This window comes from Bradysia coprophila, unplaced genomic scaffold, assembly GCF_014529535.1.
Source record: "Bradysia coprophila strain Holo2 unplaced genomic scaffold, BU_Bcop_v1 contig_358, whole genome shotgun sequence".
In the NCBI taxonomy this organism is placed as follows: Eukaryota; Metazoa; Arthropoda; class Insecta; order Diptera; family Sciaridae; genus Bradysia; species Bradysia coprophila.
The window spans coordinates 1,217,801-1,332,449 of record NW_023503616.1 but is presented as its reverse complement, the minus strand read 5'-3'; the positions used below and the strand labels follow the sequence as shown (position 1 = coordinate 1,332,449).

Here is a 114,649-nt window from a genome sequence, read left to right as displayed (position 1 = left end):
CGTGGGTGTCTTAGCCAGTCCCATCAGAATCCTGTTTAATACGTTGCTAGTACGTTTAAAAATCACATTTTTGTAAAACATTAACAAACTCTCTTTCATCTAAAATGATGATTTTTTCCCTCAGGAAAATAACATGCACCCATCTTGTGAGACATATTCATACCTAAGGTGTCTCGACTACTTATTTACAAAAATTATATATACAACCTATGTATTTATATATACATGAAACCGCCGAGTCTCTTTACATATATTACGAAATAATGCGCTTGTATATGGCGAAAGATATCATCGTATCAGCCACAGCAAAGAATCATTTTATTGAAGCAACAGCGACGACCATTCAGTTCTGTTTTGAATTCAATCGAGTGTTGACTTCACTTTGTTTTTAGTTAAAACGAACACTTTTAAGAAAACGGTTCGAAGGAAAATAACGATTTTATTTTAGAAGAAAAAAAAAGTGAATTTAGATTTTGAATTGAAGTGAATTAAATTTGTGATTTTCGAAAGAAGTTAGTATTTTGTCCTGTATTTCGTTTTCTATATATTTGTTTCGATTATTATGTTATCACCGCATTTTTTCGAGTGTTTTTTTTTGATTTTTTTTTACAAATTAATATTATTATCCTCATCAAATCGATTAATTTTTATTTTTTGAACGTATCATTGGTGTCACTAATGTATTCATTTAAATAAATTATTTGTTTATTAATTTTCCAATGCCCCTGGGGGATAATACATTTAATTTATTAATTGTACATTACTATATATTATATACGTACACACGAAGAAGTGCAGCAAGTTGTTTGTTCTATTTAAAGAAAAAACTGCATACAACAACTCAGCCGGCATTCAAATGACATTGTATTGTAGTAAACGTATAGTCAATTTGTACATTTTATATATGTAAAATTTATATTGTGAGCACATACGTATATATCGCACATTTATATATAAACACACCATATTACACATGATTAAGGTGCACATTTGAAAATAATATCATATGTTCGGTTTTAAGTTTCGTTCACAATGGAAAATAGAAAAGAAAATCTGTTCAGACACGGTTTGTATCTAAGAGAAATTATTCGCTTGTTGAAATGTGTAATAAAGAAAAGAGAAGCCTTCAATATTATATCTAGATGCGAAAGCTGTAATAAGACATATAATGAGTGCATTATTTTGGAAAATGAATATCTTTGATACAGAATCTGACATCATGTTTTTATATGTATAATACATGTTGAGTCGTGGTATGTGCACTTTTCTTTGCGTTCTTTTGTTGTTACCTGATTTCACTGAAGTAATACATATGAAACTGAGACCAAGATTGTTTTTCTAAAGGTTTGTATACTGAATTACCGCGCAAAGGCTTTCATTACCTGAATGCAAAGCATGTAAAGAGTTGAATTTTTTGTGATATATGGGGCGCTCTGTATAAGCAGGGGTAGTCGAGCAGTAAAATAATGTTTTACTGATTGGTTTTGGTAAATCATTTTTCACTATTTATCTCTATTGTAGAGTGCACTTTACGGTAGAGCAAGCGAACGTTAAGTCGCTCCATAAAAAAATACTATTTATGCTACTAGATCGAGGGGGGACTCACTTCGGAGTCAGTAAATCAAATTAAATCACAGTAAATCACAACAACATTTTTAATGGCACTTTATATCATTTATAAGCATCTTGCCCGGTAATTTACAAAATTAAATTCATATACTAGCCCAACTTGATGCAAATTGACCCAAGCTGATGCATATTTAATACAAACGTCATTTTTGACATTGTTGATTTACCGTGATCTACTGTGATTTACTGTGATTTAATGTGATTTACTGTGATTAAATGTGATTTACTGGAGTGAGTCCCCCTCGTACTAGACTCAACTTCGTCTCGATTAATTTACTCCATCTCGAACCGAGATGCCGTTTTACAGTTCTAATAGCATAAATATCTATTAATATTAATATTCGACTTCGTCTCGAAGCATCTATTATTCCTCGAACATAAAACACCCTTTACAGTTCTTGTAGTATAATAGTAGATTATTCACCTCTGTCCACATGTTTATTTAGACACTTGGGGAGTTATTGCATGAGCCAAAGGCAAATGTTATAACCCCAAGTGTCTAAATAAACATGTGGGACAGAGGTGAATACGCTATTTTATCTACCGACGGCGAAATAATAGCACTTTTTCACTGCTATTATTTCACCTAGGTAGATAAATAAATATTCTTTGCATGGAAATAATTCTCTTTAATTTCACTCAACTTAACCGGCACTTTTTAGACCTTTAGATATTTTTGACGTATTTAGCAAAATATGTAAAAAGTAAACGAGACATAAATTGTGCAAAGAATTTTTGGGATTAAATTTTGTTATGACTAGTGTGAAAGAACCGATTGTCAGAAAAATATTTTCGACTTAGTTGAATACTCCACGTTATCTGTTAGCGGAGAGTAAACAGAAATGCACGCTACAGAAGCATGTTGAAAGTACAACTTGAACCAATCTGGCAGATAAAAAATAATTATTCCTAAATATGAGGCCAATAAAAGGCCAATAAGTTCTCGGTCTAATATCCGTTGAAATGTGTTTCCTTTAGATGTTCTATGTTAGATCACCTTGTGATTTTGTTAGAACAGTTGATTGCACATTAGAAAAGTATTTTTAACATGTTGTGCTCCAATTATATATAAAAAACAGATGTTCTGTAAACGCGCTGTATTTCGAATGAATTCTTTTTCCCAAGTCTAATGAATTTATTCGTTTTTTTTATTCCAATAAATTGTATTTATTGTCAATCAAAATCTCGTCCAGAAACTCTCTATTTTTGTAATTTGAACTTTTATTACTTAAGGTTTTTGGTTAGATCAAAAATGGAGTGGAATCTTTAAGATACTTTTGTGTTTGAGAAATCAGAGAATCAGAGAAACAATGAAACTGTAACCAAATCATTTTAATTTAATTGAGATAAGTTAAACAATTGGCTCAAACGGCCCAAATTGAATAGAAACACTTTTATCGAATTTTGTTGTAGATTAGCAATTAATTCGTTCATAAAGAACTCATCAATGTGATTGTTAATCATTTCAAAGTTATGAATTTCCAACCGGTATCTATGCATTTAAACTGAAACAGTCACGTAATTTGTGGTTGTTTCGGCTCGAAAAAGTAGATTTAATCATTAGTTCAGGATAAAATGGTATACTAAATTCAAATGCAAATCATTTCTGAAAATAACCTGCGGCATTCAGTTATTTGAAATCATAATTTTCCTTTGAATGCATTCTCTCTTCAAACAAACGTCAGAAATTAATTAATCATAATTTGAGCACACAGAAATCTAATTCATCAAATTAATAACACAAGAAATGCATGATGATGATTATATATATGAATTAAATGCAACATTATTTCTATTCAAAAAATTAAAAATTTATGATAAATGGGAATTTAATAATTCCGCGAATTGCAATTTTGTTGTAGAAGTAAATGGTGCTACATAACGACTCTGTGAATTAAGTTTTGTAGTTAATTTGATGATTGTCTTTATCAAATATTATACGATACCCGCAAGCCCAATGTATCTTCTCAAATTGAGACTCAAATTTTCCAAAATTAAATTTATTGTCTAGACGAGGCAGAATCTATGATTGTATACTATTAGAAAATAATGAGTCTCTCACATTGTTAGTTTAGTCAGCTGCTGCTTCATTTATTCCACAATAGAAAAATTAGGTACATCATCTAGGCTATCTACATCTACCGTTGATTGTAAATTCATGCTCCTTTTCACTATTGCTGATTTAATATAATCTCTCACTTCCAATAGGAGTTCTTTGGTAATTTAAGATTTTTGAATGCGATGGTTCGGCTTTATTTAGTGATACAATCACCAACAATTCTCTCAAGCGCTAGTATTCTTCACCGTAGTTGAATTAGAATCAGTACACATTTCCGTTACATTTGAAACAGTCCAATCTAGATCAAAAATTTTTTTTGGTGAAGTGTGCGCATGGCAATTTCTGAATCCAGTTTAATCGTTAAATCTTTTATCTGCCTTGAACAATGATCTCTTGCCCTCAATGACAAATTCGTTAGTCTCTATATATCTGTTCTCGGCAGATAAAATAGCGTATGCACCTGTTCTAAATGTTTATTTTGACGATTTGATGCCTTCGGCTCGGTACATATAGGTGCACAATCTACTATTACATACGCTATTTCAATTATTGTTAGGTATGTAAACAAATCTTGTACTTCACTAGTTTAAACACACGTTATGCTATACAACAGGTCTAAAGTCAAAGCTCATCGCTTATTATTGTCGATACCAGATGACCATCCTGTTTTTTGGCGGTTAAAGCGAAGCGTAATGAGTACAATTTTTACGTTGATAAGGTAAAATTTATCTCGCTAATGTGTCCAATCCGTTGCATGTTATGTAACAAATTATGATAATAAATAAATTTCATGCTACATCTCATATACTCGTGCACATAATACACCTATTAATTTATCAGCGTTTGGTGCTGTATCGTTCTTTCAACTTTGCATGCCGATTATTATTTTCAATGCAAACAATGTAAAGTTTATTATAATAAAAAGAGGCTAGACAAATTTGTTGATATTACAATGTTGCAACTTGCAACAAGAGGAGTTACATGTCTGCGCGCACACGAGCAATGCAAATATTATTCTTATTGGCAGTTTAAACAAATTACTGTTGACACTTATCATTAACGAGTTGTTTCTTTTAAATAAAAGATAGGACATTCTTATGCATCGTGATTTGGCATTTGATAAATTGGTGAGAATACGTATACAAACATACAATCACTATGTGGCAAATATACGTACAGTAGTCGTCTAGTGGGTATGATTGTAAATTGTATAGTAACAAACCACTCATTTTTGTTGAAGTGAAAAACAGTTTTTACTGAACCAAAGGTGTAATTATGTAATATACAGCAATGTGATCGCCGGTAATCACATTAAAAGCGAGACAATAATTGTTTACTGAGAAAAGAGTACAACAAAGTAACTAATAAATCAAGACCTGGTTACAAAGTTAATTAGAACGAATGTTCAACTGCTGGTTATTGGTTAGTGGTTATTAAAATTATTATCTGAGGAAACCGAATCCGGTATAAGAGATCTTTTCATCACAATTTATTTCACCTCTTGAGTCTTCCGTGAATCATTTGTTACAAAGTCTTAAATCGACTCTCTACCGGTGTATATGCTTCGGCCGAAATGAATGTGTTTCCTCACAGATTTATTTATCCGCAGAAAAAAAAATTAAATTTGGCGGTGACCATCGCGTTTAGTGACTCAAAAGCACCAAGCCACCACAAATATGGAGAAATTAAAATCGAAAAAAATATTGTCACAGATAAAAATACGTCGGAAAATTTATGTTTTATTTTATCACCGGCAAAATGACTATAAGTACACATACTTACCGGTTATGTTAAATTTAATTTACTGACTTTAAACTCTGTCTGATTTAGTTTGTTTATCTCTTCCAAGGTTGTTGTTCGAATTACATCAAAACAAATAAATTTTTTTCGTTAAATTTTAGTCTGGCTGCCACTATCTAAGTTTTTTTTATCGCTAGCTATATATGATTGTTTTCCACAACATATCTCAGTGTTTTTATTGTAGTTCTCGCTGTATTTAGACGGGTGATAAGCTAAATTCAGGTCAAACAAACTACGAAAATACTTTGTGTATAAGGCACGCACTCAAAATATTTACTTAAATACAAAGTACTTATATTGTGTAGATCGCTTATCTGCTACGCAGCTACGCGGAAAAGCCGGTGTGTCTATAGAATTTAAACATTTAAACAATACTGTTCATCATAGTTAAAATGAAGTTTTTCCATTTTCGTTGTAAAATAATTTCGAAACGATGAACATTTTCAAAATATCAATCGAAATAAACTTGTTTTTCGAGTGTGAATAACCATTTTCGAGACGATATTCCGAAAAAAATACACACATCGCGTCGTAACAAAACGAAAAAAACAAAAACGTAGTCATCAACAAGGAATATCATTTTTGTTTGTAAACGGTTTTCAGATATTCATATATGTATACACAAACGTCTCTCTTTGGACTGTACATATATTCGGTATATATTTTTAGATGAATTAACGCGGATTTATATTGTTGTTTACTTCATTTGTATTTTATAATGTTTCATTTTTATAGTTTTTATTTTTGTGTGATAAATAAAATTTATCTTTTATGTCAGTTTATCCGGCATCACCAAAAGCTATTTGAAACGAAGCAAGGTTATTTGAATAGATTTGTTATTTGAGTGCTTGTTTTGTTTTAATATCAAGCAATGGTCAAGAAAGTTGGTGAAGATTGTCTATGATCATTCCAACAGATCGTGATTATTGTCCATCTCCATGAGAGTTATAAGATAAAATGTGTTGCAGCGATATTAATGTCTATATGCACTGCCTTTGATTAAGCTGCCAGATACGGACGACTAATCATCTGTTATCTATAACGGCGACAAAAATAATGACAATCTCTGGGGTCTGGGTAATATGGTCCCTTATACAGTAAAATGCATGTTAAAACAATTGAAGTACAAGATTTGAAATCAACATATTAAAAATACTTTGATCGATGGAAGTAATAGATCGGATAATAATACTGGTCATAATGAACCCAGTGAAAAAAATAATTTTGAAGTGAGATATCTCACAGTCTAAATCTGTCGAAATCAGATATCTCAAGTCTCAAAATCTATTGTCTTTCAAAACTCAATGTGATTTGAGATATCTGATTTCGACAGATTTAGACATTTGTGAGAACTTTTTTTTACTCGGGATTGCCGTAAAATCTCATCCAACGACTTGAGTAGCTGGAAGAATAGTATTTTTCGTACCAAGACAGGAAATAACGCACCAGTCCTAAGTTTTACAAGCGAAACGAGTAAGGAAAATTAGGACGTGTGCTGAAAAAATTCATTTCTAGTCGAGCTACGAACAACGTTTTTGTGCACAGGAAAATTGAAATAGACAAAACACATCATTTTACTTGAAAAAATACACACACTGACAAAAAAGAGTTGAAAATGTTACCTGCAGCAGGTAACTTTGTCTCCAGGTAATGTACATTATCTGCCACAGCTGTTTTTTTTGTGTGAGGCACTACAGCTGTGACAGCTCTTGTAGATTACCTGGAGACAAAGTTAACTGCTGCAGGTAAGATTTTCAACTCTTTTTTGTCAGTGCACTTCAAATTCACCATATTAAATTTGTTCAATCATGTAGTCATGGAAAAATTCATTCAAAACCGTTCTCACACTGTAAATCATAAAGAAATGAATTTTTTCCCGCAGGATACATCGTTCCGGGAAACCTGACATTTCATAACAGAAAATCATGGTCGTATTTCAGTTGTCCGGTGCACAAACCAAATTTGTGGCATTATTACTTTTGGGTAGTCAAACATTTTCCAGTATTTTCTATAGATTTCCATATTCCTAAAAAATTTTCTTGGGAAACTATAGGAAAATGTGGTAAAATTTAAGAAAACGGGACAAAATTTGAGAACGTAGGCCCTATAAAGAAATGGCTAGTTATGTGTGGTTAGTAGTCTTATTATGTCTGACAAAACAATTGAAGTAACAGATTTCGTATGAAACACTCACGTCACATATAGTTCACACAAATGAAGTAAAGATTTAATGATTTGGTTGCGAAACATACACCGTAATACTAATCTAGCGATCTGTAATATCCTAAGCGAAACTCTTATAATAATTTTAGAAGATTCCTCAAATTCGTTTCAAAGCCATATTCAATACAACTTAATGATCAGCTTTTTATACGGCTACCCTGTGCCTTCATTATAAAGTTATCGAAAGCCAATCGAATAGAATAAAGGAAATTTCCACTTGTGATTGCGAATATTTTGCCAAAAAACATGTTTTTTCAATTTACTTCCTAATGATAATCGCATATATAAGTTCATCCAAATATTATGCGATAAGATATATCTACATCCAGCTTATAATAATCAGAGTGTATTACAAAATAAATATTTTTCATTCACATCACAGAACAATTTTTCGTCCTTGAATGTGTGTTATAATGTGAACTAACGTAATTCAAAAACGTAAATCAATATTTTCCTTTTAAATATCACAAAAGTATAATTCAAATATAGCTTAAGTCTATCCAGTAAATCAGCTCCCAAAGAATATATAATTTTAACATAAAAAGAAATACAAATAAATAAATAAATGCATTATGTATTGGGTATTGGGTATTGCCTTCTGGTTATTAATGTTTGGTTATTTCTTTATCGATATGGCACTAAACAGTAAATATTTATTATATTGTACGCGTTGTGTCATACATTTTAATTTTTTAATCAAATTTATTTACAAAAACACTTAAAGTAAATTTAAAAACTACATAAATTATGGGTTGTGTTTGTTGTAATGCTCGTCTATTTATAAATTTCCGAAAAGTTCTATTGCTCTTCATAGTTCTTTTAACGAATTTTTATCAGAACATTCGTAAACCTAAAAATTTTCCCTTGAGTTGGGATATCACCAGCTGTACATTATTTCGATAAACTAATAATTTATTAATGCCATTCTATATAGGGGGTTACAAGCGGTACATGTATTCAATTTATTTTAATTAACTGTTACGAAATAATCGGAACACGATATTAAATCATGACTTACGAGCTATTCAATGCTAAATAATTTGACCAATTTCCTTATTATCCCGATATTTTGCATACCATCTGTTATGACAAAAATGAGTGACCTATTTGAAGCAAAATTTATCCTGTAAAAGCATCTGTATTGGTTGCTTCATTGCTCAATCTTTGTCGAAAATTTTTAGATGCTTTCGATCCTTCTTCGATGCGACTACGAATAACTGAAAACAAACACAAATATCTAGGGCATCCTGCCCGTTTCACTATTGTATTTATTCTGATCGTTTTATAATCTCGGCCCACTCCGACCACTTTCATTTCAAGAGGACGCTAGATACCGTAGAGTTCGTAACACTCCCATCTATAGTTTTCGAATGAAGTTGGAAAACCACTTATATGTCGATTCTCCGGTGATGACATCTCTCGTCATAGCGAGCCATGCTGCCAACTAAACTTGTCAATGCTACAACTCTGGGATTAGATACCATTGACAATTTTCGGATATCTAATCATTCTTGGCTCCTAAATTTTTCGGCGGACCAACCGATTCAACTGTGACCAATCAATGACTGTATACGAACCAACCAAGATTGTCAATGCCAGATTTCTGAGTTAAAAGACCAGTCACAATCTTAGACAATTTCAGGTCATTCCATGTCGTTACAAGAACCAATTCGCCGTGTCAATGACTGTGGTCTTCTATAATTTCGTGCTAAAAAAAATTTGACTAAAAGAAGTAACAGATTTAGGTTTTATCCGAGGTTATATCAAGCTGCACTGGGAACTGGACTTTTAACAAATTATTGATTTTCAATCTGTTAATCAAGGACTCTTAATAACTGAACTAATCATATCCAAACGCCATTCGATACTTAGTGCGTACGCGTGGGTTGAAAGTAGAAAAACAAATTCGTTGGCACACGTTCAACCATAAAAATTATCACTTTTGAGTAGTAAATATTTAAGCTTTTTGCTGTTAATATTGTGAAGTTGATTTGAAGGAAAATTAAGTGTACTAACATGACATCGGATCATGATGAACCGAAATGTTTTCGAAAACGTTGACCATCATCACAAAACAAGTCGAATCATTTTAAGTTATTCGTATTGTATATTGAAAGATATTATAAAAAGTGATGCATGCGGTGGCCATATAACCGTTTGTAGCCATGTATAACACACACAACAAACATAATATTTCACTTAATTATGGAAGGAACATCAAAACACATAAATTATCAATTTAATTTTTGTATTTTTGTTCGGGAGATATATTTTGCTGTGTGTGTTTGCTCATCGAATATATATATTTCATTATTATTGTTAAATTGAAACATTACCCCAATTTTAAGAAGGTCTTTGCTTCGGTAAACAATGATTAAATTAAGCGTCGGTTTATATTTGGAATTAATTGTCTATCAAAAAATGTTTATTTCAATTGTCATAACAATTGTCTTTTGTAATAAATGCAACGGAATTTGATTAAAAATTCTAAATTTATCACTGGTCTCATTTTAGATTCGGAATTTAAATTTGGACAGACAGAGCTCATGAGTTAAAATTTCTTCGTAAATATCAGTGGCTGGGAGAATGTTCTTTTTTGGTAGTAGATAGATGTTCGATTGATAGTTGTTTAGGGATATGGTGTATTAAAGTTTAACTAAACTACATACCATTGATGCAAAGACCGGAAAAGATCAAAGGAATGTTGTAGTAGGGAAACACACATTGTAAGAGCGACGAAGAAACACGAAAAAAAAAAATATTTATCGAATTCGACGACAACTTTTTTTTATAACCGAATGTTATTGGTTTAGTAGTGTGGCAAACATTTTATACAACATGTTTTCGACGCTACAACTTGTGAACATTTTGAAAAAATTTGGATTTCGATATTCAGCTAGATTCGAATTTGAAAACGTTATGCTCAGCATCTTTTGTGAGTGTGTTTTGAAAGCAACAGTGATAATTGTGTCAACGGAACTGACTCCATTCCATGTTTTTTTCTTCTCAACGGCTTCAATAAAATAGCAATTTTCATATAATAATAAATAACCGATTTAATAAATCAAGTGAAACCGAAAACTTTAAATACTTTAAATAATGTGCGCGACATTTAAGTCGTCGAATTGGAGATTGTCGAGCATATTATGAACCGTAAGGAACGATATGTTATAAATCTGTTGACGGAAATTTATATTTTTTTTTTATTTTTTTAAATTTTAAATTAATACACCGAAATGTGTTGTCATTGGGTAATCTCTAGAATTATTTCGTTTCTAATTTAAAAAAAAAAGAACTCAAGTAGATTAATGTGGGAGTTGTTAAAATACCGACGAAAAATGACGATACTATAAACGCCTTTTATTACACAATAGAAGTCAATAAACTTATTAACTTATTTACTGTAACAATTTGTTATGATCTCTAAATGCAAGCGTGTATAGTTACATGGACAAACAAATTGACGATGGTGTTTTGCTTTAAACGTATACCAACGATAATTTGGATAGTGACAAATTAATTTACAGTACATTTGTCCGCAAGCACACTTGTCTATTGTAAAAGCAATTAGTTTATCTAAATGTCTCTTTAGTTAATAATAATGTTTGTAATGAAATTAATAAATCAAAAATGAACATCAGCAGCGGATAATCTAAGTGTTTGGTATAATTTCTAACTATATTCAATCGTTTTCGTTTTCTATTTCATGTGTTGAATTATTAATTAATCGGAAGTAGGGGTTGGAGTTATACATCGTGTAATCGATTGATACTAGAACCCATCGTTGGTTTTAGGAATATCGATTGATTCAATAGAGAAAATTACAAAATTTATGAGCACATTTATTGATATTTTTTCTTCCTTTATTGATACAGGGAACGTCAGAGAAATTTAGACACAAGTTTTATTCAGCTGTTTATACATCTTTAACACTACCACCGCATAGTTGTGTCACTACTTCACCTGTATGAACCGGTCCATTCAATTTTTTGTTTGTATGAGATAATCAGCTGAAATGCAGTTGTGACAAATGAATGTCTAAATTCACCTGACGTCCCTTTTTTTTGAAAGGAGTTATACCTTCTGATATGAAAAGAATATTGAACAAAAAATTGGAGATCAAGACCTTGAAACATTTTCGACCATCAACGAGATAAATCAGTAGACTCAATCTGCTTCTGTTCAATATTCTCCTTCTATCAGTGTAAATAACTTCTTTGTTTTCGATCGTGAAACTCAAACCTGAATGTTATCGTATTTCTATTTCTATAATGTCGCATATCGCACAGCTACTCTATTCAAATGACGATAATTTAATAAATATTCTTCAGATTATAAATGCAACTCATTGTCGATTCCTGATGTAGAAACCAGTTTAATTTATGACAAATTTAGGATGAATAATAGAAGGCTATCGATTAAGATTTTATTTTAAATGAAAAACATGCTTTCAGATATCACAGTTATTGTTTTAAAATTATTTTAAATGAAAAAAATGCTTTCAGATATCACAGTTATTGTTTTAAAATTCCACCATCATTATTCACATGCTATTATAAGTACTTCTCTGTTACTAAATTGAAAAATTTTGATTTATTTTCCAGTGATAATTTAAAATTGTTTTCACCACAAAACGATTTCATCAAACAAATCCAATTCTACAGTGAATTATATCGCATTGATAACAAATTCACACATGTATTCGATGGTTGAATGCTATACGGATTACTCTGAAATGGGACAAATTAATCAAGATGTAAGTAATTTTTCGATTACTTTGTAGTTTTATATGAATCATAGAATCCACAAAGGAATGCCAATATACCAATCAAAACGTCTCTGAATTCGAATTTTACAAGGTCTTCGAATCTAGGAATGAATTCCTTTAGTTTGAGCAAATTCTGGTTCAGAGGTGGTTTGATGTGGCATACTTCGTCATTTAGAGAAGAATTCATCATCTCACAGTCGTTGTTTTAATTAGGCCATTCCACATGAACTCTTACCATACAAAACATTTATTTTTTTATTATCACAATGTACACATGTTAGGTTCATTACCCTGCTCTAAAACTCTAAAAAAATAGCAGCTGTAAAAAAACAATCATTTCCAAGGACTAACAATTTAATTTGAAAGACGATATGCAACACATGGAATATATTTACTTCGTATCCAGTATAGTGTTATCGAGCTATAATATTCTATAAAATTCTATATTCGTTCACCACGTGTTAACTAATCTAAATTCCAAAGTCAAAACAATAAAGTCAGTTTTATTGGTGTAACCTTCTACAGAAATCATCGTTGAATTTTCGGTGTTGATGACATACTGCTAATATCAGCGTTAGTATATAAACTGTTCAACTTATTATTTACATTGGCGATGAAAAGATGTTTTTGATAGCAATTTGTGTTCAATGATACTATTTCGGAAAGTAACAATGTTTCATTAAGATTATCGTTGTAATCATTAATTAATTAATTAATCAATCATAAGCAATAAAATTAATTAACTATCACTCTTTGCCACAGACGCTTTGTCGACGATTACTTGAAATATACAGATAGTATATATATCGCCGTCCCTTGACGTTGAATTTTCGTTGAAAGCACTAAAGCACTTAATACATCGATGAGAACCAGGTATTACACTTAACAGTTTAATTACTTTCCCCACACATTGAACTCAAAGTTATTATTTCAGTTGAGGAAATCGTACCACTTCTTAATTTGTTCTTAGTATTACTTCCTTATCGAATGGATTTGAAGAAATGGCATTGAAAACGATTTCTAATAATAATTAAAATATAAATGTGACGGATAAGCTCGTGGGGAAGCAATAAATATAATCGAAAAAATGCTACACAGTTCTGTATTCAATAGATTATTTGACGATGGTATTTTTAGACCAATTTCAAACAAGAGAGGTGATATACAGTGATCATTTTTCATTTAATATTTGAGGTAGTTGCATTCTGACCTGGTTTGCTGCAGATTTACCCACATTCAAATAAATTGCGGCTTGTCAACTTTCGGCACCCTGGACTTTACTTAAATAGTCGTGGAATGCCTCCAAATAAATTTCTAAAAACCTAGAATTCAGTTTTGGATTTTTAGAAATTTATTCGGAGGCATTCCTCGACTATTTAAGTAAAGTCCAGGGCGCCGAAAGTGGGCAAGCCGCAATTAATTTCAATGTGTTAAGTAATATCTACATCAAACAACCGTGTCTATTTCTCCGAAGATTATTTTCCATTGAAACATAGTATGTTATTCAACGTACTTCTCAAGAGAAACAGAAAAAACGTTTTTTGCTAAACTCAACTTAAAAGTATGCAACGTTTTTACCAAAATTAAATACTGAAAACATCATCACATTGTGCAGTGTTTGTCTACATAGTAACACATATATCACATAGCTTCTATTTGAGCGGAAATAGCAACCGAAAACTTATGACAAAAAAAATTGCAGTCTTGGTCATAGGTCTTGTGTAAACCTAAACTCGTTCAGAATACGATCAAATGTATAATACAGCGTGTAGAACGGAAAACATTTTTTTTCCTGATTTTCCGAGTCCAACGACAACACTGCAGTTATCTTAAAACGTGCAGAAATAATAAATATTTCGCTCATCGTACAATCAGTTAGATAATGTGGACATTGCGGCACCAAACGACAATCAGTCGAGACATTAGAATCTTTAGCGTTTAAATTGCAAAACGTAATTTAATATTCTTTAGAAACAAATAAATGTTATATGCATCAGTGCGTCAGTGCATATTGCACACGATAAACAATACGTATAATATCTATTCTAACATGGCATGTGGTAAAGACAGACATCCATCTATATGATATATATGTACGTACGTGTCTATTAGGAATAATAATGCAATCTATTTGTCTTATATGAACAGATATGAATAAATTGCTTAATGCAAATTAAGACAAATGTGCCGATTTATTTTTTCCATTTTTGCATTGTACACAAATCACATGATAATGAATTGACGTGTTTATTTATAGCAATAATAATGGAAAACTGTCGTACCATTATTGTAATTACGATCCCAATATTAAGAACGAATTGAACTTATTCCATTCTTTAAATGTACGTTCATTTAGAAGATTATTAAATGATGCGTAGATAATTAATGCAGACGGTTTCGATTGTAATAAATTCTCAAAACTAATCGAAATAATTGGCTGATATGCAACTGAAACGAAAACATTTCATTGATTTTCTGACAAACAAAAAAGGCTTGCGATTCCGACGTATGTTTGATTCATTCTAAGATAGACATAAAACAGCATGCGTAACTTATATTATGTTCCAATTTAGTTATGGGACTAAATGATATTTGAGGGATTTTTCCCTTGTCAATATTATTTCCTTTTACCAATATTTAAAATCATTTTACCGTTATTGGTATTTGATGAAAATATTGGTAAAAATAAATCGAAAAACTTCAAACATCAGAAAAATAAATCTCAGTAGAAATTATCGAAACTCATATGTTATCGAGAATAACGACAAGAATAAACGATGAACTCAAAAACTAATGAAGTACAAGATTCTTTAAACAAAAAATGTAACAGATTTAATCGTCAGACGCAAGGTTCTGAAAGAACAGGTTAAGACACATCTGAGTTGATCACGAAGGCGGTGACACACAAATTTTGACAAATAGATGCTATTTATTGAACATACTCATTACAGATTGTTTGAAATGTCAACCTGATAAAAACTATTTTTTTTCTTCAAGTTGACATTTCAAACAATCTGTAATGAGTATGTTCAATAAATAGCATCTATTTGTCAAAATTTGTATGTCAGACGCCCTCTTGGGTGTCTTAACCTGTTCTTTCAGAACCTTGGTCAGACGATCCTGATACGCTTCCTCGCATACTTCATCACAACTGAAATGTGGATTCAATTGATTAGAAATCGGATAAATGATGAAAGTTATATTTTGATCACTGTAATAAAACAGCATTCAATTTAGCTATTGACAATTTAATGGAAGTCATCGTCTAACTATTTTAACATTACCAGCTGAAACATACGTTTTCATTATTTACTAACAGTAAACAACTCGGTAAACAACTATAATGCTATTTGGAAAAAGATAAAACTAACATCCATTTATATATATCTCGCTGTGTATTCATTCGATGTGATGCACATTTCATTTTTATAAGACGTCTGACTTAAAATCGACTCGATTTCAAATGTTGATTTTACAATTAAATTAATCGCTTTGTTTACGTTTTTCTTAAATGAAATCGTCCCACGTGGCGACGAAATAAATTGAAACTTTAACTTTTAGATGTCTGCAATAACACATACGTAATATTAGCACTTGTTGTTTATTCTTTACTATAGTTTTCTGATATGGGATTACGTCATAAAAAAACTACTTACAATATTCGGAAGATATACAAGCAATGTGCATGCTGCAGGAATATTCTATGTCGATGTTAACAGGCCATGATATTCTGATATTCTGATAAAAGTGACGTTTCTCCATACATCTAGTACATATTGTGGCGGTTGTTACTCTGTTAACATTTACACAGAATATTCCTCCTGTCTGCAAATAAAAAAAAAATTATATTCTAACACACAACGCTACTGCGAAGTCTGTTAAATTGATCATAATAAAATCATAAATTAATTTATTTTTATCATAGTTTCGTCGACTATGTATAATACGTATAATAAAACGTACAATCAGTAAAAGTGACCTTCTTCATTTATATAGAAGCACGCCCGATTTGATGCAGTCAAGGATTTATTCAATTCTATTATCTTTCTATGTCCTTCGAACAGTCTGTGATAACGATAGTAAATTAGATTGTAATAAATTCAAGATTTAATAAACCTGGGTGATGCTTTCTTTTCGTTTCTTTTGTATCAAATGATTTTTAAGGTCTTTTGTAGAACGTTGCGCCATCAGCTACTTAAATGTTCGAACAGCTACAACTGTACGAACGAAACCAAACGACCTTAAAATGATATGAATGTCTATATGACGCGAAAAACATATTTTTATTTTTTTATTTTTAGTTCGTTTGAAATTTTCACTATTATCATCGAATAGGTATGTGATACTATATTTGAGGTAGATCGTTTTTTATATTAAAAAAAAAGTAAGATAAGCGTGTGCTCTCATTTCGATATCAGAAGGTTGATGACCTATCAACAGACTGTTCACAGTAAATGCATCATCAAATCATTTATTATATCAAGTCTGAATAATTATTTTTTTTTTTCACTTTTTTTTATTGATTTATTTGTTCGATTTCAATCTAAATAATAATCAATTTATGGTGGTGATAACGATGCTTTTGTATGGTACACAGTACAGGTATTAATAATGCGTAATGCATTAAATAAATCCAATTTTATCAGGCAACCGTTTATCAACTGTGCGTTAATGTCGTTTGACTGCAAACAAAATTCCGTGTAGTAAAATAAAATTGATGAAATTTGATCAGACTAATGATATGGGGTAACGAAAGAAATCGTTGGCTATCACTTTTAATCTAATTATTTTTCGGCTTTGGTTTGGAAATTTGATTAAATACGCATTTTAAGTAGATAGGTATGAGTATATTAGTACATTAGGTATGAGTATATCACTTCGAGACCATGGAACTGGGCATGGCACTGAAAAAGTTCATGATTAGGTAGGGTGCTAGCAGTAGCAGAAAAAAAAATACTAATCACGTTAAGCACTGTACGTACGGGGTCGGGCATAACGTTCCCACTCGTCAAAATAAAAATTTGGAATCACCGACGTAATGTCTATTACATTACTAGGAGGGAAATATTGTTTGTGCCACCGATAATTGAAATACGACTCTTTTCAGAACTCATTTTAGTGTTGTAAAGTGACTTATTTCAGCACCCGTTTGATGGGATATTTCAACACTCAAAGCAGTGTTGTTATGTAATTTGTATGAGTTATTACAACATTCGTTTTAGATAATGCAAAGCAATGTGATCGATCAAATTTGAAGAGTGATTGTTTACAATGAAAATTATGATTTTTTGGGCATTTGTCTATTTCAATTCTCGGTTGGCACAAAGCATGATGTGTTACACGTATTGTAATGAGATTTTTTCAGCACACGACCCAATTTTCCTTACTCGCTCCGCTCGTAAGGAAAACTTGGGTCTAGCGCTGAAAAAATCAACATTACAATACTTGTAACACAACATACTATAATAACGAGGATGTATTGTATTCCGATGCGAAGGTATTTTTCACTAAGTGCCGTGTTAACAGCTTTACACTTTACATGCTGAATGAATTTACACAATATTGAGTTTGACAATTTTTTCTACGTTTATGATGAAAGAGAAAGAAATATTTTGACAAGTGCCCAATAGGGTGTAGCGGTTTTTACAAAATGTCTTAGTTCTTTTAAGGCTCAGCCGGAAATCCACTCAGCTGGTCCATCTGATCATTTTATGGAAGAAAAAAATTTTCAAACTTTGATTTTGTGCTGCCGCCAGATCGATTTTTGAAAATTTCGTCGTTTTCGGTCCACATCACATATATCGATTTTTTACGGTGGGCTCAGTGTACATAAAACGTTGAGTCAACATGGTAATCTAATCTCCAGGCTTCACAGATTATTTTATAAAAAAAGATCAAGTCTAAAAAATATTTTTTGAGTTCATGACTGATTGTCAAAGTTCCCCGATGGTGATTTTGAGACTTTAATCTCGCCTCGAAATTTGATGAAAATGTGCAAAAATGTAAATTAAACTTTAAATATGCTAAATGGACCGCGGTGAGTCAAATACAACATCTGATTTGAATTGGGACACCTAAATTTGATATTTATCTGACAAAAAGTTGTGTTTTTGGTACATGGAATATTGTTGGCGAAAGTCGAATAACCTCAAATCAATAATTTTTTAGCTTAAAATGTATTCCCAGGTTCGGACAATGCGAAACCTTCAATTTTAAGCGTTTTCTAAGCTAGAAGCCGTTATTAAAAGTTATGTGATTCAGCACATATGTATAGTATACATTGTATATATTTTGATTGGTTGCTCGATGAATACATTTTCAAATGATGCTTTCGTATGGTTTATGACTTTCTCATTATTTATCCTAAAATTCTAATACGACGCACATTTCGGTGAATTATCTTTTATCAAAAAAAGAACTCTTAAATTAGCTTAACCTACATTAAAAATAATCGCAACGTCTTTGTTGAAATTGATAAAAGTAAAATATAATAAAAATTGTGAAAGTGTTGTGTTGATAACCCTAATTTAATATTCTGGTTTTGACTGACCGTCTGTAGTACAGTACATTGACTTTACGAAAAATTATTCATTTTCTAGGAAATTAATACGAGAAGAATTTCATTTAATTGATAAGATTACTCAGGGACATTGTTGTGTAGTGCAAAAGTAGCAGACAGTTTATTTTCAATTCGTAAGTGTTGTTTTATTTCAATGTAAAAACAATTATTTTTCATATCCAGACGAAATTTGAGAGTCTGAATATTACACTCTTATCAATTTATTATTAATTGTTTGACAAGTGAAAGTGAATAGGATGTTTTGCGATATGTTGTGTCTTTGGATTTATTAAAAAAAAAGTTCCGCTTACATTGTCATACTTATAGAGTGCGTGCAGTGATTCCTTATCAAAACTCTTGCTGCACTTTTCTGGAGAAAATTGAATTCTTTTCGACACTTATGTGCCTAAATTGTGTGGCTATCATTCGTTATGGTGTCTTTTTTCTTCCTAGGACTATAGCCTTCTAAAATGTCGATGAAAGTTAAGTTAGGGCATTCTACCAACCAGTTGGCCAGGGTTATAAACTAGAGTTATCGCTATACCTGTAACATGTATATTACATATTACACATTACGTATGCATAAAATGCTTGATTTATCAAGAGGTAAAGTAAAAACTCGTAAATCAATTTGTTTTATGTAATTTTGTTTTCAGTCTTTTTGTACAAAAATAGGCACAGATAAGCTTTTATTTCTATTTAACATCAACATCAACAAAGATAATTAATCTTTTTTTTATTGAAGTGACATTTTATTGTATGTTTATAAAGTAGTAAACACCATCAGTGTTCGCTTATCGTACAATTATTTCAATTAATTTGTTTTGGTGCAATAAACGTAAGCAATCATCCCTTTTTCCATCCCATTTCTTTGTGACGAAAACATATGGCTGTAATAAATTTCCCTTTGTAAAATTGAAAACGGTAATTAGTAGTCGACGGTAGTGATAAAGATGGAAATGGTGATAGAATTAAGTAATTGGATTTGTGAGGTTTAGTCTTTTCAAGTGATGGCCTGCATTGTCAGGCTTCATATGGTTGTTTAGTAGAAGCTAATTTATTCTAATGATGTGCTTAACATCTATTTAAGGTAGAAAAAGACTACGGATGTAGCTCTGGCTTAGAATCTTAGATACTAATATCTACCTACTTACGAGATTCTGGTCTGTCGTCAATTTAAATTTCATTTTTAGTATTGTGAATCAATGTAATTTTTGAGCTCGATGCTTTTCAAATACAAAGCTCCTCCTTCTGATGATAAATTCAAAAACGCAGCAAATGATCGCATTACTAAAGTATCTGCGTCAAAAAACTAGTTTCAATCAGTTTTACCATATTTTTCTGCAAATCTGTACGCTACGCTTGGCAACTCTAAAACACAGTCCAGTATCAATTTCAACCAAATCAGTTTGTTATCTTTTTAAAGCGAGAAAGATTTTTTCATTTTCAAAATTTCCACTATGAATGTGTGCGCGTTCTCATGAGATAGACAATTGATTATCATAATTGCAATTATTGAAGTGACCTAGATTAAGCTATGCGCCGATAAAAAAATATATTTTTTTTTTGTTTTAAATTATATTTTTGTTCGATATATCGACGAAATGATTCATTCGTCGAATGAAATTGGTGTAATGACGACAGTTTCTTTCTTTATTGTTTAAAGTGATTTATCATGACTTTAAAACGGCTAATCATCATCTGTTATCAACAGCAGCACAAAAAAATCAGCGATGTGCTATGACTTATGCAATTATACATCGTAAATGAATGGTTAAATCGAGGGGAACCGCACTGAATTTGCAACTCTTTTGCAACTCTTTTTCCTCGTGCAACTCTTTCGCAACTCTTTTTTTCGGCATGCAACTCTTTTAAAAGTCTTTTTTTCCGCGTGCAACTCTTTTGCAACTCTTTTTTTCCGCGTACAACTCTTTTTTCCGCATGCAACTCTTTATTTTTGCGTGCAACTCTTTTGCAACTATTTTTTTCAGATTGCAACTCTTCGTAACTCTTTTCAGTGCGGTTCCCATCGGGTTAAACAAACGAAGTAAAAGACTTTGTGTTCAGCACTAGGCGACACTTTAAGAATAAGAAGTGACAGATTTGATTTTTATACCTGGATACTCTTACCACTTTTAAATTAAAAACGTTACAACTCTCTAAAGACAAAAAAACATTCAAAATTTGACTAATTCATGTACACATCCATATAATTAAAATTTTAATGTATTCATTCCACATGCGACATCGATATTATTATACAAGTACATACACGTGTTGTGATGTTGAATGAATTTATTAAAGTGGAATGAACAGAAGGGAATTGATTACATATATCGCATAGAAACTGTTAGAAGTTGCAATAGTTCTTTGCTGTACCTTTGCTGTATTCCTAATTATTCTTTTTGTCCAGTGTAAAAATTGCCATGAATTATGTGGTTGAGCTTGCATTGAAAATTCAAATCCACCTACAATGCGAAACGGTCATGTAATAACAAAACCTAATTCATTCTCATCAGATGAACCCTTTAACAATGCATTTATTTAAAAAAATAACAAACTTAATTAGTTTCAACTGCTATATTTCCATTGTTTATTTTGTAACATTAGCATAAATCATGTTAACAACTGGTAGGTGAAACAATATGCTTATTGTTTACTCTGTTACGTAAATACACACCAGTGAAGTATAATAAACAATATATCAATTTCAATATCAATACAAGGACTAACCAACCATGTATCACTCAATCAATTAAAATTAAATGCGAGTACATCTAAACCTTCCTACCGATAAAATAATATGAAATTAAATTAATTTGTAATTAAATACTTAATAACAATGACATTGGATCATTTGCATAATTCGACTGTGTTGGGAGTTTACAGTTTACTGAAACAAAACACCTTTATTTGGATTGCATGATTTTATTTCAGAAAATGAATTCCTAAAAATGTTTGTTTTATTTTAAACGATTTTCTAACAATCAATTCAAGAACTTGTAACTCGATTATTTTTTTTTTACCGGCATAGTCGGTAATGGTAATTGTAGAATACGATTGAACTAAACCGAATAAGGAAATAAATTTCATTAAAAATTAATGAGCATTCGTCAACACGTTGAATCAGCTGATAATATGTTTATTTCAGTAACAAATTACCGTATTGCAATTCAAATTTCTTTGGATTATATTGCTATACGGTAATCTCTTCCTTTGTCTAGAACTATATTAGCTAGCGTTTCGAAAATTGGAATCATATCGCAATACAGTCATCCAATCTGTTAATTCGTTCGTGTGAAGTATCCCCAAGAATTTGATAACAGATCTACTACTTCAATATTTAAAAAAACATTTTGTTGTATTAGCCAATACCTATCAAATCCACAGTTTATTCTTGTCGTCGACAGTAGATTCCTATGACTTAATTAGTCGTTTCCATGAGATGAACCATTTCTGTTTGACCTAGCAACAGTTCTACCAGACAAATCAATATTACGAAAATTTGTAGTAATCTACACTTCTAAGCCTTGTCAATTAACACCAAAATCAGATAATTCTATGTAAACAACCCCGGATATCAGCTACCATTGAATAAATAAACAAAACTTGAACATGTATAATGAAGGAATGTGACAAAAAGGAAAATAACGTGGGAGTTTTGTTTCACGTATTATATTTTTCGTCATATACAAAATGACGAAGCAGTGTAGGTATCTATTTTCTTGTCTTCTTTTTTTTCGTCAAAAGATGTTGATGATGAAATTTATTCATCGCGTTTCATCATGTTTATTATTGAGTGTAAATTTATATACGAAAACGAATTCATTATTTTTGGCGGAGCATTGTACCATAAGAGTCGATGCCAGTGGGGTGCTGGGGTATAATTTTGTTTAGTTTACAAATAAATGTAGCTTTTGCCACTTCAATTTAATCGATAGAATGGGGCACGTCGTCGGGTCATTTTCAGAAGAGTTATTTAATTGAGCTATATTATGTACACGTGTAAATATACACAGTTCTCAACCCAATCTTTTACCTATTACGGCTATGTTGACAGCGATAACAAAAATAGACGATAAGCTCTGGCTTTATAAGTTTATGTTTTCTTAAAACAATTGAATCAGAAGACTTTGCATCAATCTCTTTAAGCAATAGAAGAAACCGGCTAGACAATTATACGGGTGATATGGTTTCGGTTTGCAAAAGGTTAACGCAAAAACATCTTCTGTTGACAATTGGTAAGCGTAGTCATTTCGAAGTTTTGAGGGTGACTTTACAACAAGAAACCACAAATTGTTTATGCACAGTGAGAAGCCAATTTCGTTACTTGTACAGCTGTTTCACTTTAGGTGTTTTGTAGCAAAAGAATATCGATGTTTTTTTACGTCTGTGAATTCCCATAGTTTAATTCATTTTTGTCTCAAAATATTTACTGTTCAACTGTTGTTTTCCCATCGTTTTCGTTCAATACGTGTCGGGGCACGGCAGAGTAAAATAAACCAGGCAGGAGCGGATCATTTTTGAAACGTCAAATAAACACCTAATACACTGTATGAAAATGAACTCAAATGTACACTGATATAAATTTTAAAAAAATTGTTCGCAAAAAAAGACTACTAATAGATCAGTGTCAAATAGCGGTACTTCTCTCTAAAATAGTGTCAAATAAGTTGTCAATTTCACAAAGCTAACCTCAAACAATGACAGCTTCATATAATTTTTTTTAATATTGTGGTTAGCTTTGTGAAAATAACAGCTTATTTGACGTCTCAAACGACATTGACAGTGATCTATCATATCAAGTGCTCTTGAATGGTTTACTTTACTCTGCCGTGGTCGGTGACAATAGTTTGAAAAAATGCATGAACAGTATTTCTATTGTATACTGAGTCGACTGTTATCTATTGTTAGAATTGAGTCATTATCTGACATCGATAGGAAAATGAGCAATGGGTATTTGACTATTCTTGCCTTTTATAGTATAGGGTATGTTAAAACTAATGAAGTAAAAGATTTTGTGAAAATCTTGGAGAAAAGAAAGCAGAGAATCATTTAGAGTAAATCACGGCAAACGATAATCTTAGTAAATATTTATAACTTGAAATTCGTTATCAGAGCTTCGTGTTTTATCAAAATGGAAAATTATACATGTCGGTCGATATAAGTTAACGTACGTAATATCTATATCTGTAGTGCGGTTCGTAAATATTTACCCAATCATTCGCTATTCAAATATAATGAATGAAAGTTATATATTTTGACCGTTTTTTTATATACGCGACTCAAAATTGATCAAAACAAAATAGATACCAAAATGTTGAAAACACTTTTTTTTCGGCATTGATTAGAGTCAAGGTCGTAAAATTGAGTGACTTGTTGAAAGTCGATATGTTTATTTTGCTGAATCGAGGAATATCGAATCAAATGGTAATCTGGAAAATTCCTTTACCTATTACTTTACGCATATCATTTCTTGAATTTGAATATTTATTTTCTGCGATGATTCATAGAAATCGTAAATTACAATTTCTAATGCACATTTTTTTAACGTGTAAAGGTGTCTAGTGTAGGTACTATTATTAGCTTGTTTTGATTTAATTGTGGTAATTAAGTAGCAAAGTTGTACTGGCTAAAGAATAGAAATCGTAACGTCACTAAATGAATTGATAACGGAAAATTTTGAACTATCGCTAATCGGTGCTAACCGAAAATATTTGAAACAATAATTCGTACATTTTATACCATAGTCGAAAACAGCAGGTCCTATGTTTGAGAGATTCTTCAAAATTCCATGTCGAGAATTTCGGAAAATTTTCAAGTTTGCAGGAAGTCTTTGAATTTTTACAAAGATGATGTCCTTAAACAGATACTGCGGTTCACATTTTTGTAAATTGAAACTGTTAAGTCATATCGATTGAAAAAGAGAGCTTGCGAATAAGACTTTGTAATTTTGACGGAATTTTGATTCATATAACATAGAACTTCAGTCTTGACTTCTAAACAAATGGAGTATTTTCATTGACAGTGACCTGAACACCTTCCGAGTGATTAAGGGACAGAAAGGACAGTTAGTTGTCTAATGTTTCACAACTGACCTCGCTATGGCTTACATTTTACTCCATAAACACCTAATTGAATTTGGTGAAAAAAAGGATATTTTGAGACTTATGTACTGTAAATGCACTTCAAGCATAAGTGGTACACTAAATAGGGTACTGAATCTAGACAGTACATCACACAACTATAAAACACTGTAAAAAACAATTTCATAGTACTCTATAGGCAATACCCTCTCTAGCAAACCATCTTTGTTTTGACACTGTCAAAATATCACATTATTCGTTTGTTTGTAGAGTCATGCACTGTTTCATGACTAATTTCTAATTTTACATGTAAAATGCCAAAGCGACGTTGCATTTTTACCACCTTAGGTTGCTGGAGAGGGTATTGCTCGTTTCACTTCTAATATCTGAAGGTGGTTAACTTTAAAAGTCTATACTATAGATGATTGTCATGCATATTTGATATGTAAAATTAAATTTCATTAAAATTAAAGATAAAACCTTTAGAGATTAGAGGTGAAACGGGGATACTAAGATTATGAATCCTAATTTAATATGTACATGTTTGCAGGTCATTATAAATATCTGGGGGTTTCAGTGCTTTATTCCCAGAATATCGACTTAAAAGTCAACAATTTAGAACGTCAAGAGGTTTTAAAGTCTTCTTCATATCTTACTAGATAGTATTATCGTTCTGACACCATATAGTAGGTACAGTTTATCCATTTAGTTGATCTAACACAATCACTTTTTACCAGCACATCAATACAAGTAAACCTGTTCATCAAAAGAATGTGCAATGACAATTCTAAGTTAATTGTCACATTTCCTATTGGCAAATCACACCGCACCATCCACTGTCTCTCTGATTTTATCAATCGATCAAAGTTTAATCGTTTTCCAATTCAAAAAAAGAATTAATTTATTTTCTACTTGATTTTTCCAGTACGGGTACAGAGAAAGACTGATGAATACATTTGAATTAGACCGTGTGTCCAAAGTGATTGGATACCATCCCAGTTACTTGGAGCATTTTTTGAACATTCAAAATTTCATCATGTGCGGTGATGGACCTCTACCCTTTGTTTATCGACATTATTTGGCTATTATGGTAAGAAATCGATGCATGTGAGTCGATGGAGAAAAATTGTAATCGTTTTTCGATCATAGGCTGCAGCCCGGCATAAATGCACATATCTTATAAATCTACATACGAAAGCGTTTCTAGAACAAGGTGGTGATCGGACTTGGTTGAATGGTTTAGATTTTATTCCGCCAAAACTGAGGTCGATATACACAATCAACAAAATCTTAGCACATAGACCTTGGCTGTTGAAGAAAGAGCACATCGAGGTAAAAATACATTTTTCTTATCTGATAAGAATCATTGCATCGAATTTTCTTTCATATCAAAATTGTTAATCAGGAATTGACAACTGGAACAAATAACTGGTCGTTAAGTGAAGTAGTTCATGCAATTGTTTTGCTGTCACATTTTCATTCGTTATCGTCGTTTGTATTCTCATGTGGTCTTACCCAAGAATTAGAAAATACTTCTAGTCAAAATAGTCGTTCAACTGTGCCACAGCAACACGTGGAAAAGACTGTCGAATTACCTCAATTACCTGAAATAATCGAAGTTAGTCATCCGTTGTCGTCATCACCTAAACGTAAGTTTGGCAAATTAAGCACTCGATACACTTTATGAACCTTTTACAAACGGCAAAATATAACATGGTACAAAGTGTCACCTTTGTTCATTAACCTATTGGTAATGTTTGGAAGGTAAAGAATCGATTACTTCATTGGTTTTAACATGCGTTTTGACTAAGCTCATTATTTTGACCGTCGTTTACGATATGCAGTTTATAAAAGGTTGAAAAGGTGACTAGCACAGACCTGCGCTCTCTCTATCTATCTCATCCACCCAGTCTTAACTAACCGGCAAAATCTCGTTGTAACAATTTCAGATAGTAACAACAAATTGGATGCTAGTATAGATCTAGGTGTTGATGCGTTGATGGCACGCATGAAGAATCTGTCAGAAAGGTCTCCCGAATGTAACGAAGCCGAACTTTCGAATCGTTTCAAAAGCGTTGAGCAACAAGTAGGTCCCGAACAATTTACGTGAAAATGGTTTACTAACCGTCGTTCCACTAAAAATAGGCCGTTGAATTGTCAGCAGCCAAAGCCGAGGCTGTTTTGAATGTGCCGCAAAATATCAGCCATTTGATCGACGATCCAACGTTCACATATCAAGACTTTCAACGCCGAGGCGATACCGTTAGTATTCCCACATTTCGCATACAGGACTATTCGTGGGATGACCATGGATATTCGCTGGTCAATCGGTTATACAGTGATGTTGGGAATTTGCTGGATGAGAAATTCCGGGCTGCCTATAATTTAACATATTTCACAATGGCCGATCGAACAAATGTGGACACATCAAAGTTTCGCCGTGCCATATGGAACTATATCCAGTGTATTTATGGTAAGTGATTTCCGATTTTCGATTAAATTATTTTGATTTGATTTGGAATTGTGAATTGCAGGAATTAGATATGACGACTATGATTACGGTGAGGTGAATCAGGTGAGTTGGTCAATCGGGATTTCATTGAATGCGGGAGTCGCTAATTTTGTAAATTACTTTGCATTAAAGTTGCTCGAGAGATCGTTGAAAATGTTTATCAAGACAGCCTGTTGCTTTCCGGAAAGAATAACCAAGCAGGAATATGACAGCATTTTAGTCCAGTTACAACATAGCGAAAAGGTAAATTTATTACAGATGTTGTGAGCGTTTAAAAAAAATCGTCCAAAATGAAATACTTGGCTTGTTGATGGGTTTTAACTCGAGGTGAATGTCCTTCAAAGTGATTAATTCACAAATCTTCAGCTCTACTAAATGTGGCGAGGACCACATCGATTACAGTGTTTGTAGAGGATAAGTCGTCAAAATCAAATTTTCTGTTGTCCTTTCACAGACGATAAACATATTAGAGTGTGTTCGTGCTCTTGATCGAAGTATTTCAACTAAAAGTTATGACATAGCTTATCGCTTTATCGGTAGCTTTCCGTAGCTTCAAAACTCTGTATATTTGCAGTATATTCTTAATAAAATTGTTCAGAGTTCCATCGAAATCCGCCCAGACTTGATCTACCTGGGTTCTCGTTCCGAGAGGTCAGATTCAAATTGAAATCCGTCCGACACCGATCCGATAAATTTGAGTTCAGCTCGACCCACATTCGATCGGATCGTATTAAAAACTCGGGTTCGGATGGACCACTCATGACATAGCAAGCGTATCAGCAGTTTTGCTATAAGATCTACTACTTCATTTGATCCAAATGTTTTCAAGAGATTGATTTCAAATCATTTACTTTATTTCTTTTTACTTTATCAGATCGCATTAGTCGGTGTTTGTCGTTTATTACTGAAGTAGCTATCGATAACAGATTATAGCCGCCCGTAACAGTTTATTTAAGTGGGTTTAAAATTGAACAACAAACAGTTCATTTCGATTACCAAAAATATTTCAAAGCTTCCTCTGCATTTTATTACAATAGAAACGAAAGGTATCAACACCAACACAACCAAGTATTTGATTTTTATATGTGGGCAATTTTCATCCCACAACATATCGTCCGTTTGCGTTCCTATTCGTATCCCTCGTTCCAATCTTGTTTATTATTAACGAGTGAAGGGACCAATTTTTACTAATAAAAATGGTCGAATAAAAAGTCAATTCCTTCAATATTGAACGAAATTTAGTACGAGAATTGGGCACGTAATTGGAGCGAAAATCGATTGTTTTCAGCCTTGATGAAGTCAGTGAAAATTGGATATCGTGAGCATATAGGATGAAAATTGCTCACTACCGAGTCTTGCTTTACCAGTTTAAGTTAAATTTAAGCAGAGCTTTTTTTAACGTGCCAAATGCAAAATGCCATTTTGAATGCAAAAATACTAAAATGTTTGAAATTCATAAATTATTTTTAGGGCTCAAATGACAAAACCCAATTGATTTATACGAAAAAGGTAAATCCATTCCAGGGGATATGAAAACACTTAATAACTCCAGTTATATAATTCTATATCCCACATGCATTACATTCACATAAACTTTCTTTAAAATATAATTTTGTCACTAATATGTTAAGCGATTGTAATTCTGTAAATATTTTGTTGTCATTTACTCTTACTATATGCAATTTCATCTATACTTTTCCACTAAAAGCTAGTGCACTCTCTGCCAAATATAGATGGAAAAGACACAAACCGTAAATGTTTGTTGTATTTTCTTTAGTCATATAGCGCGCTTAGCGAGTACCTAAAGTAGATGTCAGTGAAATTTGGACACGAATTTGTCTCAACTGTTTTTCAATTGTTCCAATTATGAGCTTCCGAGCCTACGCTGAAATTGTAGCCTACATTTCTGCGTTTCGAAATTTTTGATCGCTGATATCTTTTTACGAGAGCCCTTTTTGAAAAATGTACGACCACATTTTCGAGTAAAAATATGTCAGCTTTGAATAAAAAATAAAATTGTCTGTGAAAGTTCCATGTGCTTTGAGAAAAGTGTACCTTTGATGCAAATTTGGGACATAGGTACAGTTTTCTCAAAGCACATGAAACTTTCACAGACAATTTTATTTTTTATTCAAAGCTGACATATTTTTACTCGAAAATGTGGTCGTACATTTTTCAAAAAGGGCTCTCGTAAAAAGATATCAGCGATCAAAAATTTCGAAACGCAGAAATGTATGCTACAATTTCAGCGTAGGCTCGGAACCTCTTAACAAACAAAAATGCTTGTACTTGTTTATATGGGTAAAATTGCATAAACGTAGTAAAACTGTACTACAAAGGTACATGCAGTGTTGTTTGTATGAGTGATGACTGAATTTCACTGACGTCGACTGTAATACAATTTTCAAAACATGGAGTTTGTTATTACTTTTACCAGACGGTAGATTATAACATTTTGTGTAACGTCGTCTTATATAGCTAAGTCCATGGTAATCCACATGAAGTGAAAGATTTTCTTTCAATCTGTTGTATTTTTTCATGTAACAGATTCGATAACTGTCCTAATATATGTCATCTGTCTGTGAACGGTTAACAGCTTCATGTCTACATCTAGACATGGTGGTTTTGAGGTTTTGATTTTTAGAATCTCACAATTTTCGGAGAATTGACCAAATGTGTGCTGAATATGAACGTAACAATAGAATTCAATCTCATCAATCATAATATTTACGCTCGTCTTTATGTTGAATCCTAAAGAATCTACTTTTCCCTTCACTATAATTTCCTTGTTAGATTTGTAGTCACAAAAAAATCATTAAATCTATTACTTCATTTGTGTAAATAATACCATAGTATTTAACACCAAATCTATTACTTCAATACTTGTATCTTACATTTTGCTTTAATAAGATGACACTATACAAGGGTCTGCCGCTTTTCTGGTCGTCGTTGTCGATAGCAGATAACTGTCCGTTTCTATTAAGTATTTACGCGACATGGTCTCAAGTAATTTATTATTAGAATATTGCGAAGGTTGGTTAGATACTAGGGTGTAGCGTTTTGACGAAAGTATTTCGTTTTTTAAGGTCTGCGGGAAGGTTCGATGCAGAATGGTCCCATGATCACGAATATACCAAAAAAAAATTTTTTGAAGTTCGAAGCTCCCATGCGCACCTTTGAAAACCGACTTTTTTTGGTCCCAAAGCTATAGTGAGATTAGTTCTCGTACCTTTTTTTACACACTAGAAGGTCAACGAATCTGTAACCCGGTGAAACTTTACGTAGAGTCTATATTCGTTTGAAAGCTCTTAAAATTCCCTTTAAAATGAGCTACGACACGACTATATAGCTTCCCAGTCACAGATTTCATCAAGCTTTAAATCCAGAAAAATTCTCAAAAAATCATGGGAGCACTTCTTGTAATTTTTCATCGGTTAGCCATATTTTTTTTTTTTTTAAAGTATGCCAAATTGAAGCCACGGTCTCTACGAGTAATTATCATGTACACTTTACAAATTTTTTTCCACACAGTCGCCAGAACTGATCTCACTATAGCTTTGGGACCAAAAAGTCGGTTTTCAGAGGATCTACTTCAATTTTTTTTTTTTTTTTTGGTATTTTCGTGATCAGAGGACCATTCTGCATCGAACCTACCCGCAGACCTTAAAAAACCAAATACTTTCGTCAAAGCGCTACACCCTATTAGATACGTCTTACTTTGTAGTTTATTTTACTTATTTAGTGATATTGTCAAAGAAACAAAAGTATATACAAAACAAGAACCACAAAATTTTGGCACAAGATGTCTTTAAGGGTATACGTTTTTAGTATAAGGATCCTTTCGTAATATGATAAAGAACACTACCAAAAGTAAAATGATTCATCAACATCTGATGTCCTTTCTGACAGAATACTAGACTCATTAATCTATCTTAGTACTGGGATCTCTTCATTTTCTTGCATGTAGATATCTTTAAAAGCCATGTTTCACCGACGAAAATGTGTTAAAAGCAAAATCTTTATTCATAATTGCAGGTACATGTAAACCTTATGATTCTAGAAGCTCGTAATCAAGCTGAATTGTTGTACGCTTTGCGTGAAATCATGAGATATATGACATGATCATCGGGACTCAGACGTTTGGATATATTTTTGTTCCATAATATAATCTATTAAAACGAAGCAGTTATCACAACACAGCCGAATAATTATAAATATCAACAAACTAAAAAGAAGAAGAAATAATTTAAGTAAAATTAAAACATATCCGTGAAATATAAATGAAATAACAAAGAGAATGTACCACACTAACACGCATCTTTTTATGGAAAGAAGAAATTTTTTAATTTTGAGTTTTTTCGACAAGTGTTTTGGGTCGATTAGGACAACGTTTTTTTTTTTAATTTATGTAAATCTAAAACTGCTTTTTTAAGATATTTTATTGTTAAAATTTAGGAAAGATTTTTACTTTTCGTTTATACCCAGAACTGAATATTTTTTATTATTAGTTTGAGTATACGTTTCGTTTGTTTGGAAATAAATTTTGTAATTTTTCTCTTCTTTCTTTTTGTTAAAATTGATTTTCAAGGATATAAAAACCATAACGTACATAAAATCACAAACGTTTTAAGTTTTTCAAATTTAAAATTATTGAAAATTATGACGAAAATTTTTTGTAAATGATAAAAAAAGGACATAATTTTTACAAAAACAATGTGATCTAATCGTGCCAAATAATTAAAATGAAAAATTGACTAAGATGTACAATAAAGTAATCATTGTTGTTAGATAAAATTGTATGTATAATAAATAAGGAAAAAAAAAGAAATCAAAATGAAATAAACGAGAAAAAAAATCAAAAATGATTTGTTGTGCTGCAGACTCTAGGGAAAAACAGTTGTATAACATCTGTTTTGTGCGAGACAGGATATTTTTTGGGAAAATATTTAATAAAAAATTATTTTCTATTAAAATATCTTCTTTTTCCATTTTTCTTACGTCGAACTTACGTCGGGTTTGCTAGCCTTTAGGTGTGGCTCAGAATTCACTTGAAGCATTTGGTCCGACAAAAATGTTGATGATTACTTACACAAATGTCCTAAAAGCGTGTCTAAGTTTTGTGTACATCGAAGGTATTGTATAATGCCACATCAAAATTGCTTTTCCTAAGCAGAAAGCGTCCCATCAAGTAAACGACAAGGACTGGGAGTGAGAATGATAGACGAGTAATGGTACAAAGCACAATGGGTCCAAAGGACAAGGCACAAGGATGGCCTCAGTGCTCAGTTACGATTAAGGTAACGATCCCACAGTAAAATCAATCAATCGATTTCATCAACCATTCATAAACTGCATGCGCAACGCCACATTGCCATTTAATCTCTTACTACTATTGTTCAAAATATCGACTAGCGTTTGATACAGAATCTTTTACTTCATTCGTTAAAGCATAAATTTCACAATATAAAACAATACGTTTAAGAAGACAATATCGTTTTTGTCGCCTCTGTCGATAACAGATGATTAGCCAAATCGCATCACTTTTGTGTTTGCCCCGATACGACTTGCTTGTCTGTATAATGGAAAGTTGAACTAAAAGCTACTAATTTACAATATCGTATGAATTCATGAACTTTAATTGAATTTAGAAATTGATTTAACAAAAAAGTGAACAATCGAAATGGGTATAATTTTGGTGTTTTTTGTATTGACTTTAGAGTAGACAAGTATCTCTTCCCATTGCCGCTAAAAATGAATGCAAGCGAAAGCTCTCCAACCGGTTGATACCGTATTTCAATTTACAATTTTCGTCGTTCATGTCCGAACATAAATTCTCCAAATGTTTTACCTTTTCTTCCAAGTTGTTAATATAATTTTTTCGGACATCTAACATCGGTTCGATTTTCTTTACTTCCTCTAATTGACTTTCCAGTGTTTCGTTTCTGATCCGAGCAGCATTGAATGATTGCTTAACATCAGCAATTTGTCCACTTAAATCCAAAATCTGAGCTTCTTTTACAGCTAGACTCTCTATTAGTTCTTTGTTCAGACGCGTCAAGGTTTGAAATTCATTTTTCTCGTTCGAAAATTTCTTGTTGTCTAAACAAAACAGAAACATTAATTTAACATTATTCCTGACTGCATTGCACATGTTCGTACTCAAACGATTGATTATGAATAGCATACATGTCCGGATAAAATATATTTTTAACATCCGAACTGACAATATATTTGTTGGACAAAGCTAAGAAAGCTCTGACCAATTGAAACAAAAAAAAGTTCAAATACGAACCTTCTTCCAATTCACCCAGCTGTTGGCTGAATTTCGTTACTTTTCTTTCTAAATTAAGAATTTGAACATTCAGTTCCTGCTCTCGATTGATGTGCTTGTCCAACAATTGTTTAATTTGCTTATTTAACGACTCAGCAGCAATCAATTCAGTATCCTTCGTTTTTAACTTTGCCTCAGCGGTAGTTATTTTAAATTTCAACTCGTTGTTCAACTGCTGTAGTTCGGATATTTTCTCTTTCAATTTCATGCGAGTAGGAAAATCTAGAGTGGCTTGGTTTGCTTCAGCCGTTTGCGGACGACTACCATTTAATTTACTGGGCGAACATTTTGGCAGTTTGGAAACTCTTCGAGACGACTTTTGTAATTTTGTTTCGGACGATCGTTTGAGATTCAATTCAGGCAATACAGCTTTTTCGTTGGACATATTCGCACTAAGAGTATGACTTTGTTTGAAAATATGCCTCGAAATATGCAGCAGAAAATCTATAATAAAATAAAGATTACGTTGAGTGACTTAACCGAAATCGGATGAAGCTACTGAGAACATTTTTGATTTGTTTGTAGAGTATTGTAATAGTTGCAAAGCTATATTCATGTATTGTATAGCATTTTTCTATACCAAACTTCGTCTTTGTTTGAATATGTTGAAAAGACTTTGATCGAATCAAGTATAAGGATATGAATTCAAACACACAAGTTAAAATAAAAATGTGCAAACCGTTACGTGTAAATTTTACTCGCGAAGACCACCGTAAACAAGTTTCAAAAACCAAATTCTGGGAGTGCAGCGAGTAAAACAATTGAACATTCAAAAATAGACATCGAAAAGTACACACATTAATCGTCTTGTACTCTTAGTAAAAGCGAAGAAACTCGGAATGAAAATTCGATTTGACGAAATTACGTTAGCAGTGATTTAAACCCTCATACATTAAGTTTGAAAGTGGCATCTCCATAATTTCACTTTTTCGTACTCGAGAAAAATTGGACACAAAGATTGTGTATGTACAATGTCATTCGGTCTTGTGTCGAGTACATCGATTCAAAATGACGATTGTATTTGTGGATTGTTTTTGAAATAATATTGAAATAAGGAAAGAGATTTTCGAGATCATATTTTTATCGAACCCTGTTAAAAATACGTTGCTGGTATCAATTCAAGGATATGTAGACTCAACTAGACCCCACCTTTCGGGTGGGTCAGGTCCCTTCCCTGACTGACTGATATTTTCTCAATGGATTTTTGTAATTTAACAAAAATATCATAGATTGATCTGGTTCAAAGGAACTCTTTGCCTTATTTTGCCATAAATTGTTCACTCCTTTTGTTTTATTGAAAATCAATTTCCAGAATAATCAAAGGAAACTTGTTTCTACATTTTCAAACGCTGTAAAAAGGACGTATTTCTTGCTTACCTCTTGAATAAAAATTAGACTCGTGTGAATACGTTCCTCGCTTCGCCTTGGTCGCAAACCTCACACTCGTTGAAATTTTCTAGATTATAAGAATAATGTATGCAATTCGTGTGATTACAAAGTTCAAATTGGTTGATTCTTTTTCCCTAGCATAGACAGCAAGAAATCACACATAACAGTCTTTTCGGAATAAGTCACAAATCATTACTACAGTATTTTCCATTAACGAAACTTAACCCGAGCAATTTCAGTACTAATCGAATAAAAAAGTTTTGGGAAAGCTGTCAAAAATTACTCCGTATGATATGGAGACTGTAATAGACAGATATCAGTTATCTTTTTTGGGAATCCATTGAGAGTTACTAAAGCTATCGTGCTATCAAGCGACAAGACAAAAGTTTTTTTTTGGTAATATCTCCGAAATCTCCCCTCCGTTATAGCCCATCTTCGAACTGAACCTCAGCAATTCCCGTTGAATAAAAAAAGTTTTAGAAATCCGTTGAGGATTACTCAAGTTATCGTGGAATGAACAAAGTGGGACAAATATTTTAGAGGGTTTATCATCCGTAAGACCCATGACTTTCTGTCAAAGGAACTATGTCCGATGGGGATGCCACTGACGCAACGAGTGTCATTTCTAGACTTTAATTTTCTCTAGGAGAAAAAGGACATGATGTTTAAGTGAGTTTATGAATCAGTTCTTTAATTTCATTTACGCGCTACATCCACCGAAAACTAAATTTACTCGGCTTCGCATGGGATCAACCGAATTCAGACGAAAACCGATTTTTTTAAAACTTTATCCCCAGTTATGTAAAGTTAAAAGTGAAAAAAGATGAAATTTGGACAGGCCAGTTTTCGTGTGACGTTTGTTGATCAGAGGCGAAGCTGAGAGAACTTGAGAAAACTTGTTATTTTTTGTCCGGTCTACATGCAATATTTTATTAACTACCCCATGCGAAAGTTGACCATTACATATCAATTTGCATGTGACGTAAACAATACATTGAATGCTGCTTCGTACTAAATTACTTTTTGAGCAATTTGCTTGTGTAATAGATTAAGATTGGCTCACCTAGTATGTGTATATTACGTAGATGGAAGCACGGGGTTTCAGTGGGTTTCGAACATTTAGTTTTTTCATGTTGCAGATATTGCAGTGTCAAATTCTGTCCAAGATGTGACATATTTGCAAGGTATTGGCCTTTTTCACAAAGTATAATCAGCGTAACCTTCGTAAAAACAATCTTGAATCTGACAAGAGCATGTGTGCCAACGTGTAAAAAACAAATGTTCAAAACCCACTGCTGAACCGTGGCGATCCGCTTGTCAAACGGACAGTACATAAACAAATTCCATCACCTATTGTTTTTTACTGTTTTGCAGAAGCATACAATAGTAGTTTACTTGACAAGGAATAAAAAGTTAAAAGTCCATTTTTAGAGTGATGTCTGTTCATCCGAAGCAATGCCGAACACACACACACACACCAAAACGTGACTTTTCATTCATACACATGCGTCGAAAATCGTACTTTTCATGTTTCGAGTACTTCTTTCGACGCCTTCAGCTGAAATTTTATTACATAACTCGGGATAAAAATAAAAAGTCTCGTTTTTGTGTGTTTATTTACCTTTTCTTCTACTATACCAGGGAAGTAATTTGATATCTCGTATCAGAATGAGTAAAAGTTTCCGATGGCTTCAGCCCGAGGTACTATTACTCATCGTGATACAAGATGTCAAATTATTTACCGTATGCAGTATGCTATTTTACTTCACGAGCGAGTTAAAGTGGGTTAGTCAGGAAACCTGGCGATATCCACTTTTGCTAGAGTGTATAGAATTTTCTCTTCTCTTAACATGAGGACTCAAGGACTAATTTTTCAATGAGTAAAAGCTGAAGCCCAAAGCCTGTCATTTTCAAATTTATTTGTGTTCCTTTTACTTACATTTTCGTTGCGTATTTGTGCGTGTATGCTTCACAGACTAGAACCGAAAATATTAGCATTTTCATTAGCAGAACTTATATTCAAAAATCGATGGGATATTAGCAATAAAACAACGATAATCGTTCGATATATATTTATAATATGGAAGTTTATATTGATATCTTCAACACTTCTTTTTTATTTAGAAAAAACAGGGGAAAAAAATGCTAACAATTCTTTCATTCATTTTCTTCAGTTACATTTTCTTTTAAATAATTTTATTATTATTGAGTTTGTTATTTATATCATAAATAGTTTACTTAATTTATGTACAAAAATATCGTTTCTTCCCCTCAGCGATTGGCGACGACGACATCGTCACCATCATCATCAAAAAAATTTTCATTACTTTTTATTTACAAACACACACAATCATTTATATGCGTACGATTCCCAATGTTAAACATTCAAATCCGACATCATTTTTCTAAAATCATTCAATGAACCGTACGAATCAAAATCGTCCAAATGACGCCGCTGTGGTATGATGTTGTGCGGCCGTGGCAGTGCCAATGGTACGGGCAACAGTTCCGGCATCACGGAATGATGAGTTATTAAAGCACGTAGCGACGTAAATTCTTTTGTGAAACCCTGAAAATGAATAAGTTTATTATATGAAAATTGGATTAGAATTGAGATGAATAGGAGTTTTGTTTCTATTTTAGTTTATTAGATTCCCAAGTGTATTTTATTCGATGCACATTTTGCGAAAATGGTGCAGTTTTATGTGGTACGTAAGAGCCACCAAGCAGTTACTTTTGTATTAAGTTGTTGTGGTGCTGTTGGAATAAAATTAAACGAGAAAAAATATAGAGCGTATACCGCGGTGTGGTAGTCATAGTGAGTTTTTCTCAACAAAATTACATCTGCCTCGAACGTATGGGAAGAAAGGTTAGTTAGTTGCAAAAGCTTTTAGGTAGTTTACCGGAAATTTAAGTGAGAAATTATTAATGCTACCAGATTGCACACAGAATTTTTACTCATGTTCGCTTATGTCGGTCGGCTCCCCGCACACAATGAGAAATAGTTATTTGTTCACAGAGGGGAAAAATTGATTTTTTTACGAAATTTCCAACTTTAACTCAATTTCAAACAAAGGCTCTTCAAGTTACAACTGAGGTGCGAAACTAACTATTTTCTCGCCTGCGTTGGAAAAATTCTTAAAACAAACACCAGACTTACCTTTATCTTATATCCACGAGGCGTTTTTAGTATTAAATAATGTGCTACTTTTGGTGCTGGTGGCGGAACACGTAGTGATAGTGCGAAACATCCAGGTTTTGTGCTACTCTGTCGTACCAGAAATGCGCCGGGAGTCTGTCGTGATAGGACTTCTAAGGAAATTTCCCGAGGCAGACCGGCTTGGAACCATGGTGCTCCTTTGAGTTCATGTTGTTCGATCAAACTGAGTCCATCCAATCGAAGAGATGGTCCAAATATTTTTGGGCTAGAGTTGGCTGAAAGGAAAGGAAATGAAATCGTTGAGAGTGTGCCGCAAAGATTTTGAATGTAAATTTTGTTGAACAATCATGAATATGCGAAGCGTTTGAAAATGTTTTTCTTTAACAACAATAGTTAATAATTATGAAGCTTTAAATTCACCATTGAATGAAAGTAACTTCATCATAATCACGTCCTGTCTGTTTCGTTTATATTCCTCTAAATGGAAGACTAATTCATCCATAATCATAAAAGGAATATTAAGTGGGAAAAATAAGCATTGCACAGACCAAAGTGTTGCTGCTTTTTACTTTTAGAAATGAATTCTACAATTTCATACGAAATCTACATACATTATAGACCGCGAGCCTGTGAAATTTGCAGTCCTTCCTTTACGGATTATATGATTATATTAAATGCTAAGATTTTACAATGACATAGTATCTACTGAGAGAGAGAATCCGTCAGGAAAATCAAAAATTTGTATTAATTTTTTTGATTCATTCGATTCGTTGACTTATTTTAAGACAAAAGTTGTTTACTATGCTGGTGCATGTAATAAGGCTATTACATGTATAGGCAATAACCTTTACATCACTCGCATAGTAAAACGTCGTACTACACACGGGAAATAAAGTGATATCTCGTATCACGATGAGTAAAAGTACCTCGGGCTGCCGCCCTCGGATACTTTTTCTCATCTGGATACGAGATATCACTTTACTTCCCTTGCATAGTAATGTACTATTAACGATATATGGAAAAAACGCATTTTTAGGTGGCTAAAAGTGAAATCAAAACTCACAACATTTTCTGTTTTAAAAAACGCCGAAACACTGTGTCAACAAAATGTATCGACTTTTTACTATGCTGGTGCATGTAATAAGGCTATTACATGTATAGACAATAGCTTTTACATCGCTCGCATAGTAAAACGTTATACTACACACGGGAAATAAAGTGATATCTCGTATCATGATGAGTAAAAGTACCTCGGGCTACCGCCCTCGGATACTTTTTCTCATCTGGATACGAGATATCACTTTACTTCCCTTGCATAGTAATGTACTATTCTCAGTACGGCTATGTTATCGCTTTATATTCATGACATTTCAATTTGTATTTGTAAACGTGTGTTGGTGTTAACAACTTACTGCCTGCTGACAGTCTGCTGACAGTCTCCTAGACAGCATTAACAAAAATGTCGATTCGTTTGGTTCGAGAGTGAGAAATAATTTAGAAATGAATTTATAAAAAAATTCGTTCGTTTTAAATTGTTTCTAATGATGCGAATATTTTTTATTTTGGTTGTAGAACCAAAATAAATTATAAAAAAAAAATCATTTTCCCGACGGATTCTCCAAAAGAAAGTGCTCTCAGGATTTTTTGAAGATTTTCTATGAACTGTGTTTAAGGATTTGCATAATCTTTCTAATTTTCTGATGATTTTCTAATGATTATTTTGCTGACAACAAAGTATTTCATACGTTTATCCCTCGGGTATCGACAAAAGAAATGTTTGAAAAGTCGAACACTATCCGATGTTTAATTTCTTATCGTGATATCTACACTACACAGCCTATAAGTTTGATTCTATTTTATGTGAATGTCACCAATTTCATGTTCTGGTGTAATCAAGATAACATTCAATCATGTCGGACCTTTACTGTTGTCTGGTCTGACACGCACTCATAGGTAAACCCGAAAGAACAGTCGAACATTTTTTGTTTGTTTACACTAGCCATTGTCAAACATTTCCATCGATTACATTCTGTATTCAAACGTAAGGGACTGGGGTGCGTGCAGGCTCTCCGTCTGATAGTTTTGACGTAGTAATAATTTTCAGAATTTTATCCGAATTTTCCAACTTTTGAAACAACGTAAAGTGCATGCAATTTACAGCAATTTAAAGTCTCACAGCTTATCCCGTCCTTTGTTGTCTAAAATTTAAATTGACACATATTCAGCAGGGATGTTCGACAACAACGCAAAAAAAAACCCTTTTCATCAAAAATATAATTTCCTGTTGCTCTAATTCGTTTACACCATGTATGTATATAGAGTGGTGTTGAACATCATTGGCACCTAGAAGAGATGTGTACTTTCTGCACTATATGTATATAACATGGTGGTATTTATGTATGATTTCAATACATCATCGAGCTTGAATACATTCCCGATGAGAAAATATCCTCTGACACATAGAATTGAATTTCATTTGCATACATATGAAAATTTTTCGGTAAAATCCTATTCATTGGAGTCGTGTATAAACTATGCCAAACTGTGTGACCTATAAATAATGTTCGTTTTGAAATACCTAAATGAGGTATTTATGTCGTCAGGGGATCTAACTGAAACAGATGGCTGCTATGAGGATATGGTACACATTTACCTCAATTTAAGAATATTATAAATCTCGAAAGTTTCAGGGAAAAAGTCGTCTCACCACAGCGTGATACGTTTCAAGCTTTACTGTATATTGCCGGGTGAAACTTTTTTTTTTCGGCTGAAAAAAAAGTCCTTTCAACTTAACAAAAAAACGAGTATTAGAAGAGCTCCTTTTCGACATCACGCAAATGATTCAGAGCATACATTGCGAGACCGTTAAACCGCTTAGACACCCGAATAACTTCTAGAAATGGTTATACATAAATTTCACTTACCACTGCTCGTTTCACGCAAAAAGTTTTTCTTCAAGTCAAACTCGCACGTGTCTACACATCCTTTGTCCATCACGGAGGTAAGAGACTTTCGACACGAATCGCCAAATTTACTGGAAATAATTTTATCAGGATCACAGATGCCTTCGTTTACATATCCATCGGATATTGTTTGTGTTGACCCAGACGTGGGTGATGGGGTGTTGTGGACTAGAGGACGACTGTCTTCGGTGGAACGGAGCAAACCCATGGTTAGTCGTTTTACCTTTAAAATTGCAAAAGGAAGAGAAGAAAGATGTTTGTTTAGTTACGGGTGTATGATTTTGCTTGTCATATCAGATAACCGAGACCAACTATATTATGTAAATTGTGTGTGCCTGTGTCATCGGAGCAATAGTATGTTTTAAATTTATAAGCGTTTTAAATGAACCCTAAAGTAGCTTATGAAAATATGATTGGTTAGATTACGGTGACAATGTGTGTTACTACGTATAAATTGGGTTAATGATGTTACGATGATTCAGGTTTCCACCAGTTTGAACGGGTATACGTTTTATCGATTGTAATGTTATGGTCCAATTAACATCGGACGTTAATGACCCGTAATAAATGGTAAAACTGAGCTATTACTATTAATGTAACACACAAGTTAACAGGTGAATACATTAAGTTGAAGCTGATTTTTCAGATATTCGATAAACATATGCAGATGGGGGGTAATTCGTAATTACAATTATCAACATATAATACAAAGGCAATCGTCTTCAATTCTAACAGATTTCCGTTCAATTAATTCGATCAACCATTGACAAAGGTTACAAGATGTAATCATTTGTATCACCGCGAGGGACTGCTACACATTCGATAAGAGTAAAGTCAATGCATAAGTTGTTCGAATGAAAATACAGGGCACAAAATGTGCAAAACATCCAATCTGCTAGCGAAAATGTCACACAACTCCTCTTACAATTAACCAATCTAGTAAATTATTCTACACCGTCCGTTTCACCCCAATCGGTTTAGAAGCAAACAGTGCGTAATGACTACATTAACGAAAATTCCATATCATTAAATTCTCGAAACAAAAATAACAAAAATAATTGCAACTGCGTGCATTACGTTTTATATTTATTGTTATATTACATACCAATGGTGGCTTGTCTATTAATCTTCTACAATTATTCATTTCGGTGGGTGAATTATCCTCTTCGGAACTAGGCGATCTCGATGGAATATTATTTTGAACATTATTTTCGCAACTGAAAACATAGAAAATTATTAATTAATTTATTTATTCAATCAAAATGCTGCGCTTATAGTTTAATACAATGAAAATCGTTTTTTTTTTATATTTAATAAGCGATATAACCATTCCAATGGGGGTGGAAGGTTTCTCTCTATAAATATACGTACTAGTGGAATACACCCGGCTTTGCTCGGGATTATTAGTCTTGATTTCGACTTACGAAAATAGCACTCTGTTTTCTCTCCGTTTCTCTCTTTAGACAATAGAAAAGTGGCGTGGTTCAGCTAAACGGAGGCAAAACGGAGTGATTTTTTTGTAAGTGGAAATCAAACAATAAAATTACAAAATATTTTCACGCGTCAAAAGTAAATTTTCATTTTTATGTGTCGAAAATATTTTCTAGCGTTAAAAGTACACTGGAGGACACTGTCATCGAGTGTATGAAACCAGATATTTCAAATCACAATGGCAAACTGCTGAAATCGATAAAAAATGATAAAATGTCATGTTTAAAACTGTCCTCGAGTGTAAATTTTTCCTTTAAAAATGTTTTCACGCGTCAAAACGGCAACGTAACTTTGGATTTACATAGCAACGTAAAAGTGACAGATGCAAAAATTTTCTCATACGGCAACTCGAAATTTCATTCATAATTTTAATTTTATGAATGAAATTTCGGGTTGCAGTATTTAAAAAACATTGCATCTGTCACTTTTACGTTGCTATGTAAATCCACGGTAAGTCGCACGTCAAATAAGGCAGTAATATCACTCTGACTTTTCTACTTTGGTACTGACTTTTCCGCAGTAATTGGTATGGTACGTAGGACTTTATGTCTAAGCCCTTATAGGCATGTTTGAAATTTTTAAATAATCCATACAATATCAAACGAATGTTTTATCGATAATCGATAAATATCGACTGATAATGAAATTGGCATGCATTTAAACTGATCGCAGGAAAAAGAGGAATTAATCGCAGGAAAAAGAGGAATTAATCGCAGGAAAAAGAGGAATTGATAGCAAAAAAAATAGGAATTGATCGAAAGGAAAAGAGAATTTGATCGGAGTAGAAGGAAAATCTTTCTTTTTTAATAATTTTGTGAAAGAAAAATATACTTCTCTGTTCCCATGAGATTGCAGGAACTGCTGGTAAATTTATCAATTTTAATAAACTATTTACCTTCGATTTTAATCATTATGTACAAGGAAAATGTATTTTGCAATCGAATTTTCTTTTACATGCGATCAATTCTGGTTTTTCTGCGATCCTTCTTTTTCTTGCTGTCTTTTTAATATCGATAATCTTTTCTAAGGAAATGATCGACATTTTATCAATCGAGTGAATTACCGAGCATGCCTTAGCTCCTATAGATAGACAAACCAACAAACATTAAACTTTATATTATAGCTACTGCACATTGTATGAGGGTGTTCAAATTGACGGTACCTTTTATAGTTTAAAATATTAGCAGTCGTTAAAGTAAAAACAACAATAATGATGCTGCCAAATAATAGGGGGAAAATATTGAAATGAAAAGTATTTTTTTCTGCGTCGAAATCTATGGTAGAATCACTTAAAAATGAAATATTTACTTTAAATTTTGTTTGGGAAACAGATGCACCGGCCGCTGTTGCTGATTGTGCTGATGATGTTGATGATTTGGGGAGCCATGATTGGATCGATTTTGTTGTTGTTGTTCAACCCTTATCCGAACGTCTTGCATGACGTGGAATTTATTAACGTGATTATCGGCGGTATTGCTGCTGTTGTTGAGATTGTTATTTATTACTTTGATATTGGCGGGAATCTGAAAATATATGGGAAATGCTTTCTGTAAGTATATCGATGAAAAATCATTGAGAAAGTAATGGTTGACAAATATTGCGTAAATTTTGGTTGCTTGTATTGGGAATGCGATCGAAAATAATTGCAAGGAAAATTTTGTTATATTTTTCTCCTAGTTTTAATGAATAACATCAAATATTCGTCATGAATTAAGTTATGGTAATTTTATTGGTCTGTGGCACTGTGTTGTGAAATTATTTCCATTGCAAAGTTCTACGTAAAGTTTTAACATTTTCATGGTTGTTTAATGCAAAAAAAATATGCTGGAACTTTTGTCATAGTCATCAAGTTGCTGGAAAATGACTGAGGATCACAATGGCATAGTTATAATGTTTCTATGGTAGAAGTGTTTTGCAGTGGTTTAATAAATTAATTGCTTTGATGTAATCACCACTCTTCTAACTTGTTCGCGAATTTGTTACTGAACTCTCGTTCCACTTTGCTTGAGGGGTGTAAGAAAACATTTCGTTTCTTTGTCTTTATTCTACGTACTCAACTATATTCAGACATTACAACAAACTAACTGCAAAAGAATATCCTACTAAACAGCTCGACTTTCTTCGTTCAAATTCACTACAATTAAATGAAAAACACCCAAAAATAACAGTAAAACGATAGAGGGACTTATGCATTTCCTTAAACAACGACTCAATTACAATTTTTAATTTATTTTGAATTTGCAATCGCTTTTGCCCGCTCCTGTGCCAATTCAATTTCCAACTGGTCGATTCTCGATTTGAGCTCACTCCGTAAGAAGTCACTTTTCTGCATTGTAGATTTGATGGTCTTGTTGGAATTATCGGCCGCACGTTCCAATTCACTTTTTGTTTGTTGTAGCTGCAACTGCAGTTGATTTACCCGTTTCGCGTTGAACTCGTTCAGCTCTTTCGATTTTTTTAGCTCAGCGGTAAGAGACTCACATTTAGCTTTATAGGTTCCAGCTGTATTATTAGCCAGTTCTTTCTTAAGTTGGCGCAATTCGTCCGATATGTCTTGATAATTCTGTTCCAGTTCAGCTTTCCGTTTTATTGTGTGAATCAATTTGTTATTGCAAGTTTCCAGCATATTAGACATCGGTGCTAGATGGTTCAACTTCTTTTTCAAATTGTTCTTCATGCGAAAGATTTCTTCGTAGGCCTTTTTCTCGGAAAATTTACTCAAACTTTCCATGGACGTGATTCGCATGTGTTGTTCCATTACGCTTTGCAGTGTTTGCATGTACTTCTTACGGTAATTTTCGATTTCTAACTGTTGTTCCTTAAATAATATTTGAAAATGTTCGCCCTGCTCAAGCAGTACGGCATTTTGCCGTTTCAAAGTTTCGATTTGTTTTTTTGAATTTGCTAGTGAATCGTAGGATGAACTATCTGCAGAGTTATCACCATGAAACAATTCCTTTTCTAAAACTTTTAGCTCCGAATACAAAATGTCAAATTGTTTTTTCACATCGTCACTCAAGTTGTTCGGCTCATCCTTGTTAGCACTTTGTCCTGTAGACTTACTTCGGACGTCATTACTGCATAGATCAAGTAACTTCTTTTGAATTTCTTGAAATTTTTTTTCTGCATTTCTCTGCTGTAACGGTATTGGATGATCGTGTTGAAGTATTGGATATGCTGCTGCTAAACGATCTTGTGATGATACTGCTCGGTCATGTGAGAACACGCGCTGGTCATATGATGATAATCGACGGTCACGAGATGATACTCGACGATCATGAGATGATGCTCGACGGTCACGTGATTGTACTTGACGGTCACGTGAAGATGCTCCACGGTGACCAGGTGGTATTCGTCGATCATTTGATGATGCTCGACGGTCACGAGATGGTACTTGTTGTCTAGCAGATTTTTCAAATATTGTTCTGTTAAAACTGTCTTCATTTTGCTGCGCGTAAAGCATTATTGGCGGTAAATTATCCTCTTCTGCTGTTGTAGCCAAATGAATGATTTTTGCTGGCTTTTTTAATTTCGAATGCAATGCTAATTTCCTTTTTAATAAGATGTCCAGCATGGCGAATTCTTTCTTCAGTTGTTTGTTTAGCAGCGACACTTGTTTCTTCGAACCAGGTACATTTGCCAACTCTTTAATTTTTACTTTGAGATTCTCGATACGTTCATTCTGTTTTTCAATCGTATAATCGTCTCCCTTTTTCGGAATTGGCAGAGCATCGATAATTCGCATAACATCATCGTCACCAATATCTTCTACCGGAATGGGCAGATTATCTACAATTCTGTTCACTTCGTCAATCATGATGGGTAAATTTTTAAATTGAAATTTTGTTCCTTTTGTGATTACTCGAAAAAAAGCTTACTGATCGAATCGGACAAAAAATATTAAAAAATTCGAATGGCAACCTTGACGTCTACTATGGGAAAATTTGTCAGTGACATAATTAAGTCGATCGAACTAAATGTGGTGGTAAGTACGTGAAAGAGCTCCCATTGATATGGAAGAATTTTCAAAGTTTTCGAGTTGGAATTTTCAACGTCAGACTAATATCAGATCTATGACTTGATCTCTTATGTTCAGTTTGTTGGTACACGATTAGTCTCTTAAAGTTAAAGTTCAGATTCGCGTCACTAAAATTACGAAAAATTCTGCATCATTTTCAAAGAATTCTCGCGGCTAATGGTTCACCCCGTAAGACTGTATACAACAATTTTATATTCGACGGTGTCTGCTTAATCACATTATAATTACCTCAATATATCTTGCCTCCTCCACTGAATTGGCTAATTTCCTTTTTAATAGGTCCTTCATAAATTTGAAAACGTTGTTGCACTTAGATTTTTTCTTGAGCAATGAATTCGTAGACCACTGAAACTGTTGTTCGCTTGTGTCATAATGATGTTTCTTGTCGTTAATATTGTGAAGACCGATTTTCAGTCGCAAAAAGCACAATTTTTCATCACATTTTATGTGCTTTTGAGAATTATTATCATTGATGTTGTTAGTGTTGTTATTTCTTTCCAAGTTTTCATCGCGATGTTTCTGAAACAATATGAAAAGAAAGATGAATTTTAATGTCTTTCTCTTGATGGAAGATATAAAAAAATATTTTTTTTTGTTTTATTTTCACGGATGATAAAAAATGTGTGTAAAGTATATTGTGAAGATAAAGTGGGGTGGCGGCAGTTCGTATATGGAATTTTATACATAAGGTAGAGAAGTGAAAATAAAAATGGAATGAAAAGAATTGAGAATAATAGCTTTGGCTTGAGTATAGGTATCCACCGAACGAAGAACTTTCAAGAACATTCACAGTGGAGACGAACGATTTAATTTTTTTTGTTCATTTCATTTTAAGCATATTTTTTTGAGGATTTTGTTTTTTTAATTAAGGTCTTTTATAAATTTAAATAAATTCGTTTCAGCTATTTTATGAGGATTAAATTTTCTTTTTGTGTGGATTAGTGAAGTTGATGAAATATGAGAGGACATGAAAAATAGATAAATTAATGTCTTTTAATGGGTCCCCTTTTTTAATGTTCCGTAATATTTTCGCGTTTATCACTGGGTATAAGCTGCACATTCGTCATAACATGCTCATTTTTTACATTTCGAAATGAAAATTGTTTCCAGTGATTACTAATACTGTATTCGTTTGAAATGCTTAAATGCTTTGCCGTGGATTCGTTTTCCGGAAAATGTTTCAGAAGATAATTTTCGTGTACAATTATACATTCGTGGAATTATAAGATCTAACAAAATTTGAATGCGTTATTCGTTCCACATATCGAGATTACCGTACATGTGGTAAAACCGAACCACTGTATGAAATTATGTACCAATTCCATAAAGTGGTATTTTTATAGAAATTTTCTGAAACAAATGGCATTTTTGGCATTGAGTAGAATGCTGGTTTTACAATTATGAAAAATTACGAATTATCACATTTTTGTTTAATGTGGGATCTGAAGTCCCACAGATTCTGACAGCTCTCACATTGAATGCAATTCTTGAATTTTTTCCCAGTCGACATTTTTGTCGCACATGTATAACGACCAGTTTACTGGGATGAAAACCAAAAAAACAATTAAATATCAAGACTGTCAAATTTGTGGATCTAGAAATTATGTAGAATCTATTGAAAACGAAAATGTGATAATTCGTTAATTCTGTCAAGTGTAATGGAATTCAACCACAGCAAATCCACTCAAATAACGCCGATTCCTTAAAAATTTCAATTTTTACAAAAACTTTCATATTTCCATCAATTCCACAAATTCCATTCAATACCAAAACATTCCAGCAATTCCAACGATTCCAATTAATACCGAAAATTCCATTTTTTTACGAAATTCTATCAGCCTGCACGAACATTTTCGGTATCCCTCGGGTAAAGTATATGTGGAATGAATGACTTGAATTGGATTGAAATTGGATTGAAATGTTCGGATCTTATAATTTCGAAATAATTCGATAAATCCAATCTTCAATCAACTGTCAACTATTCTTTGAAACATTACAAGAGAAAATACCAAACTATCAACGAAGAATTCATAAGTCATCGATTTTCCTTTCTCGTCTACTAACTTTTGAAATCATGAATCAAAGTACCAGTAAGGATTCTATACACATTTCGATTTATTGAAATTGGTAATTGAATTTACAGAGTTAAAAGTTATGGTATTTACTCGTAGCTTTGAATTCACGAAATAACTGTAACATCAAAGATCTGAACATATTTCAATGAATTACTTAAATAATATTTGTACAGAACGCTAAACCTATGCAAAAAACCACAATTCAGTATAATTTCCACAACTAGCGAGTATATGTATCCGATTTATTTGTTAATTTACCATAAATGAATTTTTCTAACCGAATCATAAACACTAATTTCTCTCCCATTTTCGTACATATCAACTATTAACAATCTCATATGTGTATACCCAGCAATTCAATGCTAATTCATTTACGAAAATATAGTTCCCACAGTCGTAAAATATGTCAGTCTGATGTTTCCTGTTCTGGTTGTGTGATCATATAGTCACTTATTTCAAGTTACATGTTGCTGAACATACAAAGATATGTAAGTACATAAATTATTTACATTCATACACATTCGTTCAAGTCTGCCAAAAAAAAAAAATGAAATTTTATTGTTTTTTAAAACCTGAATAATTTCACAATATGTTTCTTCTCCTTACACTTTTGCCATATTAAATTTCTTCGAGTTATATATTTTCTTCGTTTATAATACTAACGTAGTAATCTACATAATGTGCATATGTATAGTCCAATATATAGATTCTATACTTGTATATATCACAGGCACAGAACACAGAACATTAAAATATAGATTTTGAATATATTTAATATTTTCTGCCTTAAATTTGAATAAATTTTCGTAAATTTCGGCTATAATAATATGTGTGTGTGTATTTATTTATAGAAATTGATTTAATGTAAATTGGCGAATGAATTACTTTAACCCGTAGTCAAAGTGGTAATATACTATAACGTTGCATAAAATGGCAAAGGTTTCCAAACGGAAAACGAATATTTATATATTGAGATACATTTTGTTTTTGTTCCTCATTTTTTTTTGTGTTTTTTCATCAAATTTGTTCGTCTCAAATGAGTTTAACAAACTTTTGGCAAATTAATTGATGATTTTTATGCTAATTTTGTAATTTCGAATAATGAACTGAATGACTAACCATTAATTAACGACCACACAAAAGTTGAAATAATAATATACCATTTTGGCAATCACGAACTATTATCTCCATGGGATGTTTTATTTTAGTCATCTAATTCGTTCAGAGTCGTGATGACAGGATAAGGTGATATAAAATGTAATTTTATTCACTGGCTTTTGACTATATTAAATATAGTCAATAACTGTTTGAAACGGTCAAATTGGGAGGAGTTAATTAGGAGACAACGGTTATTTTAATAACTTCGCTAATGGTCTCGATAGCCAAATACTGATACTGATATCAAGAAACTATAACTCTGATGAAATATGATTTTAAAATTAACAGAAAAATGTTTATCGAAGTAGTTGATGAGTAATGAAGAACTAACGGCATTCTAACCAAATTTCATGATCATCTTTGAAAAATGAATACTAAATTTATTAGTGAACTCTGACAATGAAAGTTTTACTGTAAATCATTCCAATTTAGTCATCATTCTTCTCGTCTTGCTTCCTCTTTTCACTATTCTACATAGCTAAATCTCTTAAAATTTCGCTTCTTTCGTCCTGTTATTCCCAACAGTATAAAGTAAATTACAGCAATTTGATATGAATTATTTCCAAAAGCATTACGTTAAACATGGTAAGTAAATAGGAGAAAACATCACATAATGTCGTAAAAACATTCATAATTTTATAAAGATATGATGCTAATAATCGTACTCTGTATCCATGTTATTGCGTGTATGGCGTATCTACTTTATTATACAGGGCACATAGCATAAAGTGAACAAAGTGAATCTGCAATTTAATAATTTGTTTTCAAGGGGATACAAACATCGAAAACAGTTTATGATGTAAAGCTATTGTTGACTTTGAAGAGCCTTTGAAATTTTACTATAAAAAGCTCAAATCGGGAATGTGAATAAATGGTTTGCAACCGTTGTATATCATCATATAAGAGGCTATTGTGCATCAGTCTAATTGAGCGAAAGTTACAGTTTTCATGCAGATAGGTGTGTTGGTGATGTTAAAATTCAATATTGGGTATGAGTCAGATCTTTAAAATATCTGCTTCCAACAACACGATACGTAGAGTTACGATAATATTTTGCATATTTAGTTCAATGAAATTCGCAGAAACTAGCAACATAGGTTATCGTTTCACGAATTGGATATTATTTATGAGAAATAAACTAGGAATGACAGATTGATTGGATTATATTTTACCAACGTACCTAGCATAGTAGTAGAATTTTGCTTATGTCAAATATTCTAAAAATTTACGACATGTAATTTTTCGTTTTTACACTGCTTCAAGGGCATGCTGTTAGTGTAAATATTACTCTATTTGACATAAGAAATATTCTACTACTATGCTAGGTGCGTTGATTTTACACTAATGAATAATTTTGGATATTGGCTTTGGCTTAGGATATTCTAGACGACATAGTCTTTCTTGGACAGACTCAGTGGATTTTAACGAGAATTTTAAGCCATAATAATTATGTAAAGTACTATTTTCGACGCAAACGTAACTGAAACGTAACGTAACTCAAACTAATATGTGTCACTTGTTGTATGTGTTAATCTCATCAAACATTTATGGATACTCTAAATAAAAAATCGAAGCAATTTAAATTCATTCAATTGTACAAAAAAGCATGAAATAAATTCATTTGTTTTATACTGTAAAAACCATACAACCAACAACATATGCAAATTATTAGTATAACCCGAAAATATTTACTATTCCAAATATTTCTCCTTTTTTACAGTCTACAAATGTCAGTTTCTGTGTTTTGAATTATTTAATGACAAAGCAAGCAATATTTTTATACCATTTCAAACAAATGGTTGCAGTTACGAGATAGCATTTTTCAAAGTGAGTTTAGATTTATCGTTGGAGTTCGGGTGTAACATATTTGAGTTGATAAAAAAATGTTTTTTTTTAACTTTAAAATGGGTTGTGTGTGGAAGGTTTGCAATAATAACTGCAAGTTGTAGCATGAACAAACTTTTTTTTCTGATTATCCGGTAAAAATGATTGTTAACAAGTGTTACTAAAGACACTAACCGTAAATTGGTTGTGATTCAGGTCAGCGAACAATGCGATAAGAGAAATTCATTTCGTCTGGGAAATTCTTACATAAAAGAGTTGGATCCACAAAGAGTTAATCTCAAATAGGATTTTATACGACACGACACAAGATTGTTAAATCTCGAACATTTTAGGCTTTCGCATGATTCACTTTATTTCATTTATTCATCGAGTTTATTCTATGAGGATCTGTATACTGTTAGGGTTACAACAATGCACACTACACTATACACACTAGAGTTGGTTACTCGCGTCATAGTCATACTCTACTCATAAATTTTGAAAGTGATATAAAATTTAAAGCTAGTATTTTTGATGATCCCGGCCAGTTCAGCTGCCGGAATGTTCAGTGATTTAAAAAAAATATTGCCGCATTCATTTACTGCATAACGAGAAAAATTAACTGTGTGCATTAAATGGACTATTTTAGGTAGAACATTTTCCCATATTTTCTTTCATTTTCTTAACATTTTCCTAGGTGGGAAATTTTTTTCCTAATTTTCACTAAAATTTTTGTGGAAAAATGTGAAAAAATTTAGGAAAATGTGGGAAAACGGTTTACCAAAAATATTCCTTCATCTCCTACATATTACTTCAGAATGAGAGGAAAAACCAATCCACCAATGCTCATCTCCTTTGTATTATTTTGAATCTTGTAAACATCAAGAATATCTTGTTGTTGCCTGAAGTATCACGCAATGTTTAATACCAAATCTAGTACTTCTTTAGCTTTACTATAAGTTTTGCTATTTAAGATCACCACAACTAAAGATCATCATTAATTGATGGTGATTGTCAGTAAGAAATGTCTGAGAGATTCTTGTATAGTATAAAAGAAAATTTGGAACCAACACTCAGTAGTTTCATCTCTAATTAGCGTATGTAAAAGAGACAGGCACTTCCGATTTACTTTACAATAATGAATGAAAATGAATCGTAAAACATAAATCATTTTTTCCATGTTATAAATAAACTAATATAGTCTGCCTGCATTCACGACAAAAAATGCAATTTATAAAAACTTGCTTCATTTAAAAAATTAAAATTCATTTTCACACTTAACCATAGAAAGTAGAGAAAAAAAATACTGAAATTAATTTCGAATTTCCACATGCATAGAAGTAAAAAGTTAATAAAAAGTTTAATTAAAAAACTAAAATCTGTTCTTTCCTCTCCATACATAAAATTGTTGTTTCATTGAATTTTCAATACAAAAGCGAATATGGGAGTTTTCTTCCATCAAAAAGAAAAGTGTCAGTCATTTCCTTTGATTTTTTCTCTCTGTATTATTTATTTTTCATTTAAAATAAATTCATGTACGAGTTAGTTGCAGTCGACGAATGAGGAGCGTTAAGGTTCATACACATAAACATCTCAAGTATATATCTATCTATAATCGTCAACACAGTAAAGTTGGATATGGAAAAATGCTCTTCGACACGTTGCTCTAGTGCGCTTCGAATAGAAAATGGTAACGGAAATTAACTTCGTTCACATTTTCATTTCAAAAGTTTTGTTTAGGTTTGTGTGGTTCATGTACGTATACATAATATTATTATATTGCACAGAGTGAAGATGATCTTGTTTGCTTGGAAAACGCAAAGTTTGTGTGCTTGAGATGCATATAAAAATTAGTCGAAAAATGGTTTCACATTTTGTTGGATGATAGAATTGATATCAGAATCGTAATCAGATAAAATTTATGAGAAAATCAACAGAATGTAAAGAGTTTAATTATAGGGGATTTTAATTTTCCACGCAGTAGTCCACAAAATCGGTAGTCTGACGACAACCAGTTAGGGGTTCATGAATTTCTTCCGCTTCATAATTTTTGTATTATTCGGGAAACAGAGCGGATGAAATTTTGTAATTATGTAAACTTTAAACTTATTTTAGCGTTTTGATTTGGAATATGACTGGCAGGCCGATTCTTTAGAAAATCTGTTCCTTAGAATCGGACCTATTTTTGTTCGGGATGGTTTTTATATGCATCAAGTGGCCTTGAGCCCTCGGCGTCAAAACTACTCTGAATTCGAACCGCTAAAGGTTGGAATATGACATTTCCGGGTACCAATACCGTTGTCGCTGCACTATGCACGACTATGGATTCAGAATCGTTTTGGAAATGGAAGTGTGTCACAATGTCAAAAAATCTGTTACTTCAACTTCTTTTGTTTAAATTGTTGCAAGATATTTGGTGCAGAGTCTTTTACTTCCATAGTTTTAACAAACTCTTTACACCATTGCAGACAATTGACATCATCGTTTTTTGTCGTACTTATCAGTAGCAACTGGTAGTATCTGATGTACCTTATTGATAGATACAGTAAATTCTACTTCCTCACTAATTTAATTTAAAAAATGTTTTCCTCTTTTCTCCTTCATTTTGTCGTTACTCCATTGTGAATCAGACATCTTATTATTCTTATAACTGGATATTCACGATATTATTAATGAAAAAAAGGTCAAAACATAAAAGATCTGTGGGCTATTCCTGCGATAATGTTCACAATTCGTATACACGGCATACAGTATAGACATTGTTATAACTGAACGTAGAACCGTCGACTACATGAAACGTAAAAGAGAAAACTTGCACAAGGGGAAAAAAGTCGGTGATAATGGTTTTGGGTTTCTTTTTTGTTTGAAGCTTTTCATCGACCCCTAGACTTGTTATTACATTTTATAACCGAAAAAAAAAAATATGAAGAAAATCGTTATTATGTGACGAACAATTGCTGTATGTTTTCGGATGAATTTTCCACCACACCAGAAAACATGGGAGCTGTGCACCAAGTTTTTGAATAAACAATTCAATCTCGGATGAAAGCTTCCGACCGGGCATAGTAAAAATAATAATACACAGTCATGTTGTTCGAACTAGAATGTAATATATACACTTTCACGTACTGGCTTCATATGCACATTATGTACTGACGAAATTACGAGATGAAAATATATATTCCACTGAATGGCGAATGTATTCGTTCTTTGTGTGTACTGCACACGTATATTGTATATGTGTATACATATTGTTTGTACATCGAAAATGTTTCTTCGAAATGAAAATCAACCCGAAACTATACAACATCAGCATATCCTAGATGAAAGCAAACAAATGTGTTTCGGGCGCCGAATATAGCGTGTTTATATTGCCCGATAATGGTGAAACAAATTGAGATCTACAAAAGTTTTGACTCTGTTTTGATTATGGTCTGCGAGCAACAAAAAAAATGTTTCTATCGCAGAATACAATTGCAGTTGCAAGTTGCAATGAAGTTGAGCCATCACTCATCCGGTTCGAAAAGTTTAGATGTTATTTCGGTTGAGTTTCGTTAACACATGGCCAATTAATTAAACTGTGATAGCTTTTGAATAATTAGATTTGTTATGAAATGGGTGCAAATATATTCTATAAAGGGTGTGACAGTCGACTTTTTGTGGATGCTTGATGAAAAGTAGAGCTTTCGTCTGAATTTTGTTGATACGAGGCGTAGCCGAGGTCAATAAACAAACGAAATCGAGACTTTTCTTGTTTATCCCGAGTTATGTAATGGATTTCCTTTCTAATGTTGAAATATAGCGACTTCGTCGCTTATTTTTCCCGTCGTTTAGAAAAAACGTTGTTAACTTTATACTAAACGCTTTTTAGCGAATTCGATTCCTCTCATTTGCTAAAAAAAGCATTTTAACATGCGTTAGGAAAATAACTTTTAATAACTATAACTATAGCCTGCGGGCGTCGAACATGGTACATGGAATATAATTGAATGCAGAGTCAGCTTATTCAACGCTAATGTCCAACCCGCAAGATTTTTAATTTTCCATAAACTTCAAATATGACCGAAAAGAGATTACTGTCACGACTTTCGAGGAGGCATACCTTGAGACGTAGCTGGTATAAAAATATATTTTTTAGCTTATTTGGCCTGGCAGGTATGCTGAATGGGAAAATTTACGGCTGGGAATGACTTTTCTACTACACACATTTTTATGAAAACGACGGTAGACCTTCTACCTTACGCCCATAATCCAATCGAACAACCGTTACATTTTCCCGATTTCACTCATTATCAGTAAAATATGTGTAAAAATTTCTGGTTCCGTTATGTTAAGCAACTGAACGTAATACGTGATAAGATCCCGTACCATCAATTCCAACCACTTCTATTAGGATGACTGCAATAAATTCAATATCTCGGCCCATTTACAGCTATAAAAAACACTCGCTTTACTACTTTCAACTTTTATAGGAAATAATTTTTTCCTTCGTCTTTTCCAGTGTTACGTTCGAACTCGAACGAGAGAACTCCCTTTCACAATATTGTTGCAAAGTTTCACCATTGCCTATATATAATATCCATGTGTATACGAATGCTGTTCACACATAAATGTCGTGTTCACTGTTTTTAGATTTTCCGCTTTTATCGATACTCTACATTGAATTATCCTTTTGTCGTTCTCAGCGAAAAACAATAGTTATGACATCGTTTAGTAACTTATCTAGCCAATATTCCGGAAGATTAAATTGATGTGAAAAGGAATTGGATTTTTTTTTATGTTCGGTATATTAAATGAAATGACTGATGTTGTTTCTAGGATACACAGTCCAGTGTTTAGATAAAATAAATTGCGATTGTATCATGATTTAGATGACAGTTAAATGTTCCATCAACTCAAGCTTTAATCGTTCGAATGAGTAAGTTATCAAGGATTTATATTAAGAAATGTGAATATGAACAACTTAGAGTACAGAACCGTTCCGTTTAACTGGAAATGAATATATAACGCTTGACGACGCCGTTCATAACATTTGAAAATAGATATACTGAACTTTATGCATAAATCGAAGTTTTACCTAAGAGTTACAAACAAAATTTCAGATTATTTATTCCACTCAGCTAATGCATTAACGAAACTATGTTATGAAAATTCTGTGAAATATGTCAGAACTTTAGTGAGCTAATATAATCGTACCAAAGATCTGATAATTTTACAGTATCTTGTTGCCGGGATTATTAACTTTCGTTTCTTGTGCAATGTAATTTGCTAATCGAGCTAGTTAAGACGAATAGTTTTACAAACAGGCACACTGATTACAATCGTTTGTAGCTAATGATAGCTACAAGGAAATAAACATTTTTTTTAAGATAAAATTTATCTGATAAATTATAGATTTTATTTTGGCTTTATAACTTCTTTTCCCTACAACGAGAGCCAGGGGCTATTATTGGTAGATTTGTTTACAGAATTTACCGAAATTTACAGAGATTACTGAAATTTACCTAAATTTACCAAAGCAATGTTTTGGTAAATTTCCTTAAATTCTGGTAAATTTCAGTAGATTCTGTAAATTTACCAACAAAAGAGAAGGCGACTTCTTAGTCTCAAAGTTCTTTTCCCACTTTTTTTTGGAATGATTCAGTAGAATCTACCTTTCCCAAAATCAGAAGCTTAACATTTTAAAGTAAATTGAGTAAAATAGAGAGTGAATTGCAAGTGGGAAATTTAAATTCTGAAATATCATGTAGAACAAATTCTACATCTAATACACTTTGACAAGAGTAATTCAAATTCAGCCGCAAATTCGTTCGTGTACTTAATAATACGCTTTTCTTGCTTCGCATATTATCTTTCATACTCCATGCCAGTCATTTCGATGTTCGGTTATATCGTACATTATATGAGAAGAATCTAGTTGAATGAAGACGAAAAAGAAAAAATTACACCACTCACACATTTCATGCCATAGCACAGTGTCGCTAAATTTTTTTTTTCTGACACCTGAAATATTTCGTAAGATATGCAAGATAGAGAAAAAATTTGTTCTAGAGAGTTACGTAGAATTGTCGGCTGAGTATATTGATCAAACTGAAAATTCAAGATGGCCGCCACTAAACCGGAAGTTGGTGTTTATTGCATTAAATACTCAAGATATAAGAAAATGTTGTTCTAGAAAGTTGCGTAGAATGATTCCCTTAATAAATTGAGGTATTTAGAAATTCAAGATGGCCGCTACTAAACCGGAAGTGGGTTGTTATTTCATTAAATATGCTAGATAGAAGAAAATTTTGTTCCAGGAAGTTGTGTAGAATGATTCCCTTAAAAAATTGGGATAATTAGAAATTCAAGATGGCCGCCACTAAACCGGAAGTGGATTATTATTTCATTAAATATGCTAGACAGAAGAAAATTTTGTTCCAGGAAGTTGCGTAGAATGATTCCCTTAAAAAATTGGGATAATTAGAAATTCAAGATGACCGCCACTAAACCGGAAGTGGGTAGTTATTGCATTAAATACTCAAAATATAAGAAAAAAAAATTCTGGGAATTTGCGTAGAATGGTTACTTGAATATGTTGACGAAGTTAGAAATTGAAGATGGCAGCCTCTTAACCGCATTAACTTGCATTAAATACTCAAGATATAAAACACATTTTTTTCCAAGAGAAGCTGTATAACTTAACCGGAAGTGGGTAGTTATTGCATTAATTGTGGCCGTCCATAAAGAACGTTCGCGATTTTTCTGGAATTTTAGACCCCCCCTCCCCATTGTCTGCACTTTTCCACTATACACAAATGTATGGCGGTCACACTTAGGCGAGCCCCCGTCACCCTATAGTGCGGACGTCCTTTCTGGATGGCCCCTAAATACTCAAGATACAAGAAGGTGCCTAAAATTGCTTGTTGAATATATTATATAAAATTGTGTCGTTATTCCAGGAAATATTTGAGAACAAAGTGTGCGTAATTTATGGATAGCCCCTAAGTACCTGGCGAATGACTGGTCATTTGAACTAAATAAATTATAGTGGCGAGCATTTTATATCGACTAACTAATTTTTCGCCACTTCACAGAAAGTGCTCGCCAAATGATGCAAACGGTTCGCCAGTCAGTGCAGTGGAGCTGAATTGGTCGCTAGACAGTCGTGAAGTATCTCCTAAAAAATCGCTAAAATTGTTTTCCTCCACCAACTTTCTTGTCGAAAAGTCTTCTGCTAGGACATGAAACGATGATGTTACATTTTGTAAAAGGAAGATGTTCCTATGCTATGGCTTTCTGTAGCATTTCGTATAAGGAACATCTCACTTTGTACAAGGAAAACATGTTTTGGCGATTCGGTTTTTGGCGACTATTCAACAGTTCAACTGTCTTTTCTAAATTCTATGATGCTCCCTGTGCCTTCTCACAGTATCACCGATACTTAAAAAAATAATTTACAATCAAACGCAAAATCATACAATTTCACTTATTGTCAAAAGAGCATCCAGATATAATGCACACTAATCTCACAAATACTGAGAGAGCAGTTTGGTAATGCAGGGTCGACTTGTAATTGTTTATGTTACCTACGCCTACGTAGAGTTGCAACCGAATTCTCACACCTTTAGAGATTACTACGCTTCATTTAGTCGTTTATTACTTTTAATTTCGCGACTAACACCTCTTTCCCTTAGCTATTTCCCTTTTTAAACTCGATTATTGTGCAGTTATTCTTCAAGGAGTTTTGAGCTGAAAACAAAACTAATTCGGTGAGAGATGATTGTGCAACCCTTCCACAGACAATTCTCATCGAATGATGACGACCCTAGAACGCGAACATAATGATCTGGCCTTCTCTCTTCTCACTCAATACATTATTCATTCGAACATGAAATTGACCGTTCGTTCCCAAATAAAATTGTATTCCGTAAAAAAAAACTTTGTTTGCTGTGTTTATAGTTAAAAACAGTATTTTTGAATACTAAACAAACCGTTTAGTTTGAACGCGTTTGTTTGTTGTGTTTGAAATCGTATTTAATTTCGAGTACATTTTTCGTGAATTCCATTTTTTAAACGCGGTGCGTGTTGAATTCGGTTGGTATTTAAAGACCGTAATGGCGTCGACGACGAGTGAATTGATTTACAAAAACATTATCGCAAAATTCTTTGTGATCGACCGGGACCAGAGTGATCGTGAAAGCTTAATTTCCGAACGTGTCGAAAGAATCGATAGAGGTGTCCAGTTCGTTTTGGAGAACATCCCCAATACAAATTTATCGAAGAAGTTACAGGATATCGTAATTAACAAAGTTGGCTCAATGGAAACAACTTTCTTCAAAAAGTGGCGAGAGTCAAAGGCAAAATCCAGGGAACATTTTGAGCGCAAGTTTGAAGAATGGATTCATTTGACACTACCGGTAAATATATTGTCTGTGTAGTTGCATTCATGTCCATAAACGGCTTCTCGCATTTGGGGCCGTTTCATAAATTTTTGCCTGAATTTTCATCTATATAGCTAAGCTATGCATGTAAATCGCTTGAACATATTACTTAGGTTGTAAAGTTATGTGAAGTCTGAGTTGCACACATTTTTATCTGAGTATTCGTCCATAGAGCTATGCATGCAAATCGCTTGAAAATGTAATTCAGTTTGCAACGCTTCATCATAATAATCACACAAAAATGATCGTTTACATGCTTGTATTTAACAGATTCTACATTTTTACCTAAAATGACTAGTGCATTCATAAGTTAAGGTATCATACTGGTGTCGGTTAGTCGTCTGCATAAAATTTCAGATCACTTTAGTAGCTTTTCTCATATTTTAGCTGCCACAATCAATTATGTCAGAAAGCAGCCGTATGAAAGGCAGCACCCAACAAAAAAAAAAATTCGGGGAGCTTTCCGAGCGACAAAAAGAACGGCGGGTGAAAGAGCTCGATTGTTTGGACTTAGACCAGCTACTACTCGCAGCAACAAAAGCAGCAAAAATATCCAAACGTACCGACTTGGCATACGTTCTCAAACTGCTGTATAAAGATGAGAGATGTGCGGGCGAGATTCGTGGTCTGCTCAAAGACAGAAATAAAAAAGAGAGAGTGAAGCAAAATAATTAGTTTCCTTCGAGTAGGAAACCACTCTTTGTTCTTAACATCCCCCTTGAGTTTCTTCGTGCTCGTAATTTTTAATATTTTTTTTCTGACAAACAAACAAACAACATTTTCGGCACACAAAACATGGTGTCTCGAGTAATGGAGAAGCAAATTGATTAATTTCAATAAAATTTATTTTATTCGGCTTTGATCGATATACTTGTTTTTTTTGTTCCAGCTCAGGTAGCGTGACTTCTAAAAATGTAAATTATATTTTAAGTCGACTGTTCGGAGATGCCTTCTCAAAGTACTTTTATTTAATTTTAATTGTTTAATGAAATACAGAAGAGGTCAACATCAGTTTACGTATCAATAACATTAATTCAAGAGATGATGCTTTTAAGAAAAATCTACACTACTCCTATGAAAATATATTTTCGATGATAACTTTTGATTCGATTTTCTTTTGAAAAAAGAGGCTTCATCATTTGGTGCAGCAACATATAAAGTTTCGATAGCCAGAATTGTCAAGATTGATGTAGAACTCAAAATTTCAAAAAATATAAAAAAAAAAAATACAAGTTTCAGGAGTTTTGAGTTTTATCGGAGTACATTCCATCAATCAATCTGGACAATTCCAGTGGCTAACGAAACTTTTGAGCCCACTTTTTTCAAAAATAATTCGAATGAAAAGTTATCATCGAAAATGTATTTCTTAGGGGGTCCGAGTGTAGTTTGCTGAGAGTGTAGTGATTAGCTTAACATTTTTTTTCGATAATTAAGACAGGTTGTCTTACAAAATAATGACTCGAAACTCAATATAAAACGTAAAGCAGGTCGTACTGAATGGCATTACCTTGCAAATTACTTATTCAGGAGCAAATCGTCTTAGGTCTATTTTTCGACATAACAAAACCATTTTCTATATATATATATTTATAGCGTAAGCAGATGTGGAGTGGTCTTGTTATGTCAAAAAGTAATCTTAAGATCATGTTTCTACATAAGTAACTCGTGCGATCATGCCACCTAGCTTACACACTACTTCGCATCGGACTTAAGAGTCATATCGCCAAGACTTCAGGTGATTGGGAAACAAGCGGTCTCTAATTTTAATGAGTGATAGCTTCTTGGATTCGTCTTTCAATTCTAGCAAACACGAATCTTTCACTTTTTCGAAATACAAATATTTTCTGTGAAAAGTGTTCAAAAGTAGAGACACGTTAGAGAGTACCGAAAACAGTTTTTCGGCAATAGCTCAAGAAAACATAGCTAACGCCGCCCCGTACGAAACATCTATTCGTATCAAAAGCCTTTAATGTAAAACTCTTCATTTTCTTCTCTACTGAAAACCCATTCGCCTTGTTATCATATACAAATAAATTGCCAGAGGCAATATCGACAGCCCCGTACGAAGTCAAATTTCATAAATTCCTATTCAAACAGCTACATACCGCTGTATTTACCTATATTTTCCTATAAATAAACATTTCACAGATGAATATGTTATTATATAGCTCTATATGCCTGTATATAGCTCAATATAGCTGTATATAGTTATGCATAGATGTCCATATATGGAATGCCTGAAACACCCCACACATAACCAATTACTTATATGTTAACAGAAACTGGCTAAGTACCATTTTTACCAAGATATTTCACTTTTACTAAAATCCAATATGGCCACCGGCAGCCATTTTGTTAGGAAATAGTACTGACAATTCACATTTGTTAATACCTGTCAAAAAAAAATCATGAAATTCGGTCAAAATTTACTCGAGATATTGTCAAAATACTTCACGTTCACTGTACGGCCGAGTAGCCGGATAAAAGCTCACTCCAAGAGACCTAGCTCACGCTCCGGTGAACTTAATTTCATAAACTTTTTTTTCCCCTGATTGTGGTCAATACCTATCTATTAAAGCGAAAGGAGTCGAAATCGGTTCAAATTTGGCAGGGTCGTGTGGGGTGTCATTAGAAAGGTAATCACATGTACTATTGAGCCGAATAGGGACCTATTGGTTTTAAAATTCAGCCACATTGAAATATGTCCAGTTAAGTTTTCAACCGCAAACTTACACTATTCTTACAGAAACTTCTCGAGTTACACAAAATGTACATGGTCGTGTGGGGTATCATTTGAAAGGTGCTTTCCATGTGGTTTGGATGCATCTACGATGAAATAGAAGTTGAACTGATAAATTGTTCTTTTTTAGCGCATATGCATCCAAACCCCATAATACCCGAAAATACATCGAATTACCTTTCCAATGACATCCCACACGACCATGTACGTTTCGTTTACCTCGAGAAACTTCTGTAAGAACTGTGTAAGTTCTCAGTCTTTTTCGGTTGAAAACTTCAACTGCACGTATTTCAGTGTGGATGAATTTTAAACCCAATAAATACATATACGGCTCAATAGTGCATGTGATTACCTTTCCAATGACACACCACACGACCCTATACGGCTTGTGTAATTGGAGCAATTTTGTTAAGAAAAATCCAAGTTTTCGGTTTTTGATCACCAGCCACACAAGCTTCGAAGAATTTTTAGACCCGTACGAAGTACTGGGGTCTTATGCGTTAACGCATACATCCGTAACATGTCGAATTGGACTCCCTGAGTAAGGGGAAACCTATTGTGGTTGTCTAGAGATGCCAAATCAGTGAAGAAAAAAAATGTCCGTCTGTCCGTCTGTCCGTCTGCACGATAACTTCAGTAAAACGCATCCGATTTTGAAAATTCTTTTTTTTCCCGTTTGGTAATGTCAAAAGACAGGCTAAGTTCGAAGATGAGTGATTTTGGATCGACCCTTCCCGAGCTGTTGTGGCCCAATAAGTGCTTTACGGTTTTTTGAAGATATATCCGGACATTCAAACGTTACACTTGTAAGTGATACGTCAAATAAAAGGTATTTACAATACCGATCGACAAATAAAAAGTTTATGGAAATCGGATGACCGACTCGTGAGTTGGACCCCTTGGTGTGAAACAGGCACAGTTTTTGCTTGTAGGTCGGCCACATTTCAACATATTTCGTCTGTTTTAGCTTTATTAGATAGATATTGACCGTACCAATCAGGGAATTTTTTTTTTGAAATTATGTTCTCCGGAGCGTGAGCTAGGTCTCTTGGAGTGAGCTCTTATCTGGCTACTCGGTCGTACAGTGAACGTGGAGTATTTTGTCAATATCTCGAGTAAATTTTGACCGAATTTCATGAATTTTTTTTGTTTGAAAGGTATTAACGAATGTAAAGCGTCGGTAAAATTTCCGGTCTCCTAACAAAATGGCTGCCGGTGGCCATATTGGATTTTAATAAAAGTGATATATCTTGGGAAAAATGGTACGTAGAGGTTTCTGTTAACATGGAAATAATTTGTTATGTGTGTGGGGTGTTTCAGGCATTACATATATGGACATCTATATATATATCTATATTCACCTATATTGAGCTATATACAGGCATATAGAGCTATATAATAGCATATTCATCTGTGAAATGTTTATTTATAGGAAAATATAGGTAAATATAGCGGTATATAGCTGTTTAAATAGGAATTTATGAAAGTTGACTTCGTACGGGGCTGTCTATATTGCCTCCGGCAATTTATTTGTATATGCTAACAAGGCAAAGAAAGATAATGTAAGTGATTTTAAAGGGCGAATAGCTTTTCAGTAGAGAATTAAGTAAAAGAAATGAAGAGTTTCACAGTAAAGGCTTTTGATAGGAATAGGTGTTTCGTACGGGTCGGCGTTAGCTATGTTTTTGAAAGTGGTTTTGGCTTCTAGGCTGTTTTTCAAAAGAATCTTTCTGTGCAAGTAGGGTGAACTGTATTTAATTTTTGACTCGTTTGGCCCAAGGATTTTTAAATTGATTTTACGAAAAGTTAAGTGTCCACCATTTAAGGCCAGGTGAATTTGTTTACAAATTTTGCGACCTTCACCTGACCCTAAATACCTTAAATTCGGGGTCGGGGTTTCGAAAAAATAAATAGTGAACCAAAAAAAACTTCTAAAAGTATTTAATGCCGTTTATGGACAATAGGGTGCAACATCACGTGGACCTCTCCTTCCCTGTTCTATACCATTGTAATTATACATTTCAGCTTCCACCATCTATAATGTCTGTGGGTGGAGGGCGGCGAGGAAGTACTCAAAAGAAGAAGAGTTTCGAAGTGCTCTCAGAACGACAGAAAAGCCGCAGAGCGGAAGAATTAATACATACAGGGCAAGGGGTTAGCAAGCTGCTTCTTGCAGCAGCAAAAAGTGCTAAGGATTCGAATAAAACGGACTTGGAGTATGTATTAAAACTCTTGTACAAGGATAACAATACGGCAACACAAATACGCAGTCTGCTAAAGGCAGAAAAATCAATGGTGACGCCCAAAAAAATAGAACCTTTGCGAGGACTTACGTATCTTTTGGACAACAAGCTGACAACATCACAGTACACGAATACCAGACTAATTTCAAAGGAGTTTGGGTCCAATATATTTCCGTCGTATAAGAAAGTGGCAGAGGCAAAAAATGAATGTCGTCCGTCTGAAAAATGCAATGTTAATGATGTGTCTGCAACTCTGCCTTTACAACAGTTATTAAATCACACTGCCTACCGTTTGTTACTATTGCAAGAGCCAGTTCTTATGAAATTGAGAGATGACAACGACATCAATAAAATACCAGTAAAACTACAAGTTAAATGGGGCTGTGATGGTTCGTCAGACCATTCACAGTATAATCAGAAGTATGTGAACGTAGAATCAACGACAAGTAGTGATGCAAATTTTTTTGCAACGACTCTCGTGCCACTAAGGATGACTACAACAGATGACTACAAAACGATTATATGGAATAACTCAACACCCCAGTCACCTCGATTCTGCCGGCCCATGCGTCTCCACTTTGCCAAAGAGACAGATGACTTTTGTCTGAGCGAGATAGGTATCGTTCAATCCGAGATAGCAGCACTCAAACCATTTATAGTCACGATCGCAGGTGTACAAATAGAGCTTGACTATGAACTCTATCTGACGATGATAGACGGAAAGACTTTAGCAACCATCACGAAAACAAAGTCTAAGCAACGTTGCTGCATTTGTAGCGCGACTCCAAAACAGTTCAACAACCTAGACAATATGGAGATTCGCTTCAAACCGAAGGATGGCACTTTGAATTATGGACTTAGTGTTCTACATTTATGGATTCGTTCCTTCGAGTGGCTACTTCATCTTTCGTACAGAAAGGGAATATATAAATGGCAAATACGTGGATATAAGCTGAAACAAAAGGTGAAGCTCCGTAAACAACTGTTGCAAAAGCGATTCAGGAAAATATTGGGACTTAGAGTAGATTTTCCATCGGCAAGAGGTGCGGGAAACTCCAATAACGGAAATCTATGTCGAGTCGCTTTCTCAAAGCCACTAGAATTGTCAAAGATACTGGGAGTGTCTAAAAAATTAATCAACAACATCAGAGTGATCCTGATTGCTCTATCATGCCAATTGCCACTAAACATCGAACGTTTTCATAATTTTTGCAAGGAAACAGCACGACGTTATATCAAGAAATATTACTGGTTCCCGTTACCTCAATCCATCCACAAAGTTCTCATTCATTCCCGCGACATAATGCTGGCTAACGATCTTACTGTTGGAGTTTTGGCAGAAGATGCGTCAGAGTCCTGCAATAAGCTCTACCGACATAACCGTCTATTTCACGCAAGGAAGAACAGTCGTAAAAATAATCTCGAGGACGTCTTCAATCGAGCCCTCGACTCCTCAGACCCCATTGTCGCAAGTTTTGGTTTGCAAAATAGACAGAAGTCACGATTTAGGAAAAACATTCCACATGATGTTTTGAGCCTATTGCAAGCACCGGACGAGCCAGCCTCTAGATGTTATGAGGAAGGGGACACCGAGGATTTGGACGCAACAGAAATGGACATTAATGAGGATGGATTGACAGAAGACTTCACCGAAACCTTAGATAGATTACATTTAGAAGAAGACCATCACTATGAAGAGTGCGACGACGACGACGACGCTGAAGAAGCAGACGACCGCGAATCCGACGACACCGACTTCGACGACACCGACTCCGACGACTCCTACTCCGACGACGACGAATCTGAAGTCGAGATGGATAATTGATTTTCGTTTTATTCTCAAATAATCTAACTTTTACTAATTTCTTTTATTATTTTCAGGTGGACTCGTGTTCGGACAAGCTGTTATGGAAATCCGATTGTTAATTTAGTTTTAGTTCTAAGTTTTGTTTTCATATTTGAGGAGAGTTATGCACTAACCGTCACAAAAAGACATTTTTCAAATAAAAATATTTCGGTTCATGCATATCTCTCCTCATTAAAGGTACTGCTGATGCTGGCTAGAATTTTATTTCCATTTTAATTTTGTACCTTGAATTCGTAATCCTTATTTGCTTTTGATTTGATTTTAACGTTCTAATGTAATTTTCACTTTAGTTTAATTGTTGCGCCTAGGTCATCTACGATTTTTGATTAGTCTTACTTTCATTAATGATTTTCCTAGAATTTTATTTCCATTTTAATTTTGTACTTTGAATTCGTTATCCTTATTTGCTTTTGATTTGATTTTAACGTTTTAATGTAATTTTCACTTTAGTTTAATTGTTGCGCCTAGGTCATGTACGATTTTTGATTAGTCTTACTTTCATTAATGATTTTCCTAGAATTTTATTTCCATTTTAATTTTGTACTTTGAATTCGTTATCCTTATTTGCTTTTGATTTGATTTTAACGTTCTAATGTAATTTTCACTTTAGTTTAATTGTTGCGCCTAGGTCATGTACGATTTTTGATTAGTCTTACTTTCATTAATGATTTTCCGAGAATTTTATTTCCATTTTAATTTTGTACCTTGAATTCGTAATCCTTATTTGCTTTTGATTTGATTTTAACGTTCTAATGTAATTTTCACTTTAGTTTAATTGTTGCGCCTAGGTCATCTACGATTTTTGATTAGTCTTACTTTCATTAATGATTTTCCTAGAATTTTATTTCCATTTTAATTTTGTACTTTGAATTCGTTATCCTTATTTGCTTTTGATTTGATTTTAACGTTTTAATGTAATTTTCACTTTAGTTTAATTGTTGCGCCTAGGTCATCTACGATTTTTGATTAGTCTTACTTTCATTAATGATTTTCCTAGAATTTTATTTCCATTTTAATTTTGTACTTTGAATTCGTTATCCTTTTTTGCTTTTAATTTGATTTTAACGTTTTAATGTAATTTTCACTTTAGTTTAATTGTTGCGCCTAGGTCATGTACGATTTTTGATTAGTCTTACTTTCATTAATGATTTTCCTAGAATTTTATTTCCATTTTAATTTTGTACTTTGAATTCGTAATCCTTATTTGTAAATATTTGTTTTTGAAAAGATCGTTTTTTACTGGTTGCGCTTTGCAGCCTTTTTTTCGCTTTTAAATAAACAAGTAATAAATTATTTGCTTTTGATTTGATTTTAACGTTTTAATGTAATTTTCTCTTTAGTTTTAATGTTGCGCCTAGGTCATCCACTTAATTCAATATGCGATCAAGTTCACTAACTTTATTCTAAGTTTGTATACTTTCTAGATAGAAGAATGCAAAAAATTTAGTGGATGACTCATTAAACTCAATTCGATCAACAAATGATTAAAACATAGACCTCACTGGCTGCTGCCATCTATGTGTTAACTTACTTTTGTAAAGATATGGGACCAATAACTTAAAATATCACACAATTTCTTAAAACAATTGTTTGTGTATATTGCATAATTTCATCTATAACTTAACCGAAAGGAAAGTGTGAGTTATGTTCTCAAATGAACCATTTTGCTGAAATTATTACACACTTTCGGCTAAGTAACGATTTTTCACTTCCTCAATTTGTGGAATATACGCAACTTCCTAGAAGAAAGTTTTTTCTATCTCCACTATTTCATGCAGTAAGTATCCACTTCTGGTTTGGTAGCGGCCATCTTGAATTTCTAACTCATCAATTATTCATGGAATAATTCTACACAAATTCCTAGAACGTTATTTTTTTTGTCTTGCATATTTAATGAGATAACTACCCACTTCCGGTTTAGTGGCGGCCATCTTGAATTTCTAATTATCCAAATTTTTTAAGGGAATCATTCTACACAACTTCATGGAACAAAATTTTCTTCTATCTAGCATATTTAATGAAATAACTACGCACTTCCGGTTTAGTGGCGGCCATCTTGAATTTCTGAATACATCAATTTATTCATGGAATTATTCTACGTAACTTCCTGAGGCAAAATTGTCGTTTATCTAGCATATTTAATGAAATAACAATCCACTTCCGGTTTAGTGGCGGCCATCTTGAATTTCTAATTATCCCAATATTTTAAGGGAATCATTCTACACAACTTCCTGGAACAAAATTTTCTTCTATCTAGCATATTTAATGAAATAACAACCCACTTCCGGTTTAGTGGCGGCCATCTTGAATTTCTAAATACCTCAATTTATTAAGGGAATCATTCTACGCAACTTCCTAGAACAACATTTTCTTATATCTTGAGTATTTAATGCAATAAACACCAACTTCCGGTTTAGTGGCGGCCATCTTGAATTTTCAGTTTGGTCAATATATTCAGCCGACAATTCTACGTAACTCTCTAGAACAAAATTTTTCTCTATCTTGCATATCTTACGAAATATTTCAGGTGTCAGAAAAAAAAAATTTGGCGACACTGTGATAGTGAGTGAGTGAATAATAAAAGGGGGGTTACATATATTTTAAAATGAATTTTGTTCGAAGCGAAGGTACATATAGATTGAGCTTTCCAAGTTTTCAGAATTTTACATGCATGAGCTGAACGCATACATAAAATTAAACTGTCGCATAGCTTAACATACTTGAGATTAATTAAATCTGTTATGTGTGCTAGAAATGAATTTTCGGGAGGATTTTTGAAACATTCTACATAATTTTTCGTGATGACGGTGGAGGAGGGTTTGAAAATGGTGAGAAATTGCACAAATGGTAAATGTGACTAATTATAAATTTAATATTAGCTTCATTAATAAATTGAAAATCTTTTGTTTTTTTAAGACTTAGTCACGCATCGCTGTGACACCGTAAATATTTTGTCGAGTTTACAGTGCCAATCGTCGAGTTATTGAACAATAAAATTTGAAACCTTGAACTTATACCAGGGACTATTTTCGATATAATATTTTCCATCATTTTCATAAATTTTCTCTAATTTTTACAATATTAAGAAAATGGGAATTAGAAACATTTTTGGAAATTAAGGGAAAATGTTTTCCCGAAATTAATCCCTGACTTTTATGTATTTTTTACAATACAAAGAGATAATTTTAGAAGTGAATGCAGAGTGAAAATGAAATCCTCAATTTGTCGAGAGGACGTATCGTACGCCCCAAAAGACAATTCGGTTTGAGTGATGAGAATTGTCGTTTTGACACACTGAGCATTTTATTTTCACTCGAAATTTTTGGCTAATCAGAGTACTTGGAAGGCTGAGTTCATATTTTAGGTGAAGAAAACCATCAATAAAATCTAAAAATGTCTATGGCACCATCTGTACAAAAATGCTCTTTCAAAGCCCCGACCGAGTTCAAGGTCAATATTCGTCGCACTCAAAACAGTTAAATAAACTTCTAACGATTTAATTAAATACTTTGAACCGCTTTGAGCCGTACAAACTCTGTTTTGATATAATTCCGAAGTAAGACCTAACGAAATATCTAATCACCACATTTCAAAAGCTTAACATTTTATTGAGAAAAGATCGTTTCCAATTTATTGTACTCATTTAAATGGTGAGAAAATATAAATCAATCAAAATAATCTCTGAATAGAAAACCGTTTTAAAGATGTGGGATAAGTAGACTTTAATTCTGTATCACACTGTATAAATAGCCAGACTAAATGTTTTATTAATGTTTCCATTCCGAAAGCTTATTATAAATTATGTATAGGCTAAGAAGTTTTCATAGTTGTGGCAACACTAGACCACTCATTCATATTGAAAATGTATTATTGAACACGAAACACAGCCGCTTTCTGTATGTGCTTACTACGGGATGCAACATCCAAACATAAAAATGCTTCGAAACATTTTGTATGGGATACATCAACATGTTCGGTTAGTGTATCTTACACAGTGTGTAGAACAAAAGCACAGATGACAATAATGTGTTTGGCATATGAATACTAACATGTCATAATAGATGAGGTAGGTAAACAAACATTTACAACATTTATGAACAACAGTGAACAGACCGTACGTGGTGCTTTGGTTGCCATTTAGAGAATTACATCACCATTCACCGCACACGATGTTCTCAGTAGGTGGGTGGTGGAAATGCATGCATTTAGTATTTTAGTCGGTAGCATTGGTTTGACAATATTGTCAAACCGAAAAAGTACATATGGAACATGGAATATGATATTATGATGTAATGTGTATGGGATGGGGTGAACGAGAGTGAGAAGAAGCCGAGGTAAATCAGACATTGATTTTCGCTTACGCATGTTAAAATATAATAATATTAATCCTACATCTAAACAAAGGCAAAAAAAGTTGAGGGAAAACATGTCCTCGTATATTTAGCCGAATCACAAAAACAACACACAAAATGACGATGCGACCAAAAAACCATACAATATTATATTTTAAAGGATCATAAAATAACAATATGCCATGACAAAATGGATTTTTCCCAACCATCTAACCAAAAATATTTTATTATACATTTTGCATATAAAACAGACAAAAGAAAAGTCGGTGATATCGTATAAATATGGTAAATGGGTAAGGTATTATGTTCGCGTTTTTGTTTTGTACGATTTTTTTTTGTGTGTGTATGAGTTGGAACAAGGGGGGTAAATAAATAAAATTGATTTTGATATCATCATATTGATATAGTAACCTCTCTATATAGTTAGATAAATTCGGGTATACGTGTACAATTTTAGTCCTTTTGTTCTGGCTTTTGTTTGACTAAAGCGATATTATGCGGTATAGTTTCGATTTGGGAAACAAAGCTTTTTGTGTTATTTTAGTACCAATAAAGTGCTTAAATTATATTGGTCAGTAAATATTCCGAATAGAATTTCTGCTCCTTTGTTATTGGTTATCGAAGTTTTAAATTAAAAGCTTTTAAACATAGCACAATATTAGTGCCTTCAGCCAAGTATGAATTATTGTGCGAATTTTGATTGATTTGCAGCTACAATGTAAATAGAAAAAATTTTCATTTTTATTTTCTGCTGGCATAATGGAAATTAATTACAAATAGCGAGAATCATGACGCTGTAGTTCGTTAAATTTTCATTTGTTAACCTATAGAGTGTGTACACTAAAGTGTCAATAAATCCTGTATACTTTATGTATACTTGTTGCCTGTATAACTGTTGTAACTATTTTAGGAATGTTTAATGGTTCCATTTTTTTCTGCCTCCTTAACCCACCAATATTATCCACCTAATATGGTCCTAAAAGGTGAATGTCGCACACAATGTGCTAGAAGTTCTAATTAAATTCAAAATGTAATACTTCAAATTCTAAGAAATATGTAAAAAAAAATGTGAAATGTAAGTAAGACTTGGTTCATTTGGTCTTTACACCATATTAAGGGTATTTTAAGGGTACGCTTATCCTCAGTTGCGGTATTTTAACACTGCAAATAGGCAACGGTCCTAGGATACAATAAGTTGGAAGTAAGAAAACGCTTAAAATTTCCGCTGGTGTTGTATTGTACATTCACGGCTTAGTCGAACGAATGTTTAAATAAATGCCACAAACAAAAAAAAAGAAGTAAATTCGTCCTAGTCACGTCCTCCCTAGAGTACCTAGACATATCTTTTCGTGATGTCACTGCGAATATATTGTGTCATTATCGTATATAAGTCTGTGTACAGCTATGAAAGCATGGATGATGTCACCTGCGAAAATCCCCCATGTTGCAGGTTCATCAGTATATTTGTTTGAAAAAAATGACTAGATATCTTCACTTACGAAATGAGGACGCAAGGTAATCAAGATACAATCTACAGATGAAGACGAATAGTATTTAGTGACGTTAACTTGGCCGAGATATACTTCAAAAAATTTTTTTACCATGAAGCCATAACAGTTTAAAATGTGCAAATGTAAATTCATACATAATCTCATAGCATCTGAACCTGATTGTTTATTGACCTATTTTCATTAAAGAACAATATTTGACAATTATTTGTGCGAATTTCTATAAATCTGTTTGGACCTACTTGTCTACGTTTTAAAGTGAACTAAAAATTTTAAATTTGTGTTACTTTGGAGGCTCTCATTAAATTTATACTTGCGGCGGTTCAAAAAATGTTGTTTATTTTGTGGCAGATCATATTAAAGAGGCTAAATTTCCGTTAAAAAAATGAAAAATTTGTTCTAGTGCTTGGTTCAGATGCTATGATAATCTACATTTAATGGGAAACAAAGATTTGAAGAATGTCTCGGCCAAAAATATGTCACTAAGTTCCATGAGTCTATCTAGAAAAAAGGTTTCAGAATTTTTACTCTTTCTCAATAGGTGCGGTATTCAATTAACTTGCTGACCAGTGCCTTCTGAGTGGGAAACAAACTCGGCAAACGTCATATAATAAAAAAAACAATCAGTTGGTTGTCGTATCCATTCCTTTTCGATTTTGTTCGTTGACAACGTTTACTCTATCGTTGAAAATGACAATACAGCAAGTAGGATGAAAATTGGATTTCCTAACTAGTGTTAAATATAGCGACTTCGTCGCTTATTTCCTATGTCGTTTAGGAAAAACGTTGTTCCTAACATATGCTAGCTGATGGTCAGAGGCCAAAAAACACACAAAAACGAGACCTTTCATTTTTATCCTGAGTTCTGTAATGAATTTTATATGAGGTAGAGCGTCAAAAGAAGTGCTTGAAACATGAAAAGTACGGTTCTCGACGCATGCAGCATATAAAAGCAATTTTAATAATTGCAAAATAATTGCAAGAATTTGAGTTTTCATTTACAAAGATCGCGAAATGACTAACTCATATTAGGCTTGACTTAAAATCAAATCTGAATTAATGTACATTCCAAATGACTGTATGAAGAGGAGTTATGTGATACCCGGTGATACCAATATATCAGAAATAACCTGAAACATTTTTTGTTTTCAATTTCAGCTTTTGTTTTACCTTACATGTATCCCATCTATTCAAAATGTATAAACACTTTCTGTACATCCAACTTTGAAACGAAATGTTGTGTACGTGTAACTTTTACATTGTATATAATATAATATATATTTCTCGAACAACAAAATAAAAATAACCGCAGAAGATCGAACATTTCAAAATTGATTTTGCTTATTCATTCGATGTGTTTCGTGTCACTGGTTCGTCTATATCGTTCGAGCTATATGTATTGTGATACTGGAGTATTTTTCATACATTATTTAAAGTAAGACATAAGGGAATATCAAAAAGTATATTTGATCAGAAACACATTGGTCGATTGTGTTCTCTTTTTTTCGTTCTACCAAACTCAATTCTTCACAATTGGTTGGGAAATTTTCGTGTAGCCAGTGTCTGAAAAGTGCACTGCAGTTGAGAAGGTCATACTGTGATACATAGAGAAGATTTGATGTCATAAAGAGATAGATAAAAAATGCTTTATAGGTGGATTGAGAACAGTAACAACATTGAATGTAATAAAACCAAATCATGAAATTTGACTTTTACCGCCGCAATTGTCGGTTAATATTACATTCGTTTCCAATTAGTGTTTGGTATCGGACTTGAGTTAATTATTAAATAGAGGACCTAACGCGTGGATAATTATTCCTTTATTTTCCTTCTTACTCGGTTGCACCTATTAATACAATAAACTAAGTAATTTCAGTAATTACTAGTTCGACGAACGAATAACATTAAGCAAAGGTTCACATAGATAACTATAATTATCTGTGGAAAATGGTTACAGCTTGCAACCTGTAATACCGTATCGTATATGTAATGAGTGTAAGCAAACGCATAACGTGTGGTGAATAACAGCTATGGTTAAGGGAATTTATATTCAACCATTATATGCAAATAATGTTCTGCACGTTGGCTTCATATACATAAGTTGTTGTGAACATTTCAATCGAAAGGTCTGAAGTTAATAGAATATAGAGAATATATGACACACTTCAGACGTATCGAGTAACAACGAAATGGGAACGAAATTTATCCTTCCTAGAATGATATAAATAGTTATATGACTCCATTTCAGCGGAACCTTCCAAGAAAGTAAAGAACACTGGCAGCTTTTCAGATGCTTCTTTTTGGAATTCTACACCCACACTATTCAGCGAATGTAATGTTATGTTAACTGTGTAATACGAATATTGAGAGGAAATAATTTACGAAAACGAATGGCTCTAACTAAAAATAGATTAACTGAAGATCGCTTTTAATTAACAATTAACGGCTGGAAAATGAGTTTCTGAAAAGCGGATGAAGAATATTTATATTAATCATTTATGTAAAATACTCTCATTTTCTTTTCAATATTCGCAATAATCGTCTCGATCATCAATGTAATTACTGGGTAATCTCCATCAATTATAGTCAATCGATGGGCCATAGGCAATAGGCGATAAAGTAATGAACTGAATTACAACGCAAAACAAGGCTTTCTTCACTTTACTGAGAGGCCAATATTCATTAGGTACTTAAATTGGAATCAGAATTATTATGACAGCAATATCAGTAATTTACATAAATGTGGAAGAATACGTAGACAAAATAGCTTGAAGTAAAAAAGGAAGTCCTATTTAAAATGTGTATGTGACTGCTTTAAAATTATTAATACTCTCTTGCTGATGCGCATATCATATCCAGGGCCGTAGCTATATGGGCGCAAAAGAAAGAAAATTATATCGAAATTTTGTCATGTTGGTTTTCGAATAGAATCCAATGAACATTTCCTCATGTTGGTTTAAGACCAAGATGCACTACAAATTTACCGATGTTTGGCATATTATTAACAAGATTTTCTCATACTGATTTTCGTAGAACATGCACTTAAAATTTTCTCGTAAGTCTTGAGGAATTCTATATAGACGATTCTCTCTTAAGCGCTTTAACCCATTTAAGAATTTCTTACTCTCGATGGAAGAATTATTTTAGAAGACACAAAGGATCCAGAAGCTATAAGCCTGTGCAAATTATTATTAAAATACGTTTAGTATTTTAGTATATTACAAAGTGATAATTCAATGAGGGATTCTTTCGTAAAACTCGCCAGCAATCACCAGCACTGCAAATGAGGTATCAATGAAAAGCTTAGACAATGTATGTTACGACTAGCATCATAGGTTCACATTAAGCGTCATCAGTACCAGCCCAGACCTGTCTAAAGTTCACACAGAGATTTTGAAAAAAATGTCTTGCATTTTTTGCAAACATTTATCCACGAATCTAATCAAACTAGGCATGACCCGAAAGTACTTGAGCTTAGCTTTCCAACGAGCCCACTCTCACCCGGAACGATCATTTATAACGGCCTAAAATTTCGGATAAAAAACACTATTTTTCCAACTTCGGAGATCTTCCACCAGCAACCAGGTGTGGCTCGAGACTGTGTGAGGCCTGTTTTGAGGTCTACTGGCAAAGACCTTTCAAACCATGTATATATCCATCCTAGACGAAATGGGTCCGATTTTGATAGGTGGATTTTCAAAAGAATCCCTCTACAATTTTCTTAATAGAAGAAGAACTCAACTCATCCTGAAAATAAGGTCTAGATGCGGCCTTGCATATATAGCGAAAGAAGTAAAAGATTCCGTAATTATAATGGTGTTGTTGGTGATACTCATTAACTAACACCATTTATAATTACGGATTTTTTTACTTTTTTTTTATAGGAGTATTTCTTAGTAATATAACATTGAGTCAGACTTCGCAGGTCAAACAACGTTCTTCCCTTTTCACAGAGCTGAGATGAAAAAATGAAAATTGGTTGAAATTTTTGAGCGAATTATTCAGCCATTTCATTAATAATGAACTCTGTAATGTATTTTGTGGTCCAAACAAAACTATTACAATTAAAATCCAGTGTTACTTATTAAAAGTTTGCCTTAGCACAATCCATTGAAACCAAAATGTATTAACCGAAATTTAACAAGCAAAAAAATTGTTCAAACTTTCTTCACAATCTCGCACCGTTGAATACACAAAACAATATCGGTGTTATAGTATGTTATGGTTTACAGTCGAACCACAGAGAAAACATAATGTTTATGGTACTCAGTGATCAGTTGAATTAAAGGGAAACCGTTAAATCAAATAACATAGAAGTTCCATCATCATCATCTTCTTATCATTTTATTTATTTCTAAGGCTCGGAACAGGTCAGGTTTACCTAAAACTGACCTGAAACCTGTTTGGATCTGAACCTGATTCCAAAAATTTTGACTAGACCTAGGATTGACCTGAAACTGAAAGTGCTAGTCAGGTCAGGTACATCAGGCGCAAATTTTCAGGTATACCTGTAACCTGACCTGACAGGTTTCAGAAATTCAGATTCAAGTCAGGTCAAATCTTGAAAAAAATTACCTGATCTGACCTGAATTTTCAGATCGCTACAATTTTTGACCGTGGTCAACCTCGGTCGACCTTTTCCGAACCTTATTTATTTCAAAACAGCAATCAAAATAATTTATAAAACAAACAAAAAGTGCAGAGCCCCCTTTTTTCCTCATTATTATTGTGGAATAAAATAGTTCATTCGATGTGTGTGCATCCCACGCGTATACTCGTAATGTGATTAACATATTTAAAATATTGCAGTACGAAAACGAATTAATTGCACCTGCAGAGTTTTATGAGCATATTTTACAAACTCTTACAGCTTGCACAAAATTCCTTTGAGTTGCTAATGAAATAATCTGGTAAATAAATATCATCCGACTATAATTTAATAAGTTTAAATTGAACATAATTTTCAACACGAAAATTGTTGGAATACAATATTTTGCATTGTCGTTGAATTAATATCCATAATATTAAAAAGAGTAAATTTATTTCTCCCGAAGAGTGTGTGGTGTTTGTGACTGTGTGTAGTCGAAAGCGTAGTCATCATTTCTTATACATTTTAATATCACAATTAATTTTAAAAGAAAATATCCCACATAAAGTCAGCGAAAATATTAATTCCATGCACTTCAATTGCAACGCAATTCCATTATACCTTATGCATTTTGAAAATGAAACTGGTTCTTATGTGTGCATGTATCTGGTTTATATTAAAGATTACGATAAAAAAAGACAAAACAGAACAGAAATGTTATTACAAGGAGGCAGAAAAGATGAACCAACCTTCTTGTATTATATAAAGAAAGGAAGGAAAAAGAACCGAAACGTCTTATGGTTTTCGGTTTACGTCTATTTTTGTATGTAATCTCATCATATCATTTATAAAATGTCAATTATTCTTATGAATATCTTATTGATTTTTATTGAAGAAATTGTTTTAGGAATTGTGAGCAAACTTGTTTAGTTGGTTGAGTTTGCGGAGTTTACTTTGTGTCGTTAAATATAAATAATGAACATCAACTTCAACATAAACATTTCATAAAGAAATATCAGTTTTTCTTCGTCATATTAAAAGAAGAAAAAAAAGTCAAATTTAATGAGTTTTAGAGCCGCCTAATACCCACGTTTCAAAACAGAGACAGGCTATAGCGTCATACTTCTCCCAGACCATTTGCAAATAAGCAAAAAAAAATGTTTTATGATTGATTTTTACAGTTGCTGTACCGAATCGTCGCGTCGCGCCGATTTTGAACAAGAATGAATTGCAACCACTCCAGGAATATAGCGTTGGACTAAACAAATGGTTTCTGATTTTCTCAATCATTGTTATAAAAAATTGTGAAGAATTTCGAAACGTTCAGAAGGATTCAATTAGTTACCCATAACATTTGCACAGTCTCGCCAGCCATCCATGAAATCAAGCATAATTTATTTGATTTTATTTCGCTATTGTGTTGGTTCACTTGAATGCAAAACGCAACTGCATTGCGTAAATGAGCAAAAATTAAAGGTAAAATTGCATTTCAAATATCAAAATGGTTCGAAATGCAGCATATACGCGATTGTGTTATTGCGTACATTGTGCCTGTATGTGCAGAAAAATTAATTTAATTGTTTTTAATCAGAAAAACAATCTCTTCAACTGAATTATATTATTAAAAATTCCCAGAGGTTTCGTTTCGAAATCAATTCCAACCCCTTTTTTGGTATGCACAACGCTGAAATTCAGAGAAAATAAAATCGGAGTAGAATGGTGCAGAATTGAATGAAATTTCTCGGCAATGTCCGAGAAAAGAATCCATTTGCAGTTAGGACATTGTTGTTCAGCTGCCATTTAAATAACGAAATATCTCCGGACCGCAATAAAGCCGCGACCACCGAAAAAGTATCTGACCAAATTACCGACAATTTTAAACAAACATTTAAATTGCTCCCGAAACGATCCGAATTCGCTTTATACGACAGGAAATGTTGTATTTAAATGCATTAAATAGCAGCTTTTTAATATAAACAAACAATGAGCATCAAACCATCCATAATACGAGGCAATTAAATCAAATGAATTTAATTTGATTTCAAATATATAAAACGATTTTGTAAGACACACAGCCAATTAAAATCCAATTAAAAATCTCGTTTAAAGTGCCGCGCGTTTCACAAACACACAGCGAACTTTGATTGAAATATTCAATTCGAAAGAGCAAAGGACTTTTAGTTTTAATGGAACAATCATATAGGTTTTTTTTCACTGCTCGAAATTACTTTTTCAGTCACTTTAAACTGTGCAGATTCAAAGTTGTGAAGATATTTGCTAATTTTCTACTTTCCCAAACCCAATACATTGCATTACGATTTAAACGGTTCGCTCCTTATTCGAAATATAATTAATAACAATGGAGTTAGGAAATGGAAAAGTTTTTGTGTTAAGCTCGGTTGAAGTTTTCAGAAAGGGAAATGGGAGAAGGGCATGGCAAATTGTAAAGAGATATCGAGTTGGATTTTGTTTGCTAAAATATTTTTTTTCTCATTTGTGTTTCTTTTTCGATTACCTTTTCTGTGCAAAGGTTTAGTAAGTTTGAATATATTCAACAACCAATTTCTGGTACGAACTTACTAATTCCTTCAACACATCAAAATTATGCAAGAACAACTCAACTAAACTAACCGAACATACCTCCAAACTAAGCTTTAAAGTACACATAACTGACCATATGTCATACGTATAGACATGAAAGACCGAACATTTTGGTAGTGACACACAACTCTGTAATGTATGTGAATAAGTTTAGCCAACTCACCACCCACTGAACATGGTTTAAAATTAAGCTTTTTATGCAATGTTTGCGACACTTTTATGATTTATTACGTGTCATTAAAGTTGCTCCCCTAATTTCGTACTTTCTCCATATAAATCTCGATTTTCTCTCGGTCTCTTCTTTGTGTGTGTATAAATGGCCATGCAATATACTGGTTCTTTGTGAATTCATTTTCAAAAAAAAAAACTTAAATCAAAAGGAAAAAGAGAAGCGGTGGCGGTTACAGAACGTTTGTTTTGCAAACATCCCCATACCCTTAAACTGTATAATTTGGCAAAAATGTTGGCGAAAAAAAAAACATTGGAATATTGTTTGAGCCCTGTGGTTGTCATTATTGTTATTATTTTTGACGCAATTTGTCAAGCTTTCAACTCGGGATGTGTAAAAGGAATTAACTGTTAATTACAGCACGTTGGGCTTGATACTGTATATTCAGTTTTTTGACAGAGAGTAGCAAGTACACTGACGCCTACAATAAGCAATGGCTTATTAATAGGAAGTGCGATTGTAATAGGGGTTACCATTTAGCACATTGTCGGTGTTGGGGGTGTCGTGACACTTTGGAAAACTTTTGAATTTGCATAAAAAGTTTGCTTTTCGAAGTTGGAGAACGAAAACAATTTTCAATGACAGTCAACTGTCGGTTTGAAATAAATTGCGACAATAATTCGTGTTGTTTTAGAAAGTAATATGAGCGTTTGTAAACAGAATGTTTCAGTGTCTATTATCTATATTGTATGTCACATCAGTTCAGTCTATTTAGCCAACAGTTGATTGAGTATACTTGTTCATAATATTTTGAACTTTGTCAGTACATCCATCGGTTTAATGTTTTTTTTTTTATTTTGTTATTCCTCTGTCCTGTCAATAGTTGTATCCCATTCATCACTCTACTTGTATCTATATTTGAACTTAAAAGTTTAGATTGAAGCTGCAACCTATGAAACAATTTTAATATAAAGCCAGAAGTTTTATTTCAAAGAGACAGTATAACGCTGCACCAAAAACACATTCCAGTTTGCATGATAGCTTCCAGAAATAAATATAAACTCTATGTTTTGCAATATAAAGCACAGTAGTGGTGACAGAGATATCATTAAATGGTTCTGTTTTTTTGGCTTTGTGAACATATTCGCAAACTACTCGGCTATGCACTCACTCAGCTAGAATTTCAACTATTGTTTGCATGAACAACAAAGAAAAATTTTCAAAATTGCTCCGCCAGTACAAATTTATAGATATATACTCGAAATGAATTGATGGGGAATTTAGTTCTTTTTTTTCTATTTCCTTCCTTCAAAACTTCTAGTTTGTTTGAGCTGCATTCAGTTACAATCAATTCGAATGAGGTAATGGTACGAACATGTCTTGTTTCGGTGCAGTTTCTATTTGGTAAACGTTGCGATGTTGTATAATAGTGACATTGAGTATCAATTTTTAAAATTTGAAGGTTCGTTGTACACATGTACAAACAGCATTCATTTTTAATAACAATAATCAAACCTCTTTGTGTACTACCACTTTCCTTAAGCTATTTTAACAATTTCACATTGCTGGAAATCGTAGAATTTCATTAATTTATCCTCAACAATGCCATATGTATGTATATGACTTAAGAATATAGCTTTCTAACATCAATTCCACTTAACATATTGCAGTATTATGTATGTTTGTTCGTCTCCATCAAATGTTTACTCTTCCCCAATCCTAAAATCATTATGTTAAACATAATGAATACATGGATACTCTCGTATGTGGTTCTGTCTATTTTTAGATGATATTCAGTTACGTTTATATGTTCAAGTTCGAAAATTGTGTTTCCTTTTAATAGGGAAACATATTTGTTGATGACAGTAATTCAATTATTTACGAACTAATTCATTATTAAACAACTTAACCGTAGAGAGTCTTGCAACTTTGTTTGGATGATGATGATGATCCAGCAACATACAAACGGGTTTCTTGAAGTGTTCCAATTTCTGCTCTATATTTTCCCATTTCCCTTCTTTTGCAATTGCTTGTGTTAGATTTTAAAATTTCAGACAATCAGACAATTACCAAAGCTTTTCAGATTTTCAACTTCGTCCGGGACAGCAATGAAATTAACATTGCAAAATCTCTACTTCATAATATGGGATTAATGTTTAAACTAAAGCATAACTAAGTTAATTTGCACAGCACATCAAAATAACATGGAAGCATTGCACTCACACACACATATTATATGAGTATGAAGTGTTGTGTATTTAACTAATTCAATTTCATATATTTTGGCTCTCTCACATAAATCAAGAACTAGATTAAAAGTACCTTTTAGCTTAGCCTGCATTTAATGTTCTACAATTCATTATGTTATGCAGGACTCAGCGTTCGATATTAAATGCTACAGCAGTAATATGAACAGTCCTTTTGAAACCGTAATACCCAAACGTATACCATAAATTTGATTAATTTAATAAATCACAGCCACATGCAATGTACTATATTATATTAGTACAGTTAAGTGGTTGGTGTATTTGATATACGATATAATAATCATTCCTTGTCGATTCTAGTTCTTTCATTAGTTTAACGACAGTTTTCGGTCCTTATGCATGAGCATTGGATGTAACACAAAATATAATTAAGAAGGATGTTCTGAACAAGCCCGAATTGTTTGTCGAAGCGGAATAGTATTGAACTCCTCAAAAAAAAAAACATTTAAAAACAAGAGAAAATATCAAAGGTTGAAGAGCTTAAGTAATAGTACGTTACTATATCAGTGAAGTAATTTGATATCTCGTATCTAGATGAGTAAAAGTATCCGAGGGCTTCAGCCCAAGGTACTTTTACTCATCGTGATACGAGATATCAAATTATTTCACGTGTAAAATATGGCATTTTACTTTACGAGCGAGGGAAAGGGTCTTCACTAGTGAGGGAAAGGCCACATTACCTCACTAGTAAAGTAAAATAAATTATTTCTCATACGAGGAGAATGGATTGATTCCCACATATGGAGATAAATAGATAGAGATGAGGTGGACAATTCGCCTTCCCACCCAATCACCAAATCGATTACAAATTATATTTTATATGAATTCAGGCTCCCTAATCGCAAATCGTATCAAGTACAAGAACAAGTACACACGGAAAATCCCAATATGCGTGTGAGATCTATAAGTGGACTTAGCACCCCCATTTTTTGGCATATAGCTGTGAAATGCATATTGCGAAGACTGTAGTTAAAATAGCTGTGCAACTTATAGTATAGCTGTGAGCCGCATTTCAAATCTATCACGAGAAATAAAAATTTTTTCTTCTAAACTTTCATGAATTTTGCGGTCACCCATCTCAGTACTAACCGCGCCGATTGATGCTTAACCCGAGAATCCGACCGTCACCTATGCTGCTGCTGTGCTAACTTTGCTTGTGCTTTAACACGTTCTTATTTCGAAGCGTTGCTACCACAATATAAATTCTACAGCTATATTATGCGGCACACAGCCTAATTCAAGTCTGTAGTTTTTATATTTAGCATTTTTAGTTTGGTGAGTTGTCAGTTGTCACTTGGAGAATGGCTTTAGGTTCTGAAAGAAAGTGAATTGAAACTGTGTGAAGAATCGCCAATTCAATTATTATCTGTGAAATGACGATTTTGATTTTTAGGAGCAATACTTGGCTAATTAATTAATTCGTTTCTAATGTAGTGAAATTTCTGATATTTTCATTCGTCTGTGTTTCTACGGATTTTGACTATTGAAGAGGCGTTACCATTAACCTGATGATGAAACCTCATTATAATCAGCTAAGCTGTTTTAGAACAGTTTTTGGTGCGATTTTTCTTTATCCATTAACATTAATGTCAATTGAGCATCAGCACGGATGACTTGAATGCATGGTCCCATACATTTTCTGATATGCAGCCCACAGCTATATTTTTCATACGTCAAATATGCGTTACACAGCTATGATATAGAGTACACAGCCACAATATGCAAATCCTAGCTATAACATGTGTTGTCGGTGCATAATGTAGCTGTGTGATCCATAATATAGTTGTGTAACTCATATTGCACGTAAATTACCAACATTTTTAGAATATGCGTTCAGTAGCTATATTTTTATAAGTCTTGCAGCTATATTATAAGTTCCACAGCCTTTATCGAAATCCTCGAATTTTCCGTGCAATTTCCCAATCTCACAATATTTATGAACATGAGGAACACAATTTTTTTGTGCATTGCACCTAAGCAATCAAAGTAATACGAAGTATGTAAGATCGCTGGTTGCGCATGGAGAAAAAAAAAAGTTTAAAAGAAATTGCGTTTTGTATAAATCGTCTCTTTACCAATGTATTCCACCCATAGTACTTAGTACACGCATTCATATAACACCTTTTTTTCATATCATTTACAAGTTCAAAACTCTGTTTCACACACGTTTACTGCTTCTGTAATTTATTATGTTAAAGTGGATTGTATTTTGCCTGGCCAGGGCTGGCCATAGAAAATGTAATCATTTTTTTTTTCAATCTCCGACGAAGAATGAAGAAAAAAGTTATCAAGAGTTGTTTGTATGCAAAACAGCATGAGCTTTACAAAATAAAAGCAATTATAGCTATAGACATCAGACATGTTATACGATTTTGGTTATATGTATACAGAAATACTTTGGGCTTTGCAACTTCATGTTGTTCAAGTAATGTGTGAGTAAAAATTCCGCACAAACATTCTCGGTGTGTATTACTAAATGGGCATACCATACACCATTAATTTTAACAAAAAAAAAACTGAAACGGGCAAAATGAAACGAAAGTATGAAATGGCAGCACTTAATTTCCACACTTATTTGCTGAAGAAACCATTTTCTGGATCCGTTTCTTTTTTTGCTGAACAGGAAATCGGGCACGTCACAAATTTACTTTTTGTGTATGCAAAGTGTGTTGTTGAACTATATTTCGTGTGTTTGTAAGTTTTAATTAATTCGTTTAAAATGCAAGGAGACGTAAAAAATGTGAAGAGAAAATCTACGTAATAAGTTTGGGTTAACGTATTTGGGTATAGTCATGTCGTTTGAAACGTTTTTTTTTTGGGTTAGCTATAATCGGACATATATTTCCTCAACATTTCACAATCGAAAATAGTCTATAATGAATGTGGCAGTTGGTGAAGGTGCATTGCAATGTAATCTCCTTTTCATGTTGCCAGGTATTTTCTTATTTTCTTGGAAAGATAAGTCATGTGTTAGCAGTAACAACGACAAAAATAGGTTTTCGTAAAGGAAAACGTCATATTACACTCGGGCAATAATTTGATGTTCCGCATCACAATGAGTAAAAGTACCTCGGGTTAAAGCCCTCGAACACTTTTACTCATCTGGATACGAAATATCAAATTCCTTCCCTTGTGTAGTAACACGACAGAGTAAAGTTAAACAGGCAGTAGCGCTGATTTGGAATAGGGACCTGGATAATTTAGTAGCCCTATATTTTTTTTGCGAATAAAAGTTTTCAATTTACTTATTTGACGTTTTGAAAATGAACCGCTACTGCTTGGTTTATTTTACTCTGCCGTGATAGTAATATACTATTGTAACACTAGGCGATACGTACAATACGAATAATAGAAGGATAATTATAAAATATGATCAATCCTTGCACACAGTTCATCGAAAATCATTTCAAATTTTTTGTTCGAAATCTATTTGAATAATTTAAAATTGGAATTTGATTTAAATAGTTCATGTTAGTTATTTTGGATTATAACATTCGCTCGGATCCTGGCAACGTTTGAATTACAATTTGCATGTTGCATTACGTATTTAACACGGTACACGTACTACACATCAAAATAAACTCGGCAATTCAATATTTAGCAATAAAATTCAATACATTACCACACTGTACGACCGAAACAATTATTTATCTAACAGATTCCAATGTATATACACAACCGAAATACCTACAAAGCATAATCTAAATCCAAATCCTTTTCCTTTCTTTGAATTTAACGAAAGACAGAAAAAAACAACAACCAAATCAAATTGCTATTCCATACAAGCAACGAAAAGGAAATATAGCAAATGTTTGACATATGAAATTTAATACAATTTGCGTTTAAACGAATATATGGGCTCTGTCTCCCGTCTCTATTTCGAGTGTAATATCTTCCTCGATGCTCGCCGCTTGGCCTGTAAATTGTTCTTTATTTGTTTATTTAATATGTTAAGTTTCAGTATATTTTCTGTCACAGTTAACCAATGTTCTAGACGTTGTACATTTTCGTCATTATATTAAATGACAAAACCGCACAATGTGATTACTTAAGTTCATTTTACTTGATAAAAAAAAAACAGAAAAAAAATCTTTCATTTTAACATAATGTCTTTCTGTACGGATATACTTGACATCCATGGTTCTATAATACTTCTAATGTGATATGGTTTATGTTATGGGGGGATTTTTTTTACTCTGTGCGGTTATATGGTGTAATGGCGATGGGTAATATAATACGTCGACCGTTCCGTGGAACATGGATACATTTAAAAGAGACAATTGGGGGTAAGCAATATATTTTCAGATTTGACTTTTATTGCTTTTATAGAGCTGGGAGGATTGTGTGAGGAAAATAGTTTAACTTTGCGGTTTCAAAAATGTTTTTATTTTCTATTTTTGAATGTAAAAACCGGATAAAAAAAGGGAAAAACTAAATTCTCTCCGCTCGTTCCAAACTATTTAAAGATTATGTTACCGAGACTTGTTAGTGATAAAGAATTATGAGGTGATTGCATCGATTCAAGATTTATCTTCATAATAAATTCAAATTTATGTAGTTCCGTAAGACAGAGATTCACGTGAACATAGTAAGAGAATCAGTAAGATTTGCTTCGTTTATAAAGTTATTGAAGAGCTATATTAGTGTTGAAACCTCAGACAAATCGTCTAAAGTCGAAACCGGTCCCAATCGTAATTTAAATTTTAATTAATCCAAGTCTTACAGACTTGACTTAGTTAGTATCTTAGTATATGATTTAACACATAATTTGCTATTTAAGACGAATGACGAAAATTCATCGAAAGAATCGTCACACTTAGTGAACCTTTAAATCAATTTTTCACTGTGAAACCATGATAGCATATTTCGGGTCAAATGAGGAACAATTAGCAGACGACATGACCTTCGTTTGGCCAAAAATATGCCGTCATGGCTTCATGGTGAAAAGTCGATTGAAAGAATGTCTTGATCACTAATTCTTCCGATTCTTTAAAAGTTTGACCTTCGCTTCCCACAAGGAATGAAAACTGTGTTTTATCGTGCCGAACACAAGATATTTAATTTCAATAATCGAATACGGTTAAAACGGTTGATTTCGAACAATTTCTCAAAATTCCTCACTATGCACAGTTTTAGCGACCTTAGATACCGATACTGTAGGCAACACGCCACCCTCCGATATTGTAACGCTTTTCAGTAACTCATTCAGTTCCGCATCTTTCCGAACTGCGAACATAAGATGACGTGGATTAATTCGCTGTTTCTTAGCTTTGACGGCTTCAGTATGTGCTATGTCAAAGACTTCCGCACAAAGGTACTCCAAAACTGCGGCCATAAAAATTGCAGATTTTGTCTGTACGTGAGTGGCATAATTTCCTTTCACCATTTGTTGTCGAATTCGTTCAACGGATAGTAAGAGTCCGGCCTTGGAAGATTTCGTTTTCCTGGCTTTAAGAAAAAGTGAGTTCCTTCAACCGTTATTCTTAACTATTAGGATAGGAATTTGTTTACCTTTTCTCGTGGTTCCCGTTGTTCCAGACATCTCAATAAAATAAGTATAAAAGCAACAAAAATAAATAATTATTACGCAGCAGCAAAGACGTCACAACTTGAGTTTGGTGATGGCAAAAGCTTACTATTCTTTTTAAATTATTGTGTCAAGGACAAAGTAGTCAGATTAAAAATAATAACTTGACTCTTCACGTAGAGTATGCTTCACGATAACTCATCTTCTAACGAAAGACACCATCAAATAAAAGGGCAAAAAGATGGTAATAGTAATAGAACTACTTACAGTTGATGAGCATAATTTAATCGTCAATTCATACAAAAAGTTATACTCAAAAACAACTTCATTGTTATCTAGTCAAGTCAGAGATTCTTTTATGAAGAGATCAGAAATTGATCGTTGAGTAAAACTTCTTTTTTTATTTTTTCTTCCCCAGATGTAATAAAATCCACTTGATATAATTAATCACTTGTGGATGTTGCTTTTCATTTCAAACTTAGACACTTATTTCAAAAGTTTCTATAATAATGCAGATATGAACGAGTGATGTGCTTGTTGCCTGCGACTATTATAATAGACGTGTAGTATGGATTATGGATATAAATTGTGTGTATAAGTATCATAAGGTAAAATATGTCTTTTCTGTAGTGTGTACCAGCTACACCCACTTCATAATGATTATTATTATTATTCGACATTCTTGAGTACCAACTTCTATATAACTCAATCGAGAAATTCTTGTTGTAAAACACTAAAACTTTTCGTTGATTCAATTAAACTCAATATATATAACATTCAACAGAATTTCATTTGTAGAGAGAGGAGGAAAAAAAACCGCACCACCCGGCACTTTCTCAAAACATCGTTTCAGAAAATCATAAATTCAAGCAAAAGTTTTAGTTCAAAAAAAAGACAGAGATATAACTGGCATGTTAATAAAGAAACGATTTTCCTAATTAACCACTTCCACTGAGTTCGCTCAGCGACAACAACGAGTCAATGCGATTTTTTTTTCTCTCTGCATTTTTTTTACTTTTTAGTGTAATTTAATGTAATAAATATTGTTTTAAAACATTAACATTATTTAACGGCATTACCTTTTCTAAGTGGTCGTTTTTTAGGTCGGAATTTTTAATTTTATTTGTGCAAAACCAACCGGTTCATGTTCTTGTTCAGTTGAATGAAGAGAGATTGGAGACTCGAAGAAGTATTAAATTACCATTGCTATGGTTTTGGTTGGAGATTTTTTTTATTCAATATGATGCTATATAGCGTAGGTGGTTTAATATAGGCTTTGTATCACTGCAAAAATTAAATTGCACATTCGGTTGGTATGAATCAAAAGTTGTTTATAGATACATTTCCACACACAAAATTCACTCGTTTCCAAACCTTTGTTCACTTTATGATTCGTTAATGCAGTAAAGGTATATATGTGTGTAGTTATCCAACATTACATCCCATCGAAAGAAAGTTTTAATGAATCGAAAAATAATAATTTCAAAACTTTTTTTTTGCCTTCACATCCTGAATCAGTTTTTCATATTATCAAAATCATCTCACAAACACAAGCAAAACCATTATCAAAGATCGAATCAAACTTAATCGCTACGATTTGCGACAAATTTTCAAAGAATTTAATCTCTAAATTGCCATTCACTTTGTAAAAAAAAAGTTTTGTAACGTTCGACTTGCAAAGAATGTGCTTAGATGTATATAAATACCATTCACAATCTATCGTACGTTAACGACCGTACACAACCGCTATAAATTAACGTTATCGGATTTTAAGACAAGTGCTTACGATTCCGTTGCCTAACGTTGACTAAAACAAAATATATCTTTTACGAATGGTAGAGTGAAGGGAATAATAAAGAATTTACATTGAGCATACAATGCTGGGGAGGTACTGCGCTCTCTGTTACTCTCTTTCGCTGGAAAGTATGATCTAGTTGTTGAATTTAGAATTGTGGTATCTGTATGGCATCGCGTTGCAGACCATATACGTAATCGGATAGACCAGGCTCACATGGGCAATTAGATTTAAAAACAAAAGTTGTTACAAAAAAAGAATGTTCTTACAGTAACCCCTTTTTGTTGCTTGTTTTTCGCAGTTACTTCAGACAAATTTATGTGGGTTTTACAAGCTAACCCTTTTGGGAAGCACATTTTCAGGTGTTATGAATATCTGCGAGACGTCATTGGTATCTAATATCAAAAGTCACGATACAACTCGGCGGTTAGCCTTGATTTATGTAGTTCTACATAGCACGGATATTAAATTAGTGAAATTAAAAATTAAAAGACTTTGTTACCTGTTGAATTTAGAGCAACGTGGCCGAATAAGGAATGGGTTGATAATAGGGGACGTCACCAAGCTCAGATCTACATTTGAAATGAGTTCATTGCACATTGTTAGTGCACCTTTATTAGTATTAACTACTGTAACATTGCTAACTTAATAGTATTCACTAAACAACATGTAGCCCTTTCCACCTGTATGTTTATTTATTGTTACACAGCACTGCTGCTAGCATTAACATTGATTAAACAAGCTCAAGTCTTTTGAGTCTTTTGTGGTAAGATTGTTTGTATTGTATGTCTTAACTCACACAGCGAAAAGGTCATACTGTGAATTCGTCAGCCTCCGAATATTTTCTATTTTTGCTAGAAGATGTGCTATGCCTGTTAACAAAGGATGTCTAGCATAAAACGTCTTCATATAATTGTCTTCGTTGCGGTCCTCTTTTCATTACATTGAATAGTTAGACTGGAAAAACTGGAACTTGAACCTGTTGACATTAATATATTAATTATTTAACCTGTCATCTGTTATCGATAGCAATAATAAACGACAAGCTCTGACTAATGAGGTCTTATATAGCAAAACGCATCTTCAGAACAAATGAAATAAAAGATTTCTGAAATCAATCTCTGAAAATCTTCGATCAAATGAAGTAATAGATCAGAAGTAAAACTTGCCGTCTGTGACATGTTAAACCAGATTAACTTTTAAAGATTCGGGTGCCTCGTAAGAAAATATTCATAAAATGCGCAACAAAATCATTCTAAAAATTGCAAACAGAATGCACAAAAATTCATTTTTTAACACTGTAGCATTTTAATATCAATTACATCTGAAGAGTCTAGCATACTCAAATTTTGTGTACCGAATTTTCATTTATCATCAGATTATGTCAAATGAAAAACAAACAATTAAATAAAAACTTCTGTTTTGGGGTCATGTCGCATTCCCGCACCACAAAGCACAAACATTAAACGAAAATTATATACTGCAACAAAAAAAAAACGTTTCAGATTTTTAAATTGAAATAAAGGGTTGGACTATCTTAATTACTCGGTCGGTCGAGATAGGTATTTCAGGTATTTATTTCGTGGTTTCATTTTGTCTACTCATTTAATTTGTTTCGGTTTTTATTTATTCTCTGTTATCCTTGTTTGGATATGCGACGAGACGAATGTGAAGTTTGTTACAAAGAGAACTTTCCTACATCTGTTTAGCAAGCTAAATATCGTTACGTTGCATTTCTAAAGTTTTACTATTTATACCTTTCTTTGATCAACTTTCTTGAACTCAATCAAATTATTTGATATTTTCACCACATAAGGTTCCCACACTCTCTCATCATCTTCCGCTTCGTCAAGCAGTTACTCAATCGTGACTCTAGTATTACAGAGTTTATATGCTTGAACACATGGTGCTCAACGAATCCACATTCCAGTCTTCCAGCGGAGAACTAGCGATTGCGCAAAATATGAAATCGTCTCCAATATTTATTTTTTTCATTTCTCTTGTACATTCGTTTGTAAACTCTCGCATCCGAAATGAATATCTCACACAAATATTTTGAGGGGAATTCGTTTGTCTCGTAAACGCGAGGGTTATTAGTTATATCAAAAAGAATGCTTGGAATCTTTAACGGTAGAGAAGATAATTTGAGTTTTATTGTTTTGATTTTTTTTTGTTCTTCTTCTGAAGTACAAACAATTAACGCGATATGAGAAAATTGTGATGGAGAAAATTTAGAGTGAAGAAAAGCAAATGAACGGTTGAATGCGGATCTGAAAAACATTTATGAAATCAGACTCTAAACGAATTCATCTGATATGGTTGTTCTTCAGAATACATATCATCAAAACTTACAACTTATACTCGAAATGCATATTATCTACATTTGAATCTTACACTTTCTACTTTACTTGTAATGTGATACACGAAAGAAATATTTCGTTCACTTATTAATATATGCTCTACGAAACGATGAATCTAATTCCTCCTAATTATACCGTCATGATACAGCTATACACACAGCAATTTAAAAAAATATATATATATCTCTAACCTGTTGCATCAGGTCCATATGATTACTTTCATGTATAGTTTTAGTTTTTGTAACAGTTTTCGTTCGGTTTTTTTTACCGACAATCAGTTATCTACTTTAAGATCACTTTTCTCTAATTTTGGTGAACTTTTGACTAATTTCTTTCGATGAATTAATTAATTCGTTCGTATTGAACATGACAGATGATCTAATGATGATAAATTATTTTGCTAATTGAATAATATTTTATGTAAAACGTACAGTCTTCCATTAAATGTTACGTCAATTTACTCCTTTGTTTGTTATACTGTTTACCTATACATGCTTGTGAAGGCGCACATTCACTGGAATATAATGAGTTGGATACCTTCATCCCGAAAACTTTTGTTATTATTTAAAAAAAAAAAATCGGAGAGTGTAAGTACACGGACAGGTGTCTAAAATATTGATTCGGTTCAGGGGTAGCTGGAAATTATTAACAGAATAATCCTTTCTTTCCCTTTCACATAAAATATGCCCAGAAGTTAACACCTTTAAGGTAGATTCCTTAATGATTAAATTCAGTCTTCAATTTCGCTCATCTAACAAATTCTCTGATGTTTATTATAACGATTAAAAAGCCTTAATACAAACAACGTACACTCTACGGATAATAGCGGTCGAGTCAAAATGTATCAAGATCATAACGGCGAAATTTCAAGTGTTATAGCTCAAAATGATGCAATGATGTACGTACATGTGGACCAATGGATTCAACCGTAACCGAATCATATATGTAGAGTAGATATGGGGTTTAATTTTGACTTGAATGCTCTAAGACGTGCAGAATGTTCTTTTTTTGTTAAGACTATTTAAAGTAGCGGTTAAAGAAGAACAGTTTCTGAAGTTTTACAACGCAACCAGACTACATCTTCTAGAAGCGGCTAATCATCTATTATCAATAACAACGACAAAATAAGAAGTAAACTCCGGCTTACATGCTTTTATCCGGTAAACTGTTGAAACGAACGAAGTAAAAGGTTACCCAATCACTTACACTAAGCGATTAACTTAACTGAACAAAAGAAGTATCAGATTTCATTTTTGTTTTATCGATCAAACGTTTGCCGTTTCTTTAAGGTCCGTGACGAAACTAAAGTGTAAATAAAGTGATTGATAGATTAGAGCAATTGTTATTTGTTCAACGAGGTCAACAAGTCACCCAAGAAAATGGCATTGTCAACTTTTTTCCCAGGTTAAACAGAACGTCTTTCACAACAAATTTTCCGAAGTTTCAGCAGAGAGGAGAAATAGTATTTTACATGACTAGGGATAAAAAGATGAAAAGTAGAGTTTTCGTGTGAATTTTGTTGATCCGAGGCGAAGCCGAGGTCAATAAACACACGAAAACGAGACTTTTCATTTTTATTCCGAGTTATATAATGGATTTTACATGCTGAGGGCGTCGAAAGAAGAACCTAAAACATGAAAAGTACGGTTTTCGACGCATGTAGCATGTAAATGATTATTTTCTCTCCTGCGTTGTGAATACTTTGTATGTCAGTTTTGCATTAAAAATTCGTATTAAAAACAGCAATCGAAATTTAAATATTACCATCACAGAACCATATGACTACAACTGTTCATGAACAACATATTTTGTAAATGGAAAGCAGATAGTAGTGAGAAACGAAAATTTTATCAGAAGACGACATTTTTGATAATATAAAATTTGTCGCCATTAATGTCTAAAAAATTTGTTGATAAAAACGAGAAACTCTTTGAAAAAACAAATATTTACTCGAAAGGTCGACTTCTAAATGAGAAGCTGGTTGAAATACTTTTCAATTAGGAAGATCGTATATCATCGCAACAAATAGCAAACTATTTTACAGTAATTTTTTATTGTTTACTAAATTAGTCTTTATTGGTGCTATTAAATCCGACTATCCAAACATTAAAGTACAATTTATAAAATAAAAAAAAACTGCAAAATAAAGAAAAGCCAAATTAATGTAGTAAATTCAATTTATATATAACCATTCCATATGCAGTATAATAGAGATTCTAACCATTTCTTTGCCGTCATAAACATGTTCTTGACAACGGACCACTAAATTTATGCGAATAATATTTCCCTTTGTGCTGTGTGTCGTATAGTGTAATTAATTTAGTTTATGTTCTTGCATTGTACGTCGAAAGCTTTTATCCAATAAAAATATTCCGCAAAAGATTCGTAATGGTTTTCGTCAAGAATAATTTTTGTGGCTTGCTTAGAACATACACCATTCAAGTATGGTGGTTAAGAGAGTAAGTAATAAAATTTGATAACCAAACAATTAGCCATAAACTAATTTGAGTTGAATGAGAAATAATATTTGAAATATCTTTTTACTGCAATAACAATTGCACTCTAGACCTTTTATAGTTGCAGTTAGCTAGCATTTAGAATGACATAAAATTTTGATAGCTTTTACCATATAAGTGTGGATTGCTCTATGAGAAAGGCAATTTAATGGCAAATTTATAATTGGTAGCTCTTGTGAGGTATGATTCAGATATACAAGATGTGAATGTTAATACTATTCGAACAAGAAAAGTTTTTTCTTTTAATTGGTGCAACTTGTGTATGCTCAGAGAACAAGCTTACAAACATCGGCTTGATGTGAAGTTACGAAAACAAATCGAATATACCAGCCCATTTAAACAACACTCAAATGTAATATTTATTCGCCGTTTTGTCAGCATACACAACAGTCATCTGTTTCTTGTTAAATTAAATAGCATCGTTCTAACCATAAATCCATAACATCCAACATAAAACTATTACAGTCACTTAGCTGCTCCATTGTAAAAATGTATTCGTTATCCGAGAGCAATATATATATATTTAAAAAAAAAGTAATAGGGTTGTACAACGTGCGCTGATACCTCTTACATATATCCATTATTCCGACGAGATGTAAAGCCCATGAATTTATATTACAGACAAAGGGTAAAATACTATTGTGAATGATGATTTCTATGTTACTGACGTATCTGATTGACGTACCGACAAGTTTCTGCTGGTTTTCTATTGATCTCGTATAAATCCATTCAGAACAAATGATTGATATGCAATAATAGGAATTTATATGGCAGATAAAAAATGACGCCATTTCGGAATGTGTTTTAAGATGGCACATGTTCGTATTATTATACGTACCAAATAGCCGATAAAACTATAATATCGTTAGGATGTGGAAGAAAACAATTCTTTGCAATTGATAATTGTCCAAGGAAATGACTGTATATCAATTTAATGACGACAGGTCGACCGACCATATAAATTGATAATATCGAGTAAAATTGTAATCGTTAACTATTTAATTGATTTTTCGATTAAATTAATGTCCAACACAAAATATGTATGAAATTAATCGAAATATACGGGAAAAAATAAGTAACTAATCACCTCCATTTGGTAAATTAATTCAACCATAAAAATACCAGAAATCGAACATTACAAGCAGTTTATATAAATAAGTCTATCAAAAGCAATTTTCTTTTCATTATTTATTTATAAATAGAATATTGGGAACTTATGACATCGTTTTACCGAACCAATAACTAAAATTGATGGAACTCTTAATAGAGATGAAAAATAATCCATTTCGATGTGCTCTCGATATACTGGCAGATTAAGTTGCAAAGGATTTACGTAGTATGAATAGTGCTAATCTTTTACAAACGGAAAGCGTCTCATGGTAAAAATAAATCAATGAATCTGTTACTTCTATTGTCTCAAACATTTTCTGGTGTTTGATGCAAAATCTATTACTTCATTTGTTTGACTGTACAAGATAGCCGCAGACAGAAATTATGGTTTATCTTGGTTGTTTTTGTTAGTAACAGATGACTAGGAGGTTGATTACAAGAAAAATGTGATTCCGTAGTCACCCCAGGAAGAAATACATTAACTGGCACCACTAACAGCAAATTTAAACAAGGTAGTAGGAAAAGGCGATTATCGCGAGGATTATCGTTATAAATTCAAAGAAAACTTTGGCAACAAAATCAACGCGAAAAAAATTAGAAAATATCTTTGTATGGTGAAATACTCACTCCCGCAACACAGTCGACCATCAAGCTATTGATCAGTGACAGCAGGAGAAAATGATATCTTCCCACAGTACTTTAAAAACCTAAGTAACCGTTCACAGTTGTGTGAAGTAAAATCCTCTGTGGAGTAGAATAATTTTGAATCTGAATTGATTGAAAATGGGATCCGAAAATGAAGTTCTAAGTCTTAAATACAATGATTTCACAACATCTTACGAAAATATTCGAAACTTAAATAACTTTCGAACAAAATTTTAAATACTTTTAGTATCGGAAAAATATTTAGAAACCTCAAAACGGTCGAAAAGGTTAACTTGTACCCCCAATTTCGCATTGCTCAATTTACCAAACCGACTGAATTACATAACTATTTCTCAAGTTGTAAACTTCGACTTTAACTGTGAGCCTTCGTATATAGATTGTATTTTAATTGTGTTGAGATGCTGGTTAGGTTGTCTATTAATAAAATATTTTTAAAATACCTAAAGAATTCCAGCAAAATAGTAAATAAAGTTCTGAATGGAATTCATCCCTAGCAAGACACCACCAGAGATTATTATATCTCAATGATATTCTCGTTACATCGCCATTCAGTCTGATTCTATCAAATTTGACGTGATAGTTGCACATTTGAAGGGTCTATTATTTCGTATTCTTCAATTCTTTATTCTACCAACATATTTTTCATAACAATTGAATGCTTTTTTGAGTGGTAGCTGTTGTTCAAATCTTCCATCCATAAAATCTCTATCATCATAAAAATAAATAGCAACACAAAAACGAACTTAATGGCAAATATCATAGAATGTGCACAGGTAGAAATATATTTATTTTTTTCATCCAGCATTTTTACTTAAAAAATTGTCGAAAGACGTAAATTGAAAAACAAAATTTTTCAACTTCTCTTGAAAATAATGATGAACTGAACTTGAACAAACAATGCTTGCTGTCGGATTTTTTTTTTTTGCGGTATTCATCGAAGCAGCTGTAAGTATAATGTTTTTTTTTATTATAAATTATCGTTCGAGGGGTTTGGATGGCCATTTTAATTTTACATGATTATCGGTTAGGTTCAGCTATTATGTATTTGATGTAAAATTTTATTTGTTTTTAGAGGTAAAGCCAATCAAAATCAAGGAAGCAATTTAGTGTGTCCCTAAAATTAAACGAAATGTAAGCAGAAGGTCGGTACAATCATTAATGAAAAACAAACCAAAGAATATTTCAACTGTGCTCAGCTCATTGTTTTCGAATTAAAAACTCCTTATAATACGAAATGGAATATTCTTTCGAAATGAAATACGACCATACAATGTAGGCACTCACAGAAATTTTCCGTGAACCATACTTTCCCTGAAATGTTTTTCTTTCGCTGTACACTATTCATAAAAACAGCCGAAAAAAATGTTACAGCAAAAAATTACCAGAGATTGGGGTGGTTGCCACAAAATTTAATCAAACACAGAAATTTTTGCATTTACCTGACTTCATGGCGATTAACTAATGGATCTTATGAACCAATTAGGCGAAAAAAATAATTCTTCGTTATTCACAATTTATCTTAAATTAAATATGATGAAACCTAGACAAAAAAAAATCTTCAACAATTTTCGTTAATTACGGAAATTCATTATGTGGCACAGACCTTTTCTCGCTCCCACTGAAGGCATGCCAGTGAGAGTGTATAATATAATACATCTCTGTGAAAAATGTGTTATGAAATTCTTTGATTCATATTTTGTGATTCTTGTCCAGGAATTCAAATTTAAATTGAATGTTCCAAGAACAACATTTCATTTTAGAATACCGAAAATTGTTTTCAAATGAAATTAAATTTTTGGTTTTAAATAAAAATATTTTAGATTCTAAGTCTGGGGTGTTCATAATTTTAGTTTTATTTTTCGACTTATACTTGCATGGAAACTCCATCCATGAAGAAGAGAAGAGAAAAAAATTATTCATTCAAATTTCTAAATAGGTTTATAACGAGCAAAATATCATTAACATCCAGCATATAATACATTTATACAATTTACACCTATAAAGGAACTTGTTTACCAAAAGTTTTAAGTATAAACAAACAGATATATGGCTTTACGTTGCTCTCCAACAAAAGGCAACACGGTTGGCTGACTCTTAAATGAGATTTGAATAAACTTGAATAGACCCCAGCTCACTATGGGAAGATTTTAAGAACTAGGGGTGTATCTTTTCAGTGTAAAAACCCATAAATTCATACAGACAGGAATGAACATTATTATTGAGAAAACCATACAGTCAATCAATATCTTTTGTTAAGACGGTTCATAAAAGAAGTCGTTTTTATGGTTGTACACATTATGATGTGCTTTGTATTATAAATACGAGATGAATTCGAAAATGTGAATATAGTTGGACGAGAGGAATATGGAAAATATAAAGAGTGGGGAGGAGTACGATGATGATGACGACGACGGAGGACTCTAAGAAAATATTTTAAGTAATAATATGGAAAATTTGAAATGGCTTTTGTTAGTAAAAAATTCTTCCAGGTGTATATATACATTTCGTTCATTGTTAGAAATTACGAAGAATACGATATATTAAATTCAAGTTTTAAGCAAATCAATATGATACGGTTGAATGGAGGCATGCTGTACTGAAATGCATTTAAATGATGATTTTATGGATTGAATTGACATTTTTACACCTTGGAAAAAAATCTTTTTTTTTTCGGAATTATTTTCTAATGGAATTTGAATTGATGAAGTGTTATTGTGTTGCACAATTTGAAATCAAAATGGCTTGCTTACAAGGTAAAATGATACAATGGATATGACTTTGACTTGAACTGACGAATATATAGGTGGAACAACAATTCACCGCATAGTCTGCAACGCTATCGATAAAGATTAGACGCAACGATATACTGTTGATTCAAAACATCTTCCCCAAGGACATCGTTTCCATGTTCTAACAAGGCAGAACATATTCGTTTTTCGATGTTGTCAAACAGGAAAGCCTACACCGTACATATATGCCACCTAATTAGAGGTTTTACGAGCTAGAAGTAACTGAATCAGATCGAATGTAATGCCGCAAAATCATCGTTGCTACTACAACCTGCCCCAATAAAATAAGAATGGGAAAAAGGCAATCTCTCCTTTCGACAATAAATTTTGCAAGCGAACATCGTAAAATGTTCTCAAAAGAATAGAGAAACTGAAAAAAAGGAAATCGGCACAAAGAAAGCGCACACGCATCTGGTATATATGGCTTCACAAGATTATGTGAAACAAACAAGACACAAGCAACAACAACAACAAAAAAACATATAATAATGTGCCAACATACCTCTTGAAATTCCTTACAGTTATCCACTTTATCTGGTTTTTTATTGCAGGAGTTGCGATGCCGTTGTTTGTATTGTTCATCATCATCATCATGATGATCATTCAGCTTAGCGTATCTCCATAAGCGACCCATTTTTATTTTCGTTCAGTGTGCAGAGAAGATTTTTTGTTTACTCTTAGTTTATCTTTTTTTCAGCTTTCCAATGTTTTGCTGTTTGTTTATTCCATCCAATCTGCACGTTGATATGTATCGTATATGGAGTGCAGTTATCGTAGAGTGAATTTTACAATATCTCGGGATATAAATCCTTTCAAAGTCGGTCTTTCCACTCTTCTTTTTTTCGTATAAAAGATTAAGCTGACAGTATTAGCTGCCGTTAAAAAATGTATTGTTTGCAGTGCAATATGGAAATTGCCATTGGAATCAAATTAAGTGTGACACAATAATTTTGTCACGTTTAAAATGATATTTCTATTTAATCCTCTACGCGTTTCCAACCACTACAGATCATAACCACAAAATCCTAAAACCGCGAGATACTTTAGCACTATACACAGCACATATCACACCGTTATATGACAATAGTATATATCGATCTATTTAAACCACGAAAGCAACAGGTCCTCATTTACATTTCACTATAACATGCACTACATACACAAATTTTCACAAAATTTATTGGTTTGCCGAAATTAATCCGCACAAATTTTCAATTTGTTATTTTTAATTGAATTTTGTCCGCCAAAATGAAAATGTTCACGAATCGAAATTGGTTAGAAATTGGATACGAAATTTTCACAGACGATATTAATATTTATGTGTGTACTCATGGAAGCCTAATCGGTAAATGACTGTGAGATTTTTAAAATAATTTTTAAGTGAAACCAAATCCCTCATAGTTAGAGGTCCTTTTTCCTTTTTATGTGAGTCGAGTTATGTCGTTAAAATATAGAAGTGTGTTTATTCCGTGTATGAAGTTGTTTGAACTCTGTTGTTTCGAGAGGCAATTTATTGCTTAATTTTCAAAACAATAAAGTCGCATTAGCTCGATGTTTAATTATCTGAATGTCTGAAATTAGCCTTCGAATAGATCCCGTACTAAAGCCCATATGCACTTCTTGTCGATTTTTTTTCAATGTGAAGAACATCTACATTACAAACACTCGAGATTTTTATTATAACACAATATATCGGCATGTATAGCTACCCTCCTGATGAGAGGAACAATGTCTATGTATACATATTATGCAGGTATAATATTCACCTACATCCATACATTCAAAACGAAAGTCGTTCTACCTCCTTTGTACGGAAAAAGTCTTTGAAAGCAATCTATGAGAGACATAGCATAGCGTGTTAAATAAAAATTATATTCCTGTCTTCTACCTCTATGTATATAAAAAAAACTAACTAGTAAGCAGAGAAGTTAGTGCGATTATGAAGTGAAACAAGATAAAAAGAATGTTTTACAAAGTGTGTCCTTAGGATATTTTGTTTTAGATAAGTATCACCACATCTGATGTCCAGTAATCACAGCTTATTGCCATGGAAATGAGAGTAGACGTAGCTGGGTATAGTTTTTATGTGTTCTTGAAATGATTGGATAAAAAGTTAGATTATTTTTATCTTTGGTAAGGATCCAGAATTTTTATTTTAATCCGCAGTTCTAATTACTTTTCTTTCGTATTTGTACCACATATATGTGTGTTCGGTGGTGTAAGTTAAATTGGATACTCAAGGATAGTCATGAGATAATTTAATTTTTGATATGAATTTGTGTCGTTGTGTGGCTACGAAAATTAACCATGAGCTTTGATTTCTTATTTAGTTCACCATTTGAGCAACTAGATGTCGGTAGAACAATTGGTCTGATACAAAATCTGTTACTTCATTCTGGTAATGGTTAATGCCATTGTGAAGCACGTTACACAAGTATAGCTATCGTTTTCACACCACGGTTTACAACATATTCACCTCTCGTTCACCTCCCGTCAGCCACGTTACATTTTGACGATTGGATAGTATATTGTCGGCAACATAACTAAAGGGCGTATCTCCGATATCTCAGAAACTACTGAATTGATTTTGAGAAACTATTTTTTCCTTGAAAGGCAGTGAAAAGTTAATAATTTTGAGCCCGACGTAAAGTCAATCGACCATATGGTTCGGAAGATATTGTCGAAAAACTGAAAAAAAAACATTTTTTGTAAGACATTTGAGCCGATTTGGAGAAAATTTTATTTTGCACACCTAGGACCCGAAGAGTGCGAGTGCGTCGCACATTTATATCCGTCCAATATGAAAAATACTATTCGTTCATACCACGGACTAAAAGTCTTTTTTAGCGTATTCGATTCCAGACCTCGCCTTCAGCTCTGTCAGGAAACTTCTCTCAGGCTAAAAAAAAGACATTTAGTCCTAGGTACGAAATGTACCATTTCCCTGAAAAGTAGTAAAAAGTATTGCATTTTGAGCTTGACATGAAGTCAATCGGCATACGGTTCGGAATTGATTGTGAAAAAACTGAAAAGCCTCTAGAGAAAACGGTGAAATAGTATATCTCGTACTTAAGACTAAAAGTCTTTTTTAGCGTGTGAGAGGTTTCCAGACGGAGCCGAAACAGGATTCTGGTGGAAAGATATCATCAAAAGTAAACTAAAATCTAGTATTTAAAAAACGCCAAAATGTATGCTTTTAAGCTAGCTAACACATTCGTGGTCGGAATTGCGGTCGTACATTTTTCAAAAAGGATTCTGATGAAAAGATATTAACAAAAATGAAATACGAAACACGCAAATGTAGGCTACAATTTTAGCTAAGTGCCGGTGCCTCTTAATACAATAGCTTTACAAGCATTTGTGTACAGTGCATGTCAGAAACTCCTTAGGATCAAATCTGTCTTTGTCGGGGCGAAAAAATGCGATTGCAATTTGAGTGGCGTATACACCATATTCAATTTTCCATAAAATTTGACAGATAAAATGTCACACAAATATTAGAAAATGACAAAATATATGAAATATCTGCAATATTGTGTGTACGAGTCTGTATGATTCCGAACTTTCATATCCCTAGTCAGCAAAGTTTAATAACTCAAAAAAGTGTAATTCTTTGCAGCCTTGTCTTCGACTGAGGTAGAAACATTTAATATTCATCAAACAATGTCCTTCTCTATGTTATGAAAATAACAAAATATTACATAAAAACTCTGTTTCAATCACTTATCATTTTCCTTAATTAAATGTGACATTTTCCATTTTCTTTGTCATACAACTGTCAATCACATCAAGTCTAAGTAGATGCATTCAAGTATACAGAACATATGTGATAGGTAAATATGTTATGGAATGGCGGAAATATTTCTGTACTATATAATGTTCTATTTCTATACCTCAACTAATGTTACAACCTTACCAACTATATAATGCATCATTTTAGACCGTTTTTACTGTAGTGGATTGAATTGCAATATGTTTGTGCATTTCTTCTACTAAAAAACCTTTTAAGTTTTTAAACCTCTTATGGTATTTTCACATCAGAATAAAGTCTTTTGTACTCGAGCAGAATGTCAAAGCCAAATGTTAAATGGTTTATTTTTATACGTTGGCAGCGTGTATTGTAATATAAGTTGTATGGGATCATAAAAAAAACTTGCGGTGACACGTAATGGAATCGAAAATGTATATTTGGTCGTATGAACGTTGTGTTTGATTTAAAGTGTGCAACACATAAGTTATGGTGCATTAACGCTTTTAAAAGCTTTTCGAGTATTAATATCTTTTGCAACAAAACTACAAACTTCTACGCGAAGAAAAATACTTCCATCAATTTATTTAAATCAACTCGCAACCATTTCACAGATATACTACTGCTTTATACCATGCCAGTTTAATGTAAACTGCAGCTTGCTAAGCATGTATAATAAACTTTTGTTTCAATCCAATACAATGCACATGACAAACTTTTCTGCAACAAAATAACATGGCCATTTAAATGCATAATCTGTAGTTGTGTTTGACCATAAAACAGAGCTTTTCTATTTCCCTTAAGCAATATCAACATTTCCGATATAAATTTTGCACAGATATAAATACAAATGTTTGCAGATCTTCTCCCCATATGTGGTGCTGGAGTTGAGTTGTCCCTGTCAATTGTTTATGAAAAATTGACAGATTGTAATATGCTGAGCTTTTATGGAACGATAGGATTTTCGCGATGTAGTCAGTAAATCTGTTGTGTTTAAAGTATCGTACAATGTTGAACACTAAATCTTTTACTTCATTTGTTTAGTCATTCGCGTAATTATAATAAGATCACACAGATCCTACCTGATTTTTGTCGTTGCTGTCGTTGCGTAGATATTCAAAGCAAAATTCATTTAACTCATCACAATAAATAAAAGGAAATTTTCTCCACATTAATAATAGTCATTCTTTGTCATCCCGCTTGCCGCACAACATATTCATTTTTTTTTTTGGTTTAATGTGGCTTTCGAATATGCATATAATATTCGTGTTCATTCATCGTAATTTAATTTTATTTTTAAATGAAATAAAATAAACCACCTGGAAGTCATCGCTTAAAATGTAAAATACGTGAAAATGTAGGTTTACCCCAGCTGTGCATTGCATTATTGCATATAAATGCTAAAGGATCTAGATGTATAAATGTAAAATGCATAAAATAGGAAAACTGAAAGCTTTTAACTTGTAATAGGTCATGTGTCATTCAGCCAGCCTACGTTTTGTAATTCAATTGAAAAATTCGCGAATGAATGTGAGGTTCGATAAACAATTCAAACAGAGAATACGGCGCGGCGAGTTAGAAATTATCCACGGTTACCTTGAGATTATCATGGAGACCCGCACAGTATTCATTAACGAAGTTTGCAATCGGTTCGTGATGGTACGTACACTTTATTCAACCTTGATTGGGTTTAGTACTATCTTCATAACACTTAATGCTCGTCTAATGCTTAAAACAGGTCAGGTTCGACCTGAGCTGAAACCTGGAGTTTGAAACTGTAAAGGGATTTCAGATTCTCGTTTACCCTGGTCAGCTTACCTGACCGTTTCCATGTTTCAGATCAGGTCCAATATACTAAATCATATAACGATCAGGTTCACGTAGACCCGAATGGGGGATTGAAGTTTTGACCAATTCGACGAAGAACATTATTCTAAGCAAAAAATTGTTCTACACTCTGCCTCTAAAATGCACAGATTTTTTTATAAAATTAATTTTGTTTACAAAGTACGATCTAAACAGACCCAATTTTGTCAGCCGCCTAAAATGTGCCGGAGGCCGTTTCTAGTCTCGATGAAAATAAGTATGTGTAAGGTGTTCTGCAGCAAGAACTACATGGGTATCGACAATTCTATTTTCTAAAAACAGTGCAAAATCAAAAATATAGGGCCGCCATTTCGTAATTTTCTTACGGGCGGCTGTGCGTTTCGAAGTTTAGACGAACCTATAAAAAGATTAGTGCATTTTAGAGACATACCGTTGAATAATTTTTTAATGTTTTACGTCGATTAGAAATAACTTATAAAAACTTCAATCTCCCATTGAAACAGGTCGACCTAAAGTTGCCCAAAGGACGTAGCAAATTTATGTGACATTATGACACGTTGTATCGCTTCCAGGTTCAAATTTTTAATAGAGCATTTCGAATGAAAACTTAATTAAATTGAATAAAAAAAGGGAATTATTCGAAAATGAAAATATTGTTGTGTAAATAAATTCAATTTCATTCCTTTTTCGAGCTGTAATTGAACTTTCAATGGCGCAATAATTGTATAGTTGCACCTGAAGTTGATTTATTATTTCTACCATTTCAAGTGAATTTAATTTCATTTATTTTAATATTGAGAGAAAAAAATGTTTTATCCCCACCTTCTTCAGTTTATGTAACTTGACTTTGTGGTACTACCTTTTCTGCGTTATTTGAGCTTCGTGTTGTTAACAAACGGCTACATCACGGGTTCGATTCCTGTGTTAGACAATTCCACATGGAGTTTTTCTAGCGATTGGTAATGTCTTAGACTCGGTCTTAGACGTTCGTTCAAGCTTCATAATGTGGGTGGTTGCAGTGTGTTTGGTGGGTGCAACGATGTACTGTACATTCTTAAAGACTCGTATGACGTAACCCAAGTACGATTAATTTGTGTGCATATAATGTTTAGCCTAAAATTAGGCGAGATATCCTCTGAATTTCCTGAATTTGCATACTTCGAGGCGTGGTTCTGAAGTCACCAAGTAACTGTAAGCCAGACTGAACAGGATTTGGGTAAGAGTGTTTGGTGCACTCAACGAACCGTGTACAAAATATGTGAGACTGAATTTAGGCACCAATTCAAAAAAATGAAGCCTTGGTAACATCCGGGCGTTCTTCGTAAATCATTTGGTCCACTCATCAACCTGCACTCGCCAGCAAACAAATGTGTAATTAAATGAAGTGAAAGATTGTATTTTAGTCTGTTCAAATCTTGTTACAGACTCGATATCTAATCTCTTTCTTGAATTCTGTAAATGCTCTCAGGTTTGCCAGCAACAGGAAGGCTCTTTGGGTTATTTTTTTTATTCTAGATTATTGTTCGATTATTTGAAAAGTATCGATCTGTTCACATGCTAATGAACTAAAATTACCTTGAATCGTTATTCAGAGATTTGTTTTTTGCCTAGATTCGAAATGAATAACGCCGACGAAGATGGTTTATGTTTCTGTGTCCCTACATTTTCATTATTATTATCCGTCTATCTATCTATTCAATTTTACAGCAGATTTTACTTGAGATTTGTATTATGGCATCATGAGTGTATTGTTACGGGTTTAGAGTAGTCACGTGGTAAACATTTGGAAAAACATGTTTATAACAATAACAATGGCATTAGTTTTTGTGAGCAAATTTTTGTAAGCTTCGTATTCAGATTATAATGTATTCGGCATGAAGGTATTATCTATTGGAACATCCACTATTGATCGATGCATTGTGACGACATAATCTTCGGTCATCATATCCCCTTCAATGATTTAATTCAATAAAAATAAAAATTTCGTAACGTGTTCAAAGGAAAATGCAGTAGAATATTCGGCACGTATTATGCAAAAATAGTGGAATAATAGCAGAAAAGGTGCTTTTTCACAGATATTTTTTTAATGTCTATATTGAATTCTAAACAAAGCATATCATTCAATCACGCATCATAGGCACATTCATGAGCGGCTCACCAAATTGACATAGACACGACGTTCCCCATTTTAATAGTAAAAATATTTTGCATTGATTTTCGATTCGTTTAAACATATAACTTATTAATATATAAGTCGATGGTTTTGGGTATGAATTTATCGATCTTCGGATAATATTCATTCGACGTATTCGTAATAGAGAGAGATCGTTTTGCTATATTAATCTTGTTTAACCATGATACACGCAGAAAGTAAATGTTGAACTTATGCATTAGAAATTTTCGTTAAAATAAAACCAACCCTCTCTTTCCAATAACTCGTACTCATTAATCAAACATTATTTTCTAAACACTGAATTATCATCTTTGATTATACACATATTTAGCAGGTAACACAGAGTACAGAGTACATAAATATTTTATCTGTCCTTGTGCACGGGAATTTAATAAAATGATAAACGGAAGAATTTTATTTGTCTTACGGGAAAATCTTTTGAACAAACACATTAACCGATTTCCTGTTCACAGAGCGAACGAGGTTTACGAAGATTAATGGAGGGAAATACTTCAGTTCAGATAATAATTATCGATTGCTTGTTTAGGCAAGCTAAATTTTATGGATTGTAATTTTTCTTGTTGCTTTTCTTCCGTCAATGCTTACGTTGCTTTTGTTTGTACAATATACATTCTACCCCCGGCTGCCTTTTTAACTTTGGAAGAAAAAAGCACACCAATAACCGAAATTTATTTTTATTTATTTTTTTTTGTCTGAAATAGGCACATTTCGAACGAACAATATTCATTTCTTTCAACTGATATAAAAGTCGAATTCAAACTACACTCAAACAAATCACATTTTCAATAATAGACATTCTTAACGTAGTTCTAATTTTATTGCTAATACTTTTTCGTTTTGTGGAAATGACAATAACGACTATAAAGAAAATGAGGAAATATATCATGAACATTATCTTATAAATAAAAAAAGAAAGTTTTCATGGTTTCGAGAAATATATCGGAAAGATAGAAAACTTTTTTTTGTTTATCTCCTATAGATCTGACTGGTATATTACATTATACCTTATATCCATATATATATATTTCATTACTGCATGTTAGAACATTTGAGGAGAAGAGCTCTACTTTCATTATAACAAGAACAGCATGATATCGTTTTTTCATCTTTATCGGAATCTTCCTTCATTTCTCGAATACTTCTTTTTTATTATAAACACATTTTTCAAGCTCTCCCCCCATCCCATTGAATACACATTCGCATATATGGAAACATTAGTATTTGAGTTAGCTTTGTAACAATATTTGCTTTGGAAGATGGTTCATTTTCTGTTTGAATTTCATATTTTCTTAGGATCTCACTTTATTTTATAAGATGAACTGGCAATAACAGAAAAAAAAAAGAATTCATACTACATTCATACTTGCACACACTATACACTCAATTCAAATAATTGATTTTTTATTATTATATTTGCAATTTCAATCTTTTTTGGCTGTAGGTCAGGCCGGAAAAATAACGTGGGACGCAAAACCATGTTTGGTTTAAGCGTATCTGAAGGAGATCCTTCGTACGACACAAGATTGTTGGTTTTCTGTGCTGCTTATAAATAAATCGGTTTGTAATATCTACTCCTTTCATCCAGAGCAATTTTATTTTCTTTTCGGAAGATCTAAATATGGTGTCAAATCCTAGAAAATGAGCGAGAGCTTGGCTCGAGTTACACCGAAAGTTTTCCCAAAGATTTATTGAACATAACACTCACACATTACTACACATATTGGAATCGTTTTAAAACCTTTGTCAATCGTAGTTCGGATTTCAACCTCTAAAAAGGGGCGTTTTAGTAAAAATTCAAACAGAACTGTAAATGTGATTACTGTAAACGTGAATATTACATTTTTACCTTTCCCTTCAGATCTAAAAAAATAAACAAAAGTTTTCCCAACAACATATCAATTTGTTTGGGAAAGGGTTCCATTCGGATAGTATATACATACGTACGACATATCCAAAAATTACTTAACTAGAGAGCTTTTCGGTGTATACTGTTCAAGTATATCAGATTTCAATTACGAAAACTTTTTTTTTTCTGCTGAGGTGCAAGATATCTACAAACAGACAGAACTGAGATTTTTTCCATTGTTCCATTCCACCCTCATTTTTTTAGTGGAGTTACTTCCTTTAAGCATACCGTACGCTTCGATTTACAAAAAGTATATTTGTGGAAGTTTTGAGTGGATAATGATTTTCTTATGTAAAAATCAATCTTCATTTACGATGTTTTTCGATTTATTTTGGAGTTGAACTGCATTCACAATTTTTTCTGTGTCTATCTTTCCTACACGTGCTAGAGGAAATCTTAATTTAGGCTAGAGCTACTGTCACTTATTTCCTGATTTTCCTGATTCTTGAAATTATCGAAAATTCTTGATAATTCTCGGTATTCCAAAAGGCTCCAGAACTTATTAGAAATAATACGAGTTTTGTTTAAAAGAAATAGAACAGCATAAATTAAATGGCAACAAACTTTAGATCAAAGAGAATATTCTTGAAAATAGGCCCTGCGGGGTGGAGACATTTTTGACTATCCATGGAGTCCACGGACCATGGACTACAGTGACTTTGTAGTTCCTACAGGATTTGTAATTGCACAATTTTGTATAATAAATATTATCGAAAATCAAATATCATTTTTTTGAAATTATAAGTCCTCCCTTTCCCGTAAATTGACTCAGTTGTTGTATGTACTTTTACGTGTTACGGCATGTTTCATTTTCATTTACATTGCCTAATCACGTAAAGCATTGTACTTACAAGGTTCCAAGTTGTTATTTGACAAGTGGGGAATACAGCCCTCCCCTTCGGGTCGGGCTGTAACACCCCACTTATCAAATAAACAACTTGGAACCTCGGAAGTAATATACTAATAACTAGTTAATAAAATGTAATATTAGCACACTCAAGTCGTATAAATACACACTGTGTAGAATGTTATTGATAATTAATGTTATTAATGGTAAGCCAATTATGATACAGTCGATGGAGTTGGTAAATATTTGCGGTGTAACAAATACATACATTGTGAAGTATGACTTCGTCGTCTTTGCCGTTTAATCGTTTAGTTTAATTACATATTAAAACATAGCTAACGCCGACCCGTACGAAACACCTATTCGTATCAAAAGCCTTTACTGTGAAACTCTTCATTTCTTTTACTTCATTCTCTACTGAAAAGCTATTCGACCTTTAAAATCACTTACATTATCTTTCTTTGCCTTGTTAGCATATACAAATAAATTGCCGGAGGCAATATAGACCGCCCCGTACGAAGTCAACTTTCATAAATTCCTATTTAAACAGCTATATACCGCTATATTTACCTATATTTTCCTATAAATAAACATTTCACAGATGAAAATGCTATTATATAGCTCTATATGCCTGTATATAGCTCAATATAGGTGAATATAGTTATATATAGATGTCCACATATGTAATACCTGAAACCCCACACACATAACCAATTACCTCTCTGTTAACAAAAACTTTCTTAGTACCAAATGGTACAATATATTTCACTTTTATTAAAATCCAATATGGCCACCGGCAGCCATTTTGTTAGGAGATCAGAAATTTTACCGACGCTTTACATTCGTTAATACCTTTCAAACAAAAAAAAATCATGAAATTCGGTGAAAATTTACTCGAGATATTGACAAAATACTCCACTCCAAGAGACCTAGCTCACGCTCCGGAGAACATAATTTCAAAAACTTTTTTTTCCCTGATTGGTACGGTCAATACCTATCTAACAAAGCTAAAACAGACGAAATATGTTGAAATGTGGCCGACCTACAAGCAAAAACTGCTTGCCGCCCTGTGCATGTTTCACACCAAGGGGTCTTATAATACCTGTAAATACGTTTTATTTGACGTATCACTTACAAGTGTAACGTTTGAATGTCCGTAGATATCTTCGAAAAACCGTAAAACACTTATTAAGCCACAGCTCGGGAGGGGTCGATCCAAAATCACTCATCTTCGAACTTAGCCTGTCTTTTGACATTACCAAACGGGAAAAAAATAATTTTCAAAATCGGATGCGTTTTACTCAAGTCATCGTGTAGACGGACAGACTGACATTTTTTTTCACTGATTTGGCATCTCTAGACAACCACAATAGGTTTCCCCTTACTCAGGGAGTCCAATTCGACGTGTTACGGACGGTTGCGTAAACCTATAAGACCCCAGTACTTCGTACGGGTCGTTTTGGGAACATCATAAAAAATATTTAAATGTAAAAAATCACGCATAAATTGATAATGATGATGATATAAGGCATCTATCACATTCATCCTCTATAGAGGTAAAGTATTTCACAAAGCAATTGAAATTCCTAGTGGTTGTAAATAGGTATGGGGATACAGTTTAGAAACAAACAAAGAAGTAAATTTTAAAATCCGAACAACTTCTATGGACATAAATCTAAAACATTGCCCTGTGCTACATTTAGGCATTTGATTAATGATTTTATCTAATGAATTTGCAGAAATGTTGACTATATTATGGTACATTCAAGCGAAAAAGAGAATAATTTACCAAAATTGCGTATGTTAATGCAAACATCATCAAAGTAAAAAAAGGAACCGTAAACATTAACAAACGGTTGGGGAATTTTTCAATTACACGTAGTTAGATCGTTAGATGTAACAAAGAGGTGTAGTATATGTGTCTACAAAATATATATAAGGGAATAGAAACATAGGTCAAACGGCTGACCTGGATCTTTTACAATTAACCTAAATTGGCAATCGAAAAAATCTTGAAATCTCAGAAACGGCTATCGACCGCGATGACAAAAATAAGACATATCTCTGGTTCGTACGGTATTTGCCTTAAATAGTAACTTGTGTGTCACAAATAACAAATAATAAAGGCTTCGTATCAATAAACTGTTCACTTTTTACAAAAGAAGTATCAGCTTGAATTGTTATATGGGGTTTCTGCTCGTTTCTCAAAGGTTAAAATCTGAAACACAATTCACCGGCTACGGTAAAACCAAAGGTCTTTTCTTGTTTTTCTGTAAGCTTTGTGATGAACAGCCAAAAGCAATTAATTATTTAAAAAAAAAAAAACTTCCGTCACCAGAATTCCCAACAATCAATCATTTTAACACGATAATCCATCAACAGTTTTATTGCTTTTCTGCATATAACAACTAAACAACATTTATCTTTCCCGCATTCACTATCCGCCATTTCAAGTTAAAAGCCCTCGCTCTATTGTGTGAAAATTTTCCATCAATCATTTTTTACATTGTATCAAGATGACATGTACTTATATGGCTTCAACAGCCACTGTTATGCCATAAACATAAAATTACTAATTTTTTTTATGTTTTTATTTGTTTCCATTCTGCTTTGTGCTTGGCGAAAAAAAAAAGTTTTTAAATTTATGAAAGTTCGATACCGCACGGATGATATCATACACCAATAATTTGTCTGAAATCGCTATTATTTCTAAAGGGAGAAGAAAGGATATAAAGAGGGTGCTTGCATGAAAATGGTGCTGTGTGGAAAATCGCTTATTATTTTTTTGCTGTTATTGTATTATCGTTGTTGACTTGCCATGCATGCTGAATATTTTTAAAATATCTGCAATGAAAATAAAAATTGTGAAATTAATGCTCAGTGTCACTGAAAGGGTTATATGGGGACATTCTTTCCGATTATTTTTTTCTTTTTTACGGAACAAAGGGAATTTCTAGCATATTGGATTAAAAAGAAAATAGTCGAGTAGACCGATAACGTTAGATAAAGCAATTTATTCTCAATAATTGAAGATTCTAGATTTCCGCGTGTTATTGTTTGGCGGTGAAGAGTATAACCTGAAGTGAATCACAGCGAGATCCGTTGTCATAAGAATTGAAGATAATGTAAGATTACTACATTCACCACAAATGTGTTAGCTTTCACTAAAAAAAAAAGATTTGTTTGGAGCAGTTTGACTAGTTTTTTGTAGAGAGATATTAGCCAAAGTGCAATACTAAATGCACAAATATAGACTCTAACTTCAGATAGGTATCCATGTCTCAGTAATACCAGTTGTAACTATGCTGTCTTGACGCGTTGTGGTAAAACTATAGAATCTGTTACTTCTTTTGGTAATTTCTTATATGCTTGTCGTTTTGACCATTCTATTACTTTTTTTGATTAAAGTAATGTCTCATGATTTTCTATAAATCTTCTACTTCATTTATTTTTCAATCATTTTACTATAAAATAGGACATTAACAGATGACTACCCGCTCCTGAAAGGTAAAATCTTTTTTATACTTTTCCATTAAAGTTGATTAAAACGGGAAAGTGCATTAAAAAAATTGTTAGTCATTTTTTTCAAACTTTCTCAACTAAAATAGCAACTCGTAGATGAATCATTCGTGATGGTCCCTATATTTCTATTTCAGAAAATAAACATTTATTTTCCGTTTATTGAATGTGATTCAACAAATATTTTCACTTTATTTCATTTTCCATTGCATTTATATTATTGTGTTGTCTACGTAAACACAAATACACCCAGTATGGCAATGAAAATTTTAATTATTTATGCAATGGAAAATGTTATAAAACTTCATTCACTCTGAGTCGCGTATACATTTTCAATTATATGCTGTCAAAAGCACTATGCACCTATAGTACACTCATATATCTTGAAGCATGCTTCATGCTGTTGTGCAGAGTGGAAGCATAGAGAAAACTATGCACAATTTACAAAAAGCCGTAATTAAAGTTCAAGAATAAACGTTCAATTAAATGTGCACTCATTTTTTAAGAGAGTGCTGACTTTTACTTATTATGTTACTTAAATTAGAGATAAAAATCTGTCCGTTAAATCTTTACCCAGAAGTTGATAGATAAAATCCATTGAATGTAAAAAAAGTCCAAACAAATTACTGGTGCTGTACAACACATTTTCTTTAATTACTAAGTTCAGACCAGACAGCAAAACTAGCATGTTCAGAGAATGAGAGAAATGAATTACAGCTTCAAACTTCTCGGGTTTCAGAAGAAAATGAAAAAAAAAGCAAAAAGAAAATCTGAGATGAGAATTCAATCCAATTTAATTAAACCAAAACATAAAAAGAAAATTCCGCCGCAATCTAAATACCTTCTTCGATTACTTCCTTCTTCGCAATTCATCTCAATAAAACATCATCCCTTTTGCCCCATTTTAATTTGGCTTCAGATTTTTTTTTTGCACCACTTACGTCCACCCATTTCCTATATTGTATTATATTCGTACATTTTTTTACCCATCATCCATCAGATATAATAAAAACCTAACCAA

At 33.0% G+C, this 114,649-nt stretch overlaps 5 protein-coding genes and 1 long non-coding RNA gene across 12 annotated transcripts; 2 read left to right on the top strand and 4 right to left on the bottom strand.

The window, feature by feature from the left end:
* The first annotated feature begins 307 nt into the window (after nucleotides 1-307).
* Nucleotides 308-32,490, top strand: LOC119081770 (sestrin homolog). Of its 6 annotated transcripts, none has more exons than XM_037190970.1 (12): nucleotides 327-512; nucleotides 4,777-4,877; nucleotides 12,316-12,467; nucleotides 26,050-26,214; nucleotides 26,274-26,456; nucleotides 26,530-26,773; nucleotides 27,074-27,210; nucleotides 27,270-27,597; nucleotides 27,659-27,699; nucleotides 27,769-27,879; nucleotides 29,107-29,145; nucleotides 31,672-32,490. In XM_037190970.1, exons 3-12 carry the CDS (start codon nucleotides 12,408-12,410, stop codon nucleotides 31,756-31,758), a joined length of 1,395 nt encoding a protein of 464 aa, XP_037046865.1. In that variant the 5' UTR covers nucleotides 327-512; nucleotides 4,777-4,877; nucleotides 12,316-12,407; the 3' UTR covers nucleotides 31,759-32,490. The 6 variants fall into 6 exon arrangements, with proteins under 6 accessions (XP_037046862.1, XP_037046863.1, XP_037046865.1 ...); XM_037190969.1 differs by having other exon boundaries at nucleotides 4,777-4,881; XM_037190967.1 differs by lacking the exon at nucleotides 4,777-4,877 and having other exon boundaries at nucleotides 308-512.
* LOC119081856 lies at nucleotides 29,063-37,135 on the bottom strand. Its single transcript, XR_005088536.1, has 3 exons — nucleotides 36,990-37,135; nucleotides 36,739-36,750; nucleotides 29,063-29,073 (listed from the first exon to the last, which is right to left on the bottom strand). It is a non-coding gene; the product is annotated as an uncharacterized LOC119081856 (long non-coding RNA).
* Nucleotides 33,255-34,457, bottom strand: LOC119081810 (coiled-coil domain-containing protein 102B-like). Its single transcript, XM_037191041.1, has 2 exons — nucleotides 33,929-34,457; nucleotides 33,255-33,735 (listed from the first exon to the last, which is right to left on the bottom strand). The coding sequence occupies exons 1-2, from the start codon at nucleotides 34,350-34,352 to the stop codon at nucleotides 33,350-33,352; spliced, it is 810 nt and encodes a 269-aa protein (XP_037046936.1). The 5' UTR covers nucleotides 34,353-34,457; the 3' UTR covers nucleotides 33,255-33,349.
* A 278-nt stretch (nucleotides 37,136-37,413) lies between the features above and the next one.
* On the bottom strand, nucleotides 37,414-100,704 carry LOC119081762 (GATA zinc finger domain-containing protein 14-like). 2 transcript variants are annotated; one of them, XM_037190955.1, is made up of 7 exons: nucleotides 100,090-100,704; nucleotides 47,238-47,528; nucleotides 44,279-44,493; nucleotides 42,585-42,696; nucleotides 41,441-41,702; nucleotides 38,517-38,791; nucleotides 37,414-37,925 (listed from the first exon to the last, which is right to left on the bottom strand). In XM_037190955.1, the coding sequence occupies exons 1-7, from the start codon at nucleotides 100,219-100,221 to the stop codon at nucleotides 37,734-37,736; spliced, it is 1,479 nt and encodes a 492-aa protein (XP_037046850.1). In that variant the 5' UTR covers nucleotides 100,222-100,704; the 3' UTR covers nucleotides 37,414-37,733. The 2 variants fall into 2 exon arrangements, with proteins under 2 accessions (XP_037046850.1, XP_037046851.1); XM_037190956.1 differs by lacking the exon at nucleotides 100,090-100,704 and adding an exon at nucleotides 89,431-90,160.
* On the top strand, nucleotides 59,915-61,328 carry LOC119081825. Its single transcript, XM_037191063.1, has 2 exons — nucleotides 59,915-60,465; nucleotides 60,877-61,328. Exons 1-2 carry the CDS (start codon nucleotides 60,163-60,165, stop codon nucleotides 61,162-61,164), a joined length of 591 nt encoding a protein of 196 aa, XP_037046958.1. The 5' UTR covers nucleotides 59,915-60,162; the 3' UTR covers nucleotides 61,165-61,328.
* On the bottom strand, nucleotides 87,862-88,460 carry LOC119081842 (histone H2A-like). Its single transcript, XM_037191084.1, has 2 exons — nucleotides 88,336-88,460; nucleotides 87,862-88,272 (listed from the first exon to the last, which is right to left on the bottom strand). Exons 1-2 carry the CDS (start codon nucleotides 88,364-88,366, stop codon nucleotides 87,932-87,934), a joined length of 372 nt encoding a protein of 123 aa, XP_037046979.1. The 5' UTR covers nucleotides 88,367-88,460; the 3' UTR covers nucleotides 87,862-87,931.
* Nucleotides 100,705-114,649: the final 13,945 nt, after the last annotated feature.

Bases quoted from the DNA above. Each gene is read 5' to 3' on its own strand.
- LOC119081770 (XM_037190967.1), top strand. From the start codon at position 12,408: ATGTATTCGATGGTTGAATGCTATACGGATTACTCTGAAATGGGACAA. The intron at 26,215-26,273 runs GTAAGAAATCGA...TTTCGATCATAG, and splicing joins GACATTATTTGGCTATTATG to GCTGCAGCCCGGCATAAATG. The intron at 27,598-27,658 runs GTAAGTGATTTC...TGTGAATTGCAG, and splicing joins CTATATCCAGTGTATTTATG to GAATTAGATATGACGACTAT.
- LOC119081810 (XM_037191041.1), bottom strand. From the start codon at position 34,352: ATGTCCAACGAAAAAGCTGTATTGCCTGAATTGAATCTCAAACGATCG. The intron at 33,736-33,928 runs GTTCGTATTTGA...TGTTTTGTTTAG, and splicing joins GCTGGGTGAATTGGAAGAAG to ACAACAAGAAATTTTCGAAC.
- LOC119081825 (XM_037191063.1), top strand. From the start codon at position 60,163: ATGGCGTCGACGACGAGTGAATTGATTTACAAAAACATTATCGCAAAA. The intron at 60,466-60,876 runs GTAAATATATTG...CTCATATTTTAG, and splicing joins GGATTCATTTGACACTACCG to CTGCCACAATCAATTATGTC.
- LOC119081842 (XM_037191084.1), bottom strand. From the start codon at position 88,366: ATGTCTGGAACAACGGGAACCACGAGAAAAG. The intron at 88,273-88,335 runs GTAAACAAATTC...TTTTTCTTAAAG, and splicing joins AACGGGAACCACGAGAAAAG to CCAGGAAAACGAAATCTTCC.
- LOC119081762 (XM_037190955.1), bottom strand. From the start codon at position 100,221: ATGGGTCGCTTATGGAGATACGCTAAGCTGAATGATCATCATGATGAT. The intron at 44,494-47,237 runs GTAATTATAATG...ATATATTTTCAG, and splicing joins AGGAGGCAAGATATATTGAG to ATTCCCGCCAATATCAAAGT. The intron at 37,926-38,516 runs GTAAGTCTGGTG...ATTCATTTTCAG, and splicing joins CTCGTGGATATAAGATAAAG to GGTTTCACAAAAGAATTTAC.